This window comes from Schistocerca americana, chromosome 9 (assembly GCF_021461395.2).
Source record: "Schistocerca americana isolate TAMUIC-IGC-003095 chromosome 9, iqSchAmer2.1, whole genome shotgun sequence".
In the NCBI taxonomy this organism is placed as follows: Eukaryota; Metazoa; Arthropoda; class Insecta; order Orthoptera; family Acrididae; genus Schistocerca; species Schistocerca americana.
The window spans coordinates 1,866,379-1,988,274 of NC_060127.1; the positions used below are offsets into that span (position 1 = coordinate 1,866,379).

A 121,896-nucleotide genomic window follows, 5' to 3' on the forward strand; every position below is an offset into this window, starting at 1 on the left:
ATCTGCTACTGATGTTTTTTTCTTTATATAGCTTACAAACGAGAGCCGAACTGTACGCGTTGTTTACAGCAAAGCATTTCAAATTTGCCAACTCTCTTTCTATTGAGGCCTGGTGCACCATAGATTGGAAAAAAATTTTACTTGTATTGATGAGGGTGACAGGAGGAAGCGTGGATTGTAGAATCGCTACTCGTCGGTTTACGATGGATATCAGACAAAATACAACTAGTTCCCCTCACAAACCGAAGTTGCGAGTCTAAGCAGTTAAGCATCCCACTATGGTCCATTGCTTCGTGAGTGAACATAATCTTTTCGCGTAAGGAATTGAAGTCCTCAACTAGAAAAGTAATGTCAGAAATGAGCCGTTGAAGTCAGTAGAAATATCATCCACATACCGACGATAAAATAGTCCTGTTGAGAGAGACCAGTGTTCTGTCTAAAATATTTAGAGTCCAGATGGTTAACAAAAATATTCGCGAGACGCTCTGCTAAACAGTTGCCCACTGCCAGACCATCAGTTTGTTTGTAATACTGACTGTTAAAAGCGAAATAATTATAGAACGTAAGTAGTCTAAGTAAGGTGACTGGCTGCTACTTCGTCTAACCTGAGACGCCGGTGCCAGAGGAGATTTTCATTTATGGTAAGGATCGTTTCATCCAGAGGCACATCAGTATACAGATTTGCAATATCCAAAGAAAACAGACCCTTACCATCTAGAAGGCGAACCAGATCTCTTGTACTGCAGATTGCAAAATCTCCTTCCTAGACAAATTTTTTTGCTAACGACCGTAGCATGTATTTAGAGGCAGGTTCACCTGGGTTTTTCATACCGTTAATTACCGAATGTATCGGGAATCCAGGTTTATGACTCTTAATTTGGGCGCGAAGAGCCGGCTCCCTAGGATTCATCACTTTCGTTTTTGGTTCAAGGTTAGGACAAAAAATACTAGGACAACCGTCTATACACGTCTTGATATCCTTCACGTATTTTTCAATGGGGTCGTAATCTATCTGTTGGATGTTATTCTTCTTAGACAATTGCAATGTTTTAACGATATAATCTTTCCTATAAACAAGGAACGCTGTATGTCTCTTATCAGCCCGACAATTAATGTCTCGTCTGGGGTCAGCTTCTTATTAATAGAATTTAAAACCACCTAATCTTTAGTAACAGGTGTTTTGCGGATAGCCTCTTCAATAAGATGAGTGGCCTTACACATCGCTTGTAGTTTTTCTGGCTTCTTGGATGTGGTCACATCTAGCACAATTTTCAGACTGCCACCAGAGAAGCAAGCGTCCTATCATCTAGTCGTGGTTGGATGTCATATTGGAGGCCTTTATTTAATAAGTCCCGCTGCTGCGAACTGGAGTCTGTTTCCGTCCGATTTACCACACGCTCTGCCAAAGTGGAAGTGCGCGTGCTCGTCATTATTGCATCTACAAACATTCCTTAACTTCTGCAATTTTTCGTATCATATAAAACATCTTTACTCAAAATTTTCAGAGCATAAAAATAAGTATCAAACGCTGAAGCACCGAGTGTATCTTTTTCTTTATAAAGCGACCTAATTTCTCTACGAATAAGGGTTACGGCGCGATTCAGAACATCCGTGTTAGGATATTTACTTCAGTGTATTCTAAGATGTTTATGAAGATGCACCAGGATAAGCTTCTCGTTGATACAGTATCTGTTTCCCCTCATGTTCATAGAAGCCTTCATAATCTTGAATTTAGTTTTCTAAAAGGAGGCCGCCACCACCTTGACTGCCCGACAAGTCAAATTCATGTAAACATTTTCCCATTCTATTGTGGCATGCAAAATTTTTCCGCCACGTATTTGTACTTTCTTGGTGTTATTCTGGCTCTTTCTCTCCTTTCACTTGGTCCACTTCATGATATTTTATGACGGATGGCTTAAACATCCGGTTACCTTGGTGTCTATTTTACCTTATACATGGTTTTATGACGAATGGGTCACGTATCCAGCTACTTCTACATAAGTTTTTATTACTTTTAGTTCACGTCTGTGTAGCCGTGCAAGATAGGTCCATGCCATTTTCCTCCATTTGTCTCTAACTGATTCGTTTCTTGTTTTTGTGGACAATCTGGTGATGACCCGAAAGGGTGAAACGCGTCTTTAACTCTAAATAATTTCGCAATCGACACTGTTTTTGTTCTGAAACACTTTTGAACCAGTTGCTGTAGCAGCCTGTCACCACGGAATGGGAAAATTTTGTCGGAGGCTATGGTTCGCACGCTAACAGTGTCGGTGTTTCTTACGCTATGGCTCGTCTCCGCGTGTTTCAGTTCCCGCCCGACAGCGGCTGGAGGCGATCATAAAGTGGGCAGACAGACGCTAAAAAACAAGGCGATTTAAAAAGAAAGAACAGATTTCTGTTGTTTATTACAGGCAAACTATAAAAGATAGAAACACATTACACATGCCACTGTATAGAGGATGATTCAAAGATTTGACACAGCCGCGCTATTTATGTCTCGTAACAGGGCGACTACATAAGCAGCGAAATTATTTTGCGCGAAGTCAATCCACTGCTGAAGCGGAACGTGCATTTCGCCAGCCATTCAGCGAGAAGCCACCTCCGCACGAGCTGATTTATGACTAGCATAAAAAATTGTAGGAAGCTGGTTGCATGTGCAGAGGGAAGAGCAGTGGTCGGCCACGCACGCCTGACGAAAACGTCGAGCGTATCCGAGGTGCGTCCACACGGAGCCCTCGGAAGAGACGCGCAGGCCAGCAACTTCAACTCCCACAAACAACGCTGTGCCCTGTTCTGAAACGACGACTGCAAACGAAACCTTACAATTTGCTGTCACTGCAGCAACTGCATCCCGGTCACTATAACAGATGGTACGAATTTTGCATTTCAGTTCTCCAGGATACGGGAGAGGACACTTTTTCCGAACTACTCGTCTTTTCGGACGGATCGATGTTTCACCTGTCGGATAAAGTGAACCGTCATACTTTACGAATCTGGTCGTCACAGGCCGGCCGGAGTGGCCGAGCGGTTGTAGCGCTTCAGTCTGGAACCGTGTGACCGCTACGGTCACAGGTACGAATCCTGCCTCGGGCATGGATGTGTGTGATGTCCTTAGGTTAGTTAGGTTTAAGTAGTTCTAAGTTCTAGGGGACTGATGACCTCAGAAGATAAGTCTCATAGTGCTCAGAGCCATTTGAACCATTTTTCTGGTCGTCACGAAATCCTGGCGCCGTCATCGAACATGAGAGAGGTTCACGGAAATGGAGTGTGTTGTGCAAAGTTGGCTGATTTCTCGACTTCACTAAGATTCAAAACATTTCATATTTATGGATGACGACACCACGCCTCAGTTTCACCTTCAGGTGCTGCGTTATCTCGACAACACCATCCCAAATGGTTCAAATGGCTCTGAGCAGTATGGGACTTAACTTCTGAAGTCATGAGTCACTTAGAACTTAGAACTACTTAAACCTAACTAACCTAAGGACACCACACACATCAGTGCCCGAGGCAGGATTCGAAACTGCGACAGTAGCGGTCGCGTGGTTCCAGACTGTAGCGCCTAGAACCGCTCGGCCACTCCGGCCGGCAACACCATCCCACAACATTGGATTGTAGGACGAGGACAACAAGATCTTCTTCATTGCTTTTGGCCACTCAGGTGACCAGACCTCACACCTCTGCTACTTTTTCTGTGGGGGCACATAAAAGAGGCTTTTTTCCACCTGTCGCTGCTACTCTCCAAGAGCTGAGAAATCGAATTGTCGAAGCTGTCCATTCACTAAATAGTCAGCTATCGATTCGTGTAGGGGATGCACAACTGTTTCGACATCTCTCGAGCAAGTTGAGTGTACGGTACAGTGTTTGTGCGAACATAAAACTCTGAACCTTCTATCCAGCGACAAGCGCACTGCGTTTCTATCTTTCACAGTTTGTCTGTAATAAACAACTGAAATCTGTTCTTTCTTTTCAAATCACCATGTGCAAGCGCCAGAGGTGAAAACTTGGGTCCATCTGATTATTCTGCAAGGCTCGGTAGTTCGACGTCGATGAAGACGAGTTCGAAGAACCGAAATTATACTCGTAAGCAAAACATTGTGACCCGGGGTTCAGTAGCGTCTCGAGAGCAGTGCAGCGGCAGCGCTGAGTCGCTTGCGGCCGGCAAGTGGTTGGTAGTTTTGCACGGGTCACCAGACACCTCGTAGTTTTGCACAGGTCACCAGACACCCGCGGTTGGTCGGCGCGGAGCCGCAGCCTGACAGCGTCCGAGGTGCGTTCCGTCGGGTTCAGATCGGACGAATATGGAGGCCAAGAAATCACTGCGGGCTGACCACCGTGCTCCGAAAGCCGCTGCAGTACGATGTACAGTTGTCCTACCGGAAGGTGGCGTCGCTGTCACGGAAGCGTCGACCGCGGAGAGGTGCAGCCAGTTGAGTGCTGCGTCCACGGCGTGTTGGCCCGCTACCACAGCTGCTGCAGAGCGTGACACGGCCGGGGCGCGCAGCACGGTTCCAGCAGTCGTTCTGCTGGATGACGGCGCGTCCGGACTGGCGGGAGGAGCGGCGTGACTCGTCCAGTCAGACGACACGTTCCCACAGATCCGTGGGCCAACCCGGACAATTCCGTGCCCACTACAAACGTAAAGGACGATGTCGTTGAATCAACACCGGAACATGTGGATGTCCTCTGCTGCGTGGTCAACAAAGTGCGCTCAGCTGCGCGCTCCGAGACATCTGTGCCCGCAGCAGCAGCGGCAGAAGTTTGCCCTGTCGTGAGGTCAGCCGCAGAAAGCCGCCAGCGCTGCTTCACGCAGCAGGTGAGCCCCCGTGACGAGGCCAAGACTCTGCTGTAACCTACCACAAGCAGCTTCTTGACTGGCTCTCCCAAGTCTGTCAGTAGTTCTATTGGAATGTTGTCTACTCCCGGGGCCTTGTATCGACTCAGGTCTTTCAGTGCTCTGTCAAACTCTTCACGCAGTATCGTATCTCCCATTTCATCTTCATCAACAAAAGCAAAATGAGGATCGTGGAATGTAGTCGAATTAAGTTGGGTGATGCTGAGGGAATTAGATTAGGAAATGAGACGCTTACAGTAGTAAAGGAGTTTTGCTATTTGGGGAGCAAAATAAGTGATGATGGTCGAAGTAGAGAGGATATAAAATGTAGACTGGCAATGGCAAGGAAAGCGTTTCTGAAGAAGAGAAATTTGTTAACATCGGGTATAGATTTAAGTGTCAGGAAGTCGTTTCTGAAAGTATTTGTATAGAGTGTAGCCATGTATGGAAGTGAAACATGAACGATAAGTAGTTTGGACAGGAAGAGAATAGAAGCTTTCGAAATGTGGTGCTACAGAAGACTGCTGAAGATTAGATGGGTAGATCACGTAACTAATGAGGAGGTATTGAACAGAATAGGGGAGAAGAGGAGTTTGTGGCACAAATTGACAAGAAGTGGGGACCGGTTGGTAGGGCATGTTCAGAGGCATCAAGGGATCACAAATTTAGCATTCGAGGGCAACGTGGAGGGTAAAAATCGTATAGGGAGACCAAGAGATGAATACATAAAGCAGATTCAGAAGGACGTAGGCTTGCAGTAGGATAGAGTAGCATGGAGAACTGCATCAAACCAGTCTCAGGACTGAAGACCACAACAACAACAGCAACAACAACCACAAGCAGTGCAGCAGGAACGACTGCCAACATGCCCAGCGTTTCTGACGAAGAGAGTGTGTCATGACCAATTACATTTTAGTTTCCTGACAGTAGATTCAAATTACACGCAAATTTATCTATCTTTTGATATACCGCGTAGGTCGATCCAATTGATATTCAGAAAGGCGATCACGTCAATCGTGAGTGGGCCGTAGCTGTGTCTGGCTCTTCGAAAAGCGCGCCAGGCGGAGTGCTTTCGCTTCACGTCCAGTGTTTGCAGTGGCGCTTTCGGTTTGGCGCGGTGTTTGGATCGCTACCGCTCTCTGGCGGAAGGTGGGGCAAGTGTACGGTCGCGCTACGATGTACGCAGTACGTACTGGGCGGTGACCGAGAGAGGTGGGGGCGCGAGCGGGGCCCTGCTGTTGGGGGTCGTCAGCCGCTCGCCACGCGCTTTGGCCGACCTCTTGGCTGTCAGGGGCTGAGTCTGCCTCGCCACCATGCACTCGGCTCGTGAAGCTTAGAAGCCGTGGTGCAGGAGATCAGCTAGTGGAACCGTATGTCTTCTTATTGGCCGTTGAAACCACTGGCAGCGGTTGGCTCTGACGAGAATTTGGAAGTGCAACGTGGTCCCGGCGCTGTGGTAGAGTGTGATATATATATATATATATATATATATATATATATATATAAGGGTTTTTTCAAGTTGTACTGAAGTGTGTGAGTTTCTTCACCAGTGGTTTTGTTGGGGTCTTCCCACCACAGTTTTCGTTTGCCTGTCCGCGGCAGTGTGTAATTGCTTCTTGGTCGGGCCGTTTCATTCACACCTCGATTGGGTGATTTAGGGTCGGTGTCGCGAGTCTCTGTGCTTCGCAGTCTGTGCAGGCACCGCCATTGCTACATCTTCTGGTTTTGGGTAACTCGGGGAGGTGGCGGCTTGTAATGCAAGTTTTGGGGCTGATCCGCTGTGGCCCTGTAGACCGCCACTAACTATTCCGCCTATTGTGATTTGGGCCCCTTTACACGTATCACTCCCTCACCGAGCGAAGGAAAATGTTTTTGGGAAATGCCTTTAATGTGAAGGTTTGTGTGCTGGCTTATTCACATTTATCTTGTAACAACTGACAGGTGTAATATAAATTATTTAAATGGCGAGAGACAACTATTTTAGCTTTAGTACAAATTACCTACATAAAGATGTTTTTTTTTTAAGGAATTGTTCTCTTATATCAAAATCTTAACGTCATACCTTGCTATATCGCCGGCCGGGTGGCCGAGCGGTTCTAGGCGCTACAGTCTGGAACCGCGCGACCGCTATGGTCGCAGGATCGAAGCCTGCCTCGGGCATGGATGTGTGTGATGTCCTTAGGTTAGTTAGGTTTAAGTAGTTCTAAGTTCTAGGGGACTGATGACCTCAGAAGTCCCATAGTGCTCAGAGCCATTTGAACCTTGCAATATCCTTTACATAGAGAAAATTTGCCAGCTATATAAAAGACTTTTTTTTTCATTTTTGTCTGATATATATAATTTCGAATATCTGAAAAATGTTCTTTCTGAAAAGGAGATTGCCAGGTATGACGTTAAGTTCCCAATAGTAAGATTTTAACTTCACACACACACACACACACACACACACACACGCACACATACAGGGTGAGTCACCTAACGTCACCGCTGGATATATTTCGTAAACCACATCAAATACTGACGAACAGATTCCACAGACCGAACGTGAGGAGAGGGGCTAGTGTAATTGGTTAATACAAAAATGCACGGAAGTATGTTTTTTAACACAAACCTACGCTTTTTTAAATGGAACCACGTTAGTTTTGTTAGCACATCTGAACATATAAACAAATACGTAATCAGTGCCGTTTGTTGCAGTGTAAAATGTTAATTACATCCGGGGATATTGTAACCTAAAGTTGACGCTTGAGTACCACTCCGCTGTTCGATCGTGTGTATCGGAGAGCACCGAATTACGTAGGGATCCAAAGGGAACGGTGATGGTACTGAGGTACAGAAGAGACTGGAACAGCACATTACGTCCACATGCTAACACCTTTTTATTGGACTTTTCCACTGACGCACATGTACATTACCATGAGGGGTGAGGTACACGTACACACGTGGTTTCCGTTTTCAATTACGGAGTGGAATAGAGTGTGTCCAGACATGTCAGGCCAATAGATGTTCAATGTGGTGGCCATCATCTGCTGCACACAATTGAAATCTCTGGCGTAATGAATGTCGTACACGCCGCAGTACATCTGATGTAATGTCGCCGCAGGCTGACACAATACGTTGTTTCATATCCTCTGGGGTTGTAGGCACATCACGGTACACGTTCTCCTTTGACGTACCCCACAGAAAGAAGTCCAGAGGTGTAAGATCAGGAGAACGGGCTGGGCAATTTATGCGTCCTCCATGTCCTATGAAACGCCCGTCGAACATCCTGTCAAGGGTCAGCTTAGTGTTAATTGCGGAATGTGCAGGTGCTCCATCATGCTGATACCACATACGTCGACGCGTTTCCAGTGGGACATTTTCGAGCAACGCTGGCAGATCATTCTGTAGAAACGCGATGTATGTTGCAGCTGTTTGTTACAACACGCAACTGAACGTCGGAGGTTTCTAGCGCCAACTTTAGGTTACAATATCTCCGGATGTAATTAACATTTTACAATGCAACAAACGGCACTGATTACGTATTTGTTTATATGTTCAGATGTGCTAACAAAACTAACGCGGTTCCATTTAAAAAAACGTAGGTTTGTGTTAAAAAACATACTTCCGTGCATTTTTGTATGGTTTGTATTAACCAATTACACTAGCCCCTCTCCTCACGTTCGGTCTGTGGAATCTGTTCGTCAGTATTTGATATGGTTTACGAAATATATCCAGCGGTGACGTTAGGTGACTCACCCTGTATGTGTGTGTGTGTGTGTGTGTGTGTGTGTGAAGTTAAAATCTTACTATTGGGAACTTAACGTCATACCTGGCAATCTCCTTTTCAGAAAGAACATTTTTCAGATATTCGAAATTGTTTTTGAAATTTTTTTTTAAATGCCAGGCTTAAAAATTTATCATTGAGAAAGCCTTCTAAAATAAAAGGATAACCTTAGCAGTGTGTTATTTCACCAGTACCTCCTGGCCCCTACTTCCACAATAACGTTTTTGTGAACCGCCCTAATTGACAGTTCAGTGAGTTAAACCGTATCAAACTGATCATCCCCGGGAGTCAGCTACAACCGTGTGCCTGCCTAATGACAAGACTGTTGCCTCGTGGGGGCGCAGTAGTTTAGCGAGCATCTAATTTATAGAGTCCTGGTAATTTGCAATACGGCGAACAGTCACAAAGGCGGTTAGAGCCGTTACTTTGAATTCCAGACCACGGCTTGCGAGAACGCTGGCGACTTCCCGCCAAGTGGACCACCTGCGTCATCACCGTGGTATTGTCAGAACAACAACCTGCAGTGACTGGGCAAGCACACAACATACAATAATTTTGCCTCTATTTCGTCTAAGGGCCGTTTACGTGCTGCTGCGTTTTGGGCAAAATAATATGCACTGAGATAGCTGAACTATTACTCAGCGAAATTTTTCAGAATTATGCAAATATATTCAGCTATATTAAATGAAATTGTTACAAATTAAGTGAAGCATGTCCTGAAGGATAATAACGTACCAGTGCGCTGGTTTACTTCGAAGTAAAGAATCAATGGAAACAAGTGCGAAAACGTGCCCGCACATTTGTAAGTGAACATGCAGCAGACCTGGATAGTGCAGAGAATCGAATGATATTTCCAAACATTAACGTATGCCAGAGTTTGTGGCACATGTAAAAATTTCAGTACCTTGCAAAGTTTTCAAAGGTCCACCAAAACTCATTTAAAGGTACCTCGCAGTTCCAGCACCAAAGATCAAAAGCCCATTTCACTCGTCCAACGACAGCAACAAAAGACCACGAGGCATCTCTGCTCGCCCCCTGCAGAGCTTGCTCGCATGACCATCTACTGTACCCAAGTTCGTTACTTTCCGTGGCCCACCTTATTGGATACACTGTTTTGAGTACATTACAAATGTTTAATAGTGATATTCTTAAATCTACTTGTGTATTCTTCTCATTCAATAACTAATCTGTACATTTTGTCCTTTTAATTTATTATCTTTTACTTCTGTTTGGAAAGGAACTATCTGAACGTAGCCAAATACATGTCCATATTCTTGTTATTGCTCTGGCACTACGAGATTCAAACAAGATTTCTTAATATTTTTACAAACGTAACAAATAATATTTGCATTCATTATTACATCTTAAATCTCTATTGCAAAGTAAACATGGTCACGCTAAATAAGTGTTTAACCAAAATTATAAATTATTTAACAATTTGTTTTTGTGCATATCTTACTACAAGGTAGCTTATCGTGTGACTGAGTTTATGAAGTGTGTGGTGGTGTATTGTACCTGCTAACATATCTGCTAATTGTTATTATGTGTCACAAATAAGCATTTCAGCTTTAGTGATCGTTAAACACGCCGACGTATAAATATGTAAGTAATTTGTGCTTAGGGCTTCCGCTGATTCCAGAAAGGTTCTTATATTTGCTGTACCTCAACACTATGCTGTTTTGGCAATTTTATTAGATACACGATACTCTTGGCAGACTCAGTTACCAGGCCACGTTGTGCTTCGTCTCCTTATAGCGTCCAAAAGATCGATCACGTCGCTCCTCTCGTCACAGGTTTCTCAGTGGCAGTGGCGGAGGTACGCCAGTCTGTCCGACCCCTTTCGACGAGTTGCCACCCCTCCAAGGAACCCAACCTCGGAACCGTGAGATGAGGCCTTGTAGGATACAAAGCAAGCTAAACGTCACCGTGGTTAGGTTGGCAACAGGCTGCTCTTTCTACCGGCGGACGCTTACCGGCCTGCGACACTTTCGGTAACAAACCTGACGGGACAAACTCTCCCGTCCTCAGTCGCTTGCAGTTGTTAGTTGGAGTACGTCCGTGGAATTCAGTGGCACATAAGTTACCGCCATTTCTATATCTTTCTGCTTGCATAGAGTTCTCAGTAGCAGCCACGGGCCATAAAACTCCGGTTACTATTGTTTCGCGTTATAGGTAACGCAACCGCGATTGTTTTCTTCGTGAACCATCACAAGTGTAACGGTTTGCAGTTCAGTCGGTAGGTCCGACAAAGCTAACTGTGGAACTGCGTGACAGTTTAAAAGTGTGTGCGGGACCGAGACTCGAAGTCTGGACCGTTGCCTTTCGCGTGCGAGTGCGAATGCGAGTGCTCCACCGACTGGGCTACCCGACTACGACTCGCGACTCGTCCTCACAGCTCCACTCCCTCCACTGCCTCATCTCCGGTCTTCCCGCGACGACGGATGGTGAGTCGTGCTCGGGTAGCCCAGCAGCCGCTGAAACGCAAAGGTCGCTAGTCTTAGCCTCGATCCGGCACACACACACCGCTGCAGACTGGAAATGTCATTCTGGAAAGTTTACCATGCTTGCTCGATAGCCATCGTGAAGAATAATAATCATCACATTTTTTTCCCAGGGTACTCTCTCCCTCTTTGTATCTCTCTCTGTCTCTCTCTCTCTCTCTCTCTCTCTCTCTCTCTCTCTCTCTCTCTCTCTCTCTCCCTCTCTCTCTCTTTCTCTCTCTCTCTCTCTGATCAAGGTCTGGACGAGTTGACTGCGCAGTCGTTTACGTTATAAAATGTTCCTTTTGTCTTCTCCTGCAGAAACACGTTTTCTGTGTGAGGTTTGTGCTATTCCCTTGTGTGTAGTGGCCGACATTTTAATTGTTAAAAGGCTACCTCTCATTTCCGCATATGTGTTTATGGAAAGAAAAGCAAGATATTAACAGATCTGACCGACCTCTGGTCTGCAGAATTCCCCTGTTGCCTCCTACAACCCTTTAATTAATAATCAGAAAACGCTGCTAGAAAAGATGATGTCCGACGCTGGTCACGGCCAAGACAACAGAAGATTAGCCGGTAGGGTCAGATTCACCTGGTCATTGGTAATCAGAAGTGAGGCAGCCATTTTAATTTCTACCACCCCTGTCGCCACGTTCGTTCTTTTAAAAGGGAACGGACGGAAGGCGCAACATCTACGACGTGCGGGCGCCATTCCTCATTTGCCGTCCGTGTAATGGTTCCCAACACACGTTCGCTTCACCTGAATAGACTCAACTTATCCGTCCATAGGCTGCAGCGTTTTTCCCGAAGGTGTTGCCTGCTAATTCAGTGATGGCCACTGCCCAGTGCTTGTGTAGTCGCCTCAGGTGCCATTCCTTTCTGCTCCGCTTATATACAGTAGTCTCCGTAGCCCGAAGCACCACCAGCTGGCAGTGGACTTGGCCGTATTCAGTGTTGCGGTTCATCAGTCCATTACACGAGGCAGTAGCTCTCGCATCTAGGAGAAGCTTACAGGAATTTTACAATTACACGCATAGTGCCATCAAAATGTATTGCGTCTTTGCGCGTGTTTACTACAGACAGTTCAAATGGCTCTAAGCACTACGGGACTTAACATGGCTCTAAGCACTACGGGACTTAACATCTGAGGTCATCAGTCGCCTAGAACTTAGAACTACTTAAACCTAACTAACCTAAGGACATCACACACATCCATGCCCGAGGCAGGATTCGAACCGTAGCAGCAGCGCGGTTCCGGACTGAAGCGCCTAGAACCGCTCTCCCATAGCAGCCGGCTTACACAGACAGTGTCGATTTCAGTACCTGCCCTGAAACAGCGGAAGGTAACCACTCTCCTGGTGGGTAACGTGTTTTCTGTCTGCATCAAGTGACAGGTGTGTATCTGCATAGGGACTAGGTGACAACTGACAGACTGCCCTTCATCACAGAGCGCATCTACCTAGACTTTACAAACATATGCTACACTGTCCCACGTTGTCACCTGTTATCCAACGTACTATCGTACGGATTATCTCCGTATACATGCCACTGGTTCGGTGGATACCTGTCTAAGAGAGTCCTGGGTGACATATTCCAGACAACTCTAAGTGAAACCAATGAAGGATAACAGGAACTGTGATATACTCAGTGCACATCAACCATTTAACAGATGGGATTATTCGTTGGCAACAACATTCGAGAGACATTTTCACACTTCACCATGAGATGATACATGACGCAGACAGATATTGTACACAAATTCCATGCCGCGGAGGAAGTGGTGACGTCAGGAGGGGCTAATAACATTGCCACATCCGAAATAACACGCAGTAGGCGTGGAGGAGCTGGATGAGGCTAAGGAGAAGGAGGAAGGAAGAAGACGACGAAGAAGAAGACGCAGAAGAAGAAGATCGTTCAGTGACTATGGGCATACAGGACAGGATCGTCATAGCACGATCGTGAGGAACTACTGAAAGATCTGATGTAACGAGAGGCAGCTCTCTTTAAGTGCGGATAGATGTGAGATGTCTGCAACGAAAGTAACGACATAGAATCAGACTATAAGGTATATCTTGAGTGAGTCACATCAGAGAGGTATTCAGTGATAATACCGAGAAGTGGTATTAAAAGGGACGATCCAAGTACAGGGAAAGCGAATGGAACAGTTAGCCTTGTTGAAACAATTCTGAGAGAACGAAATACATCTGTAAGCCAAATTGCATGAAACAAGCTCGCGTGACTATTTCTAGAGTATCATTACGTTATTTAGGGTCCTTATCCGGTGCTCATTAAGACACACATCGAACGAAATCGTGGACCCGTACGACGATCGCAAGAAATCAGCATACGCTATATGGCAGTGTGACAGAAATACTGTGGCAAATTACTGTAGGCGGCAGTCCTCTGAAGGAAGGCGACTTAGATGCCGCGGTACCCTGTTTATTTAATGGAATTTTTTTGTAAATGCAAATTTAGGGAATCCAGTATTCCAGGAAGGTTCTGCTGTCACCACTGTATACGTCGCACACGGATATCACGAGAATAAGATGAGGGAGGTTGGGATGCGCACAGACAAACGTGGACACGTTTATCCTTAGCTCACCATGCGATTGGAATAGGTTCGAGGTACCCTTTCCATGTGCTCTACTTGTGGGTTGAAGAGTATGTACACTACGTGATGAACTGTGGTCATTAATAAAGGGGTGTGTTTACGCTTCACTTTTATCACCGTTCGAATTATCGTGAGGACACTTTCAGTAAGGTGTCCGAATGTCTGTGGCAGCCCACTATTCGCCAACACACGAAACAGAGAGGGTCAGGGAGCGATGGTGGACGCTGAGGCCGGGAACGAAGTCGACTCTCTGACTCGGGGCCTCGTGTCGGGACTCTGGTCGGGTCAGTCCGTTTTGGGAGGCTGCTTTATGAGAGGTTTCATTGTCTTGCTGATGAACTGTTCGTTAACTCTCCGCGGCACACGACGCTGCAAAATGTGTTCATTTCGTCCCACATTTAACGTTCTTTTCTCTTAAGTGCAATGAGGAGACAACAACCAGTCGACGGAAAACAGCCCCGCACCGCACCACGGCCTCCTCCAGCACTGCACCAGGTGGCAGCCGGCGTTCTCCAGAGCCTCCCACCGCACTGCCACGGCGTGCAGCGTGGTTCACCACTCCAAACCACTCCATCCACTTCCCAGCAGCGTCGCTCAGGATCCGCTACAGAACTGCGTAGCTTACGAGGAGTGGCCGTCAGCCGTGCCCCCATTCTTTTTAACTCCCTGCGCACAGCCGTCGTACCGGCTGAACCGTCCGCTCACTTTGCGGGATGTTTTACAACTGCCCAGCACAATTCCGGGCGGTCCCTGTTCGTCGAGTACATGAAGCCTGCGTGCTCTCGGTTTAACTGTGTTTCTTCCTTCGCGTTTCTATTTCACAATCGCTTCACAGACAGACGTCTTGCTCAGCTTCAGAATGGTTCAAATATTCTTGGTGTATGTGTTACTGAGTTGAATGACTAGCCCATATTCTACGAAGGCAACCGGAATAAAATAATGAGTGGATCCTTTTGCCGACCTTCCAGTTCGGATGATACAGTTGCTGAAATGTTCAAAGAAAACTTGAGTTTGATTTCAAACACGTACCTGACTCACACAGTTATAGTTGGCGGTGACTTTAATTTACCCTCGAGATGTTGGAGAAAATACATGTTTAATTCCCGAGGTACGCATATAACAAAACCGAAATTGTGCTAAACGCATTCTCTGAAAATCATTTCGAGCAGTTAGCCCACGCTAATGGTAACTGTTGTGAAAACACACTTGACCTCTTAGCAACAAACAATTCTGAGTTAATAACGAGCATCAAAACCGATACAGGGATTAGTGAACAAAGGGTTCTTGTAACGACATTGAGTATTGTAACCTCCAAATCTTCCAAAAACAAACGAAAAAAGTACCTATTCAAAAAGGCAGATAAAAGTTCACTTGGCGCCCACTCCTTCCAAATTAACAATGTAAGTGTAGACCAGATGTGGCTTGAATTCAAAGAAATAGTACCGACAGCAACTGAGAGATTTATATGAAATAAATTAGCAAACGACGGAGCTGATCCTCCTTGGTACACAAAACGAGTCAGAACACTGTTGCAGAAACAACGAAATAAAACATGCCAAATTCAAACAGGTGCAAAATCCCCAAGATTGGAGATCTTTTACACAAGCTCGAAATTTAGCCCGGACTTCAATGTGAAATGCTTATAATAGTTTCCACAACGAAACTTTGTCTCGAAACCTGACAGAAAATACAAAGAGATTCTGGTCCTATGTGAAGTATACTAGCAGCAAGACACAATCAATGCCTTCTCTCCGCGATAGCAATGGAGGTAGTGCCGCCAAAGCAGAGTTGCTAAACAGGGCCTTCCGAAATGCCTTCACAAAATAAAACGAACTATATATTCCACAATTTGGATAGAGAACAGCTGCCAACATGAGTAACGTAGAAGTAGACATTCTCGGAGAAGTGAAGCAACTTAAATCACTTAATAAAAGCAAGTGTTTTGGTCAAGACTGTATTCGAATTAGGTTCCTTTCATAGTATGCTTATCCAATAGATCCGTACTTAACAATCATATACAACAATTCACTCGATGAAAGATACGTACCAAAAGACTGAAAAGTTCCACAGGTCACACTAATTTTCAAGAAAGGTAGTAGGAATAATCCAATAAATTACAGGCCCTAACGTCGATATGCAGCAGGATTCTGGAACATATATTGTGTTCCAACATTATGAATTACCTCGAAGAAAACGGTCCATTGACACACAGGCAACACGGATTTAAAAAACATCGTTCTTCTGAAACAGAAATAGCTCTTTATTAGCATGAAGTGTTTAGTGCTATTGACAAGAGATCTCAAGTTGTTTCCGAATTTCCTGATTTCCGGAAAGCTTTTGACACTGTACCACATAAACGGCTTGCAGTTAAATTGCGTGCTTATGGAATATCTTCTCAGTTATGCGACTGGATTTGTGACTTCCTATCAGAGAGGTCACAGTTCGTAGTAACTGACGGAAAGCCATCGAGTAGAACACAAGTGATTTCTGTCGTTCCCCAAGGTAGTGTTTAGACCCTTTGCTGTTCCTTATCTATACAAAAGGACTTAGGAGACAATCTGAGCAGCCGTCTTAGGTTGTTTAGACGTGACGCTGTCGTTTACCGATTAACAAAGTCATCAGAAGATCAAATAAATTGCAAGACGATTTAGAAAAGATGTCTGTATAGAGTCAAAATTGGCAATTGACTCTAAACAACGAGACGTGTGAGTTCATCCACATGCGTGCTGAAAGGAATCCGTCAAACGTCGGTCACATGATAAATATCAACTCTAAAGGCCGTAAATTCAACTAAATACCTAGGAATTACAGTTACGGCCAACTAAAATTGCAAAGAACACATAGAAAATGTGGGGATGGCTAACCAAACACTGAATTTTATTGGTAGGACACTTGGAGATCGTAATAGATCTACTAAGGAGACTGCCTACACTACGCTTGTCCGTCCTCTTTCAAAATACTGCTGCGCTGTGTGGGATCCTTACCAGACAGGATTGACGGAGTTCATCGAAAAATTTCAAACAAGAGCTGCACGTTTTTTATTACAACGAAATAGGCAAGAAAGGGAAGTGAGTATCACTGAAATGATACACGATTTGGAATGGACATCATTAGAACAAAGGTGATTTTCGTGGAGGAGGAATCTTCTCACGAAATTCCAATCGTCAGGTTTCCCCTCCGGATGCCGGCCGGTGTGGCCGTGCGGTTCTAGGCGCTTCAGTCTGGAACCGCGTGACCGCTATGTGATGTCCTTAGGTTAATTAGGTTTAACTAGTTCTGAATTCTAGGGGACTGATGACCACAGCTTTTGTCCCATAGTGCTCAGAGCCATTTGAGCCATTTTTCCCCTCCGAATGCGAAAATATTTTTCTGACGCCGACCTACTTAGGGAGAGACGATCACCATGATAAAATAAGGGAAATCAGTGCTCGTATGGAAAGATATAGGTGTTCGTTCTTTCCGTGCCCTATACAAGACTGGAATAAAGACAGTGTGAAAGTGGTTCAGTGAACTCTCTGCCAGGGACCTAAATGTGATTTGCAGAGTATCCATGTAGATGTAGATGTAGATGTTCGGAAAGTAAGGTCCGATTGCTCGAGAAATGGGAACCGCGTTGAGAAAAAAAAGCGTTTTATTTGCGACAGTTAGCTACGCCTCCCAGATACTTCTCAACATAATCGCCGCTCCAACTTAGACATTTGTCGCAGCGTTGCACCTGCTTCCCAGTAATCTAGTCACAGAAGGGAGTCCCCTGTGCTTTCCGCCACTTCTCTGTGCAGGGCTGCAGTTCGTTGTCTCTGCCAAAACTTTGTCTTAGGACTATATGGTGGTTGATCAAACAATTCCCATCGAAAACGTTGCAGGAGCATCTTCACTACTCCTGCAGGGTGCGTCCGAAAATTGTCAAGAAATAGGGAATGCACAGCACTTACGTTACGCGGGCTGCATGACATAAGGCAAAATCTCTCACCAGGCACCCACGCTTTGTGGGAGACACTATTGTTCTAGGCATCTTTATGTTCTCACTGTGGGCCCAGAACTGAAATAAGCGACGCGGCGCTATCGACGGGCATGCTAGAGACACTGCCCAACGCATCTGTGCAAAGCTGCACCGGATGTTCAGTGTGGTTTCCATTTGACGCCTGGGATTTCCGAATAGTCACTCGCCTCTGCAGACCTATCCTTCTGCGTGGTTCCCGCCTCTCCACTGACAGCACTATACACCCCGCCCCCTTTTACAGTGGTGGGTCGGCCTCTGATGACTTGCAGTTGTCGATTCCGCATAAAGTGCGGATGCCCGGTTAGTTTTTTTTTTTTTTTTTAAATCTTTATTCAATTCAATTCATTACATTATTTATATAACCCACCACCTAACTACATTAGTGGGTCTTAATGATGATACTGTACAATGCAGCTTTTTTATTCTACACTACAGGTACTTCTTTATTATTATTATTATTATTACTCTAGTCTTACCGCTATGGGGTTCTAAGCTACTTAATGTAGGAACTACATGTTACCTGCAGCGTTACAGGTGTGCCAGTGCTACTATAAACCTACTAGGTGTTGGCCCGGCCCACTGAGCTAATCCCAGTGGGCGTGCCCCTGGCACTGGGCTGGCCTTTAACTTTGTGTCGCTGCAGTCTATTCTAGGTGTTATCCTATCTTCTACATCTAATCTAACTACATGTGTCATAATCGGTGTGCGTTCCATTTCGGTGTTTATGTACCCCCCTGCCTCCTAGTCCAGGGTAAGGCGGATTCTAGCCGTGTGGCGGCTGGCCAAGTCCCTACCCGGCGGTACAGGAAGGGTGCACGAGGTCTAAGTCGGTGAAGGTATTTGCCTTTTACTGATGATTGTCCCTTAAAAAGTTCTTAAGTACTTTCTTTGATATTTCATCAGTGAGTTTATTTAGGGTGTTGAAGGTGTTTTCGTGCCTTAATATGTGGTACGTGTCATTGTTCGGTTGCTGTTGTCGTAGATCATGGGCTACATCATCGAAGAGGCGGCACTCATACACCACATGTTCTGGGGTACCTTGCGCAGCACCACAGTCACACGCTGGTGTAGCCTGCTTCCCGAACCTAAATAGATGTGTCGGGTATGGTCCATGTCCAGTAAGAAAGTGCAGCATTCCTCTCGTGGGTGTGAAAAATGTGAATTTTAACCTTTCCTCTATATCCGGTAGCAGTTCATAGGTTCTGCGTCCCGTATCCTCATTGTTCCATTGATCCTGCCAGAGTTCAATCCCTCTCTTTTTGATGGCATACTTGTCCCCGGCGTAAACCCCAAGTATTTCCCTGATTTTGTCCCTGTTTTCCTTCCTCGCCCAGTACCAGGCGGCTTGCTCCCGAATTTTTATGTCCAGTGGACAGATCCCCATTAGCACTAACAGCGCTCCCCCAGGTGTTGTCCTGTAGGTCCCTGCTGAACGTAGAAGCATGTTCCCCTGCACTCTTCTTACGGCCATGGCAGGCATGACCCTCGTGAGTCTGTGTGCCCAGACTCCTGATCCGTACCCTACTATGGAGGTCAGAATACTATTGTGGTATAATTTGATTAGGTTGGGTGGAAGGTGAAACCGCTTATGACCAATTCCAATGAGATTATTTAATAAAACCAATGATTTTTGGGATACGGTATCAATGTGTGATGCAAAGTTCCACCTCTCATCGACGATTACACCCAGGTATCGGGCCTCACGGCGCCGAAGAACTGGCATGCCGTTGATTCTTACAGTGGGGTTTCTGACCAGTTGGCCTTTAAGAAGTAAGTATGTTGATTTGTTGGGCGCAATCGTCATTTTGCTTTTGTGGCACCACGATTTAAGTACGGTTACGGCTCTCTCCACTTTCGGCTCTAGATCCTCACGGCTTCGGCCGCCGACCAGCAAGAGGAGGTCGTCCGCGTATGCTATGACCTCTAGCACATCGTCACAGTTCTTTAGGTCTTCAAGTAGTGGCCCCATATTGATGTCCCAAAAGAGAGGTCCCAGGACAGAGCCCTGAGGACATCCTTTGGTCACAGTCTTCCTGACCATGCCGCTAGGGGCCGATAGCCAGACCTCCCTGTCTGCACAATAGCTCCTCAGACAGCTGTATAGTAGCCCTGGGCAGTTCTTCTCCCGCAAGCGGGAAAAGAGTGAGGGCCACCACAGGTTGTCGAAGGCGCCACTGATGTCCACCATGATGCCGACGACATACTTGTGCCAGGCGGAGCCACAGACCTCGGCAGCCAGGGCGATTGCGTCAGACGCAGAACGCCCAGACCGAAAACCGAATTGTCTGTCGCTCATCCCACACAGCATGCGGTGTGCTGTCAGTCTGTTTGCCAGTAGCCTCTCAAAAAGTTTGCCCAGTATGTCTAGCAAGCAGATGGGTCTATAGGACTTAATTTCTCTAGGATCTTTTTCTGGGCCCTTTTTGATAAAGATTACGTTTGCTTTCTTCCAAATTGCTGGGAATTTCCTGGGTTTTAGGCACTCGTTGTATAACTTAGTGAGAGGAGCTACGAGCTGGAGGGCAAGGAATTGCACCACTTCCGCAGTAATCCCATCCGGGCCAGGAGCTTTTCCCTTTTTAAGGGCCTTGATCTGGGCAGCAACTTCCTCCTCAGAGAAGGGGTAAGTTCTAATGTTGTTGTTGTTGTCCCTTCGGTCTTCTCTTCTTATTCTTTTCTGTTCTTCTGTCTCATTTTCCTCCACATCGTCAGGTAACAGGACCTGAAGGAGGGCCTCAGCAGTTTCCTGCCACGTGCCCGTCATCCGGTCCCCGTCCCTGACGGTGGATGGCACCATAGGTGATCTTATTTTTTCTCGTACCAGTTTGTATGGGACTCCCCAAGGGTCAGTAGCCAATTGGCTTTTCACATAGTTTTCCCAGCTTCTAAGTCTGACTGCCCTGAGCTCCTGTTGAAATTGATCCGTACTTTCTCTATAGATCTGCAACTATCTTTGTTTTTCTCCCCAGACGACACTCCGCTGGTAGTACCTCCTCGCCCTCCTTGCAGCCTGACGCATCTGTCCTAATTCAGCCGACCATGATGTGGGGGTGGCCGCAACGGCTCTCCTCCTGGTTGGTACAGCGGCTCGCACCGCCCTGGTGATCGCTTGTACCAGTTCTTCGGCGTACTCTTCCACGTTTTCTTCACCCTCCAGCAATGTCGGGATGTTGCACTCTTCCACGAGACGGTCCCAATTGGTCTTGTTGTAATTGAGCTGCAGCTCCCACCCCATGTCCCAGTGGCACTCCCTTTCCCCAATAGTGAATGTAATTGGGATATGGTCGCTGGTGGTTGCTCTGTCGCACACTTTCCAGTTGTTAATTTTTGTGGTAAGGTTTGGTGTTACTAACGCAACATCTATATTTGTGCCTTCTCCCCCGCCGCCAGTATAGGTGGGGGGGTTCCCTTGTTGGTTTGCAACCACCAGTTGTAATGCCATTATTGTCTCTTCAGCCTTTAGCCCCCGGTCATCGTGAGTGCCACTGAACCATAGGGGGGACTTTGCATTTATATCTGCCGTCACTATCATCCTGCACCCCCGCAGTGCCGTGGCAACCTGTGTGAGTGTCTCCAAGAACTCGTCTATTTCTCTTCCATATTGGAAATATATGTTGGAGATGTAGATCACTCCCGTAGGTGTCTGCAGTTCCACGACATTGCAGTGTTCACCAGAAAACTGCGCGAGGACCGTGGCCCTGAATGATCTATTGATAATTACTATTGCAGCTTTTGGTTCTGCTCCAGAGTGTATTATTTGCCAATTGGCAGCCATGAATGGGATCCGCCCCGCTTGGGAGTACGGTTCCTGTAAACAGAGTACATCTAGACTCTTCTCTTCCACCACACTCCGAAGTTCCTGCAAGACTAGTTTACTATTGTGTGTGTTTATCTGACCTACGTTTAGTTGGTTCACGTGGGAAGTAAGTATGAATATGTGATTCTGGCCAGTTTTTGGACCAGTCGTGAGCTATTCTACCATTAGTTATTACTGATTAATGATATAGTTCCTCTATGTCGAATTTCTCATTTCTTCTTTCGAAGACCTTTTTGACTAGATCTCGCAGGGCTCCGAAGTCGGTGGGGAGATTCATTGTCTTGAGCTGGATTCTATCCACAGCCTCCATTACTGGAAAGGTGACGTCTCTGCCATATTCATGGCCGACACGTACCACATGTCTTAATGCAGTAGTGAGGATTGCCGGCTCCTCCAATCTGGAAAGTTGCAGTGCATGCTCCAGGTTGGGGTATATTCGTTGGGGGTCTATTCCCATTCCTCCCAGAGTTGGTGAGGCAGGGGATGGCTTTGTGCTGCTTACCTCGTTATACTGGACGTATTCGGTGCTTACTGATTCTTTGCTGTGTGGACGTGAACTCCCAAGTACAGGATGCCTGCGTGGCCGAGAAGGTTCTTGGTTCGACCCAGGTCCCCAGCAGGGAGGAGAGGGAGCATCTTCTCCACATGGATCTGAGTTTAGGTATGGCCTCAGCCATAGTCGATTCGAGAAATTAGTCTTTGTTCCAGCATCCTATACGTTGGGCAGTTCCTTCCAGTGGTGTTGCAGGGTTTCCTTCCCCTTTTATGCATGGGATGCAGGTTACATTCTTATTACAATTTTTCCTTGTATGGTCCTCTGCCCCACACCTGGAGCAGGCCGGCTTCCTTTCACAATGTTTGTGGACATGGTGCAGATCGCCACAATTGTGGCATCGGGGAACTACTAGGTAGTCTCTGACATTGATTGCATGGAATCCTGTGTACACCTTCCCCATAGCGGTAAGTTTTCGCCACATCTTGCCGGAGGCCTCGGCGACGTGATGGACAACATCTCGTTCCCGAGGTCCTGTTTTAAAACGCAGCTTGAATTCGTTTTTGAAAGTTTCCCATTCGTTGTCATCAAAGTTCTGATTAGTTTCCGTGATATAGCGCATGTGGATTTAGATAACGCACATTGATATGGCATCTATCTACAGGACCTAAACGGCTGATACAAATAGCTCGCAGTTATGGAATCGTGTAGCATAGTAATACAGAAGCATTAAATAATTTGGTCTGTGCCCCGGGGCTCGTGTTTGCGAACTTTGTTATTTATCTGTAATAAAAACAATTTTCGGTGCTTTAAAGGCACGGCACGGCATCCAGTAAATTAATCTCGTGGAAGAGGGACTGTGCTTTTTCTGGTGTTGTTTCTTCTGCTGCGTGTTATCAGGTTAAGCTCTGCGGCGTGGTAAGGAGACGCTGCCGATGTTGTTGGTATCAGTGGTGATAGTGGAGGGTGAGGGGGGCGGTGCTGTGCGGTGCAGTTTCTGGCTCAGCGCCCTGGGCAGCGGCGATCCGCGATATTGTGCAGCAGTGCCTCGCCGTTATTAGATTCTGATGCGGGACGAGAGACGTCGAACAGCCAGCATCGCCCGCCCGTGGCCATGACGCTCTCTAGGCAGTCGGAGCGCAGAGCCCGGGGTCTGGGGTTATTATCCAGGCGCTGGCAGAATTATTACCCGCCAAATTACGCCCTTCCTCGCTCGAAGCGACGCCCTCTCGACGGCAGTGCTGAAGGAATATCGTTAGTTGCGAGAAAACCGATACTCGTCGTTCGGTGTCTCTAGTATGCACAATGGCGAAAGTGGGCGGCTGTTGGGCGTTTCCGCAGGCGGTGTTTCTAAACGGCGTAAAGTTACTGGCCGTCCAGCCGGTCGGGCCAGGTCACTCGACATGTCGTGACGTTGCACCGTTACCGTCTCTGGGGCAGCATGCACAGGGTGCGTGATGACAGTTACTGAACTGTATGAAACAAAATCGCCGTAACTTGTGAACGGTTTGCGTAGGACGTTCAAACTGCACGGCTGGCTGTGGGGCATTATGGGAATTGATGTAATATGTATGGTTTGGCTTAGCGACGAAGCCAACTTTCATTTGGATGGGTTCCTCAAAAAGCAAAATTTGCGCATTTGGGGGACTGAGAATCCGCATTTTACCATCGAGAAGTCTCTTCACCCTCAACGGGTGACTGTGTGGTGTGCGATCTCCAGTCACGGGATAATAGATGAGACATTCCTTGACGGCACAGTGAGTACCGAACGGTACGTCAAGGTTTTGGAAATTGGTTTCATCCCCATTATCCAAAGTGACCTTCATTTCAACAAGATGTGGTTCACGTAAGACGGAGCTCCACCCCGTCGAAGCAGTATAGAGTGATCTCCTGGAGTAGCATTTTGGGGGGCGCATTCTGGCGCTGGGGTACTCAGAGGCCACTGGGATGGGCCTCGATTGGCCGTCATATTCTCCGGACCTGAACACATGCAAGTCCTTTTTGTGGGGCTATATTAAGGACAAGGTGTCCACCAGTAACCCAAAAACCTGATCTGAAAACAGCCATTCAGGAGGTCATCGACATCATCGATGTTCCGAGACTTCAGCGAGTCATGCAGAATTTACCTGCTCGTCTGCACCACACCATCACCAATTATGGCAGGCTAATCCAACATGGCATAACCTAAATCCGAATATCTGTCGTGACGTTTAAATATTCAATAAAGTGTGTGCACGCCGTAATTTGTACCCAATTTACGTTTTCTTTGGTACAGTTCAATAATTGTCACCCTGTAACTATGGTGTATGAACTCCCCTATATTGTGATACTTTGCTCAGTACTCATGCTGCTGTAGCCTAGGCTCATGCCTTTACCTACCCTCTGGTAATTACTGTGCACTTCTTCACCTCGTACTATACGTTGGAGTTCTTGGAACAGCGCTTTTAATTAACAATAAAGGCCTGATTTCTAATTATATTTACTCGTTCTGCATAGAACCTGAAAGGTAATCAATTTAATTACGCAGTGGGTAAGAGTAACTGTGCCCTGAATTAACACATTCACTACAAAGAGTGGTAACATTTTGCTGTGTCTCGGCCATGATTAAACTGCTACTGACTTCAGTTCCATTACAGCTTTCATCACTCTTCCTGCAATCTTTTACCTTATATTGCAGATCATTGTTTGTAACGGGGTTCTAAAAACTCTGCGTTTAGTAAGGAAAGGGAGTTGATCTGGTTGTACTGATCTCAAAATATGGTTCTTTATAATTATCTGCATTTATTGATCTAAAACACTGGATTATGACGGCAGTTACGAATTCTACCTCATTTGGTCTCTTACATACGAAAGAAACTTCAGTCACAGTACAGTGTAAGGCCACGGATTAACGTTAGTGTGTCTCAACGCAGCAGGATGCGACACAACATTCACGCACGGTCGAGGATAAACCACAGGAAAGGGGATGGTGTGCGCTTGCTTGGTATTCCGACTGACAGCGCAAGTTTGTACTGTCGGAGAGAGAGGCAAAACGGAGACAACTGTGGGGCTTTGTGTAAATTCACATCGACGAATACACAAATTGTGCTATAAACTATGGGGGTAGCCACCGTATCTGATATCGTTTTAGCAAAAAAATGCTGTGGTGGACTGTCTAAACAAACGACATCTTACGCGAAGTTTGAAATTTGATTCATATTATGGAATTTAGCTTTGGTGGGGTGTTACTCCACGCCACGTGATTGAAAGAAGGGTTTAGACGGGCACGGGGTAACGAACACACAATGGCCGGAATACTTGGAGTCCGCTAGCATACACAAGTCCAACTCACCGAACGTTTCCAGATTATTACGTGAGACTGACTGAGGGCCACTGTACCGTACTGCAAGAAATTAGACAACACCTGAATCATCCTCGACTCAGGTACCGCTTGAGCTGCTTCCACTCACATAGTCAGATCTCAGTTACGAAGAAACAAATTAACCTCGAACGAAAATTCTCACAAGAAGGGTGTCAAATTCCCTATAATCAATTTTAGAAAACATTTGTACACTTAAACACACACTGATCGATACCTTACGTGAACTCGGAACAGGTTCCACGCTCCTACGTAACGAGTTTATCTTCCCCACAAGCTACACTTTTACAAAGCCCACTACACTCCGGAGAGTCCCTTACCTTTCAATATCTCGTTACATTCACACTTCGTGAGACAGGAAATATGAAATGTGACACACCCATGGGTTCACTCTCATCTCCTACGACAATGTTTCATCAGTATTAAAAGATAAAAATTCTTGTTTTGACACAGAGTACTCCGACAATTAGTCTAGTGACACACTAGTGATATTCTAGTATCACTGACGCGCAGGTTTGCACAGAGCGCACTGACACTAGCGCTTCAACATGTTCGGTGACAGGCGATGCTGCACGCGGCACGCAGCGAAATGCTGTGCTTGTGCAACGGCTCAGCCGGGCTCTGAACCAGAGAACCTTACAGTAATGGCGGTCACTGCCCAGAACGATGAGATTTTATGTCGCACGACACGTAATTATAGATAAAATTAAGCGTCTTTTACCCTCTCCAGTATGTGTTGTTACTGAGGTACGGCAGACTGTGGCCCATTTCCGGCACCTGCAGCTGTTCGCTCTCGCCCCTCACCATTGTCCTGGCACCGACTGCAGCTGTCCTCCGGCTGGACGATAGAGGACGGGCCTCCCCTGATCTGGACCAAACGTCGTGCGCTGGCGCGACCTGGCTGGTCTGAAACGCGAGGCGCGTCCACTGGCTGACTGGTTGGCCTATCCTTCGGCAACAGACGACCGAAAGTGGCGGCAGGCAGCAGTGCAGGTGTGACGGGGTGCGCAGGCAAGTTGGAGGAGGACGGACAAGATAAGCTCAAGTACTGTGGTATGAATGGGTCAGTGCTTAAATGGTTTAAATCATACCTAACTGGAAGAGTGCAGAAAGTTGAAATAAACAGTTCACATAATATGCAAGAAACTGGTGATTTCTCAAACTGGGGAACAATCAAGAATGAGGTGCCGCAAGGTTCGGTCTTGGGTCCTCTGCTGTTCTTAATATATATTGATGACTTGCCATTCTATATTCACGAAGATGCAAAGCTGGTACTTTTTGCCGATGATACAAGTATAGCTATCACACCCGACAGAGAAGAATTAACTGGTGAAATTGTAAACGATGTTTTTCAGAAAATCATTAAGTGGTTCTCTGCAAATGGGCTCTCATTAAACTTTGACAAAACACAGTATATTGAGTTCCACACAGTAAATGGAATGACACCATTAATAAATATAGACTTCGATCAGAAATCGGTAGCTAAGGTAAAATATTCAAAATTTCTAGGTGTATGCATTCATCAGGGGTTGAACTGGAAAAACACACTGAGGATCTGCTGAAACGTTTGAGTTCAGCTACTTATGCTATTAGGGTCACTGCAAATTTTGGCGATATACATCTGAGTAAATTAGCTTACCACGCCTATTTTCATTCCCTGCTTTCGTATGGCATCATATTCTGGGGTAACTCATCATTGAGTAAAAGAGTGTTCATTGCACAAAAGCGTGTAATCAGAATAATTGCTGGAGCTCATCCAAGATCATCCTGCAGACACTTATTTAAAGAGCTAGAAATCTTCACTGTAGCCTCACAATATATATATTCACTTATGAAATTTGTTATTAACAATCCGAACGAATTCAATAGTAATAGCAGTGTACATGGCTACAACACTAGGAGAAAGGATGATCTTCATTACTCAAGGTTAAATCTAACTTTGGCTCAGAAGGGGGTAAATTATGCTGCCACAAAAGTCTTTGGTCACTTACCTAATAGCGTCAAAAGTCTGACAGATAGCCAGAATTTCCTAATGGCAACTCCTTCTACTCATTAGATGAATTTTTGGATATAGTAAGTGGGTAATTCCCCAAACTCCAAAAAGAAAAATTATGTCATGTAATATTTTGTCAAATGTAATACCTTGTATAGACACCTTTTATTAACCTGACACGTTCCACATCATTACGAAGTGTCGTATTGGTGATCTGTGGAATAAGTACTAATGTAATCTAATCTAGTGTTTACCGTCCCGTCGACAACGAGCTCAGCAGAGACGGGGCAGAAGCTCGGATTAGGGAGGGAGAGAGGGGGAAGGAAGTCGGCCGTGCCCTTTCAAAGGAACCATTCCGACATTTGCGTTAGTGAATTAGGAAAATCACGGAAAACTTAAATCGCGATGGTTGGACGCGGGTTCGAAGCGCCGTCCTCCCGAATGCGAGTCCAGTGTGCTGACCACTCCCCCAGCCACCTCGCTCGGTACGGGGCAAGTTGTCAGCCCTCTGGGGCAGAGGTGGGGCGGCGCTGCGTGTTTCGCAAGTGCGTAAGCAGAGATCGGTGGAGCTGTTCTCTCGTTGCAGAAAGTTGAGGAAGTGCACAGAAGTGGAAATCGTCGCAATGTCGTGCCCGTTTGCGAGACGGGCGTTGCTGATCAGCGAGCGTGCGCCGACTGTTGAGGAAGAGAGTGCAGCAGGCTGGCTGGCTGCAAGCGGTGTATGGCGACGATGCGGACTTGGTTTGCGTTTCCAGAATGAGATTTACACTCTGCAGCGGAGTGTGCGCTGATATGAAACTTCCTGGTAGATTAAAACTGTGTGCCGGACCGAGACTCGAACTCGGGACCTTTGCCTTTCGCGGACAAGTGCTCTACCAACTGAGCTACCCAAGCACGACTCACGCCCCGTCCTCAAAGCTGTACTTCCGCCAGTACCTTGTCTCCTACCTTCGAAACTTTACAGAAGCTGTCCTGCGAACGTTGCAGAACATCCCCAAGCCTGTGGTTAAGCCATGCCTCTGCAATATACTTTCTTTCAGGAGTGCTAGTTCTGCAAGTTTCGCAGGAGAGCTTGTGCAGTTTCGAAGGTAGGAGGCGAGGTACTGGCGGAAGTAAAGCTGTGAGGACGGGGCGTGAGTCGTGCTTGGGTAGCTCAGTTGGTAGAGCACTTGCCCGCGAAAGGCAAAGGTCCCGAGATCGAGTCTCGGTCCGGCATACAGTTTTAATCTGCCAGGAAGTTTCATATCAGCGCACATTCCGCTGCAGATTGAAAATCTCATTCTGGAAACACCCCCCAGGCTGTGGCTAAGCCATGTCTCCGCAATATCCTTTCTTTCAGGAGTGCTAGTTCTGCAAGGTTCGCAGGAGAGCTTCTGTAAAGTTTGGAATGTAGGAGGCGAGGTAGTGGCGGAAATAAAGCTGTGAGGACGGGGCGTGAGTCGTGCTTGGGTTGCTCTGGTGGTAGAGCACTTGCCCGCGAAAGGCAAAGGTCTCGAGTTCGAGTCTCGGTCCGGCACACAGTTTTAATCTGCCAGGAAGTTTCTTGGTTTGCGTTATCTGAAAGTACCGAATTGCGTTTTGCTCCCGTAGAAAATTTAGGTGGAAGTTCTTGCGTATGTTTGATTTCTGCTCCCCTTTGACTTCAGACTGTGATCCTGTATTGTTTACTGCGGGGACGGCAGAAAACGGTTCGTAATGGCGTACTGACTAATTTCCAAGGTTTGTTGTCGAATTCAGAGGTCGATCGTGAGAGATTTTGAAAAGTAGTCGGATTCGTTCAGGACACTGACCAGTGGCATGCAAGGAGTGGCTATTTTAGCACTCTCTCGCAGAGCAAAGCGAGGCTGGCTACCCTTACTTAGCTTGGCATTATACAGTGCGATCCCGTAAAGGTGTTACTACCCATCAGGCGCGATGGTCATAGGTAATTGTATCAATACGAGGTAAGGGATTATCGAGTCGAAAACTTGACTCGAAAATCATTCTTATACCTGTGACAGTGTGTCAGGCGAGACGGTGAAGAGTAATCGTATCAATATGAGGTAAGGGACCTGGTGTGGAAACGGCCGAGTCCAAAGGGATAAGCGAAAGTCGTTCGTATACGTGTTACCGTGTAATACGTGTACCGGCCCTGTTGTAACTAACATTGTGGGTAGGCAACTATCGGAGGTGGTAGTGTGGACCAAAAGAGGAGGAAAAAGTCCAGTAAACATGTGGTCTGACTACATACACTACTGTCCATTAAAATTGCTACACCAAGAAGAAATGCAGATGATAAACGGGTATACATTGGACAAATATATTATACTAGAACTGACATTTGATTACATTTTCACGTAGTTTGGGTGCATAGATCCTGAGAAGTCAATACCCAGAACAACCACCTCTGGCCGTAATAACGGCCTTGATACGCCTGGGCATTGAGTCAAACAGAGCTTGGATGCTGTGTACAGGTACAGCTGCCCATGCAGCTTCAACACGATACCACAGTTCATCAAGAGTAGTGAGTGACTGGCGTATTGTAACGAGCCAGTTACTCGGCCACCATTGACCAGACGTTTTCAATTGGTGAGAGATCTGGAGAATGTGCTGGCCAGAGCAGCAGTCGAACATTTTCTGTATCCAGAAAGGCCCGTACAGGACCTGCAACATGAGGACGTGCATTGTCGTGCTGAAATGTAGGGCTTCGCTGGGATCGAATGAAGGGTAGAGCCACGGGTCGTAACAGATCTGAAATGTAACGTCCACTGCTCAAAGTGGCGTCAATGCGAACAAGAGGTGACCGAGACGGTACCCCATACCATCTCGCCTGGTGATACGCCAGTATGGCGATGACGAATACACGCTTCCAATGTGCGTTCACCGCGATGTCGCCAAACACGAATGCGACCATCATGATGCTGTAAACAGAAACTGGATTCATCCGAAAAAATGACGTTTTGCCATTCGTGCACCCAGGTTAGTCGTTGAGTACACCACCGCAGGCGCTCCTGTCCGTGATGCAGCGTTAAGGGTAACCGCAGCCATGGTCTCCGAGTTGATAGTCCATGCTGCTGCAAACGTGGTCGAACTGTTCGTGCAGATGGTTGTTCTCTTGCAAAGGTCCCCATCTGTTGACTCAGGGTTCGAGGCGTGGCTGCACGATCAGTTACAGCCATGCGGATAAGGGGCCTGTCATCTCGACTACTAGTGATACGAGGCCGTTGGGATCCAGCACGGCGTTCCGTATTACCCTCCTGAACCCACCGATTCCATATTCTGCTAACAGTCATTGGATCTCGACCAACGCGAGCACCAATGTCGCGATACGATAAACCGCAATCGCGATAGGCTACAATCCGCCCTTTATCAAAGACGGAAACGTGATGGTACGCATTTCTCCTCCTTACGCGAGGCATCACAACAACGTTTCACCAGGCGACGCCGGTCAACTGCTGTTTGTGTATGAGAAATCGGGTGGAAACGTTCCTCATGTCACCACGTTGCAGGTGTCGCCACCGGCGCTAACCTTGTGTGAATGCTCTGAAAAGCTAGTCATTTGCATATCACACCATCTTCTTGCTGTCGGTTAAATTTCGCGTCTGTAGCACGTCATCTTCGTGGTGTAGCAATTTTAATGGCCAGTAGTGTATTAGCGATGTCTAAAGTGTGTGTTTTGTTGTGTTTATTTCACATACGGGGAAACGCTACGGACTTAGGCACCAACCCCTTATGTTTCCTCGAGACAGGAGCTTTTTTCGTGCTTCCTTTCGTCACTCATAATTGTCTCGGTGGGGCTTCCTTCATTTTTGTATCTAACAACAAGTAACTCCTACAGGAATATACATATATCTCTGAAACTGTGGTCACTATATTCGAAAGGTTTTAACAAAAATGTGTGCAGCTTGACAGCACATGCTGTTGTTTCGGTATCTTTTCCTGTCGTCTGGAGCTCAGTAGGTGACTTTCCAGAACGGCTCACGACGGTTTCCCTCGAAGAACTGTGCTTTATGCGGAACAAACATCTTACGTCTATTGATGTTTCTGTCATTCTGCTCTTCGCTACCGCTATCGATCTTACTGCCGTTGTTTGTTTGTTAATTTCCGCTTCAGCGCTGCGATGAATAGTCACCTGCACACAGACAAACACGACGCAGATTTGAATGTTTTTAGTGATACACCAATAAACCCCCGCTCTATAAAGAATCTAACTCACACGTACAAAGTGTTTAAAATTTCTCAGTACTTTAGAAATGAGTTAATGTGTTAAATATTTGACATTAAAGATATAAGCGAGAAATGTCGAAATTAAGTTGGAAGTCTCTAACAAGGAACCTCTCGAGTGTGATGCCACAAAAGGCCAATGATGTTCACGACATTCGACGCCCCCACGTATTGTCTGCCGTGCGACGACAATATTGGCTGCCTATGGCCGCAGGACGCAGGACTGGAGGTATCCAGTGGCGAGCACAGCTGGAGGCTACGGAGTGCGGATCAGCTGCTCAGCCGTCGAGTGGCTCCAGTGGGGGCGGTGGTGGTACAGAGCAGGCCGCCGGCAAAGGTAAACCAGTGAAACATTGCATTATACGTGCAACAGCAGTTCTGCAACAGAAGCTGACTTTAGGTTACAAAGGAAACCGGCAAATTTCGCAGACTGCGAGGGAAAGTAGCAGGTGAGATATTACCGTTCCTGCAAGGTGAGTCAGAGGAATGTGTGGCGTCGTATGCCCTCGATCGTGCAGACACTGTACACGAGGACTGCGTGCTTAACAAGTAAGAGTGATGCTGAAACAGGTGTCGATCCATCCTTGTCGGGCAGGGAGCCACAAATCCCGTCTCCAGTGAACTTAGTAAAGGACCACGGTTGTCCGAGGAGCGGGTACTAAACTTAATTACGTACATGGAAGATCACGAGCACCGTAATAAAAAAAACAATTATGAACAGATTTCGAATAAGTCCGCAGCAATATGACCGTGTAGTCCATAAGACTATAATATGACCGTGTAGTCCATAAGAGTCGAATTAAGTCGGGTGATGCTGAGGGAATTAGATTGGGAAATGAGACACTTAAAGTAGTAGATGAGTTTTGCTATTTGGGGAGCAAAATAACTGATGATGGTCAAAGTAGAGAGGATATAAAATGTAAACTGTCAATGGCAAGGAAAGCGTTTCTGAAGAAGAGAAATTTGTTAACATCGAGTATAGATTTAAGTGTCAGTAAGTCGTTTCTGAAAGTATTTGTATGGAGTGTAGCTATTTACGGAAGTGAAACATGGACGATAAACAGTTTCGACACGAAGAGAATAGAGGCTTTCGAAATGTGGTGCTACAAAAGAATGCTTAAGATTAGATGGGTAGATCATATAACTAATGAGGAGGTATTGAATAGGATTGGGGAGAAGAGAAGTTTGTGGCACAACTTGACTAGAAGAAGGGCTCGATTGGCAGGACATGTTCTGAGGCATCAAGGGATTAGCAGTTTAGTATTGGAGGGCAGCGTGGAGGATAAAAATCGTAGAGGGAGACCAAGAGATGAATATACTAAGCAGATTCAGAAGGATGTAGGCTACAGGATAGAATAGCATGGAGATAGTTCAGATGGCTCTGAGCACCATAGTAGCATGGAGAGCTGCATCAAACCAGTCTCAGGAGTGAAGACCACAACAGCAACAACAACAACAACAACAGTCCATAAGAGAAACTACGAATATTCTAGGGAGGACAAACAGAGTTTGCGCGTTTTATGTTCTGTAAGAACATAAAACACAGTGAATGATGTGCGGTCTTAATTATGTGCACAACAAACGAACAAACATGTAAACAAAAAAGGAAACAAATGTAGTCGTCTCCCCGTTCCTCTGTTACACGTCCGTTGCTACCAGTAATCCTGCCAATTGCTAAGTCATTCATACACTGTACCAAAATCACCGAACCGTAGTTTTGGCAGTGTGTAACTCTAGATATAGCTGAAGACTGGATATTTATACTGACGTATCCCAAGGTTGGATACTTTTCTGGGAATGTCGTGGAATCACATGTATTCTGTGAAAGGACGAGGAATTAGATGCTTCAAGATGCATGATGGAATTCCTTAGCTTTCTCTTGTCACAGGTTCCTGCCATTCCATCGTACAGACTGCGGTGATCTTCGTTCCGTCATCCCTGCTGGCGCTCGTGTTGTTGTCTGAGCGAGACTGGAGGGCCTGCTACACGGTACTCCATCTTCTGTGGGTTGTGTTCTCTCGTGTCGAGGTATCAGGGCTAGAAGTGTTTCAGATTTGTGATGTTCGGTGTCCACACCGTCCGCGCAGCAGAGCGAGCTCCTGCTTGTGTCCTGGAGCACGTCTCGTCTGCCTGTTTCTGTCACGACGAGGAGCGCCAGCGGTGTCTGACGATGGGAAAACAGACAGAAATCCGACAAATTAGCCGGCCGGTGTGGCCGAGCAGTTCTAGACACTTCAATGTAGAACCGCGCGACCACTACGGTCGCAGGTTCGAATCCTGCCTCGGGCATGGATGTGTGTGCTGTCCTTAGGTTAGTTAGGTTTAAGTAGTTCTAAGTTCTAGAGGACTGATGACCTCAGATGTTAAGTCCCATAGTGGCCAGAGCTATTCGAACCATTTGAACCGACAAATTACTCTGTATGTAGTTTCCATATGGCATGGATTTTATTTGGTTTCCGTAGCTTTGTCAGTGTGGACCAATCGCTTTAAAGTGTTCCAGCCCTGCATACATTGAGAGGAACACACACGAACACACGCCATTGTTTGGGATTACTTAGCATTCCGACAGGCGCGAGTGGGAGCGTGGACTTTCGGGTACTCGCGATTCATTTGTGACGTACACAGATCGCGAGTATCGATTGCGTCGTCTACTTTGTGACAGCCCGCACGCACGCACACACACACGCATATACACACACACTGGACACAGGCGGGCAGGCGCACAGCTTGTTACGGCCGGCTTTCTGGCTTAGAGGGCGGCGGGTAACACACGCGGTCATTGGCGGCCCCACACGTGTCGGATAATCGGATAACGCTTTGAGCCGACGTCGCGTTTAACAAAGACAGCTTTATACAGGCTTGCTCGTGTCCAGTAGTTTGAAATCGGATGTAGAACATTCGCTTCACATTTGCTGCATGCGAACCGGCGCTTTCTACTCGGGCTACGTAATATAGTGTAATCGAGCACACCGGAAACAGTGGAGCAAGATCAGATAGAATAAAGTAAGTGGTTTAAGCGTCTTACAGAATGAACGGATGCCAGTCCGACAGACAAATGAAGTGAGATGAATTCAGCGTACCAATTCACAGCAAACATCTACATAAACAACACTAACATGCTTCAGGCAAACAGATATTTAAGTCTTTCGCAGTCGGTAATCCGCGCTGGAGTCTTTCAGTCGGCAACAGTCTGAACCTCGTAAGAACACGAGCACTTAGCAGGCTGGAACGTCTGCAAGGAAGCATTTTTAGGATGAAATTGGGTCCACAGAGAACAAGAGACCAGCACTACAGAAGACGAACAAACCGAGGAGTGTACTCGCTGAGGCGACCTCGGACATCATGAGGACTATGAGCAGGACTCTGCTTGTAATGGACTACAGGAGACTTGACAATCCCGTGAACGGGACGCCCAGGGCACGCCAGGTCCGCGGGATGGAGGAGGTGGCCAGAAATTAGGGCAATTGTGTGCCCTTTCTGACGACAGAAAGTTCTGATTTTACAATTAACAGTTTATAGTCGCCATGCGTCTCCTCATTAGATGGTAATATAGTTTTTAATGTTGTTTCATAGCATTATTGGGTCCTTGTGTGGATGTAGGAAGACAAAAAGAAAAAGAAAAAAACGAAATACGTCCGAATGAGGCCAAGTATCTGGAAATATTTACATCGCAATGTCGACTTGACGATATTACTTACAATTTTTAAGCTGCATGCGGTTAATCTTGCAGCAAAAATCACTTCGTTAAACAATTTATGTTTCCCAGCTCTGATAATTACACAAAGATTGCAACACTTAACGATACCCAGGTGCGTTAGAGATTGTAAATAAACGAAAGTGGGTGACAAAAGCAAATTTTCAGAAATCTTCCATTGGAACAAAGATTTAAGTTGGACATCACTAACCTATTCGAAAGTTGCAAGTGATCCTCAAATGGATTAAAAAATAACATATGCTATTTACAAAGTCTCTGGAGCTAGTGTTCGAATGACGTTCCTCCTATACTACTTCCTGTTGAAATTACCGTTGTGTGTGGTTTTGTGTGTGTGTGTGTGTGTGTGTGTGTGTGTGTGTGTGTGTGTGTATAAAACCGGGAACCTAGAAGAGACGGAGAGGTTTCGTCCCGCTGTAGCCCTCAGTGGTTCAAAACCCCACAACAGGCCACAGCAGTCCACCAACACCACCGCAGGCCCACACCGAGCCCAGGGTTATTGTGCGGTTCGACACCCAGTGGACCCTCCCCCCCCCACCCCCCACCCCTCCGCCGGGAACGTATCATACGAGACGAGTGTAGCCCCAAATGTTTGCGTGGTAGAGTAATTACGGTGTACGCGTATGTGGCGACAGTGTTTGCGCAGCAATCGCCGACATAGTGTAACTGGGGCGGAATGAGGGGAACCAGATAGCATTCGCCGAGGTAGATGGAAAATCCGCCATGAAAGCCACCCACAGGCTGCGCGGCACACCGGACCTCGACGCTAACCCGCTGGGCGGATTCGTGGCAGGGACCGCCACGCTTTCCCGCTCGGGAAGCAGCGTGTTAGAGCGCGCGGCTAGTCGGGTGGGCAAATTAGCCTTAGTAGCAAATAAGAGTAAACCAAACAGAGATTTAGAACAGTGTGGCGTTCGAGTACAACATTTAAGATAAAAACATCGTGGAGGGAAGAGCGTAGAACTTTGAAAACCAAGAGAGTGAACAGAAAGGAAAACAGAAGCAAGTTGTGGTCAGTAACGCCGTCCTCTGATGTCCGATGTTTGGTCGGAGTTGAAGTAAATATTTGGATTCAGATGACCATCAGCGATATGCATGAGTAACGACTCATGCGTAATCCATAAGTTTTAATGCTTTCTTCACTCGTACTTTGTACGCTCGCACATGTAACTGCTTCAGCACGTTCTGTCTTGACTTTCGTTTGATGTTTAGTTGGGAGGACGGACCTCTAGTTGATTTCCGTGGACTTCGTATCATAGTCACTTGAACACATTCCATATTTTCCGGCGAACAAACTTTCTTCTCGAGGTTGCGTTTGGCGTTAGTGACTGAACCCTTTTAATTAAAATTAGTAATCAGTTCCTGCAGAACAATTTTTGCTGTGTCTGGATATCTTATACTAAACGTTTCAAACGATATGCGTCCAAGAAAAGTTTCAATAATAAACACTCCACACTCCACAAGTACACGTCTCCGAATGGTTCATCCGACAATGTGTCAATCCTCATTTCAGTGCAAATGTTCTCTTTACGGATGAGGCTTCATTCAAACGTGACCAAATTGTAAATTTTCACAATCAACATGTGTGGGCTGGCGAGAATCCGCACGCAATTGTGCAATCACGTCATCAACACAGATTTTCTGTGAACGTTTGGGCAGACATTGTTTGTGATGTCTCGATTGGGCCCCAAGTTCTTCCACCTACGCTCAATGGAGCACGTTATCATAATTTCATACGGGATACTCTACCTGTGCTGCTAGAACATGTGCCTTTACAAGTACGACACAACATGCGGTTCGTGCACGATGGAGCTCCTGCGTATTTCAGTCGAAGTGTTCGTACGCTTCTCAACAACAGATTCGGTGACCGATGGATTGGTAGAGGCGGACCAATTCCGTGGCCTTCACGCTCTCCTGACCTCAACATTCTTGACTTTCATTTATGGGGGCATTTGAAAGCTCTTGTCTCCGCAACCCGGTACCAAATGTAGAGACTCTTCGTGCTCGTACTGTGGACGGCTGTGATACAATACGTCATTCTCAAGGGCTGCATCAGCGCATCAGGGATTCCATGCGACGGAGGGTGGATGCATGTATCCTCGCTAACGGAGGCCATTTTGAACATTTCCTGTAACAAAGTGTTTGAAGTCACGCTGGTACGTTCTGTTGCTGTGTGTTTACATTCCATGATTAATGTGATTTGAAAAGAAGTAATAAAATGAGCTCTAACATGGAAAGTAAGCGTTTCCGGACACATGTCCACATAACATCTTTTCTTTATTTGTGTGTGAGGAATGTTTCCTGAAAGTCTGACCGTACCTTTTTGTAACACCCTGTATAGGTGCCGGAGCGGACAGTCGAGGGAACATCTGTTGTCTACGGCTATCCGCATTGTGCACCAGCCTCCGAACGACCGCTTCCTCGGGCACATAAACTTTAAAAGTATAGTTACAAATTACTAAAACTCTCAATTTTTATTTGTATTCAGTGAAGTTATTTGAAATCAACGAAAAAGTTTCAGCTCGCTAGAATGAAAACTTTTCCTTCTATAATTTTTATAGTGGAACTAACGGTAGATCGTAACCTCTGAACCATATCTTTACTAGAACTTATGTCAGCAACTATTACTACTACAACTCTCAAATTTAGTTTAGCCGTATCACTTGGTATGTTTTATCATCCGCTTTAACCAAAATTCTCTCTCATTGAAACCACAGGCACTTAATATACAACAATTGGGCACATTTTAGTTACAAAATTGCTTTTTACTTAATTACTCAAAAACTATAAGAGGAAGCTTAACGTGGTCTTTCAGTTATTGCTTTTGAGTGAACTGAAGCATAAAACAAATTTTCATGTTTCTAAGTCCATTATTTAGCGCCTCTCATTTTTCCTAAAAATTTGGATTTCGGTGTTAATTTTTGTTATATGGTTTTGGGAACCTGCACCACTTATTTATGAGCTCTAACTGCACCTTCTGACCAAATTCTCTCTTTCTAGCTCCATTATTTAGCGCCGTTTATTTTTCTCTTATAACGGCATTTTTACGTAAACTATTAAGTCCAGAACTTAAAGATTTGGTATTTGGAACATTATAACACTGAACTATATTTTAACAAAGCATTAAACATAAATTTTGATTTTTAGTTTCTATATCTACATCTACATGGATACTCTGCAAATCACATTCAAGTGCTTGGCAGAAGGTTGATCGAACCACCTTCACAATTCTCTATTTTCCAATCTCGAATAGCGCACGGAAAGAATCAACACCTATATCTTTCCGTGTTGTTGTTCTGGTCTTCAGTCCTGAGACTGGTATGATGCACCTCTCCATGTTACTCTATCCTGTGCAAGCTTTTTCATCTCCCAGTACCTACTGCAACCTACATCCTTCTGAATCTGCTTAGTGTATTCATCTCTTGGTCTCCCTCTACGATTTTTACCCTCCACGCTGCCCTCCAATACTAAATTGGTGATACCTTGATGCCTCAGAACATGTCCTACCAACCGATTCCCCAATCCTATTCAATACTTCCTCATTAGTTATGTGATCTACCCATCTAATCTTTAGCATTCTTCTGTAGCACCACATTTCGAAAGCTTCTATTCTCTTCTTGTCCAAACTATTTATCGTCCATGTTTCACTTCCATACATGGCTACACTCCATACGAATACTTTCAGAAATGATTTCCTGACACTTAAATCTATACTGGATGTTAACAAATTTCTCTTCTTCAGAAACGCTTTCCTTGCCATTGCCAGCCTACATTTTATATCCTCTCTACTTCGACCATCATCAGTTATTTTGCTCCCCAAATAGCAAAACTCGTTTACTACTTTAAGTGCCTCATTTCCTAATCTAATTCCCTCAGCATCACCCGACTTAATTCGACTACATTCCATTATCCTTTTCTTGCTTTTTTTGATGTTCATATTATATCCTCCTTTCAAGACACTGTCCATTCCATTCAACTGCTCTTCCAAGTCCTTTGCTGTCTCTGACAGAATTACAATGTCATCGGCGAACCTCAAAGTTTTTATTTCTTCTCCATGAATTTTAATACCTACTCCGAATTTTTCTTTTGTTTCCTTTACTGCTTGCTCAATATACAGATTGAACAACATCGGGGAGAGGCTACAACCCTGTCTTACTCCCTTCTCAACCACTTCTTCCCTTTCATGTCCCTCGACTCTTATAACTGCCATTTGGTTTCTGTACAAATTGTAAATAGCCTTTCGCTCCCTGTATTTTACCCCTGCCACCTTTAGAATTTGAAAGGGAGTATTCCAGTCAACATTGTCAAAAGCTTTCTCTAAGTCTACAAATGCTAGAAACGTAGGTTTGCCTTTCCTTAATCTTTCTTCTAAGGAAAGTCGTAAGGCCAGTATTGCCTCACGTGTTCCAGTGTTTCTACGGAATCCAAACTGATCTTCCCCGAGGTTGGCTTCTACTAGTTTTTCCATTCGTCTGTAAAGAATTCGCGTTAGTATTTTGCAGCTGTGATTTATTAAACTGGTAGTTCGGTAATTTTCACATCTGTCAACAACTGCTTTCTTTGGGATTGGAATTATTATATTCTTCTTGAAGTCTGAGGGTATTTCGCCTGTTTCATACATCTTGCTCACCAGATGGTAGAGTTTTGTCAGGACTGGCTCTCCCAAGGCCGTCAGTAGTTCCAATGGAATGTTGTCCACTCCGGGGGCCTTGTTTCGACTCAGGTCTTTCAGTGCTCTGTCAAACTCTTCACGCAGTATCATATCTCCCATTTCATCTTCATCTACATCCTCTTCCATTTCCATAATGTTGTCCTCAAGTACATCGCCCTTGTATAGACCCTCTATATACTCCTTCCACCTTTCTGCTTTCCCTTCTTTGCTTAGAACTGGGTTTCCATCTGAGCTCTTGATATTCATACAAGTCGTTCTCTTATCTCCAAAGGTCTCTTTAATTTTCCTGTAGGCAGTATCTATTTTACCCCTAGTGAGATAGGCCTCTACATCCTTACATTTGTCCTCTAGCCATCCCTGCTTAGCCATTTTGCACTTCCTGTCGATCTCATTTTTGAGACATTTGTATTCCTTTTTGCCTGCTTCATTTACTGCATCTTTATATTTTCCCCTTTCATCAATTAAATTCAATATTTCTTCTGTTACCCAAGGATTTCTACTAGCCCTCGTCTTTTTACCTACTTGATCCTCTGCTGCCTTCGCTACTTCATCCCTCAAAGCTACCCATTCTTCTTCTACTGTATTTCTTTCCCCCATTCCTGTAAATTGTTCCCTTATGCTCTCCCTGAAACTCTGTACAACCTCTGGTTCTTTCAGTTTATCCAGGTCCCATCTCCTTAAATTCCCACCTTTTTGCAGTCTATTCAGTTTTAATCTACAGGTCATAACCAATAGATTGTGGTCAGAGTCCACATCTGCCCCTGGAAATGTCTAACAATTTAAAACCTGGTTCCTAAATCTCTGTCTTACCATTATATAATCTATCTGATACCTTTTAGTATCTCCAGGATTCTTCCATGTGTACAACCTTCTTTCATGATTCTTAAACCAAGTGTTAGTAATGATTATGTTGTGCTCTGTGCAAAATTCTGCCAGGTGGCTTCCTCTTTCATTTCTTAGCCCCAATACGTATTCACCTACTATGTTTCCTTCTCTCCCTTTTCCTACACTCGAATTCCAGTCACCCATGACTATTAAATTTTCGTCTCCCTTCACAATCTGAATAATTTCTTTTATTTCATCATACATTTCTTCAATTTCTTCGTTATCTGCAGAGCTAGTTGGCATATAAACTTGTACTACTGTAGTAGGTGTGGGCTTCGTATCTATCTTGGCCACAATAATGCGTTCACTATGCTGTTTGTAGTAGCTTACCCGCATTCCTATTTTCCTATTCATTATTAAACCTACTCCTGCATTACCCCTATTTGATTTTGTGTTTATAACCCTGTAGTCACCTGACCAGAAGTCTTGTTCCTCCTACCACCCAACTTCACTAATTCCCACTATATCTAACTTCAACCTATCCATTTCCTTTCTTAAATTTTCTAACCTACCTGCCCGATTAAGGGATCTGACATTCCACGCTCCAATCCGTAGAACGCCAGTATTCTTTCTCCTGATAACGACATCCTCTTGAGTAGTCCACGCCCGGAGATCCGAATGGGGGACTATTTTACCTCCGGAATATTTTACCCAAGAGGACGCCGTCATCATTTACTCATACAGTAAAGCTGCATGCCCTCCGGAAAAATTACGGCTGTAGTTTCCCCTTGCTTTCAGCCGTTCGCAGTACCAGCACAGCAAGGCCGTTTTGGTTATTGTTACAAGGCCAGATCAGTCAATCATCCAGACGGTTGCCCTTGCAACTACCGAAAAGGCTGCTGCCCCTCTTCAGGAACCACACGTTTGTCTGGCCTCTCAACAGATACCCCTCCGTTGTGGTTGCACCTACGGTACGGCTATCTGTATCGCTGAGGCACGCAAGCCTCCCCACCAACGGCAAGGTCCACGGTTCATGGGGGGGGGGGGGATCTTTCCGTACGATCTCTGATATCCCTTATTTTATCGTGGTGATCGTTCCTCCCTATGTAGGTCGGTGTCAACAAAAAGATATTTTACGCATTCAAAGGAGAAAGCTGGTGATCGGAAATTCGTGAGATGATTCCGTCGCAACGAAAAACGCCTTGCTTTTAATGATTTCCAACCCAAATCCTGTATCATTTCAGTGATACTCTCTCCCATATTTCGCGACAATACAAAATGTGCTGCCTTTCTTTGAACTTTTTCGATGCACTCCGTCAGTTCTGTCTGGTAAGGATCCCACACCGCGCAGCAGTATTCTAAAAGAAGACGGACAAGCTTAGTGTAGGCAGTCACCTTAGTAGGTCTGTTACATTTTCTAAGTGTCCTGCCAATAAAACGCCGTCTTTTTCTATATATTGCTTCCAATTTAAGTTGCTCGTAATTGTAATTCCTAGGTATTTAATTGAGTTTACGGCCTTTACATTTGATTGATTTATTGTGTAACCTAAGTTAACTGATTCCGTTTAGCACTCATGCGGATGACCTCGTCCGATGACCTCGCTGTTTGATCTCTTCCCTCAAACAACTGAACCCGGACGAACTCACACTTTTCGTTATTTACGGTCAACTGTCAATTTTCGCACCATTCAGATATCTTTTCTAAATCGTTTTGCAATTTGTTTTGATCTTCTGATGACTTTATTAGTCGATAAACGGCAGCTTCGTCTGCAAACAACCTAAGACGGCTGCTCAGATTGTCTCCTAAGTCGTTTTGTATAGACAAGGAACAGCAAAGGGCCTAAACACTACCTTGGGGAACGCCAGAGATCACTTATGTTTTACTCGATGACTTTCCGTCAATTACTACGAACTGTGACCTCTCTGACAGGAAATCGCAAATCCAGTCACATAACTGAGACGATATTCCATAAGCACGCAATTTTACTACGAGCCGCTTGTACGGAATCGATCTGAAATACCTTGTCAATAGCACTCAACACTTCATGTGATTAAGTAGCTAGTTGCGTTTCACAGGAACGATGTTTCCTAAACCCATGTTGACTGTGTGTCAAAAGAACGTTTTCTTCGAGGTAGTTCATAATGTTCGAACACAATATATGTACTAAAATCCTGCTGCATATCGACGTTAATGATATGGGCCTGTAATTTAGTGGATTACTCCTACTACCTTTCTTGAATATTGGTGTGATCTGTGCAACTTTGCAGTCTTTGGGTACGGATCTTTCTTCGAGCGAACGGTTGTGTATGATTGTTAAGTATAGAGCTAATGCATCAGCTTACTGCGAAAGGAACCTGATTGGTATACAGGCTGGACCAGAAGGCTTGTTTTAATTAAGTGATTGAAGCTGCTTGACTGCACCGAGGATATTTACTTCTACGTTACTCATGTGGCCAGTTGTTCTCGATTCGAATTCTGGAATATTTACTTCGTCTTCTTTTTGAAGGCATTTCGGAAGGCTGTGTTTAGTAACTCTGCTTTGGGAGCACTGTCTTCGGCAGTATCTCCATTGCTACCGCGCAGAGAAGTCATTGATTGTTTCTTACCGCTAACATACTTCACATACGACCAGAATCTCTCTGGATTTTCTGCCAGGTTTCGAGACAAAGTTTCGTTGTGGAAACTACTATAGGCATCTCGTATTGAAGTCCGCGCTAAATTTCGATCTTCTGTAAAAGAGCGCCAATCTTGGGGATCTAGCGTCTGTTTGAATTTGGCATGTTTGTTTCGTTGTTTCTGCAACAATGTTCTGACCCGTTTTGTGTACCAAGGAGGATCAGCTCCGTCGTTTGCTAATTTATTTGATATAAATCTCTTAATTGCCGCCGATACTATTTCTTTGAATTCAAGGCACATCTGTTCTACACTTATATTATTAAGTTGGAATGAGTGGAGATTATCTCTCAGTAAGATGTCAAGTGAATTTTTATCTGCTTCTTTGAATAGATATATTTTTCGATTATTTTTCGGGGATTTGGGGATTACAATATTCAATCTCGCTACGACAACCCTGTGTTCACTAATCCCTGAATCGGTTTTGATGCTCGTTATGTGTTGTTAAGAGGTCAAGTGTGTTTTCACAACCGTTTACTATTCGCGTGGCCTCATGAACTAACTGCTCGAAATAATTTCCAGAGAATGCGTTTAGCACAATTTCGATGATATTTTATGCGTACCTCCAGATTTAAACGTGTCTTTCCGCCAACATATCGAGGATAAATTAAAGTCACCACCAACTATTATCGTACGAGTCGGGTACGTGTTTGATATCAAACTCAGTTTTCTTTGTACCTTTCAGCAACTGTATCATCTGAATTGGTAGGTCGGTAAAAGGATCCAATTATTATTTTATTCCGGTTGCCAACAATGACCTCTGCGCATACTAACCCACAGGAAGTATGTAGTTCAATTTTGAGACAAGTTAAGCTACTTCTGACAGCAGCAAACACGCCACCGCCAACAGTGTTTAGCCTATCCTTTCGGAACACCGTTAGGTTCATCGCAAAAATTTCGGATGAGCTTATATCCGGCTTTAGCCAGCTAGTGGCTATAAAGATTTGAGCATCAGTGCTTTCTATTAGCGCTTGGAGCTCTGGTACTTTCCCAACACAGCTACGACAATTTACAACTGTTATACCAATGGTTCCTGTATCTACGTTCTTTCTGTGTTCAGCCTGCACCCTTTGTGACTGAAGCACTTCTTGTGTTTTCCCGAGACCCTCTAACATAAAAAACCACCCAGTCCACGCTACACAGCCCCTGCTACCCGTGTAGCCGCCTCCTGCGTATAGTGGACCCCTGACCTATTCAGCGGAACCCGAAACCCAACCACCCTTTGGCGCAAGTTTAATACTTAATTGTGGTGTAATACTTGCACCACAAGAACCAGTCCTGACAAAACTCTACCATCTGGTGAGCAAGATGTATGAGACAGGCGACATTCCCTCAGACTTCAAGAAGAATATAATATTTCCAATCCCTAAGAAAGCAGGTGTTGACAGATGTGAAAATTAGAAGCCGACCTCGTGGAAGATCAGTTTGGATTCCGTAGAAATGTTGAACGCGTGAGGCAATACTGACCCTACAACTTATCTTAGAAGAAAGATTAAGGAAAGGCAAATCTACGTTTCTAGCATTTGTAGACCTAGAGAAAGCTTTTGACAATGTTGACTGGAATACTCTCTTTCAAATTCTGAAGGCGGCAGGGGTAAAATACAGGGAGCGAAAGGCTGTTTACAATTTGTACAGAAACCAGATGGCAGTTATAAGAGTCGAGGAGCATGAGAGGGAGGAAGTGGTTGGGAAGGGAGTGAGACAGGGATGTAGCCTCTCCCCGATGCTATTCAATCTGTATATTGAGCAAGCAGTAAAGGAAACGAAAGAAAAGTTCGAAGTAGGTATTAAAATCCATGGAGAAGAAATAAAAACTTTGAGGTTCGCCGATGACATTGTAATTCTGTCAGAGACAGCAAAGGACTTGGAAGAGCAGTTGAACGGAATGGACAGTGTCTTGAAAGGAGGATATAAGATGAATATCAACAAAAGCAAAACGAGGATAATGAAATGTAGTCGAATTAAGTCGGGTGATGCTGCGGGAAATGAGACACTTAAAGTAGTAAAGGAGTTTTGCTATTTGGGGAGCAAAATAACTGATGATGGTCGAAGTAGAGAGGATATAAAATGTAGACTGGCAATTGCAAGGAAAGCATTTCTGAAAAAGAGGAATTTGTTAACATCGAGTATTGATTTAAGTGTCAGGAAGTCATTTCTGAAAGTATTTGTATGGAGTGTAGCCATGTACGGAAGTGGAACATGGACGATAAATAGTTCGGACAAGAGGAGAGCAGAAGCTTTCGAAATGTGGTGCTACAGAAGAATGCTGAAGATTGGATGGGTAGATGACGTAACTAATGAGGATGTGTTGAACAGAATTGGGGAGAAGAGGAGTTTGTGGCACAACTTGACTAGAAGAAGGGATCGATTGGTAGGACATGTTCTGAGACATGGAGGGATCACGTATTTAGTATTGGAGGGCAGCGTGGAGGGTAAAAATCGTAGAGGGAGACCAAGAGATGAATACACTAAGCAGATTCAGAAGGATGTAGGTTGCAGTAAGTGCTGAGAGATGAAGAAGCTTGCACAGGATAGAGTAGCATGGAGAGCTGCATCAAACCAGTCTCAGGACTGAAGGCCACAACAACAACAACAGTTGAGCGCTATGCGCAGATGCGTCAAGGTGACGTGGCGCTACTAGCAGTGAACTGCGGCAGGTCCCGGCACGCTGGCTCGCCCCTGTACGTCTCACGCGACACACGGCTCGCTTTTCCTCAGCTTGTCGCCGCGCGACTCGGCGGCCACCACTTTGCAGGTGGTCGCGCGGCGGCGGCGGCGGCGGCGGCGGCGGCGGTTCCGCCCTCTCTGGCTCTGGGCGCACCCCCTGGCCGGCACGGTGCGCGTTTACCCGGGCTCTGCTCGGGGCGGAGCCGTCGGCGCGGGCGGCCGGCCGGCCTGCTGCTTGTTTGAATAAAGGCGCATACTGAGTTACGGGAAGCAGCGATCGTGCACCTCTGAGTGAATGTGTAGCTGCTTGTACCAGGACTGAGCCACTATCTCGAGTCTGGGCCAGTGTGCCCAAATTTAACAGCGTAATAAAAATAGCCCGACACGTTTGAGCTGCACTGTGACACCATAAAGCCAGGCCCTAGTACCTCTAGTCTGGAGCAGTATGGCGGAATTGTGCACTTTATTAACAGTTCGACATGTCTGAACTCTGTTGTGACATCATAGAGGTGCTCCAGAACGGGTCCGGCCGTCTTGTTCGATCGCCGTCTCGTATCACAGGTCATATTCGCATTCTGACGTCATAGTTAGGCTGGTGCTCGTCTTCGAAGTCTCGGTTTATTAGGCTATAGCACCTGTCCCAGTACTCAAAATCGGTCAGCACGATAATGCACTATTTTGAATTTCCCGCCGATTCATACTCAGGGCAACAGCCCTACTTCCATAGGAAACGCACTAGCACAGCTGCGCTTTTTTTTATTTCACGTAAAAACTTGAATTTCCCGCAAACACTCGAGTTTCCCGCCATTTTATATATGGGGCAATTATAAATTGTCATCGATGACGTGAGCACGTCAGGAAATCACGCCAGAATGCCGCACAGAGCAACTACTGAGGCACTGCATCGGTTTAGGAGGAAAAGAAATTTACGGCACCGCTTGACACCCGCAGGTGACCGTTCTATAGGACGCGTCATCACGCGAGGAGGTATCGGTAATGGACGACCTTTCCGGCCGAACACCGGCGGAGAGAATTTCCCCCACCACCGGGATTCGATCGGGACATCTCTGACTCGAGCGTTAGTGATCCAGTACAACAGTCCCTCGGAATGCCGCCGACGTTAGTTTCACTCGTGCAAGAGATCGCTGCGTTTTCGGACACGTCCTCTTCGTGTACACTGAGACGAAAGATTCTTCTCGTAGTCTGCGTTGGCAGATTGAGCCGGACAGCTGAGCCGCGTGCTGTGCGGGTGGGTGTGTGAACTGGGCAGCTGTGAGCCGGTCGCTGCCAGCTGCGGCCTGCGGGGGCGGGGGGCCCCGGGCGCCGCCGCCGCCGTCGGCCGCCTGCTCCATATGGATGCAGCGGGGCTGCCTGCCCGCAGGCGCGGCACCGCAGGACCAGCCGTGGCAGCTGCAGGCCGCTGTGTCCGGGGGCGAGGCGGCGGCAAGGCGAGGGCCACCTACGCAGGAGACTTGCCGTCATATGAGGGCTACTTGGGTGTCATCATCGATGACAGGTGGAACTTCGGAAGGCACATTGAGTCCGTAACCCAGAAAGCACTACAAGTACTCAATAACCTTATCTCCATAGGGCACAAAAGATTTCACCTTCCACCACACCTAATAAAGCTGTATCACAACAGTATACTAACTTCAATAGTGGGTTACGGATCGGGAGTCTGGGCACACAGGCTGACAAGGGTGGTGACTGCCATGGCAGTGAGAAGAGTACAAAGAAACATGCTGTTAAAATCTGTAGGGGCTTACAGAACATCCCCAGGAAGTGTCCTATTAGTAATAATGGGGCTCTGTCCTCTAGATATCAAAATACGGGAACAAGCAGCATGGTATTGGGTCAAGAAAGGGAACGACATGAAAATAAAGAATATCCTGGGAGATCTGGCTAGGGACAAGGGAGAAATACGAAGAAGGAGTGATGGCAGAAATCTTGGGAAATGGATGAACCTGGCAGAAGAACCATCGGATTCCTGCCACATGTTAAAGAAAGGTTAGGCATGAGGTATTTTGAACCAACACGGGGTCTAATACATTTTCTCACTGGTCATGGGCCCTACCCAACATACCTATGTCGGTTTGGGAAAAGGGCTACACCTGAGTGTGACTGTGGCGCTTTGGAGGGCACTCCCGACCATGTGGTTTACGAGTGCCAGTGCCCCCTTTTCGATGTTGTAGCAGCGACATTAAGACAACAACTTTCAAACAACAACACATATGACCTATTAAGACACGAAGAGACTTTTGAAACTCTGAACAACTTGGCAAATGAGGTATCACGATTAGTTCTGACTGCATACCTGAGGGACTTTCGCGACTAGAGACAATCACTGAACGCGTTCTAGTACCCTAATCCTGTACCGCCTGTGAGTGGGCAGGTCGACTTTTAGTTGGAATCCGCCAGGTGCAGGACTAGGGGGACCGGGGTACACCTATTCTTGACTAAGACAGCACCGGATTTGACGTAGGTTAATACAGCAGTTAGTAGCATTAGAAGTAGATACTAAATTCGGAACGTGCAACGACAAGCAATTCTGGCCTGCTCGGTGTCAGGGGCACGCTCATCGGGATTAGCTCGAAGAGCAGGGCCTAAAGTAGTAGGTTTATATCTAGGCTGCCACACCTGTAACGCTGCAGGCAGTTAGGAATTAACAAGTAAGTAGGAAAATTAACAACTAGGTAATAGCGTATAGATTAATAATTGTAATCTGCCTATTAACATGTACTGAGTCATATTGTCTGTAGCTCATAAATAAACATTGTAACACTGTAATAATAATAATAGCTGCTGATAACACATAATACTGTATTAACATTAGGACCCACTAATCACTAAGGTGGTGGGTTAATTTATATAACTATTATAGATGCTATTCAATAAGGATTTTTTTAAAAGAAAAATATCAATATGAGGGCAGAATTTCACCGTTTTACAAAAACAAAACACGTAGTGAGGGAGGGTTTAATCCAGTATTTGGAACAGCAAAAAAAAAAAAACTGTCTTTGTCGCCAAAGCGTTTAGTTTTGTTGAAGTGAAACGTCATCAATCGGCTGTAATGAAAGATATTTACAATTGGACCTGGTTTTGGACTGAAAAACAGTTCGTTGCAAAAGATGTTGAGTTTCACCTAACGGTATTTCGTGCCTGGTTTTCCGCTCTCATCAGGAAATGCCGTATGCTTGCACGGTTTTGGATTTTTCCTTCGCTTGTTGCTTTTGATTCTGGCATAATTTCACGATCTGTTGCAGAAATAAGCATATCCTGATGTTAAGCGCAACACAATGTTCTACCATCATCATCTATTTGTATCCTTCAGGCGAAATATGTATCATGTCTTTTGTGTAGTGTTGCCAACTACGCCACTTGTTTTTATTTCATCTAAAACTGTTATTTCTTCTAGTGACAAAACCACGCATTTTCTTGCAGTTGCAAAGACGCAATTAAAGTGCACTCAATAACTGTAAAGCAACTACGGACAATATGGTCAAATAAATGAAGAATTTAGACACTTTACTTTCGGTTCAAATGGTTCAAATGGCTCTGAGCACTATGGGACTTAACATCTGTGGTCATCAGTCCCCTAGAACTTAGAACTACTTAAACCTAACTAACCTAAGGACATCACACACATCCATGCCCGAGGCAGGATTCGAACCTGCGACCGTAGCAGTCGTGCGGTTCCGGACTGAGCGCCTAGAACCGCTAGACCACCGCGGCCGGCTTTACGTTCGGCACGGATTTGAATCGTGTCTCTCGGATTGGAATTTCTTCTTGCTTTTTTTTCCGTATTTGCGAATTATATTTGAGTCTTTGAAGCTCCGCTTTACGCAAAATAAAATGTACGAGGCGTATTCGGAAAGTAAGGTCCGATTAGGCACGAAATGGAAACCGCTGTGAAAATCCGACGGAACTTGGCACGTTTCAATCATTGACGTCGGTTTGCAGTAGGGTTTTGGAGCATATACTGTATTCAAACCTTATGAATCACCTCGAAGGGAACGATCTATTGATACGTAATCAGCACGGTTTCGAAAAACATCGTTCTTGTGCAACGCAGCTAGGTCTTTATTCGCACGAAGTAGTGGCCGCTATCGACAGGGGATCTCAAGTTGATTCCGTATTTCTAGATTTCCGGAAAGCTTTTGTCACTGTTCCTCACAAGCGATTTCTAATCAAGCTGCGGGCCTATGGGATATCGTCTCAGTTGTGCGACTGGATTCGTGATTTCCTGTCAGGAAGGTCGCAGTTCCCAGTAATAGACGTCAAATCATCGAGTAAAACTGAAGTGATGTCAGGTGTTCCCCAGGGAAGCGTCCTGGGACCTCTGCTGTTCCTGATCTATGTAAATGTCCTGGGTGACAATCTGAGCAGTTGTCTTAGGTTGTTCGCAGATGATGCTGTAATTTACCGTCTAGTAAGGTCATCCGAAGACCAGTATCAGTTGCAAAGCGATTTAGAAAAGATTGCTGTATGGTGTGGCAGGTGGCAGTTGACGCTAAATAACGAAAAGTGTGAGGTGATCCACACGAGTTCCAAAAGAAATCTGTTGGAATTCGATTACTCGATAAATAGTACAATTCTCAAGGCTGTCAATTCAACTAAGTACCTGAGTGTTAAAATTACGAACAACTTCAGTTGGAAAGACCACATAGATAATATTGCGGGGAAGGCGAGCCAAAGGTTGCGTTTCATTGGCAGGACACTTAGAAGATGCAACAAGTCTACTAAAGAGACAGCTTACACTACACTCGTTCGTCCTCTGTTAGAATATTGCTACGCGGTGTGGGATCCTTACCAGGTGGGATTGACGGAGGACATCGAAAGGGTGCAAAAAAGGGCAGCTCGTTTTGTATTATCAAGAAATAGGGGAGAGAGTGTTGCAGATATGATAGGCGAGTTGGGATGGAAGTCATTAAAGCAAAGACGTTTTTCGTCACGGCGAGATCTATTTACGAAATTTCAGACACCAACTTTCTCTTCCGAATGCGAAAATATTTTGTTGAGCCCAACCTACATAGGTAGGAATGATCATCAAAATAAAATAAGAGAAATCAGAGCTCGAACAGAAAGGTTTAGGTGTTCGTTTTTCCCGCGCGCTGTTCGCGAGTGGAATGGTAGAGAGATAGTATGATTGTAGTTCGATGAACCCTCTGCCGATCACTTAAATGTGAATTGCAGATTAATCATGTTGATGTAGATTTAGATATGTTGGGAAGTGCCTTCAGTGTGCCTGTCGATCGCTTCACGGCGATCTTTTCGGTTCAGAGCGCAAAGAGATTGACGTGGAAATGCCTAAGACTACAGTGTCTCCCGCCACCCGCCAAGTATGTGGCTGGCGAAAAATCTCGCCTGAAGCCATGCACACCACTTAAAATAAATGTTACGCTTTTCTTTCTTCGAGACAATTTTCAGCCGCATTCTGCAGGGGCGATGAAGTAGCTCCAGCAGCGTTTTCAATGGGAAGTGTTTGATCAGCCACAATACAGCCATTAATCGGCTCCCCCTGAGTTTCATCTCTGGTTACGTGAACCGCTGGCTATGAAGACATTTTGGCACAGACAACGAAAGGCAGACCAGTGTAGAGAATTGTCGAAGTCACTGTCGGCTGCTTTCTCTGGGGAGGGAAATTGAAAGTCTGTACAACGCCACGACAAATGTCTAAGTGGGAGCGGCGACTATTCAGAGAGGTAGCTGGAAGGTGTGGCTAACTGTTGCGAATAAAATGTTTCTGATTTTCACTGTGGTTCTCATTTCGCGACCGATCGGACTTTACTTTCCGAACAGCCCTCGTATTTATGTTTAATTTACAAAGAAAAATTACAACAGCTGTGTGTCATCTTCTGTGGGTCTCCACTTATTTCTGTATGTTTTGTTTGCTGAGACTATTTGACTATTTTCTCTCTCCCTCTCTCTCTCTCTTTCACACACACACACACACACACACACACATAAATTCTTTCCCAGTACACACACTCGAATAGTTCTAACCAAAACATTAAAAATTAGCACCACACCGATCTATGAACAAAAGAGCGGTGAAAAAAAAAAAAAATACGGCACCTCTCTAGCTTAAACTGTAATGCGCTCACACACCGCTGCTGCCACTCGAGGAGAGAGAGGATAACAGCGTAATCGCGATAACCGCGGGAGACTAAACACAGAATAACAGTCAAGGTTTAATCCAACGCATAACATGAGCCAGCCACGGCTCAGTGTGGTCTGCGATCTGAGGTTTCCCCGGCATACGGGAGGCGTCGTCCAGAAGGCGCAATATAGCGGCAAGCCGACTTCTGACGAGGCCTGAAGACGGCAAGTAGTCGGCCTGTCGAAATGTCACGGCCTTTGGACGTCCTCACTCGTCTGGACATCGGAGAGATTTTCAAGATATATGCGGTCTGTCACGTGTGGAAACAGCCAGCTGGTGATTTTGTCCATCCGGGACAGGAAGTCATCCCTGGCGGAGCTTCTTCCAGCTGTGCAGCGACCTCTGTCGGCCTTCTCCCCCCCTGCTACAGGTGCAACGAGCAGACGCAGAGCCCTCCAAGCCACTTAGCATTCTCCGTCCTGTTCACCTCTTAGGAGCAGATTTGTCAATGAGGAGTGGAACAACAGAAGGGACAATATGTGGAATATTCGGATTGTCTACTGATTCTTGGTAAATGAGTTGTCACCTAACTTGACAAATAAATACGACAACACAGGTCATTCAAGTTTGCACAACGCAGGATACATCGTCAGCAACAAGTGACCATGAGGCAAATGTGTATATTAAACAATGTTCCAAAGTGTGCATACCGATTGTGGCTTGAAATGGAAATGACACATTACAGATGCATGAGTTTATCTACACTTCCTGCAGGTGTATCTGTCAATTTTCAGGATGACAGCACCACAAAATTGGCTTACGTATCGTACTTCCGTTCATTTATGTAATATGGGCAGTCCACACGTAGACACTAAGTATTCATTCGCCAGAAATGTGTTGTAGCGACAATGCATGGCGTCCATTCTTAACGACAGCCGGTCAACTGTATAAAAAAAGCCAGGCCGGTCAGCAGTAGCCCCACTGTGCGTGTACTCGCTTACGACGTTTTGTTGCGAAGGACCAGTCACCATTTTCCTTCGTAAATACAACTTCAATAACTAAAACAGGCTCCACTATCGAGCACGTTACTTCAGCCCGCCGTAGAAGGAAGCAAATAACGCAGCCTCCAAATGTGTACCCACCTCCCTTGTGAATTAAATGTGCTAACAGATGACGCAAATTGTTTGCAAAACAAACTAAAATCAATTCATTAACATAATAATACTGTTACCGAGTAATTCATTCAGACATTTTCTTGATGGGCTTTAATTCATATTATCGATTTCGAAAGTATACAATTTTGTTTTGAGACGTGTTTGTGACAGTCAAATGCAACTGAAACTCTGAAACTAAAAGTTATTCAAAACGTAGCCACGTCGAAAATCGGTAGTGCTACTGTAGCACTAAAATATACTAGTTCTGGTGTTCACTTAATATTAAGGCGAAACATAGAGTAACGTTTCATGCCTACTAAACAACTGCCGCATTTTATGCTGTCAGTAGCGACATTAGTTTTCGCTTCCATAGCATTTTGCATCACTTTATGTACTTCAGTGTTTCTGTCGACCTGGACTGCCACAAACATGTCTGAAGATGAAAGTGCATAATTCCGAAATCGATCATGTGAATCAAATACCTGCAAAGCTCCCAGTGTTTCATCCATGAAGATCAACTACACAAAAAAATAGATAAATAATTTATTTCTGACATATCCTTCTACTTCACAGGTTATTTTGTTTATTAATGTTAGCTTATGTAGCTATTTGACCTTTGTTAACTATTAGTGCAGGTGGAGGTTGAACTAAAACTGGAGCTATTTCAATGGCCATATGCCGTCGTGTTTTCTCACAGGAAAATATATCTAGCTCTGTGCTGTGGAAGTAACAGCTGGCCTGCAACTTTAAAGCTCCGGATTTCAATAACCAGTCGGCTCCAAAACATTACTGTATTATTTGTCGCTTCTTTGACGTCAGGTGATATCAAAACGTGAAACCGCGGCATTGCTAGGACTGCACACTAAACTGTAGGTCCGTGCTGTGTCCTGGCGCTTAGGCAGCACTGCATTACAGCTAGGTCCGTCGGGTCGCATAGCAGAGCAGATGCCAGGGGCTTGTGACGTCCCTGACTTAACTCCTCTCAGCTGACTGTACACTCGAGACAGACGCCCAGCGCCACTGGTGTTTTATTCGAGAACTGAGTCTCGTCTGTTTCGAGCGGTCATCTTTGTTTACACGTGAGCGCAAAATTGTCTATGTTCAAAGAGCTGTCTGCCGTGCAGTTGGCATCTGAACGGTGAAAGTGAGGTTATGAGGAACAATCTTTTTCTCAAAACTATCGAAATATAGTAACAAAATGTAGGAACAAGCAGAGATAATAAACAGCCTAGTAAATTTCGGGCACGCACCCGCGCAGATATTGCCTGCTGATTTATCAGTCACGTACCGTTCGTCCATCCTGTGAGTGAGTCTTGTGACTCACTCCGTAGATGGCCAGACGGTACGTGACCGATAAATCAAAAAAAGAAGTAGTATTTGCGTGGCAGCATGACCGAAATTTGTGGATTATTCATTACGCCGTGAGAAGTTAAAAATCCACAGAGGTAATATTATTAATCTAAAGTTCACAGTGGATATTCTTGTCAAAGGGCCTGCGGTAAATTCGTTAGACACCTGGGAACTGAGAACTGAAATAATAGGAAAGTGTCATCCAAACGTTTCAGCATATACATATTTATTTGTCAGAGAAAATATATAGTCCTAAACACATAAAATAATATGTAGAAACCAGCATATATCGCCTTTTTGCTTTATCCTTTGTATCTTGCTTGTTTGCTAATTGCCAAATAATGTGGAAAATTATATTCCTCGTCAATCAATTCTGATTTTTTAACTGTTGAATTAATTTTCATTAAACGATTTCATCTATTTACGTTATTATTTATGAATAGTGTAAGATTTTTCTCAATAAAATAAATGCTTTTCTGCTTTCAAACATTTTGTCTCTCTTGTAGCAGGACACTAGTAAGAAAAAATACTGATATATTGCGTAACTTTTTGATAATTCAAGAAAACAAAGCAAACAACACAATAAAGGTTAAGTAGACACGAAAGCACCAAATTAATTTCTACAGTCGTAGTGAGCTTGGCCAGAATAGATTAGCTTCCGATTTTAGCAGACGCCGCCGTATTTTCTTGCTTTTGCGCATGCGCAGTATCCAACATATTCGGAAATTTAAAACTCCACACTCGGTACAATCGAAAGATCATTAACATCACACACTATGCTCGTAGTTGATCGTTGATTTACACGCACTGCACAAAAGGCGCATGCACTTGGAATTGTCAGTTGACCAGAAAGTAGCTAGTGTAAAATGAAACGGACCTAAATTACAGTCTGTTTAAGGGATGATTGGAGGAAGACTCCACTCAGACTGTCGGCGCCATCATCGTCGCACTATTTTTCCTTGCGCCGCTGGGATCACGTATCCACAAGTGGGCAGGAGACACATTCTTCCGCTCTGCCAGTATTTAAGAGACCACACGCCTCCAGGCCAAGAGTTCCAGGGCAGTGCCACGAGCAGACCAGCTGCAGCTTCGGGACCAAGTGAACAGTCAACTCCCTTATTTTGGACCTCGCGTTTACGGGACTGTTTTGGAATTGTGTAATTCATTAGTTAATCTATAGGGATTGTCTATCTATCCATCTATCTATCTATATCCGAATCCCGCTCCAGCTACTGCCGGGTCTGGGTGCTGCCGAGTCCTCACCATTTGGCTCGGTCCTCCCACCACTTTTCTTCCTCCACTTGCTGTCAGGTCACACCTCTTCTTTCTACAGATATTCTCGCTCCCATTTTCCACCATGTTCTTGGGCGCACTCTAGGTCTTTTCCCATCCATCTTCAGTTCTTCCATAATTTTGGGGAGTCTCTACCTATGCATCCTCTTAACATGCCCATACCATCTTAATCTCTTTCTTTCAATTTCTTCTCTCGTACTTTCTTGTTTAAGGTCCTTTCTAATCTCTACATTCCTTACTCTGTCCATTATTGTTTTTCCCTTAACTGCTCTGAGAAATTTCATTTCCCCTGGTTGCAGTCTGCTCCAGTCCCTTTCTGTCATTGTCCATGTTTCTCCATCATAGGTGACAATAGGGATGTAATAATTCATATACATAAGGAGTTTTGCTCTTTCTGAAACTTCATTATTCCAAATCAGGTGTTTTATTGTTTGGTAGAAATTGCCTCCCTTCTGTAACCTCCTATTAATTTCGATAGTTCCATCCCTAGATATTTCACCCCCCAAATAAGTGAAACTTTCTACCACTTTGAGGGGTTCTCCATTCAAGGTAATATTTCCGTTGATCCCTTTCTCTCTTCCAAATACCATTACGTCACTCTTGTCTTTATTTATTTTTAATCCATACCTTTTCATTATTTCCTTCCACGCATCAAGCTGTAACTGTACATATATACTGTGTATATGCATTGTGACTTTAATGAATGTTTTCATTGTAGTGAAACTGACTCTGGTAGTTACGTAGCCAGGTTTCGAGAAACTGACAAATTACAGCGAGCAGTACAGTGCTCGGTGACTGTCGTCACAATAAAATAGCGAAGGAAAACGGTTTTCAGTGACTGTCGTGACAACAGTGGTCAGCGAGTGGCTGCGTGAGTCAGTCCGGACTCTGGAAGACGGCAGGCGCGCGCCACGCTCCAGCAGGACCACGCCTGCTGAAGCAGCGCCGTGTCGAGAGCAACCCGCTTTTCTGTACGCCTCACTTCATGTCGAGTGACATGACCAGTGGTGTATGATTAGATTAGATTAGGTTAGTACTTGTTCCATAGATCATGAATACGACACTTCGTAATGATGTGGAACGTGTCACGTTAATAAAAGGTGTCTATACAAGATGTTACATTAGACAAAATATAACATGACACTCAATACTTTTAATTTTTGTTGTGCGGGTTGGGAAATTACCTACTTACTATATCCAAAAATTCATCTAATGAGTAGAAGGAGTTGCCATTAAGAAATTCTTTTAATTTCCTTTTAAATGCTATATGGCTATCTGCCAGACTTTTGATGCTATTAGGTAAGTGACCAAAGACTTTTGTAGCAGCATAATTTACCCCCTTCCGAGCCAAAGTTAGATTTAATCTTGAGTAGTGAAGATGACCCTTTCTCCTAGTGTTGTAGCCGTGTTCACTACTATTACTTTTGAATTCGTTCGGATTGTTAATAACAAATTTCATAAGTGAACATGGCTACAACACTATATATATATATATATATATATATATATATATATATATATATATATATATATATATATATATATATATTGTGAGGCTACAGTGAAGATCTCTAGCTCTTTAAGTAAGTGTCTGCAGGATGATCTTGCATGAGCTCCAGCAATTATTCTGATTGCACGCTTTTGTGCAATGAACACTCTTTTGCTCAATGATGAGTTACCCCAGAATAAGATGCCATACGAAAGCAGAGAATGAAAATAGGCGTGGTAAGCTAATTTACTCAGATGAATATCGCCAAAATTTGCAATGACCCTAATAGCATAAGCAGCTGAACTCAAACGTTTCAGCAGATCCTCAGTGTGTTTTTCCAGTTCAACCCCTCATCAATGCATATACCTAGAAATTCTGAATATTCTGCCTTAGCTACCGATTTCTGATCGAAGTCTATATTTATTAACGGGGTCATTCCATTTACTATGTGGAACTGTATATACTGTGTTTTGTCAAAGTTTAATGAGAGCCCATTTGCAGAGAACCACTTAATGATTTTCTGAAAAACATCATTTACAATTGCACCAGTTAATTCTTGTCTGTCGGGTGTGATAGCTATACTTGTATCATCGGCAAAAAGTACCAGCTTTGCATCTTCGTGAATATAGAATGGCAAGTCATTAATATATATTAAGAACAGCAGAGGACCTTGCGGCACCCCATTCTTGATTGTTCCCCAGTTTGAAAAATCACCAGTTTTTTGCATATTATGTGAACTGTTTACGTCAACTTAAACTATTTGAGCACTGTCCCATTCATACCACAGTACTTGAGCTTATCTAGATGTATTCCATGATTTACACACTCAAAAGCCTTTGATAGATCACAAAAAATGCCAAAGGGTGACTTCCGGTTACTCAGAGCATTTAATATTTCATTAGTGAAAGTATATATAGCATTTTCCGTTGAAAAATCCTTCTGGAAACCAAACTGACATTTTGCTGTCCTTTTCTACCCGAGTAGGAAAATTAATGACTGATGTCAAATTGAAAGAACCGAGCAAGACTTACAGGTCATTCTTCCTATTACAGTCTTTCAGTGAACCAACACTGAAGTCCCCACAAATAATAGTTTGCTTTCCCCTATCTGACAGATAGCATAACAAGGCATCCAAGTTTTCCAGGAATAAATGAAAGTTTCCTGAAGGGGACCTATATACTGTTACAGTTATAAAAGAGCCCTCCTTCAGTTTAAGTTGACAGGCACATGCTTCTGTATGTTGCTCTAGACAAAACTTTTTTGTATCTAAGCTTTCTACACCTAACTAAGCATTTAACAATTAATGACGGCAACCAACCATTTTATGAAGACAATTTTTAATTGAGTCATTCATTTCTGTAAGAACTGAATCCCACAAGCGCTACGTTCTGTCAACCAATTACATGACAAATTTTCTGTTCACTTTTAGATTGTGATGTGGACTTTGCGTACTGAATGATCATATTTACCCGCTGTGCCACGTTGTTATGTGATCTACCTCCATTTCTCCTGTTTTCGATGTTAACTTAATGCTAGAATTAGTCTAGTTTAGGGAATTTAGGAATTGAAGACGCTGATTATTGCCCATTGGCCCATATACAGCAGGTGTCATACGGATGTCGCTTGGAAACGGAGTTGCCATTTACGTAGATGTACGGTGGGACCCCTTTCTTTTTTTTTCACTGTTTCGTCGGTGACTGCGTATTGCCCACCACCTCGTTTTAACATGTATAACGGTGCTTGCAGAGCGATGTGGCTAAAGCACGGTTAAGGCAGGGACTGGACCCAGTACAGGAGGAACCACGATTCCCAATCCCGCCTTCCCACTCATATTTAGGTTCTCCGCGGTCTCCTTAATTGCTTCAGGTAAATATTGGGATGGTTCTTTTGAAAAGGGCGCGGTGTGTTTCCTTCGCCATCTCCCTCAACCCGTGCTTTCTCTCATTTCCATAACAGCGCAAAGAACAAGAGGATGGAAACATTCGGAATTTGATGTTAGAGAAGAATTGAAAAAGTTAGATAGATGGATGGGATACCTAATGAGGAGTTACTGAATCGAGTAGGAGAAAAAGAATTCTGTGGCACAGCCTGACTAAAAGAAAGGTCCGACTGACAGGACACACCACGAGGCGCCGAACAGTCGTCAGTTTTGTTGATGGAGCAAAGTGTCTTTACTGCAAACAGCAGGTTTAAGAAATGCATCTAGGCTGCAGTAGTTACGCAAAGAACGAGAGGCTAGCGCAGAATGGACTAACACTGAGACCTGGGACATGCCACATAACAACATGGACAATAATAAAAACCAGAGTTCACTTGTTGAAATTCGCGATGCTATCTTATTTTATTTTTATTTTATACTTTTTATCTGACGAAGTTTCGTGCAGTAGCTGTATTTCCTTTCTCGTACTGGAAGCTTTTTACAGCACCTACTTTTCTCTCTTCATTCAGTCGTTGTGCTACAGAAGAATGTTGAAAACTTGGTGCAATGGTAAAACGAAGGATGATGAGGTCCTTCGCAGAATCGGAGAAGAAAGGAACACACGGGAAATATTGACAACAAGAAGGGGTTGACGATAGGACATCTGTTAAGGGGTCAGGGAATAACTTCTGTGGTACTAGAGGGAGCTGCGGAGGATAAAAACTGTCACTGGAGTAAATCGAACATGTAATTATTTAATATGTTGTGTCTAAGTGCTACTCTGATATGAAGTTGGTACAGGAGAAGAATTCGTTGTGGGGCATACCAAAGCAATCAGAAGATTCGTAGCCCGAAAACACTCTGTGCGTGATTTGAAATTGACGCGCTATTCTTTCTGTCGCTCGTGAGTCCAGCATCGGTGCTAAGGGCCGTCAGTGAGGCGGTGGGGGCTTCGTTCAGCGCCGGGGCGAGAGGCAGTGCTGCCAACTTCCGTGTAATCATTGCCCCTCACAGTCTTTGTCACAGGGTCGACAGACTCGGTGTGCGGTGGTGAAGACGCGGCTGTGGACTGTGTAACCTCCCCCTCACTTATCGACCTTAATGACAGTGAAAAATCAAACCGCGTGCACGTAATGGAAATTTGGGAAAATGTATCGTCACCGAAGTTAATTTGTCGGTAAAGAGGGAGGAAAGGGTTACATCTAAATGAAAGGAAAAATGCAAATGAAATTGGCGGAAATTAATTTTGAGAAAAGGGTAAAATTAATAAAGAAAGTAAATGTGCGGTCGTTACGTTAACAATTAATTGGCGTTAATTAGATATTTGAGATTTGGAGAAAATTACGGTCGCCAGTCCTATGGACAATTACTACAATAACTGAATAAGAAAGGTTATTGCACATATAATTAGCACTAAAAGCGTGGTAACTGAAGGTTGACACGTGTTGTGTGAAAACTGAATGTTTGTCAGAAGTAATAAATTTCGCTACACTCAGACTTAATTTAGCAAAAGAATTAATAAAACCGGAAAATTGAAAGTTAATTTAATGACAAATTAATAGTGAACTTTGTTTCTGAAGCACTACGAAATTCAGTAAAATAAGGTTAGTCTTGGGCTACCTCAACAATCATTTCAAAAGCTACTTGAATCTACACAATTAATTAATAAGAGATTTAACTTTGAACTTGAATTAAATGTTTCTGAACAATTAACGATAGTAAAATTTAGTACGTACCAAGCTAAGCTGCAGTCGCAGGTAAGCTAAAATATGGTAACAAAACTCGCACTCTTAATTAGTGCTTGTGTAATCTAAATATTGTAGCCGGATATGAATACCTTAACTGAACTTTGAAATTAAAGCAGTGAAATCGAATGATATTACTTTAATGGTGGCGTTTGAATTTCAACGACACTTGGGTTCATTCCGGAAAAGGATAGGGACCCTACTTGGTAATGCAATTGGGACAATGAACAACAAAGGTTCATGCTAAGTTGCTGTAATTTTGTGAGGCAAATTGAACAGTTTGAAAAAAGCTGAGGCCTGCCATACAGTTCTAAAACTGAACGTGCTTTGAGTCTTCCTTGCTGGTTGATTGAAGGTTTGAAGCCGTCGATCGAGGAGGTGGCGACAGTCCCTCATGGTCGGCCGTCGCTATTGCAGAAGCTGGCTTTTGACGCGCCTGCTTCTCGACACGGTCACCAGGCGAAACGGGCTCTTGATGTGCGCCAGCTAATGTTTCCCGTCCGCGACACCGTGTCAGAAACTGTCATAGCAAGTCGAGCGCAATTACATGCTGCCAAACCCCAGAAGCGCGGCAACTCGCGGGAGCGTCACACAACACACCTGCTCCACCGCCCTACTCCAGCCAGACTCCCTCTGCCCGCGCTCCATGCGGCAGAGTTAACACTACCAAAGATCCTAAACACTTCGGTTCTTCTCACGACCTATCGATGTAATCGTTCGATTGCATAGTTTTCCCTAGGCCAGACCCAGCGTAAAAATACAGATAATATTTACAAAACAAACCAATTATACATCGACATATATATATATATATATATATATATATATATATATATATATATATATATATAGTAGTCTGTGGTGGGTGCGTGTGGCGTCTGCTGAGCAAACTCGGGAGTCAGTTTCCACTTCGCCACAGTCCAGTTGTAACGCCGGAAATGCATATCCTCTTATTTCCATCTATTGTACTATAAATTTTTTTCCTTATTTTGTTACCTGAAGATATGACATTTCTGCGTCTTTGTATATTGAAATTGTTTTACTATATATATATATTTTTTTCCTTATTTTGTTACCTGAAGATATGACATTTCTGCGTCTTTGTATATTGAAATTGTTTTACTATATATATATATAGTAAAACAATTTCAATATACAAAGATACTATATATATATATATATAGTAAAACAATTTCAATATACAAAGACGCAGAAATGTCATATCTTCAGGTAACAAAATAAGGAAAAAAATTTATAGTACAATAGATGGAAATAGGAGGATATGCATTTCCGGCGTTACAACTGGACTGTGGCGAAGTGGAAACTGAGTCCCGAGTTTGCTCAGCAGACGCCACACGCACCCACCACAGACTACTTCGAGACTCACCTCGACGAGACGTCGTTTTACGGCGCAGAATTGTTCACAACCGGGACGATAGCGAATGGGTAATTCAAGGTAAATACGCTAGCTGCCGAGACAGGTAAGCCTGTGTTTGAGCGTCTGCACAAGTTTTAACGAGGTTATACATTTCGCATGCCGACGAGACGATTCCGGCTCGTTAAACTTTGAAATGACTGCCGATATCCAATCTGGCCGCAATTACCGAGGGTCCTCGTCCGACTGCCGCACCCGCCGTTACGCGCGTGTCGATTACTTGTTTTCCGCAGTAAAAGTGTTTAGGGTGTAAATTTCATTCATTGATTAACGCTTGAAACGATCTAACGGGCTTCGAGGCAGCACGGTTCATATGTCCATAACTAGTTTTCCAATTTTCCCCGCAGCGCAGTGTGTGCCGATCTGAACCCTTCTGACAGTTTAAAACTGTGCTCCGGACCGGGATTCGAAGTGGGGCCTCCCCCTTTCCCGGGGGATGACGCGAGCCACGACTCACGACCGCCCGCCATAGCTCAGACTCTCTTCCGCTGTGCGCTTACTCGTCCCTCGGGCAGCCGCACGTCTTTGGTTGGTGAAGTTATTTGGCTCCGTCACGAATCAACGCCTCATGCTCGAATAGTACAAACATTTCACATATCGCACAAAAGTATCGCCACTAAGCCCTCACACCTAAAATATAATGACAGAGTTCGAATGACTTTGATGCTTAAGTGTTAACTGTTAACATACTCGTTAATTGACACGATATTATAATACTCGTGGCGTTTACCACATTAAAAATGGCTTACGAATGGATAAATGCATGATATTATTCCAATAGGATCACTGCGCACATTTTCAATGCTGAACAGGTAGAGCCATACATATATTGTATTCAAACATTATGAATCACCTCGAAGGGAACGATCTATTGATACGTAATCAGCATGGTTTCAGAAAACATCATTCTTGTGCAACGCAGCTAGCTCTTTATTCGCACGAAGTAATGGCCGCTATCGACAGAGGATCTCAAGTTGTTTCCGTATTTCTAGATTTCCGGAAACCTTTGGCACCGTTCCTCACAAGCGACTTCTAATCAAGCTGCGAGTCTGTGGGGTATCGTCTCAGTTGTGCGACTGGATTCGTGATTTCCTGTCAGGAAGGTCGCAGTTCGTAGTAATAGACGGCAAATCATCGAGTAAAACTGAAGTGATGTCAGGTGTTCCCCAGGGAAGCGTCCTGGGACCTCTGCTGTTCCTGATCTGTATAAATGTCCTGGGTGACAATCTGAGCAGTTCTCTAAGGTTGTTCGCAGATGATGCTGTAATTTACCGTCTAGTAAGGTCATCCGAAGACCAGTATCAGTTGCAAAGCGATTTAGAAAAGATTGCTGTATAGTGTGGTAGGTGGCAGTTGACGCTAAATAACGAAAAGTGTGAGGTGATCCACACGAGTTCCAAAAGAAATCCGTTGGAATTCGATTACTCGATAAATAGTACAATTCTCAAGGCTGTAAATTCAACTAAGTACCTGAGTGTTAAAATTACGAACAACTTCAGTTGGAAAGACCACATAGATAATATTGTGGGGAAGGCGAGCCAAAGGTTGCTTTTCATTGGCAGGACACTTAGAAGATGCAACAAGTCCACTAAAGAGACAGCTTACACTACACTCGTTCGTCCTCTGTTACAATATTGCTGCGCGGTGTGGGATCCTTACCAGGTGGGATTGGCGGAGGACAGCGAAAGGGTGCAAAAAAGGGCAGCTCGTTTTGTATTATTACGTAATATGAGAGAGAGTGTGGCAGATATGATACGCGAGGTGGGATGGAAGTCATTATGGCAGAGACGTTTTTCGTCGCGGCGAGATCTATTTCAGTCACCAACTTTCTCTTCCGAATGCGAAAATATTTTGTTGAGCCCACCTACATAGCTAGGAATGATCATCAAAATAAAATAAGAGAAATCAGAGCTCGAACAGAAAGGTTTAGGTGTTCGTTTTTCCCGCGCGCTGTTCGGGAGTGGAATGGTAGAGAGATAGTATGATTGTGGTTCGATGAACCTTCTGCCAAGCACTTAAATGTGAATTGCAGAGTAATCATGTAGATGTAGGTGAAATACTGTAAATCCTAGTAAGTCTCTACACAGTGAAGCCTAAGTACGTGGCCACAGGTGCCAGCTGACAGTGAAGGTGGGGCCTCTGCTCAGCACGTCCCAAGTTTCCCGAGGCTCCTCAGGACTCACCCGATGTCTGAGTGACCTGATGTTTCTATTGTCTCCTGCTGTTCCATCTGCCAGACCCCTTTGCCTTAGATTTCAATTAATATTAATTTAAATTTTATCCACAAAACGTACGTCTCCCTCCTTTATTCATCTATATTTCGATTTTTGTATCGATAATTATTAATTTTATGTCGCTCAGTGTGCGTACGACTTTAATATTTACGGACTCGCGATTCTGCCGCCAGGCTACCTTTGGATTATATCAGAGCCAAGTGCGGAGCCAAAGGCGGTAACGATAACTGAAAACTATATGATGAATGTAGAGAAACCGCTCTTACCGAATGAAGGTTGTTATTGTGAGGTTATAGCAGGTTGGAGAGCAACATCAACTGTTGTGAATTTCGAGTTAATATATCCAGGAATTCAGTTCGTCTCACTGTGTTATTAGGGGAAGAAAACCACTCTTAATGTAAGCTATGTACCGGCTAAGCGAGGCGGCACAGAACTTTTGTTATGGTGTACACCTTACCGCCACCATAGGTACAGGACTGCCGAAACCATCTGTACGTTACCGAAGGTGACAACAAACAGCGTCGAGAACTAATGTACCGAACACGTTCAGAGACAATGGTTCAACGCGAGGAACAGCTTTTAGATTCCTTGTGGCTCTTGGGCTACTGCAGTTTTGTGACTGTCGCTTTCTCGCCTTCTGGCAGATAAACAATTTATTTTGCCTCTAGAGAAATTCTCCTGTCTCAGTCGCCATGACAGTGTCCGACTTGTCGTCTTAGTGCATCTTTTTCTGCCGAAACGTGCTGTGTACACACACTGGGACAGGTGGGATAGTCACAGACGACAAACAGTAGAAGCTCAGCTCAGTCTCAATATTAACTAATTTTTGACTCCATACGGCACAGTTCTGCACAGCTAGTGTTTATTCTTGTAAGAAAGGACAGGAACACAGCAATCATTCGGAACCCCTATTAGTTTTTGTTACTTTTTCATATCCAAGTTTCAGCTACAAATATCCATCTTCAGTGCATGCAGTGATAACCCAACAAATTCATAGGAGTAAGTGTCACAATAAGACTTTATTACAATGAAGATGGGCAATTTTTAGCTCAAAACTTGATGTGTAAGAGTAGTGAAAACCTATGGAGTTGCGACTGATTGCAGTATTTCTTCCCTTGCTTTAACATTTTAAGTATATTCTTCAATAAGAATGAAAAACTGCCATTTTGGATACCATTACTCCATAGTACCAGATGATTCGCTTCCTGAAGTGGCCTCATTGGGCATTTTGACGATTTTTGAGGCACACAAAAGTGAACCGTGCACTTCGCACGTGTCAGACTAGTTTAAAGTTTCTGAAACTACTGTAATTAATGCCGTATTATATGTTCTGATGAATTTTTGCCTCGTCTCCCAGTGGGACAAACACGCCTTACGTGGTGATTACTTTTGAATGGAACCATTCCACGGTCTCGTTGTTTCGGGTGTCCGGTTTTCATTTGACTGTCCCTTGCAACTGCAATAGTATACGCCAAGAGCGTAATGTAGCGAAAATTCATCAGAACATGTGCAACGACATTAATTACAATAGTTTCAGGAAGTTTGAACTACTCTGTCGTGTGCGAAATGCACGTTTCAGTTTTTTACGGCACAAAAATGGCCGATATGCGTATTGAGACGACTTCAGGCGGTATTTGTCGTGCAAATTTGAGGAAGCTTTGCCTTTTTTTTTCCAGTAGTGGCCAGCGTAACCTCCCTCCTGCTACGGTTTCACTAGTTCTTAATTCAAACAGTTTTGTTTGTGGCAGACGGACAAGGTTAAGGCGTGGTTAACACAGAGAAAACACATCGTACAAGATACGACCGTTTCGCCTTAAGCCATTTACTTCTTTTATTTAATATTTAATTCGAGAGTAACGCACTTCCTACCAATCTTTATAAGAATGATGTTCGTGTTAGCAGCCACGTTTAGTTGCACTTGCACGCTGAAATTCCCCATCGATCTATTGCTTTTGCGTGTTAAACTGTCATGTTGTGAAGGCTCACTGTAGTGTTAATGATTGTTTAAGTAATAATATAGACCGCCAACGGACGTTAATGCGTGTGTGTGTTGTTCTTGGCATAAGTTAGTTTCAGTAGTGTGTAAGTTTAGGGACCGATGACCTCAGCAGTTTGGTCCCCTAGGAATTCCCACACTTTTGAACACTTTTTTATGTTAATGACTCAGAATGACGATAGTGGATAGTCCACTGATTTTGGTTGTAATTACACGCACCTTCAACGAATGGACGGGGTAATGGCTAATTGTTACCCTACCACTCGACAGAAAGTTTTCCAACCCGTATTTTATGAACGTCTGAAAACTATCCATACACACTACCTGGCAAGAAGTTTCCGGAGACCCCTACGTAAGGAGGTACTGACAACCGCGCGTGACAAGAGGCGGACACGCCAGTATGAAACGATTCGGGGAGTGTCGTGTCTTCAGTAGAGGCGCAGAAGGAGAGGTCAGTCACTTCGAACGTGGAGTAGTCTCTGGGTGTCACCTCACGCCAGCGGCGTCACAGCTCTGCTGTGGCTGCCCAGGCTCACTGTCGGTGAACCGACTGTGAAGTGGGAGCACGAGGGAACGGCGCCGGCTGAAACGACACCAGGCGCACGTCACGAACTCGTGGGCAGGGACCGCCACGCACCGCAGAGGCTGGTCGCACAAAACAGCAGTAAGTCAGCGGGAGGAATCGCTCGCGAGTTCCAAAGTGCCACCAGCAGTCCACCCAGCACAATGACTGTGGAAAAGTGTGTGGCAGAGCAGATCTTCATAACTTTTCTGTAGTCGATGCTAAGAGACGACCGAGATGTCGTAAACAGCCACGCCACTGGACACTGGATGACTGGAAACCGGTGGTTTCTGGTGGTGAATCACGCTGTACCCTGTAGCAATCCGAGGTAGGTGTCTAGGTCTCGCGAATGCCTGGAGAACGTTACCTGCCATCTAGTGTGGTGTGGACTGGGTAGTCTTAGGTATGGGCTGTTTTTGTGACTTTCTTGGCTACTGCGTTGCTCTTAAGGAAACGCTAGCTGAGGAAGGATATGGACACAGTCTTACAGCGCTGTGTGCTGGGTACAGTAGAGGAACTGCTGGATAAGCACGGAAACGCTCCCCGTCACAAAGCAGTACCTGTGAGGCAACGGTCTGCGGGCACTGGCCTGCCCAGAGTCCTGACCTCAACCCAGTGGGACGCCTGTGGGACGAACCGGAAGCTCAGCATCCCTGCAGACCCCAGCGCCCGATATCACTGCCTCCGCTGCTTTCAGCTTTTGAGGGTGTATGGGCTGTCAGTTGTCCACAGACATTCGGCCAGTCTACTAAAAGTGTCCCCAACGGAGTTCAGACACCCCACAACAGTGTCAAGAAATAGCTGACTGTATACTTCTGCTAGTGTAATCCTTATTCTTTTCTACTAATTTCCCGTATGCGCTCTGGCTATTTTCACTAATAATCTGGTATTATGGCTTAGAGGCAGCCAAATGGCGGTTTTAACTTTCGTTCTTATTGAAGGGTGTATTCAGACTGTTAAGGGAACAGTAGAAATGCAGCAACCAGTCGCAACCCCATGGTTTTCATTACTCTTTCATATCCATATTTCAGCTAAAAATAGCCATCTCCATTGTACAGGTGGGTTTCCTCCAGCCTGTACACCAATCAAGTCGTACGGTGACATATACTGCTGTGAATGCGTTGTACCTTAATAAGTTAATCGTGTGAAGCTGTGCCATGTTTTGAAAATATTGAGCATGTGAATTCTCGTAAAACATAGAAAGTGCGCTTTAAAGCTGTTGCCAGACAATTTAACAGCATTCACCTAGTCCACGTGAAAAAATGTGTTAACTTTAAAATCACCACCATAAAAAAAAGGACTCATTCTCGTGCAGACATATGCACCACTTAAGTTTTAGCCACATTTCGTCTTTTAAAAACTTTAAAATCATTTCATTAATGTTCCTGTGAAGGTGAAACAGAAATAAAAAAGCTCTCGCAAGTTTAGCGAACTGGGAAGGAAAAACTTATTATTCACCTTAGTACAGACAACCAGTGACAAGTACAAAATGAGACCCCATAAGGAAAGTAAGGAAAGTTTTCAGAGCCACCTAAAGATGGATTTGTAAGACATCTGAAACCAGTAATGGTTTCATTTAAATAAAAAGTTTCAAAGGAAACTTGTGGCTGCTTCCCGTCTAAATTGTAAACATTATAGCTGTGCTAAAATTACACTCCTCATCTGAGCTTTCCACAGGATCATTGCAAAAGTAGCTTGTGCGTACGTATTTCGACCACTTCATCAAGTGCCCAGGGAGCGAGGCGAGTGCAGCGGAACGCTTCACGCTCTGACTCGTACGGTAGGGTCAGTGATGTGTGACGTGAGCCAGGAGCTCTGCGCACACCTGCTCCTTCCTGTGTATGGAAAGCGTCGCCTGCTTCAGCCACGGGCCAGTTCTGAAGATCGTCCGTGTCAGCAAAGAGTTTGGAGTGAGGTGAGGTGAGGTGAGGTCTTGACTCGACCAGTGGGTAAACAGAAAAACGGAAGAATTGCTGTCTGTACGTTATCTGTACTCTATGCACGCTGTTCGCAGTTTTGTATGCACTGACGTACATGAATAATGTAGTAACTCACTGCGATTCGTCAAATCACATGGGACAGCCGACGTACATTTCGTTTTAGTGCTGCTAACTCTCTCTCTCTCTCTTTGTGAGTGTGAGTTTCTGTGTGTGTGTGTGTGTGTGTGTGTGTGTGTGTGTGTTTGTGTGTGTGTGTGTGTGTGTGTGTGTGTGTGTGTGGGTGGGTGGGTGTGGTTGATCTGTCAAAGATCAGGCACGCTTTGTATAAGCGCACTTTGTTTGTTATTCTTCGGGGACTTGACCTGAATTATGGAAATGCTACAAACCGAAAATGCAGCCTCTGCGGATGCCACGAAAGCACTGTACGGAAGGCAATATTTTGCTAGCGTAACCGGACTGTGTTTTCGTATAATGACAGCGCGCAAGAACGCGTGTCCTGACTGATGCACCCTTTATCGTGGACTCGCGTGATGCTACGTAATGACGTCATTCGAGGTTTGGTTGAGGATGCCGCTCCATTTACACGTCAGTCATCAGCCAATTGTCGCTCCTAAGATATCCGTGCCAAAGATCGCGTGACTTTCTTCAGTGAACACATTAACCTTTTATCTATTTTTTTTTTTTTTTTTTTTTTTTTTTTTTTGCTTACCAAGCACACACACACACACACTTACTGCATATCGTCCCAGAATTAAATTGCAAACAGCTGCCAACCTTGGGTGGTTCTGACCAAGCCCTTCGGACGGTGTGCCTTTGTTGTAAGGGAGTTGCGTCACCTGCCACCCCTTCTGCCCCTCCCCTGCCCACCCCTCCTGCAAGCTCACCAGACCTTACTCTACCATGTGGGTGTGTCCTGCTCCACCTCCATACGTACCGTTCACGCAGTAACAAGTAACAGGTGACAACGAGCCGTCAGAAGTCCGAAGTATGTGCCACTGCGGCTCATCCAGGGGCAGTGCATTAGCAACACAAAAGGAAACAGTTGCCGACTATGCGCGCTCATGAAGCTGCCTCTAAAATGTGGTCCGGAGAACGAAACCAACTGTTTCAAGACTACTGGTGATATTGGTTTTATGGGTATTAGGTCGTAGTGCGACGCATAATTCTCTGCGTAACTTTTCGTCTTACAACTGAGCCGTGGCGCCACTGAGTCAGTAGACTTCTGTCTGGCGCCACTGGCTCAGGTCTAGTATCGACTATCCCTCTTGCGCCCTCGTTGCCAATGTCTATGAGGAAGAGATGGTATCTGTGAGTTGTGCCCTTAGAGGGTCTTTGCTTGCCGATATATATACGGATTTCGCTTGCCAGAGAGGGAGGCACGAAGTTTGCGGATTGGCCTTTCCATTCTGGTTTGTACCCGATCATTAATGTTCTAATGAATCAGCTCTAGGTCGTAAATACAGCCAGAACAATTGTACTAAGGCACAGATTGCCGTTAAACATAGAGGGACCTTGTGGTTAGATTTAGCTGTTAACCGGCTCTATTCTTTGATTGTAATTGCATTTCTCAGTCATTAGTTATAATCTGAACAACCTGTTGTACTAAACTGTTCGTTCTGCGTTTGAAAGACCGTGTCATTATTGCTGTATTTTAGCTGGATCTTGCAACCAGTATTCACAAGTGATGTTTTAAGAAGTTCCTTCAGAGCAGTCTCAGTAACTGACAATCAGTTTAACTTTGAAAATATTAACAGCCAACTGTCACCAGGGCTTTAGTCACAATGACATTGTCAGAAGGGACGGGCTGAGATCCAGTCGCACCTTGGTTACCGATTCAAATTAAAAGGTTGGTTGCTTTGAAGTAAACTTGATCATTGTCATATTGTTTGCCAATCTGTTTAACCTTTAAGAGCAGGTGCGCATCTTAACCCCGAACCTCTAAAAGACAGCATTCAAATTAAAAGTTAAGTAATCTGTTTTGAGTAATCGAATCACTCCTGTCATTGATGGTGCTTATATAGTTTTCATGTGTTGTAGAAGGGAATTTAATAAGATAGACTGCGTCCAGCGCGTTTGACCAGATAATGGGCGTGCCGTCATCAGAGGGCTGACTGGCAAATTTAAAGAATGTATCAATAACCATTAAAATTCCGGGTATATTTGAATCCATTACTTTTATGTGAATATTCTCTCGTATCTACAATATCAGCCTGCCATAATTCCTCCAAACCTTTAATCGTAACATGCCTACGTGGGTATGTTTTGCATGCTGGTTTGTGCAGTTCTCGAACTACTGTCTCCATATTTACTCGATTATACCCCTCTCTCTAAGCTCTGAAACTACGGCAGTCTCATTCGAATGAGCGGTATTTCCCGCAGCAGCTGATGCCATGAGCAGTCGTAGCGGATGTGTTCTCTCACTGGGTCTTCGTAGTATCGGGTGATCAAAAAGTCAGTATTAACTTGAAAACTGAATGAATCACGGAATAATGTAGATAGAGAGGTACAAATTGACACACATGCTTGGAATGGCATGGGGTTTTATTAGAACCAAAAAAATACAAACGTTCAAAAAATGTCCGACAGATGGCGCTTCATCTGATCAGAATAGCAATAATCAGCATAACAAAGTAAGACAAAGCAAAGATGATGTTCTTTACAGGAAATGCTCAACATGTCCACCATCATTCCTCAACAATAGCTGTAGTCGAGGAATAATGTTGTGAGCACCGCTGTAAAGCATGTCCGGAGTTATGGTGATGCATTGGCGTCGGATGTTGTCTTTCAGCATCCCTAGACATGTCGGTCAATCACGATATACTTCCGACTTCAGGCAACACCAAAGCCAATAATCGCACGGACTGAGGTCTGGGGGCCTGGGAGGCCAAGCATGACGAAAATGGCGGCTGAGCACACGATCATCACCAAACGACGCGTGCAAGAGATTTTTCACGCGTCTTTTAATATGGGGTGTGTTTTTTTTCTAATAAAACCCCATGTCATTCCAAACATGTGTGTCAATTTTTACCTCTCTATCTGCATTATTCCATGGTTTATTAAATTTATACTCGCTTTTTGATCACCCGGTATGTATCCTGAGGAGACTCACTGCTGACTCTTTTATGCTGAATGTCAGTACTACGCCGCTGCACCCACTGTCTAGTAACAATGGTTTTATAATGTTTCTGTATTTCGCACTCCATTAGTTTTCTGCTTTCCAGCGTACTCCGGTAAATTATAGAATTTCACCATACATCTCCAGATCTTTGGGTGAAAATTTTACTGTTTTTTGAGGGTTTTAGGAAATAGAGGTTGAGTAGGCCTGGTGTTCTTCGAAGTTGGCTATCCGCTATCTGCATCGTTTCCTCATTTAAAGTTACACGCCGCGTACCCATCGTATATGGCTTTTCGCCACTGATATCGAATGTTTTGTCTATCCTAGCTTTGTAGTCGCCGTCGTGCATTTCGCTGAGAGTTCAGCGAGAGATTGAGTAACTGGTTTAAACGTTTCTCGCAGTGTCTGCTCTCGATCGAAATGCCCTAACCTCACGGTCTTCCGTGCAGCGGTGACCTTACGCTTGGTCGACATCTTGCTACATACTGAGCAGGTTGCCTCACAGGCTGCACGTTTTATACATTTCCCTCAAACTTTACACTTAAGTCATGTACGCTCTGTTCAATTCCATCAATCTCTATAGCTAAGTCGTGTACTTACTTTCTCAGAATGATGTAGTTGTGCGTCTCTAGGTCCTTGACCTTAACATCTAACTCGTTGATCAGTCTCAGAAGGGTCTGGGCATTCGACTCTAGCTCGTTAACTTTACCTTCGAGAGACTGAAATTTTCCATCCATGTACACACGTATTCTCTCGGGCTGAGTACCTGACAACCTGCGAACTTGCCTATGGTGAGATGTATACTGACATACTCATTACTTTCCTCATAGATATACAGATAGGAACTCCTAGAAGTTCAGTCTATACCTACCGTCAATCAGTTTTCCTGATTTGTCACTAACAATAAACCCGTACTGTGCGTGTTTCCAGCAATCTTCACACATCTTTACAAAATCATTGAATGACTTGTCGGTTCCTACACATGCTGATAAATGTGTTTTGGTTTCAAGTTGTCTTGTCTCAAAGCTATAATAAGATATGCGCTATCCATCACCAACTGTTTCGGGATTCTGAAATATGTCTAACTCAAATAAAATACGTCACTACTCATATGACGTCCAAAACAGACATATCGTAGAATTTCATCTTGGTTTCCCACAGCTACATAGTCAAATACGAACACTGTCTTTGGTTTTACTCTTTCTGGTGGCGGAATTTGACGTGTTTGGCTGAATGTCGGGTATGTTACACCAGCAAAACTCTGCAGTATCTTTTCCAATAGCTGGTATTTGGGTTGAAACAGCGTTTTTGAACATCCACACACATGCTCAAAGCAGACTCCATCCGGGTGTGTTAGTAGTGACATGACAACATTTGTCTTTAGACATTTGGATGGACCTACACTTATCGCTCTAATGCTATCGCATAGGAGTACCCCATTCTTCTTCTTCTTCTGCTTCTTCTTCTTCTCCTCCTCCCTATCTTGTTTCGCCCCATCACAGGACCAAAGTCCTGATGCTTCACCCACCCGGCCATTATGCCGTATAATGCGCCTTGTCGCCAAACCACAGTTTTTCGCCATCCAACTCGCCCAACATGGATCCCATCGAACGTTTATGGTACATAATAGAGAGATCTATGGACCTTGCGTGCCTCAGTGATACAGATAGTCATACCGTAGGTGCTACCACAACGGAGGGGTATTTGTTGAGAGGCCAGACAAACGTGTGGTTCCTGAAGAGGGGCAGCAGCCTTTTCAGTAGTTGCAGGGGCACAGTCTGGATGACTGACTGATCTGGCCCTGTAACACTAACCAAAACGCCAATGCTGAGCTGGAACTGCGAAAATCTGAAAGAAAGGAGAAACTACAGCCATAATTTTTTTCCCGGGGGCATTCAGCTTTACTGTATGGTTAAATGATGATTGCGTCCTCTTGGGTAAAATAGTCCGGAGGTAAAATAGTGCCCCATTCGGAGCTCTGGGCGGGGAATATTCGGGAGGACGTCGTTATCAGGAGAAGGAAAACTGGCGCTCTACGGATCGGAGCTTGGAATGTCAGATCCCTTAATCGGGTAGGTAGGTTAGACATTTTAGAAAGGAAAATGAATAGGTTGAAGCTAGACATCGAGGCAATTAGCGAAGTTTGATGGCAGGAGGAACAAGACTTCTTGTCAGGGTTATAAGTACAAATTCAATTAGGATTAGTGCAGGAGTAGGTTTAATAATGAATAAAAAATAGGAGAGCGGGTAAGCTACCACGAACAGTATAGGGAACGCATCAATGTAGCCAAGATAGACACGAAGCCCATCTCTACCACAGTCGTACAAGTTTATAAGCCAACTAGCTCCGCAGATGACGAAGAGATTGAAGAAATGTATGATGAAATAAAAGAAATTATTCAGATTGTGAAGGGAGACGAAAATTTAATCGTCATGGGGGACTGGAATCCGAAAGTAGGAAAAGGAAGAGAAGGAAAAGTAGTAAGTGAATATGGAATGGGATTAAGGAATAAAAGAGGAGGCCTCTTGGTAGAATTTTGCACAGAGAATAACTTAATCGTAGCTAACACTTGGTTTAAGAATCATGAAAGAAGGTTGTATGCGTGGAAAAGGGTTGGAGACGCCGGAAGCTTTCAGATAGATTATATTAATCGTAAGACAGAGATTTAGGAACCAGGTTTTAAACTGTAAGACTTTCCAGGGGCAGATGTGGACTCTGATCACATTCTGTTGGTTATGAACTGTAAATTAAAACTGAAGAAACTGCAAAAACGTGGGAATTTAAGGAGATGGGACCTGAATAATCTGAAAGAAGCAGAAGTTGTAGAGCGTTTCAGACAGAGCATTAGGGAACCATTGACAAGAACGGGGGAATGCAATGCAGTAGAAGAAGAATGCATAGCTTTGAGAGATGAAATACTGAAGGCAGCAGAGGATCAAGTAGGTAAAAATAGGAGGGCTAGTAGAAATCCTTGGGTGACAGAAGAGATATTGAATTTAATTGATGAAAGGAGAAGATACAAAAATGCAATAAATGAAGCAGGCAAAAAGGATTAGAAACATCTCAAAAATGAGATCGACAGGAAGTGCAAAATGGTTAAGCAGGCATGGCTAGAGGACAGATGTAAGGATGTGGAGGCATATATCACTAGGGGTAAGATAGATACTACCTACAGAAAAATTAGAGACATTTGGAGAAAAGAGAACCACTTGTATGACTATCAAGAGCTCAGATGGAAAACCAGTTCTGAACAAAGAAGAGAAAGTAGAAAGGTGGAAGGAGTATATAGTGGTCTACGTATAAAGGGCGATGTACTTGAGGGCAATATTGTGGAGATGAAAGAGGACATAGATGAAGATGAAATAGGAGATATGATACTGTATGAAGAATTTGACAGAGCACTGAAAGACCTAAATGCAAACAAGGCCCAAGGAGTAGACAACATTCCATTGTAATTACTGATAACCTTGGGAGAGCCAACCCTGACGAAACTGTCCCATCTGGTGAGCAAGATGTATGAGACAGGCGAAATACCCTCAGACTTCAAGAAGAATATAATAATTCCAATCCCAAAGGAAGCAGGTCTTGACAGGTGTGAAAATTACCGAACTATCAGTTTAATAAGTCACGACTGGAAGATACTAATCCGAGTTCTTTACTGGAGAATGGAAAAACTGGTAGAAGATCAGTTTGGATTCCGTAGAAATGTTGGAACACGTGAAGCAATACTGACCCTACGAATATTCTTATAAGATAGATTAACGAAAGGCAACCCTACGTTTCTAACATTTGTAGACTTAGAGAAAGCTTTTGACAATGTTGACTGGGATACTCTCTTTCAAATTTTGAAGATGGCAGGGGTCAACTACAGGGAGCGAAAAGCAGATGGCACTTATAAGAGTCGGGGGGCATGAAAGGGGAATCAGTGGTTGAGAAGGGAATGAGACAGGGTTGCAACCTATCTCTGATGTTATTCACTCAGTATATTTAGCAAGCAGTGAAGGAAACAAAAGAAAAATTTGGAGTAGAAATAGAAACTATGAGGTTTGCAGGTGACATCGTAATTCTGTCAAAGACAGCAAAGGACCTGGAAGAGCAGTTGAATGGAATGGAAAGTGTCTTGAAAGGAGGGTATAAGATGAATATCAACAAAAGCAAAACGAGGATAATGGAATGTAGTCGAATTAAATCAGTTGATGCTGAGGGAATTAGACTAGGAAATGAGACGCTTAAAGTAGTAAATGAATTTTGCTATTTGGGAAGCAAAATAACTGATGATGGTCGAAGTAGAGGGGATATAAAATGTAAACCGACAATGGCAAGGAAAGCATATCTGAAGAAGAGAAATTTGTTAGCATCGAATATAGATTTAAGTGTCAGGAAGTCGTTTCTGAAAGTATTTGTATGGAAGTGAAACATGAACGATAACTAGTTTAGGCAAGAACATAATAGAACTTTTCGAAATGTGGTGCTACGGAAGAATGCTGAAGATTAGATGAATAGACCACCCAACTAATGAGGAGGTACTGAACAGAATTGGGAAGAAGAGGAATTTGTGGCACGACTAGAAGAAGGGATCGTTTGGTAAGACACGTTCTGAGGCATCACAAAGCAATGCTCTCTCTCTTTCAAGACTCAGAAAGCGTTTCAAATAGTTTCGAATTTAATTTTTTTTTCTCTGACAAACTTCTCTCAATGTTTCTTTTTCTTGACTAAATATAGCGTTAGTGTGGGTAGGTCAAAATTCTTATATACTGACATAGCTTGCCTTATTATTTTTCTGTCATTCTTTCTCTTATATTTTATTTTGGTTCTCATTGCACTTGTTTCTCCATATCTTTCCGAAGGGTACGTTTCTGCATGCGCGTGTAGTGGCTCTGTTGATGCTTTTGCATACTGTCAAGTGGAATAGTGTAGATTACGTGCTCGCTCCACATCTTGCAATGGAGAATGATAAGATTGAGATAGACATCCCATAATTAGATTGGAATCCACCTTTCTGTGGCGTCTGCCACTAATGTCCAAGCTCCGACCAATAGAAATAAAGCTATACACTTCTCATGGTAGCAAGCCGCAAAATCAGTGAGAACTTGAAATTTGACAGTTGATGAACTGTGAGAATTATGTATAGATTCTGTAGATCGTCATATTACAACATACTCAAGGTCAAATGTCAGTTTATTTCCTGTAGTTATAATTGTGTAACATTACACCCTGTTCCACTATTGATGGCAGGATTTTACAATAGATATACTTTTGGCTTTTGTTCATCAAATTATGACACAGATCATTTCAGTAACTTTGGCAGTGATGTTGGTTCTTTTGAATCTACAATAATCCAGATTTATTTGATTCCACTTTTCCACGTAGAATATTCAGATAAATTTGCTGTTGGAAGTTGCTTATTAGATGTCTTGAAACCAATTTCTTTACACAGTCTTCGCATTAGAGGTGTACTGTGCTTGTCTTAGTATTGGTTGTCTTCAAGTTTCTTTTGCATGTTGTTGCGGTCTTCAGTTCGAAGATTGATTTGATGCAGCTCTCCACGCTACTCTGGACTCTTCACCTCCGAATAGCTACTGTAAGCTACAAACTTCTGAGTCTGGTTACTGTATTCATCTCTTGGTCTCAGTTTCTAAATATTACCCTCTCTACTTCTCTCAAATCCAAATTGGTGACCCCATGATGTCTCAGAGTGTCCTGCCAACTGATCCCTTCTTCTAATCAGGTTGCACCACAAATTTCTTTCTTCCCCAGTTGTGTCCAGTACTTCTTCGTTTGTTACGTGATCTATCCATCTAATCTTAAGCATTCTTCTGTAGCACCACGTTTAAAAACCTTTTCTGTCTGAACTGTTGATTGACCACGTTTCACTTCCATACATGGCTACATTCCACACAAATACTTTCTGAAAAGGCTTCCAAACACTTAAATGTATATTCAGTGTTTCAAATTTCTCTTCTTCAGAAACACTTTTCTCGCTATTGCTGGTCTACACTTTACATCCTCTCTCCTTCATCTATCATCAGTTAATTTGCTGCCCAAATAGTTGCTACTTTAAATGTCTCGTTTCCTAATTTAATTCCTCCAGCAACACCTGTTTTCCTTCGATTACATTCAATCGTCCTTGATTTGCTTTTGTTGACATTCATCTTACACAGTCCTTTCAAGACACTGTCCATTCCATTCAACTACTCTTGCAAATCCTTTCCTCTCTCTTTGTTTAAGAAACTGACATTTATTTAATGTTATCGTTGTTTCTTATTCCTTTCTATTGCGTGTTTACGTTCTGTGTGTTTGTGCTTACATGTTAGTGCTCATCTGATTGTTATGTGTTTGGCGTATGTTTCATTTTTAATTTCGTGGTTAATTTTGTCTGTCATGTTTGTTTTATATCAATTTCTAACAGCTGTTCGTTTGATAGTCGGCAGTTTATGCTTATAGTCGTCATCACTGACCGGAGGTTTATTCAAAATGGTTCAAATGGCTCTGAGCACTGTGGGACTTAACTTCTAAGGTCATCAGTCCCCTAGAACTTAGAACTACTTAAACGTAACTAACCTAAGGACATTACACACATCCATGCCCGGGGCAGGATACGAACCTGCGATCGTAGCGGTCGACAATTTTCTGTTTCCAGAATTTTATCTTTGTAGGGACTACGTTTATATCATTGTGGAGGCTTTATGCAACTAGATGTTTCATCTAGAACACAAATAATGTCATCTACGTAATGATACCATTATATTACTTTGCATTGTTTACGTTTCACTGTGTTCTCAAATATTTGATCCTCAAAGTAATTTAAGATGGTGATGGCGTGATGGCTCTAAGTCCACAGATTGGCGATACCATGGGGAGCCTGTTCCATTGTGAGCAGAATTATTTTTTAAATGAGAAATGCTTCGTTGTGTGATTAATGTTAGAATATGTGTTAACTCCGCTATGTGTGTGATCTGAGAATGTCATTTTGTTGTTGTAAGTGTGTTTGATGATGTCGATGGCATCTGTAGTGAGGGATGTCGGTGCATGAGGAAGTTATCTTAAGATATTCAACACTAATCTTTTAATCGGATACTACACGGTTTATCCTATTTGTTATAGGCTTTATTTTGCATTTATCCACATTTAAATAGAGCTGCTACACATCACACCAAGTGGAAACGGACAAAATTTCTTTACAATTCATTATTCTTTCCTGTGGACAACACTGTCGATGAACAATGTAATAGCGCTGCTGATAAACTTTTTATGTATATCTAGAACTTTAGAGGTCCTATGTCCTGGGTACCTGATTCTACTCTAGCTTTTGTAGAACATTGGGCACCGCGTACACACACACGCGCGCGCGCGCACACACACACACACACACACACACACACACACACACACACATACACACACACATTACATGTTGGACATAACAACAAGGTAGATGGAGAAACAGAAAAATGAATCAGAGAAAAGGCAAGACACTGGAAGTACAAAGGCGTTCAAAGAGTTTTTCACGTCGTCTCTAATTATTTTTATTTTTCGCAGGAGCAGAATAAAACTTTTTGTGAACATACTTGGAACCTTTAGTTATACGTTGAGTCTACTCAAGGTAGCCTCCAACAGTTGTGACGCATCTGGCCCGACGTTCTTTCCATAATGTAAATGCACATTGGTAGAATTCTGGGGATTTACTTTCACACCATCTCTTGACACAGGAAATAATATCTTTCTCGCTATAAAATGTTTTACCACGCAGATGGTCCTTTAGAAGACCAGAGAGGTAAAAATCGGCGGGAGCCAAGTCCGGATTGTTGGGAGGATCAGGGACAATATTGCAACCCATTTTCCAGATTTTCTCCTGCGTCATAAGGGTTGTATGGGGTTTGGCATTGACATGGTGCAGTCTGATCAGCTGACCCTGAAGTTGTGGTCTGTGCGTCTTGATGGCACGTCGCAGCTTGTCCAGTGACAAGCAGTAACGGTCCCGGTTAACTGTGGAGCCCGGTTCCAAAAAGTCAATGATACTGACACCACACTGATCTCAGAAGAAAGAGGTCATCACCTATCGGTCTGCTGTTCGCGAAAGTCTTGGTTTCTTCTTCCGAAGGGAATCTGGATGACGCCACTCCATGGATTGAGTTTTGCTCTCAGGATCGGACAAAAAAACCATGTTTCATCCTGGGCAATGACGCCATCAAAACACTGTTTCCACTCTTCAGTAAAGGTGAGACCTTCGCAGACATTCTTCCTCATCGTTTTCATTCCTCTTGTTAATAATCTAGGCAACCAACGTGCAGAGATTTTTCTGTGCCCCAGAGACTGTACCAGTGACACCACACTGCCCAATGACAAACGAGTCATTTCAGTAAGCTGTCGTGTCGTATCACATCTGTCATTCTGGGTAATTTGATGAACGGTCCCCTTATTCACATTACTCGCTGCCGTCGATTGTCCACCGCATCGTGGATTGTCCAGTAGAGATAAATCACCTTCTTTAAACCTCTGCAAGAACCGCTGGATACTGCTGCGATCCACTGTGTCCTCCCCATAAACAGGGAGCAACTTCCTGCGAATCGGTGTGGCAGAGTCATCGCCGGTGTTGAAGAGAAACTCCATCACCGACCGTTATCGTAACCTGACATCTACTTCACGGTCCATTATGGTTCACCTGTAAATAAAAGAAAATACTTTTATACACCAACTTATAGCTAAATGTCCCAAGTACGTTCACAAAAAATTTCATTCTCCTCCTGCAAAAAATAAAAAAATTAGAGAAGACTGTGCAAAACTTTTTGAACCTCCTTTGTATTAATTAAAAAAAGGCTTCAGTCAAATATTTTCATGATTTATTAAATACATGATGCATTTCGGACCCTGTGGGTCAATCATCAGGTGTAACTTGTCATAATACATGATTTATTTTGTCTCTTGTATGAGGTGAAATGCATATTTCTGTCATGAAAAGCTTCGATGTTAGCTTGTGAATTTCGTAAGTCGAACGCGGAAAATATATTTGAGAAGTAGTGGAAAAAATCTTACTGCATAATCGAAGAAAAGTGTTTTTAACTTTTTAGCACCGTCATACATGCTTTTCTCCATCCTGTTAGTACAAATCACTTATCTCAAGAGGCACATTTGCATACATATGTTTGTGTATACTTCACAGATGTTTTTGTACATGATGTTATAAAAGATTAATTTATTCGTGCTCCCAGAGATCTAATTATAAACAATTGATATATGCAGGAAACAGCTTTAGAATTCGTCTTTAAAATTACTGAAATAAGAGTGCCTTCCGAAATCTGTTTGATCATTTAACATAGATTCTAGGTTTTTGATTTTGTGGAGATATATCTCCCGTTGTTCTAACAGAATTAAGGTCTTGCCAGTGGCTCCATTATGTAGTACTACTAAATTGTTTTCTAAACTGTTGTATATTTCGTTTCCAACGTACGTCGTCCAACAACTGATTTTTCGATGTGTTCAAACCTGATAGCATTTAGGTGTTCTTGAAAACGGGTTGTGGAGTTTCCGCCTCTTTTCCCTGCATAGTAGGCGGGACAACTGGGGCATGATACTTCGTACACTCCACTGTTGTTGTATGTTTGTGTATTTGATTTTATGTTATGGATGAATATGTTTCCTAACTTATTATTAGTTGAGAATTCATGTAATACTTTTTTTTTCTTTTTTAAAAAAAGGATAGCGATTTTTTCTGATATGGGGCCCAGATATGTGATGCTAGAAAATATTTTCTCTTCTTTCACAGTACAGATTTTTGTTGTCTTGCTTTTGTGTATTTGTCTGTCTAACGTGTCAATTCTTTTGGCTGTGTAGCCATTGCTTATGGCAATGCTCTATACCGTACCTACCTTGTTCCGGAGGCAGATATCCTACCGATGTGGTCACAAGCCCAAAAAGAGGCCCTGCAGGCGTCGTCGCGTCGTCGTGGTGCTAGCAAAGGCACTCTCGAAGCCCGCCTGCTGCCCTAGCCCACTAAACGCCAGATCTCGCCACACTATCCTAACGCATGCGTTCGTCGTGGGTCTCCCATTGATTTCTGCGATTATTTGGCGTAGTGTTCCTTGTCAATCAGCACTGGCAACTCTATGCAAGTGCTGCTGCTCTCAGCCGCTAAGGGAAGGCCATCGGCCACTGCGTTGACGGTGGTGAGAGGTAACGCCTGAAGTGTAGCATTTTGGGCACTCTCTTCACACTGTGGATCTCAGAATATTCCATTCCCTAATGATTTCCGATATGGAATATCCCGTGCATCAATCCCTAACCGAAGTTCCCGTCGTGCGGCCATAATCACCTCGGACTTCTTTTCACATGAATCACCTGAGTATAAATGCCGGCCGCTGTGGCCGAGCGGTTCTAGGCGCTACAGTCTGGAACCGTACGACCGCTACGGTCGCAGGTTCGAATCCTGCCTCGGGCATGGTTGTGTGTGATAACCTTAGGTTAGTCAGGTTTAAGTAGTTCTCCGTTCTATGGGACTGATGACCTCAGATACTCAGAGCCATTTTTTTAAGAATAAATCACAGCCCGGTCATTGCACTACCATTTTATACCTTGTCTACGCGCTGCTACCGCCATCTTTCTGTGTGCATCTCGCTATTCCATGATTTTTGTCACCTATGTGTAGAGTGACATTCTGTTCTTTTCAGTAACTTTCAGGTTCGTGGACAAGTCGTAAATAATTTAGAGCGTTAGTAAATCCGTTGCACATATTAAGCTCACACTGAGGCTCAAGGTTGTGCCTGATTTAGGATAAATTCTGATTCGATTAAACTCTCTTACATGCGTGGGGTTTTACGACGTTGGATTAATTTTTTAGTATAAAATAAACCGCTTTCAGTCGCACATCGTGATTTTTATTTAAATATACGATGCAATTCGACGCCCGGAGGCTCATTTTCAGGTGCTTGATCAGTCTAAATCAGTTTTTCAATGCACGATGCTACTGACACTGCCTTTTGAACATAGGTATTGCTAGATGCTTCATTGTGACTGCAATTTTTACGAAACAGAGTCAATAACGAAAAATTACTTTCTGTTTCCAGTGGTGGTTATATAGATTTTAGGCGAAGTGTGAGTAGACGAAAGTACATAGATATATAGAAATTTACTCTCTCAGCACGCAAAAATCAAAATACAGCCAAGTCAAAACATGTCAAAATGTAAAGGTGCTACATTTCCACATATACACAAATGTTGCGATTTCTAGGATGTTCAGATATGTTATTGTTTATACAAAATGTCATTTGCAAAACAAATTATCTCTGCAGATATCAGATGTCGACTTATGTTGTAAAATGCTTGCAATGTCTGTAGTTTTGCTTCTTTCGGAAAAAATAAACTTTTGAAATTTCTGAAAATCTGTGGCAGTTGTACTCTATTTGTTAGCATAATACTGCATTATACTTTAACCTGCGGGTATATAAGATGCCATGATCCCGGTTTCACTGGCATCAAACACTCCCCTTCTTAAACTAAGCCTGACTCATAAGTGAACAATAACGCAATCTGACTAACTTTTACCTCACAAGTTGTAGTGACCGGGAACTGTCTCATAGCGCAACAGAATAATGATAATGGGATTTAACTTAAGGTGCAACAAAATAACTTGAAACCATAACTTTCATAACAAGCATCATGCGGCTAGTTCCTATCTCTGTGAGTGAATCACTCCTTACAGGAATATTTTCGAAATTAATTCTCTGACTGCTGATTCCTTGACATCAGCTGCATCAGGCATAAATCTGCTACCGAGTGCTGCAAGGACAGCCAGAGTGGTTGAGGCGGCCGCTCGCGATAAGCGGGAACTCTGGGTTCGAGTCCCGCTCCGGCACAAACTTCCTATGTCATCATTCCATTATGAAGCTGATGGTTGTCAGAATTCGCAACTACGAATAGGTTTCACGTTCAGTGTAATTTATGTATTCCGCAGTGTTCTGTCATGGGGGTATTTATTTTCACAGTGATGCACAAGTCTGTTGTTCGTACAGAAGTGCTAGTAACTTGTATTGTATGATTTTAGCTGATTTTATACCAACACATTTCTTTTGAACTACAGGTATCTTCATTAGTAAAAGAAACAGTCGAATTATTACAGATGGCTCTTGAGATGCTATTACAAATTAGACCCATGAGTGATGTTTGTCATTGAAAAGAAGAAAGTATTTAATTCAAGAATGAAATTTTCGCTCTGTAGCCGAGTGTCCGCTGATATGAAACTTCCTGGCAGATTAAAACTGTGCGCCGGACCGAGACTCGAAATCGGGACCTTTTCCTTTCGTGGGCATGTGCTCAACTTCACAGAAGTTCTCCTTTAATTCAAGATTGTTTATTTATTTTCACAGCTGTGGATAAATTTCATGGCGAAAACCTAATAATCGAAGTATTTTACCGTTTGACTTTTAAAAAGATAGGGGTGTGTAACTAATCTGAAGGTTTTCTCGGAACCTGTTCAAAAATGGTACAAATGGCTCTGAGAACTATGGGACTAAACTGCTGTGGTCATAAGTCCCCTAGAACTTAGAACTACTTAAACCTAACTAACCTAAGGACAGCACACAACACCCAGCCATCACGAGGCAGAGAAAATCCCTGACCCCGCCGGGAATCGAACCCGGGAATCGGAACCTGTGATTTGGGTTTCAGTTCCTGGTTATCAGAAAAATGTACATAGATGTGTTTATTTCTTGAGTAACCTTAACTCAGACGGCACAGAAAAAATGCATCACATGGCTCTGTGGCCATAGTTCGTGCGTTTTCCTGTCATACGTTGCTTTAGTTCGTCGTTAAGTCAAATTGCAGAATGACAGACCATTTTTCAGCATAGTTTTTAGGGTTTCGTATCTGAATCCGTAAAAACGGAACCATCGTAGGATCACTTTGTCTGTTTGTCTGTCTGTCCGTCTCTTAAGACTCCTTTTTTTTTTTCAGGAACAACTAGAGGTATTAAGTTGAAAGTTATATCAAACACAAAGGTTTACATCCCGTGGACGACACAAAAAATTTGATGTTGTATGTCAATGCGATCAGAATACGACCACGTGTACCACATATTTTGATTGAGACTCAAGTTATATTACCTACCTACCACCACCACCACCACCACACCCCCTTTCACGAAAAACAACAGCCATCGCAGGTGCAGCAGAAGTTGCCAAGTCCAGTTTCGAACGTGCACAGCTACACAACGACAAATCGGTTTGGAATCGGTAATAGCACTATTCGTTCTTAATAAATAGCATTACCAACAGCTTCTGGCTACTGGTTTCAGTTTTTTTTAAACAAATAATCCAAATTTTTGCGTAGCAAAGATTTCACTATATCAAACTTCAGGGCAACAGCGTTAACTACACAGCCGGAAAAAAGTATTACACCCCGTTATAGGTTTCCAGTTCACTCAAGACCTATTTACATCTACATCTACATCCATACTCCGCAAGCCACCTGACGGTGTGTGGTGGAGGGTACCTTGAGTACCTCTGTCGGTTCTTCCTTCTATTCCAGTCTCGCATTGTTCGTGGGAAGAAGGATTGTCGGTATGCCTCTGTGTGGGCTCTAATCTCTCTGATTTTATTCTCATGGTCTCTTGGCGAGATATACGTAGGAGGGAGCAATATACTACTTGACGCCTCGGCGAAGGTATGTTCTCGAAGCTTCAAGAAAATCCCGTAGCGAGCTACTGAGCGTCTCTCCTGCAGAGTCTTCCACTGGAGTTTATCTATCATCTCCGTAACGTTTTCACGATTACTAAATGACCCTGTAACGAAGCGCGCTGCTCTCCGTTGGACCTTCTCTATCTCTTCTATCAACCCTATCTGGTACGGATCCCACACCGCTGAACAGTATTCAAGCAGTGGGCGAACAAGCGTACTGTAACCTACTTCCTTTGTTTTCGGATTGCATTTCCTTAGGATTCTTCCAATGAATCTTAGTGTGGCATCTGCTTTACCGACGATCAACTTTATATGATCATTCCTTTTTAAATCACTCCTAATGCGTACTCCCAGATAATTTATGGAATTAACTGCTTCCAGTTGCTGCCCTGCTATATTGTAGCTAAATGATAAGGGGTCTTTCTTTCTATGTATTCGCAGCACATTTCACTTGTCTACATTGAGATTCAATTGGCATTCTCTGCACCATGCGTCAATTCGCTGCAGATCCTCCTGCATTTCAGTACAATTTTCCATTGTTACAACCTCTCGATATACCACACCATCATCCGCAAAAAACCTCAGTGAACTTCCGATGTTATCCACAAGGTCATTCATGTATATTGTGAATAGCAACGGTCCTAAGACACTCCTCTGCGGCACACCTGAAGTTATTCTTACTTCGGAAGACTTCTCTCCATTGAGAATGATAAGATGCGTTCTGTTATCTAGGAACTCTTCAGTTCAAGCACACAATTGGTCTGATAGTCCATATGCTCTTACTTTGTTCATTAAACGACTTTGGGGAACTGTATCGAACGCCTTGCGGAAGTCAAGAAACACGGCATCTACCTGGGAACCAGTGTCTATGGCCCTCTGAGTCTAGTGGACGAATAGTGCGAGCTGGGTTTCACACGATCGTCTTTTTCGAAACCCATGCTGATTCCTACAGAGTAGATTTCTAGCCTCCAGAAAAGTCATTATACTCGAACATAAAACGTGTTCCAAAATTCTGCAACTGATAGACGTTAGAGATATAGGTCTATAGTTCTGCACATCTGTTCGACGTCCCTTCTTGAAAACGGGGATGACCAATGCCCTTTTCCAATCCTTTGCTTCCTGTTGCATCAGTGGATGTGGAGTACATTTACAGATCAATAGTAGCAGGTATCGACGCGTGCTGAGACGCCCACGTATATTGGTACCTGATGTAGCCTCCACAGGTAGCATTGCTGGCGCTGACTCTGCCACCCTGTCGATCGTACAGATGGAAGAATACTGTCCCGAGATACGTTATGCCACGCCTGGTCGAACTGTTCACGTACTCCTGTAAGAGCTGTTGACTGACGAGTCGCACGAATAACTTCTCGTCCCGTCATACCCCACAAGTGCTCGACTGGAGACCGTGACGGCCAGGGATGTCTTGCAGAGCACGTCGAGTTTCACACGCGGTGTGTGGGTGAGTATAGGCCTGTTGGAACAACACATCACCTCCCTGTTGCAAGAACGGCAAAAGAACGCGTCCAACGACGTTTTGCTCATACCGAACGCTGGTCAGCATCCATTGCTGAAACACGAAAGGTTAACGAGGGCCGGCCAGAGTGGCCGAGCGATTCTAGGCGCTTCAGTCTGGAACCGCGCGACCGCTACGATCGCAGCTTCGAATCCTGCCTCGGTTATGGATGTGTGTGATGTCCTTAGGTTAGTTAGGTTTAAGTAGTTCTAAGTTATAGGGGACTGATGACCTCAGATGTTAAGTCCCATAGTGCTCAGAGCTATTTGAAGCATTTTGAACGGGGGTGAAGTTTGTCGCACCGCAGACCATAGGGGCTGGGATGATGGCAGGGTATCTCGGACGAATCCACTCTACGAGACACCGCTCACCAGGTCTACGTAGTACGCGCAAACGACCGACACCTGCGTGCACGCAGAATATGCTTTCATCGCTGAAGACCGCGGCGCGCCATTCCAAGTGATCCTCTGACGCCAACAGTCGAGCTGTGCGCACCGGTTCTGTGGCGTCGGTGGAAGGCGGGCTGGAGGTGTGCGTTCCTGTAGCCCCACTGCTGATAACCGGATCGCAAGACTTCCTGTTGACACGTCTGGGCTGACAAGCCTTCTTATCTGTGCTGTCGTAGCTGTACGATCTGCCACTTGAGAGGTGGCAGGCTTTGGGGGGCGGGTGTTGTAGCGTTGCCCTTGGGGTGGAGGGGGGGGGGGGGGGGGAAGAAAAATAACTCTTATTTTATTTTATTTCATTTTTTTTTTTTAATGTTGAAAAAGTGAATATTTCGGTGGGCCACTTCGCAACAGAATCAGGGATTGATTACACTATTATAATAACATACGTTGAGCATTAAATACCTAAAGAAGAGCAGCAGACTGATTTATTTGAGATCGTTCGGAAGAAACATTATCATTTCTGTGCATTTTTATAGTCGCGATGTAGTCATACCCGGAACAACACTAAGGGACCAGAAGATTTATAGACTTTAAAAGAAAGTCGACACTACACAATTTTTAAAAAAAAAGTTGGTTCAGAAATAATAGGAAAACGATAATGTTCCTTCTGCCTCATGCTGCGTTCGGTTCACCAGCGTGATCGTAATTGCTGGCGATGAACTAACACAAAATAATTATCATTCAAGTAAATGACGAGATGGAAATCATCAAGGTTAATTTACTAAAATAAGCAAACTCATCTTTAACACACGTTTTTAATGCTACGTACCTTTTCATATTAAATTACAATAGATGAACATTGTGGTTAAATACTTTATACATAACAGTTACAATGTCCTCTTGACGCTATCTGTTTGAAATCAATTACAAGAAACACATGTTTCCTGATCGGAAAAAATAACAATTAGCATATTTACTGAATATTTTCACATAAAATATAAAATACCGATGCGGAACGCAGCAAGTCTGCGTCCGCCTTTCATAGAATAGAAACGGTAAAACGGAGGGGCGTCCAATGTCTCATTTGTCTTAAAACAACAGAATTATTTTTTATATCATTAATCGATACATGTACATAGAGATTTACAGGCACCGCGCAACAACGGCAAAGATAAAGAATAATAGATTCTGTCGCTGCTATGCGATGGTTCGTTTCTTTTACTTTACAGTTGTTCGATAACTTTAGGCCATCAAGCGTGTACTGTTGAGCGTATATCAATGTTTGTGAGGCGAAAATTACTAATATTACAATGTGAAGACCGCAGTTTCTGCAGTAAAAATCGCGGCAAAGTGGCGGTCGAGAACCTGGCGTGTTTACGTCTAAGATGGGTGTGTGTCAGCCGTTTGGACAGCAGCAGAATCGTCCTGGTTTCGACACTGACCGGCAGATGGCGGTACATGAAAATGAGTACGGTCAATATGGCGTGCGGCCACGTGACGGGGAAACTCAACGGCCGGCACGCTGGCTCATAGCGGGCTTTCTCCGGGCCGCTTCTACCATAGAGCTGAACTGAATGTGTGATGTAGAAATAAATAAAAACTGATCCCAATGGAGCACAAAGGAGCTTGCAGGCTCATTTTAAAGCAGAAAATTAGCCGGTTGCGCTCTTATAAACGCGCCTCCTGTCGCCGTGGTAGTTTTTCAATTATAATAAATTAAATATTTTAACAACTAAGAAAGACTGTAAATTGGACAGCTTGGAGACGCTTCGACAAAATTTTGCGAACGAGGTGTCAAAAGAAAGGTCTGAATTAGTAGTATTAAGATATCTATGTAACTTTCTTTACATGTTTTAAAAATTCAAATGAGGAGCCAGAATGCTGTTTTCGTGATTAAATATTCAGAATTTTGATAAATAAAAAATAGGAACTATAAAGATAGCGGCAGTACGGACATACAGATATAAGGAAATAGGTAACTCAATAATAATATCAGTTATTTATGCATTGAAAGTATTTTAAATAATGAAAAGCTCTATATGAAGAATACATAAATTTTAATAATATGCGAATGAGATCCCATACAGAAATTCTGATGATGAATCTGAATTCAGCGGAAAATTTCCGTCTGAATAGAAGTGTTACATGCATTTTATTGTATCTATATTAAGTGTAAAAGTAAATTTTATGTTCAAACCAACTTTATTTGACTTCAGAGTGTTCAAACCGGGGGCTTTTACAGGCGGCCATTTTCTGTGGTAGGGGACAGTCATTCAGTTGAGTTGAAAGGGGTAGCACGTGTGACTGGCAAAAATCCGTGGAAGAATTGGACTTGGAATATTTTCGGACCGCGAAGTCGTGTCTAACTTTAACTCAGAACAACCGCTGTGGGACCTAGTGATTTCAGCTTTCGGTTGGACTTGGGATTGTGTTTGGTTTATTAGTATTTTTCGAGAAGTATTCTCCGCTCGTGACTTTGATCATCTTGGAGTTTCAGCTATTTTAAAAGAAACATTAAGTGAATAATTGCTGAACGATTGCGATGAATATTTGAGTGGCGCTGTTCAACTAACTCGGTAAATATCTGAGGTCAAATCAAGTATTTCAGTCAAATCTGTCCTGAACAAGTTAAAATAAACTCCAATTAGTTAAAACTGTGTTGCGTTCACTAAAAATTATTCCTGCCTGCTAACATGTGTTTTTATAAACGAGCTCGTTTTGTATTATCGCGAAATAGGGAAGATTGTGTCACAGACACGATAAGTGAATTGAAGTTTTTCTTTGCGACGGGAACTTCTCATGAAATTTCAATCACCAGTTTTCTCCTCCTATTGCAAAAAAATTCTGTTGACACCCACCTACATAGGGAGAAATGATCATCACGATAAAATAAGAGAAATCAGGGCTCGCACAGAAAAATTTAAGTGCTCGTTTTTCCCGCGTGCCGTTCGAGAGTTGAACGGTAGGGAGACAGCATGAAGGTGGTTCATTGAACCCTCTGCCAGGCACTTTATTGTGAATAGCAGAGTGATCACGTAGATGTAGATGTAGACATTAATTAAAAATTACTGGGGATAGTGAAGCGGATGTAGTTGGCACCGCTAAGACCTAACGTAGCCAATTTAGTTAATAAGTCCAACCACATTTTACGCAATCCCAAGGGGATGCATGCTATATAGGTGCTTTGGTGATTTTTTTTGGGGGGGGGGGGGGATGGCTCGAGCCATCTAGTTTTACTAGATAACTGACTTTCAACTAAAATTATTGTGATCACCCAGTGCAACCAGAGTGTTTCGCCCGATCTCGCAGATATAGAGAAACCGTAGCATGTCGCAAATGGTTTTCTCGACCCAGCGAAGCTCGCAAACGGGTATTTCTCGTCCGTAGCAGCTCGCACACTGCTGTCCTTACAATACGACGATTGTGGCGTGGACGTCCACAGCCTCGTCTGAGGGTGTGAGAACGCCCTCGTGCCCACTGATACCAGCATCGTTGCACAACTGATACAGTGTGTCCAGCTTGTGTGGCAGTTCTCCGAAAGAACAATCCCTCCACTCGGAATGTCATAATTTGACCCCTTTCAAACTCGCTCAGCTGGCTGTAAGAAGCACGAGTGCACCTTGATGGCAGGGTTGTCTGCTTGCTTCACACGTCTGCACCACACTGCGCCTCATGGCTAAAGAGTAGACAAGTAGACACGGATGGCGCTCTGGTAGCCATCACACTACGATACCTGATACCTGTCGGCAGACGACGCTGAAACGATTGCAAGTAAATCTACTATCCCTCAGGTAGCATGTGCCGTCATCGGATCAATATCGATATCGTCTTTCCAGGTGTACTATTATTTTCCGGCAGTGTATTTCATGTTGATGCGGCTGAAATGGGGAATCAATGAGAGTTTCCCGGAGGACTTGATTCTGTTCGCAGATAATCTTCAGATTCCGTTTTCACGTCAGGGGTCTGTGTGGTAGGATTAACGTGCGAGCGACGTTAATATTTACCAGCCAGGGACACGTGGCAGCTGCCGGACGAGGCGCAAAAATTGCCTCTGAAAGTTTCAGGGGCGCTCCCGCGAGACCTGCGTCGTAACCGCAGGCCGTTAATTCTGGAGATTCCTGGAGAACGCGAGAAGCCGCACGCTGACGCCGTAGCCGTGGCGAGGAGACGGCCTGAAGTAAAACTGTGTGTGTGTCTGTCCGGGTCTCGTTGGTGCCTCTTTCTCCGAGTCCCCGACGTCTCGCAGATCAGCATTTCTCGCAGATTACGTCCCATTAAATTTCGTTTCCTTCCGTTCTCGTTGTAAGCATTAGTCGGTTCATGAGCGACGTGTTGCATTTACAGCCGAAGGAAGTGAAGAACCTACGTGGGGTAATAGCTTCTGCTCCACCGATCGCAACAGGTCACCTACGTGTTTGTACGTATTTATTTGTGAGTACAGCGGCTGCTTAGTTCAAAAATTATTCAAATGGCTCTGAGCACTATGGGACTTAACTTCTTAAGTCATCAGTCCCCTAGACTCAGAACTACACTCCTGGAAATGGAAAAAAGAACACATTGACACCGGTGTGTCAGACCCACCATACTTGCTCCGGACACTGCGAGAGAGCTGTACAAGCAATGATCACACGCACGGCACAGCGGACACACCAGGAACCGCGGTGTTGGCCGTCGAATGGCGCTAGCTGCGCAGCATTTGTGCACCGCCGCCGTCTGTGTCAGCCAGTTTGCCGTGGCATACGGAGCTCCATCGCAGTCTTTAACACTGGTAGCATGCCGCGACAGCGTGGACGTGAACCGTATGTGCAGTTGACGGACTTCGAGCGAGGGCGTATAGTGGGCATGCGGGAGGCCGGGTGGACGTACCGCCGAATTGCTCAACACGTGGGGCGTGAGGTCTCCACAGTACATCGATGTTGTCGCCAGTGGTCGGCGGAAGGTGCACGTGCCCGTCGACCTGGGACCGGACCGCAGCGACGCACGGATGCACGCCAAGACCGTAGGATCATACGCAGTGCCGTAGGGGACCGCACCGCCACTTCCCAGCAAATTAGGGACACTGTTGCGAGGACCATTCGCAACCGTCTCCATGAAGCTGGGCTACGGTCCCGCACACCGTTAGGCCGTCTTCCGCTCACGCCCCAACATCGTGCAGCCCGCCTCCAGTGGTGTCGCGACAGGCGTGAATGGACGGACGAATGGAGACGTGTCGTCTTCAGCGATGAGAGTCGCTTCTGCCTTGGTGCCAATGATGGTCGTACGCGTGTTTGGCGCCGTGCAGGTGAGCGCCACAATCAGGACTGCATACGACCGAGGCACACAGGGCCAACACCCGGCATCATGGTGTGGGGAGCGATCTCCTACACTGGCCGTACACCACTGGTGATCGTCGAGGGGACACTGAATAGTGCACGGTACATCCAAACCGTCATCGAACCCATCGTTCTACCGTTCCTAGACCGGCAAGGGAACTTGCTGTTCCAACAGGACAATGCACGTCCGCATGTATCCCGTGCCACCCAACGTGCTCTAGAAGGTGTAAGTCAACTACCCTGGCCAGCAAGATCTCCGGATCTGTCCCCCACTGAGCATGTTTGGGACTGGATGAAGCGTCGTCTCACGCGGTCTCCACGTCCAGCACGAACGCTAGTCCAACTGAGGCGCCAGGCGGAAATGGCATGGCAAGCCGTTCCACAAGACTACATCCAGCATCTCTACGATCGTCTCCATGTGAGAATAGCAGCCTGCATTGCTGCGAAAGGTGGATATACACTGTACTAGTGCCGACATTGTGCATGCTCTGTTGCCTGTGTCTATGTGCCTGTGGTTCTGTCAGTGTGATCATGTGATGTATCTGACCCCAGGAATGTGTCAATAAAGTTTCCCCTTCCTGGGACAATGAATTCACGGTGTTCTTATTTCAATTTCCAGGAGTGTACTTAAACGTAATTAACCTAAGGACATCACACACATCCATGCCCGACGCAGAATTGGAACCTGCGACCGTAGCAGCAGCGTGGTTCCGGACTGAAGCACCTAGAACCGCTCGGCCACAGCGGCCGGCTCTACGCAGTCCCACTCTCGGTTCCTAGCCTTCCTTCGACATCTGTCACCCGTCTTATAGGCGGTAAATCTGGAGTCCTCTGTAATCCTCGTTGATACTTTCTTTGGCCGTCTGTTACCGTCCATTCGTTCTAAGTGACCGTAGGAAGTAACGTCTTCCATCGACAGTATCGGTAACGTTCCCTTCCCCTACACTGGTTTTCCTGATCTCTTCGCCTACAGCACTCGGCCTCCATCTACTGCTCGTGGTGTAGCGGTTAGCAGCACTACTGGCTCTGGACCGTGGGGTCTCGGGTGCGACTCCTCGGCCTGGTCGCAGCCTCTCTCCGCCCGGGGCCGGCTGCCAGTGCTGCCTCAATCGCTGCAGACCGTCACAGACACGCACAGATTTCTGAAGTGGCGGCGGACAGAAAAATCTAGCTTTTCGCCTCTCCTGGGTCTGTCAACACCGACATTGGACTGTTGACGACCGGAAACTCGTTTCAAATTGTATCGAGCGGATAGACGTGTATGGGTTTGGAGACAAGCCCATGAATCAATAGACCCTGCATGTCAGCAGAGAACTGTTCAAGCTGGTGGAGGCTCTGTAACGGTGTGGGGCGTGTGCAGTTGGAGTGGTATGGGACCCCTGATACGTCTAGATACGACTCTGACAGGTGACACGTACGTAAGCATCCTGTCTGATCTGCTGTGTCCATTCATGTTGACTGTTTATTCCGACGGACTGTTTATTGCAGGACAATGCGACACCACACACTTCCAGAATCGCTACGGAGTGACTCCAGGAACACTCTCCTGAGTTTAAACACTTCCGGTGGCCATTCAAACTCTCCAGACGTGGAAATTATTCATCGTATCTGGGACGCCTTGGGACGTGCTGTTCAGAGGGGATCTCCCCCCCATCGTATTTTTACGGATTTGGGGACAGCACTGCAGGATTCTTGGTGTCGATTCCCTTCTGCACTACTTCAGACATTTAGTCGAGGCCATGGCACGTCGTGTTGCGCCACTTCTGCGTTCTCGCGTGGGCTCTACACAACCAGTTTCTTTGGCTCTTCAGTGTACATCTGTTGATGACTCTCCATCCAAGGTAACCTGCTGCGTCCTTCCTACCAAAAAATCCTCAGTCCAGTCACAAATTTCGCTTCATATCCGATACGATCGTACTTTAGATGACAAAGATAGATGTGATAGTGAGCACAATAGTTTTCGCAAAACGAGAAATACTCCATCTACTTGACTGTCTTAATCCATGGCTTTCAGTATGTCGTGTAAAAAAAGTGCGAGTTGGGTTTCATATGATAGCTGTTGTCGAAATGTGTTATGATTGACATCTAGCAGTTGATTCTGTTCGATATACCTCATTATGTTTGGGCTCAGACTGTGTTGTAAGGTTCTGCAAGGAATCGATGTCAAGGATACTGGATGTTCGTTTTGTGGCCCACTTCTGCTACCCTTCCTGTGGACGCATGTGAACTGTGCGTTCTACCAGCTACTGGACACGCCTTTTTATTCGAGTTGTATACGACACATTAAGTCAAAAGAGGGATGAACTCAGGTAGAAACTCAGCATAGAATCGGACAGGGATTCCGTTGGGCCATTCAACTTTCTTCAATTTCAAAATAGCTGTTTCCGAAAGCCACTCGCGCTAATGTCAATTTCACTATTCTTTTCAGTGGTACGAAAGTTAAATTCGGACAATTCGCCTGAGTTTTCCTTTGTAAAGGAACATTCGAAAACATAGTTAGCCGGCCGGAGTGGCGGTGCGGTTCTAGGTGCTACAGTCTGGAACCGCGAGACCGCTACGTATCGTTAGCGTCACAGTTATTAGCGATTCAAATGTGACGGTATTTTGCCACAGAAGAAAGTTCGTTCGCCGAGCGAACAGACGTTTTCACGTGGAAAGTTTCAAGAACTACGACAATGCGGCCTGGAGGAATCAGGAGCAACAGAGAGGAGCGTTTGCGAGGTGCTGCGCTTTCTCGTTCCGCCAGATGAGAGAAGCGCAGACCGCCAGCCAGTGAGGCGAACAGCACCTGCATTCACACAAGGGAGGGGTTGGAAGGGTGGGAGAAGTGGGGGGGGGCGGAAATTGAAGCAGCGAGAGCGATAAGGGGGCTCGGAGACGCCTCAGGAGTGCTGGCTGGCGCGCAGCGGCGGCAGGAACCAGGGGCCAGGGGCCAGACATCAGGGACCAGATGCAATCGCCGCCCGCTGTCCTGAAGAAGTCAGCGGAGCGGAGGTGCGAAACGCTCCTGTTTCCTGTCTCTTGTCTGCCAGGCAGCAGCCCGGCACAGCTGGGCTAGGGTACGAGAGACACTCCGCAACCTGCCGGAGCGTTCTTCCAGTCAAGAACGAGTCGTGGGACTCTCGAGAACGTGGACACGCTTCTGATGTCCCGGTTCTGCGAAGTCTGAACGTAATCAGATGGCATTAATACCAGCCGCCATAGGTAATACAGAAACCCGAAACCACAACTCCTATGGATAATACGACATTTTATAATGAATTATACCTGGCAAACTGCAAATAGTTTAATTAGTAGTGCCTCTTCTTCCTACAGCCTCGTTTAGGCTGTAGCGCCATGCTCAGGTAAACGTCTAGTTGAAGTGGACGCCCATATTACATCAGTGAGCTGTCGACTGTCTGTTTATTACTAGACTGTTGTAAGTCGCGTAATTTCTGTTTGAGTAGAATTACTCAGCGAAATACTTTTGACGGCTAGGTTGAAAGATAAACATAAAGCGTCAACTAGAATAAACTGCCAATCTAGCTGTTAAAAGTATTTCACGAGAAAAATGATATACAAAGAGAAATTATGTGACTTACAACAGTCTCGCAATAAACAGACAGTCGACAGTTGACTCGCTGATGCAAAACGGGCTTTCACTCCAAGTAGACGCTTAACTGAGAATCGCGCTAGACCCGAAACAAGCTTGTAGTGAGGAAGAGGCACTACTAATTAAACTATTTGCACATTGCCTGGAGTAATTCATTATAAAACGTCATATTATAGCATATTCTATGCTGCGAGTCCGGCCTAAAAGAAAAAAAAGTTACCTCGGATGGCTATACAGGCATTTACCGCCCAGGCATTCAGGCGGAAATCTTCATCTTACGGCTGAGGTGTTTCGGTGGAGCGAAAATAAGACCCCCCAGAAATTACACAGTGAATTTTCTCCAGATTTTCATACCCAAATGAAGAGTCGGAAGTCAAACAATATTACTTTGGTGTATATCGAACGACTCCATTCAATCAGAGTTCTACGTAACTAAAACTGGATTTTTCTCTAGGTAATGAACTAACAGAGTTCTCGCTGTATCTTCATCATCGTAGTAATAGTAACTAAAACACTGTCTCTGAAGTAGAACTAGTCGAAGTGTTTTATCTTCGTGCTTTCACTGGAATACTTTGGTTGCCGCGAAAGGCTTTCCTACAAAAGAAACGTTTCAGCAGTTAAAATGAAGAGGGTTCCCATGTCACGCTTGATGAAAGCCATCCACACAAAACATGGTATGATTCTGACTTACACGAGGAACTCTGATGAGGTAATTATAAGAAAAAGATCGATATGGAATGGGGACGGATAATTTCAAGCACTTTAGTGTAGTAGCCGAAAGTGTGTGTTATGTTAGATTAGAACAAACGTACACTATTTGCAATTGTAGGTAATGTTTTACAAAGAAGTCTTCATCCAAAACAACTGACGAAAAGCTTAGACAGCTAAATGCAGCTATATCCACACTGACTAAAACATGCTCGAACGACATACACAGCTGTCCACTTTTTAAAAATAATTTATTAACAGTAAATGTGCAGTCTTTCTGCATGAAACTGACACATCCACACCAAGTAGCACGCATAAATGTCTTCGTTACAGCCCGTTATAAAAGTTCCAGGTTTTCTTCACAGCAATCAGCGCTCCTCGTTCTCTCACAGTCTGGAGCCACTGCCAGCGGTTCGATCGTCGTCATCTTCTTCTTCTTCCTTCTATCATCATTTTGTTATTATTATTATTATTATTATTACACTGAGATGACAAAAGTCATGGGATACCTCGATATATCGTGTCAGACATTAAGCGTGGCGTACTGCAACAACTCTGTGTGGTGTGAACTCTACAAGTCGTTGGAAGTTCCCTACGGAAATAATGAGCCATGCTATCTCTATAGCTGTCCATTGTTCCAAAAATGTAGCCGGTGCAGAATATTGTTCACGAACAGGCCCGATGACTATGGTTCAAATGGCTCTGAGCACTATGGGACTTAACATCTATGGTCATCAGTCCCCTAGAACTTAGAACTACTTAAACCTAACTAACCTAAGGACGTCACACAACACCCAGCCATCACGAGGCAGAGAAAATCCCTGACCCCGCCGGGAATCGAACCCGGGCGTGGGAAGCGAGAACGCTACCGCACGACCACCCGATGACTATGTCCAGAAATATTGAATGCGATTCAGGTCAGGCAACCTGGGTTGCCAAATCATTCTTTTGCCTGCCCAGAATGTTCTTCAAACCAGCCGTGAACAACTGACATCCATAAAAATTTCATTGTTGCTTGGGAACATAAGTCCATGAAAGTAGTAGGGTAAACCGCGTTCTTGCACATATTGTCAGTGCAGATTGCATAAACTCAGGGGCAAAGAGATTTATGACCGCCTTGCGGTAATCCATCTCTCTGAGAAACCCCCAACTCTGCCCCTCACCCTTGTACTGCCCCAGCCCTCTAGGGAATCCCCTCCAACATGCTGATACAAGCACGCTTTTGATATCAAATTAATTGGTTAAATACCTAAATCGATCAATTAATTATCCCCTTCCCTTATGGGAAATCTCCCCAGCCCCCCCCCTCCCCTCCCCCACAGCTTCCCCATCTGAAAATTGGTGGGAATAGGGCTCTGTCTGCACCGGAGAAGAAGGATCCCATGATATGAAATTGAAGTTAATGTCAATTACATAGCATACCATATACTGTTCATTTACAAAATACAATTTTCACGAATTGGACCTCTTCATTTGGCGGGAAAAGCTCACATCCAGCAACTACAGATTTGGGATGTTGTCTTTTTGGAAAATTTTCGTGTGTGCACTCACCTTGATATGCAGGAATCAACTGAGCTATTGCACCAGAGGATGTTCTCCCCCCCCCCCCCCCCCCCAGCTCTCACCTCCTCCCAACCCTCTCAGAAAAAAAAATGTTCAAATTTGTGTGAAATCTTACGGGACTTAACTGCTAACGTCATCAGTGCCAATGCTTACACACTACTTAACCTAAATTATCCTATGGACAAACACACACAGCCATGCCCGAGGGAGTACTCGAGCCTCCGACGGAACTAGCCGCACTGTCCATGACTGCAGCGCCTAAGACCGCTCGGCTAATCCCGCGCGGCCTCCCAGAAAAAAATTGAGTCTGTGCTGAAGAGAAGGGTCTCACGAAACGAAATTCATATGATTATCAATAATATATTGATGCTTATTCTTTATTTAATCAGTTTGTGGGAGACAGGACTCCCCACTCCCCCCCCCCCCTCCCCCACTTGGGTAGAGCTCAGCCTGATTCACATGATGTAATAACTGTAAGTACAGAGGAATGGAATGAAGTGTGGTATAGTATCCACTGTCTGGCGTATCTTGCGCTTCTGTCTGTCGCCTAGGCGTCGCCATGGAGCCCATAAACGCCCCAATGTTCTAATTGTAGATTGCGATACTAAAGACCCCCACTGTGGACCGGCTGTCGGCTTCCTTTGATGTCACAACCCCGAGCAGAGCACCAGTTGGTAGCATTCGGCTGATCGCGAAATTCCAGACTTGCTTCCTGTCGCTGCTTCTCTCAAGTGGCCGCATCCTGTTCCTGTGTGTGAACGCAGGCCGGTGTAGCCGAGCGGTTCTAGGCGCTTCAGTCTGGAGCCGAGCGACCGGTACGGTCGCAGCTTCGAATGCTGCCTCGGGAATGGGTGTGTGTGATGTCCTTAGGTTAGTTAGGTTTAAGTAGTTCTGCGTTCTAGGGGACTGATGACCTCAGAGTTAAGTCCCATAGTGCTCAGAGCCATTTGAACCATTTTGTGTGTGAACCAACAGCTACAAAGACCCAGACACAGGTTTTCACCTCTTCTCAGAATACTGGGTCTCTGTTGGTTAATGCTGGGGACAAAGGGAGACATGACACAATTTCGATATCATAAATAGAGGGAAAGAGTCCATTTGCACCACCCTATGATATTAATTGCTTAACAATTCAAAGGAGTCAAACAGATCGTTTAAATCACTCATCGCAGCCTCATGTTTCACTTTCTGCCTAATAAAAACGTATTTTCAACGTTTGCTTGTCACATTCAAAAATTATGCTAATCAAATAACTAAATTGCTGCCACAAATAGATCGCAGTGCTAAATGTAAGTGTGGTCTTGTAAGCACTGATGCCTGAAAACAGAGGCACCCTCCCCCAATCCAGCATTTCCGCTTAACATCTCTGGAGAAAAAGTCCTGCCGATCACACACATACGTGACCACGTAGGGCGCTCTGCCTGCCGACTGCTGAGAGCCGGACTGCACCACCTGCAGAGACTTCACATCGTCTGACGCGCGTCAGTCAGCAGAAACCGTGGGGGCGGCTGCAGGCCCGTCTACAAACATCCGCTCGTCGGCCCTACTGAATGCTCAGCGGTCGGAGAGACTGCCACCAGGCACCCGACAGATCAGTTGATGTGGGGAAATAATCACAAGTGGAAACACCCACTTACTGAACCTTCTCACGGAAACACACACGTCGTCAAATTCTTTGTAAATAATCAGTTGTTTCCGGTCCATTGACGCCTCGTGCCCACTTCTGCTACCCACTGTGGCACACTGTAAGACAAGCAGCAGTGGCATCGACGTATATCTCTAATTGCAATAGTACCCCGACATAGACCCTTCCCAAATTAAAAAATCCACTTTAGTTAATCCAAGACGGGGATATTGTTGAAGCTACATGTGGTGTGCGTACTGTAAGACCTTCGGTACACACACCATCAGATTATTTGACTTGTCACTCTAGCGAAGTAGGCGAGTGTCAGCAATATGTCTCGTGGTCTTATTGTGGCGTGTTTATCTTCTGCCGTTAGGTCAGACGATAGAAATGCCACTTTCACGCTTAGAGTAGCAGATTGACGGTGACCAACTTTAAATAGAACTTGATTAATTTTCACACACATTTATTAAAATAATAAAAATCATAGAAATTACTTAACTTGATTCTGGATACTGTTTACAGTTGACAATCTGAAGTTCCTTTGGTGGAGGAGGAGGATAGTGTTTACCGTCCCGTCGACAGCGAGGTCATTAGAGACGGAGCACAAGCTCGGATTAGGGAAGGATGGGGAAGGAAATCGGCCGTGCCCTTTCGAAGAAACCATCCCGGCATTTGCCTGAAGTGATCTAGGGAAATCACGGAAAACCTAAATCAGCATCGCCGGACGCGGGATTGAACCGTCGTCCTCCCGAATACGAGTCCAGTGTGCTAACCACTGCGCCACCTCGCTCGGTGAAGTTCGTTCCGTTTTGGTACGTTAATCTTATTCTCACATATCTCTGATACTTGACAAAGTCTCTATACATTTATCTTCATGGCTATGTACGGGAATATGGTAATCTTATTAGGCGCAGCCTGAAACTTGACTATAGACTGGTACAGACTGGTGCAGACAAATGCAGACTGACTAATCGGAGGTCTGTACACTCGTTATAATACCTCGCGCGTTCATGTATCACTACGCGAGTATGATCCGCGAGGAGAAAAGGTTCTACGTTTGCAGCAATCTCATTGGCTGCGTTACATATTAATACACGGATCGGCGGAAGCAGAATTTGGTCCGTCTCTAAGACAGCGCCATCTCGTAGTGCGGAGACGGACGAGCGCTGCGCCTGCGCTGTTGTACTTAGCGGGGCGCGCTCTAGTGGGAAAGTTGTGTACGCGCTGACTACGCGGAACTATGTACACAGCACTAAACCTCGAATGTCTCACACGAAAAGTATATTTCCTCCTTTTACACGAGTTATTTCCGAGGACAGAAGAAATACGGGAATACACGCATTTTCACATAGCTAAAGTATCTTTACTTGTCAAAATCTTGTAACAGTATGACATAGACAATCCTTTCTCTAAGTATTCTCTCTACGGGTAGATGAATCTGTTCCAATCAGCGAAATATCTATTACCTCTTGCATCATAGGACTAGAATATCAAACTCATTTTTGCCTCGTGACGGAGTGCTAAGATCTGCCTCTGTCACAGGATGCTTCCTCACTTTCAAACTCTCTTAAAGTAACCAAATGCTTCCAAGTCTCTTAAGGTCACAGCATAGGGATAAAATAAGTTTCAGGATGTATCACATTATAAATTCGGTAATACGATATATTTTATTACGGCGATCATCTCTACCTGTGTAGGTGAGAGACTGAAATTACGTTAAAAGATCCTGTCGCAATGAAAAGACGCCTTGTCACCGCTCCAGCTCCCGGATCATGTCCGTGGTACTCTAGCCCCCGCCTCTATCCACGGAGCCACACATCATTCATATCAAATTGGTGGGCTGATTAATTAGACTGGTCGTGAGAGTCACTTTGCATGGTGAGTTTTTTTTTTTTCCAACTGTCGGATTACACCTGCCATGTAACTCAAATTGGAATCCCTGGAGCAAAGATTAAGATCTTTTAAGGGAACACAATTAGAACTGACATTTGTAGATGTACACACGAGGAATCTATCGCCACCAACATACATTTCGTGGAAGGACCACGAACATAAGATATGAGGAAGTAGCGCTTATAAGGAGCCGTATAGACAATCTTTTTCCCTTGGTCTTTTTGCCAGTGAAGTAATTTGCGAAGTAAATGCAAATTTACTTTACCTATTGATATTTCGTTCCAACCATTTATAGGCACACAAACCTCAAAGAAGAATGTTGTCTCTTATTTATTGAGAAAACAAAACATGAAACTTCTGCTGCTGATTGTGGCCACACCACTTAGAAGAAGCGGTATGGAGCTCACCTCTCAACTCCCCTTTAGTCAGAGCGTTGCTTACCTGCCGTATTCTCACGAATCTTCAAGTCTTCGATGTACAGCATTTGAGTCCAGACAATTTTCACTGCCCCTGCCAAGTCACAGACCCCTGCTAATTCTCTCGAAATACCACTGCGGCCTGTCAATGCTGTTCCATTAGTTAGAAGTCTGTCTGTCACTGTCGAGATAGAGAAGAGCACCTCACTAACGTACAGGAGGAAATTCACAACCGTGCAGAGTACCTGCAGACTGCACAAAGTCGTTCAGAAGCGTAACAATTTATCTATGTCGAATGACAGTATGTAAATATCACCTTGCACATATCCTGATCTGCTTTATCATATTCCTGTGATTACTACGTTATATGTATGACAGTGTAATTGTGTCAGAGACTTCATTGAGAGCACAGCCCCTCTTCCCCTCTTCCCCTCTCCCCCTCTTCCCCTCTCTACCTCCTTGTTATCCTTTTAACATCTAATGGAGTAAAGCTATGAACTATAAAAACTTCACTAATGCCACATGATAGAGAACTCAATAAGACTTTACACCATCTCTCTCTTCCGAAATATCGGAAACAAATACCGTACGGCCAGCTGCTGTGGCCAAGTGGTTCTGGCCGCTTCAGTCTGGAGCCGCGCGACCGCTACTGTCGCAGGTTCGAATCCTACCTCGGGCATAGATGTGTGTGATGTTCTTAGGTTAGTTAGGTTTAAATAGTTCTAAGTTCTACAGGACTGATGACCTCAGATGTTAAGTCCCATAGTACTGAGAGCCATTTGAATCATTTTTTGAAATACTGTATGCTTGTTGACGTCGAGCATATGTGGCGATCCTATTAAACGTACAAGTATCGGTTTGCTGCAGAAGGTGGCCATTGATTGAATTCGCTTGCACAGACCTGTGTAACGTTTGCTCACCTGTACTGCAGGATGACCATATCCCACAAACTAACCATCACAAGAAAGGGTTCCTGTGTTCTTTCATATGCACATTGCCACATTGTTTTCCTGATATGACACACCCAAGCAGTGTAACACTACAACTTTGTACACCGCCATCCGTTTTGTTTTTCCAACATGACTCTGAGCTCTGTGTCAAGTGCTGAACTGGCATTAAGACATTTCGGCCCATCAGCTCTCACAGAAAACTGTACATCGCATGATGGAAGTTAAGTAGCTCTCACAATACACAGGATGATTGAAATAAGAGACAAATGTTGTCTTTCTTATTGACAAAAATGTGGAAGACATCTCAGTATATGGAAACTGAAAGAGTTTGCGGCATTGTGGAGCACTTTGAAACAGCTCTCCAAATGTGATGCCCTCTGCATGTAAACTCATGTTCCTTAGTGATAGTGTAGCTAATGTCTCAGTGTTCCATTTTTGATGAGACCAAGAGCATTGGTTTGTCATATTGGTGGGGCATATTGCACCCATATGTATGAAAGTTGTTTCGATATCCTTCGTGGTTGTCATCCTGACCCCCAAATCTGCGGACACTGAGTCTTTCATTTTTATGGCGTATAATTCAGGACCACATATGGAACCAGGGAGTAGTTTGGAGGACTTAAGACTATAGAGGTAGGCTAGTGTGCAGCATGAGCTGTCAGTTCCACCAATGGAGGAATGGAATGATTTTCATACACCCAGGCGAGCATGAATGTACACTCCTTCCTCTACATTTTTGTTGCATTTTTATCAGTTTTACTTACTTTCCATCAATTTGTGTAATTTTAGGAGGTTTTCCGCTATTCCAGCGCATTTTACTCAATTAATCGAGGTCCATACCACTAGTGTGGACGAGTTTCCACTACAACAAAACGTCTCATCAAGTCGATCTTATGATGCTATCAGCCAATGGCTGCGCAGCAAGATTCTCAAATAATTCTTTATCATTGCTAAACCAACCCCTTGATTGCTTTGTGAAGGTCAAATGAATTTGGACATATTGTGAACCCTGTTACACCGCCTACATTACATGCTTACAAATGCTGATTCTTATTGTAGGAAATAGCCATCAGCAGAGAGGATCTGCAAAGACTATGTTCCTCCCCCGAAACACTTTATAAATTTAGTAAGATTTTATTACGACTGGCCATCTGGACGGGAGTCGCATTCTCGCATTCATGGATCCTGAGAAAAACTCTAAATGTTCTTTCTTTGCATCTTGTAACTGTGCCTCTGTCTTTAACCAACCCTGCCTGCAACATTGGCTCAAATTTTACTTGTAACTGACCAGAAGTAGGAGCGCACTATACTCGCTACAGTCGACATCTCACTAAGAAATGGAATAAACTGAGTTCCATGTAATAAATACGCTTCGATATTTTGCTTTCATGAATAGCATAATACGTCTTCCAAAATTGTACCACAGCCCAACGCCTGTGATATAGACTGATATTCTCATTCCAAAGCCATAAGAGACCCAGGATAGGTTCAGGACAGGATCAGGATAGAGCTCACAGGGGTTACGTCAGAAGTAGAAACGATGGTGGATCCTGACTGCATTATGGTTGGGACAGGATTCGAAGTGGATCCACCATGCATTATGGCCAGGACATGGCTCCAGTGTGGATCCATCCTGCGTTATGTCTGGGATAGGGTTCGAAGGTGAATCCACTCGCTATATGTCTGGGTCAGGCACTCACACACGTACACACACACACACACACACACACACACACACACACACACACACACATACAGAAAAATAGTGCATTTCTGTTAGGTGCTGAGAACTAAACTACACTTACAAGCAGTTTCAGAGCACGTCGCGAGAAGAGTTGTCATGACCACATGAGATGAAGTGACATAAAATCGTGAAAAACAAGAAAATTGATGGAAAATACGTATAAATTGAGGGTAAAGTATGGCAAAATTCTGAGAAATTGAGGGAGAATGTGCGAGTACTTACATGTCTACTTGATGCAGGAAAATTCTTGTACATGAGAACGAGTATGTGACAGCAAGAGGAATACGTGAAAAGGTTTATATGGAAGCACCAGGAAACAGGGAAACATTCATTTTTTGGACAGCGATAAGATGGCTGGAACATATTCTTTAACGTGGATGACCACCAAATGTCGAATAATAAAAATATATATATGGCGGATAACAAGTCCAGGTCAGACAAAAAAACTGTCGGCAACCAGTTTGTAAATTTTTATAAAGTGTCCTTACCTAAAGTACACTCTACTACTAGCTCGGTGGTTGGATTGAGAAGTACTGTAATCCCTTTGTATATGACGGATGTTGTGTGTGGAAGAGACTGTGTTCTGTTCACGAGGTTAGTGAAGCATGGCGTGTAATATCACATCGCTATTCATTTCTCTATCTCCTCATAACATACTGTAGTTTCATGCGTTTGGAGTTGCAGACTATCGTTTTATAGAACTGATGCCAGCGTAGCATAATTTCAGAACAGTTATTGGGGTGAACAGTGAGCTTTGTACACCTTCGAAAAACTATCTAGTGCGGTTTGTCACAAGGAATCTATGTTTTCTTTTTTCCTTTGGTTTAGAAGGTATTAGTTTTATCATTTTAAAGTTTCTCGTCTTAGTGATAGGGATAGAAAACGTGCAGCCTGAATGTATGTTAGGTATTAGAAACCTATTTCCTGCATTGTGGTACTTTCCACATGACTAATATATATGGAACCACAACTACTGTAGCATTTAGCATGTTTATGTGAAGAACCGTGTAGCCTCAGAAGTGTGTGTTTATGTTCTACAATCATTTCTCTCTTTCCAACATCTTCCTAGTATGGAATCCAAACACTACAACAGTATTACAGAACTGACAGCACAAATGATTTAAATAAACTCTACAGCTACATCACACTCCGCAAGCCACCTAATGGTGTGTGACGGAGGGTACTTTCGTTACCACTGTCTGATCCCTCCAACCCTGTTCCACTGGCGAATAGTGCGTGGGAAGAATGATTGTCGTCGGTAAGTCTCTGAATTGGCGCTAATTTCTCGAATTTTCTCCTCGTAGCCAATACGCGAGATCTATGTGGGGGAAGTAATAGGTTGTCCGACTCCTGCTGAAAAATGATGTCCCGAGACTTCAATAGTAAATCTCTGCGTGATGCACAACGCCTCTCTTGTAACGTCTGCCAGTGGAGTTTGTTTAGCATCTCTGCAACGCTCTCTCACCGGCTAAACGACCCCGTGACGAAACGCGCCGCTCTGCGTTGGATCTTGTCTATCTCCTCTATCAGCCTATCCTACCTGATGGGGATCCTAGACAGATGAACAGTACTCAAGAAGGGGGCGAACAAGCGCCTTATAAGCCACTTCTTTCGTGGATGAGTTACATTTTCTTAAGATTCTTCCGACGAATCTTAGTGTGGTGTCTGCTTTTCCAACTATTTGTTTTATATGGTCATTCCACTTAAGATAGCTCTGGATAGTTACGCCTTGATATTTTGCGGCAGACGCTGTCTCCAGCTGTTTGTCATTAGTAGCGTAGTTTTATAGTAGTGGATTTCCTTTCCTATGTATGCGCAATGTGTTACATTTATTTACGTTCAGGGTCACGTTCAGCCTTCACCATACATCAATTGTGTGCTGGTCGTTCTGCAAATTCTTACTACCTTCTGGTGTTGCTACTGTGTTATAGACAACTGCATTATTTGCCAATAGCCTTAAGGGGCTCCGGAAAGGCTCAAAATCATGAAAAGTTCAATTTTTACTTTTTTGCGTTTTCTGAATCTGCAGACTATTATCTTTTAATAGATGTATAATTTATTCAATTCCGAAGACTACAACTATTATTAAATTTTTTTTGAAATGTGTTCTACATGGGCGTGACTCACTGTGGCGCTGTTAAACTGCTGTCAAATGGTGTTATTATTAACGTCCGTGTTCATCAGGTACATTTTAGTGATGTGAGATAAAGTATGTGTTGTGGCTAACCTGTGATGGTTCAATATATATCGCTGGTGTGATTGTCGATTGTTTCATGTTTATTTACGCTGTCGTTATCTCGAAAATATTCGTAATTAATTCTGTTTCTTGAGTCTCTGTTTTGTTGAAGTATAATAATGAGTAAAAGTAAAGTTATAAGAAATCCTCTGAAGGCTTTTAAGAAAAGGAGAAATGTTGGAAAACCAAAGGTATGTGTTATTACTGTAAACAATAAAGACGATAACCAAGTGAGTGAACCTAACCTCTCAAGTACACCTGCCCATAGCAGTCAAAGTGGGAAAGAAAATACTTCACAGAAGAAGCTTGGTTCAATGAGTGAAAACTATGAATGTTTTATGGGTGAATCGGATGTGAATGAAATATTTGATATGTCGGTTCTCAAAGGAATTTTTTCAAACTGTGTAAGATGTATTCATTGTAGTGAAGTTGGTCTGGAACTCTCCATAATAAAGCACGTAGGACTTGCTAGTGAAATACAACTGAAATGTGATAAGTGTTCATACATGACCACCTTTTGGAACAGTGTTGCAGTAACTGCAACTGAAGAAAATGGTAGCAAAATCTACGAACACAACAACGAGCGATGCTTGCTTTAGACAAGGAACGCCTTCGGGCTGCAGACAGGGCTGTAAAGAGTCTAGAAATACAAGCAAGAGTAAACAGGAGGAGGAACAAGAGGAAGCTGGAGGAGTAGTTTGCAGAGGATGAAGATAATCCATCCTATGGACCTGGAATGCACTAAAAAGTTAATCCAATCTTTGTCGCTCGATTCCCAAAACTATTATTTTCTCATACTAATTACATGTTTTCTAAGGATCTTCCAAACATATTTGTTTCAAACTTTCAGTAAATGTTACACAGTACCTTCTGCATAATTTAACACAGCCTTTTTCCAAAAAACTGTATATTATTGAATATATAAATAAAAAATTGCAAAAAAATGTTGTGAATTTTCATTACAATTGAAAAAATATCATCTTTAATAACTGAACTAAAATTTTGTAAAATCCCTGTGTTAAGTTGTAGCCCATATTCCAATAAATAATCTGTAAAAAGTTCAACTTCATACCTCAAATACTTTGTGAGGAAAGATGTAATTTATAAGCGTTATTTTAACATTGCAAGTACAGGGCGTTCCGGAGCCCCTTAAAGAGCATCCGACGCATTTACCAGATCATTTAAATATACTGTAAACAGCAACGGTTCTATCACACTTCCCTGTGATACTCCGGATATTGCCTTTACGTCTGTCGATTTAGTTCCGTTAAGAGCGACGTGCTGAGTTCTATCTGCAAGAAAGTCTTGAATCAAGTCGCAGGTCTGCTCCGATACTCTGTAAGCTCGTATTTTTTTCATTAAACAGCAATGCGGGACGGTGTCAAATGCGTTACTAAAATCAGGGAACACGGCATCAACCTGAGCGCCGTACTTCGCTGCGCTGTGGATCTCATGGAGGAACAGAGCGAGTTGAGTTTCGCAAGATCACTGTTTGCGGAATCCATGTTGATTTTTATAGAGGAGGTGTTCATTTTCCAAATACGTCATAGTTCTTGAGCATAAAACATGTTCCATAATTCAACAACAGACTGACGTCAACGGTATGGCTCCATCTTGCGGCCTTTCTCAGAAACGGGAATGACCTGCGCCTTTTTCCAGCCGTCAGGTACCTTTCGTTGCTCAAGCGATGTACTATAAATTAATGCTAGAAGGGGAGCAAGTTCTTTCTCATAATATTTATAGAATCTTATAGGTATCTCATCTGGTCCTGAAGCCCTTCGGTTTCTAAGCGATTGTAGCTGCTTTTCAGTTCCGCTATCGGTTATCTCAATATCTGCCATTTCGATGTTCGTACAACGATTGAAAGGATGGACTGTGTTTCAATCTGCCACAGTGAAACAACTTCGAAAGACCGAATTCAGTATTGTTTCCAACTACTTCCATCTGGAGCTCCATCGTGCAGAAACCATTAGTTGCTACTTATTATTTATCATCTGTTTTGTTTCCGATATTTTGCAAGATAGAGATGTGGTACAGTCTTATCGAGTTCTCAAACAGGTGGCATTAGCGAAGTTTTATAGTTTGTAGTTTTACTCCGTTAGGTGTTAAAAAGATAACAAGCACAGAGAGAGAGAGAGAGAGAGAGAGAGAGAGAGAGATGAATTGTAGGTGTTACGCTTCTGCATGTCTTTGTGCAGTCTACATGGATGTGAATTTCCTCATGTACGTCAGTGTGGTACTTTTCTCGTTGTGATAGCTCTCTATCTTGACAGGACTAGGCAGTCTTATAATTAATGGAACAACACTGACGGAATGCGGTGTTACTTCGAGAGAACTAGCTGGGCTCTGTGACTTGGCGGGGGACATCTCCTTTCCGTGGAAGACTCGAAGATTCGTGAGAATACGGCAGGTAAGCAGTATTCTGACTAAGTGGGAGTTGAGAGGTGAGCTCCATACCGCTGCTTCTAAGTGTTGTGGCCACACATATTACAACCTCTCACTTATGTCTCGGGAAGTGACCGCAGTGAGAAAACTGGGAGGTGATATGAAGATTTGTGGCCGGCATTGGTGGCCGAGCGGTTCTAGGCGCTTCAGTCTGGAACCGCGCGACCGTTACGGTCGCAGTTTCGAATCCCGCCTCTGGCATGGATGTGTTAGTTAGTTAGTTCTAAGTTCTAGGGGACTGATGACCTCAGCTGTTAAGTCCCATAGTGCTCAGAGCCGTTTGAACCAACACGGACCACGATCGCCATGCCACGTGCTACGATTGGAGTCGGCGCTAGGTAACTGTTGTGACCACGCACGTCTGGAAGCACAGCACTGCAAGTCTGCTGCTCCAGCAGGACATCCGTGGCCGCGGCGTGCATCGTGTCCCGGAAAAGTTGAAACTTTGCAGGCGATCGTGCGGTATTAATGTTCGCTGTTCCCACCTTACGTGGTCGGATCGTTGTCGCCTTCATGCTCGTGTCGTCTCATCGTAAACGCCACTATTCGTTTCCCACCAGCGTGCTTCCCTCCACTGCCCTCGTTCTATGGTTTGTGTCTCGAAAGTAAGCCGTCATCAAGTGGGGGTGCCAACTCTACTACCTCTTCGACTTGTTCTGTCCAGTCACACAGTTTATCAATCTCAGAAACGCCCTCTGCTAGATTTCGATGCGATTATCGGGACACTATCACTGACTCTTCCATCGGCATTACTTGGTCAATTGGTGTCAATGAAGAGGGACCATCTGTAAGGCAGGGCATCCAGTCACCATCTGAAGGAATCGTTCAGACTATCACTAAGGAACATGAGTTTACATGCAGAGGGAATCACATTAGGAGAGCTGTTTCAAAGTGCTCCACAATGCCGCAAACTCTTTCAGTTTCCATATACTGGGATGTCTTCCACATTTTTGTCAATAAAAAAGACAACATTTGTCTCTTGTTTCAATCATCCTGTGTATTGTGAGAGCTACTTAACTTCCATCATGCAATGTCCAGTTTCCTGTGAGAGCTGATGGGTCGAAATGTCTAAATGCCAGTTCAGCACTTGACACAGAGCTCAGAGTCATGTTGGTAAAACAAATTGGATGGCTGTGTACAAAGTTGTAGTAATACACTGCTTGGGTGTGTTACATCAGGAAAACAATGTGGCAAAGTGTTTATAAAAGAACACAGGAACCCTTTCTTGTGATTGGTAGTTTGTGGGATATTGTCATACTGCAGTACAGGTGAGCAAACGTTACACAGGTCTGTGCAAGCGAATTCAATCAATGGCCACCTTCTGCAGCAAACCAATACTTGTACATTTAATAGGATCGCCACATATGGTCGACATCAACGAGCATACAGTATTTCAAAAAATGGTTCAAATGGCCCTGAGCACTATGGGACTTAATATCTGAGGTCATCAGTCCTGTAGAACTTCTAACCTAAGGATATCACACACATCCATGCCCGCGACAGGATTCGAACCAGTAGCGGTCGCGCCACTCCAGAATGAAGCGCCTAGAACCAGCTGGCCGTACGGTATTCGTTTCGGATATTTCGGAAGAGAGAGATGTTGTTAAGTCTTTATTGAGTTCTCTAACATGTGACATTAGCGAAGTTTTTATAGTTCATAGTTTTACTCCATTAGATGTTAAAAGATAACAAGGAGGTAGAGGGGGGGAAGAGGGGAACGGGGGGAGAGGGGTAGAGGGGAAAAGGGGCTGTGCTCTCAATGAAGTCTCTGACACAATTACACTGTCATACATATAACGTAGTAATCACAGGAATATGATAAAGCAGATCAGGATACGTGCAAGGTGATATTTACATACTGTCATTCGACATAGATAAATTGTTACGCTTCTGAACGACTTTGTGCAGTCTGCAGGTACTCTGCACGGTTGTGAATTTCCTCCTGTACGTTAGTGTGGTGCTCTTCTCTATCTCGACAGTGACAGACAGACTTCTAACTAATGGAACAGCACCGTCAGACCGTAGCGGTATTTCGAGACAATTAGCAAGGCTCTGTGACTTGGCAGGGGCAGTGAAAATTGTCTGGACTCAAATGCTGTACATCGAAGACTTGAAGATTCGTGAGAATACGGCAGGTAAGCAACGCTCTGACTAAAGGGGAGTTGAGAGGTGAGCTCCATACCGCTTCTTCTAAGTGGTGTGGCACAATCAGCAGCAGAAGTTTCATGTTTTGTTTTCTCAATAAATAAGACACAACATTCTTCTGTGAGGTTTGTGTGCCTATAAATGGATGAAATGAAATATTAATAGGTAAAAACCAAAGGAACTTCAGATTGTCAATTGTAAATAGCATCCAGAACCAAGTTAAGTAATTTTTATGTTTGTTATTATTTTAATAAATGTGTGTGAAAATTAATCAAGTTCTGCTTAAAGTTGGTCACAGTCACTCTGCAACTCTAAGCGTGCAAGTGGCATTTCTGTAGTGTGAGCTAATGGCAGAAGATAAACACGCCACGATAAGACCACGAGACATATTGCTGACACTCGCCTACTTCGTTAGAGCGACAAGTCAAATAATCTGATGGTGTGTGTACTGCAGGTCTTACAGTACGCACAGCACAATATACTTCCTATTATAACGATCCTTCTACCTGGTAATATGATTTTTCAGAGTCTGAAGATGGTTCTTAAATAGAATAGAAACCGGTCACTCTAATAAAAATAAAAAGTTGCCATGAAGACTGTTTTTAATGTTTAAGTTTTAATTTTAAAGATCGCTGATAACGTTTTCAAAAATTTTATGTTCGTTAGTCCGTTGCAGCCGCCACATTCTCCACTTTCACTTCCACGCCGCGCGGTACTTCTGAAAGTACCCTCGTCTGCCGCGAGGAGGGCGTGGGCGCATCCTCCCTGTCACCTCCCTGCTCCCCTGACTCAGCTCGCGCTCGCACCAACACGTGCCTGTCACGCTCCGAACTCGGCAACACCTCCCGGCGGGCCGCCGACGCGTACGTCGTCTGCAGGTGCGTGCTAAGTTCTGCCGTGGCGCTTCTCCACGTGGAAGTTGCGTGATAGGGCTTTGTACGCACTCCGCGCGTATGCATCCTCCTCCACCACGGCCAGAACGTGCTCGCGGCTGGCCATCGTAACTCAAAAGAGCTCGACGTGCTCCGACATATATTTGTTCAAGGCCACCCGCACCTGTCGGACGCCGTTCAGCACGGGATAGAAGCCATACCTCTCCCAACGTTCAGGCGTATGAGTCCTTACCGCCGAGTATAGTCGCAGCGATTCAGTAACCATCGATTGTGGTGCCTCAAACGGCAGCTCAGAGGTCCGAACGATCCTCATTGTCGAGCTTGAAGGAGCCACTGTTACATCGTTGATATGGCCAGCAGTGTCGAAATTTAAATCCCCTGAGCAGCAGCGATAGTTCTTTCGCTTGCAGCTTCGTCGGTTATCTTGACGTATATTCTGCTGCTTACGCTGGACAATACTGACCCTACGACTTATCTTAGAAGAAAGATTAAGGAAAGGCAAACCTACGTTTCTAGCATTTGTAGACTTAGAGAAAGCTTTTGACAATGTTGACTGGAATACTCTCTTTCAAATTCTGAAAGTGACAGGGGTAAAATACAGGGAGCGAAAGGCTATTTACAATTTGTACAGAAACCAGATGGCAGTTATAACAGTCGAGGTTCAAAAAATGGCTCTGAGCACTGTGGGACTAAACATCTATGGTCATCAGTCCCCTAGAACTTAAAACTACTTAAACGTAACTCACCTGTGGACATCACACAACACCCAATCATCACGAGGCAGAGAAAATCCCTGACCCCACCGGGAATCGAACCCGGGATCCCGGGCGGGGGAAGCGATAACGCTACCGCACGACCACGAGCTGTGGACAACAGTCGTGGGACATGAAAGGGAAGCAGTGGTTGGGAAGGGAGTGAGACAGGGTTGTAGCCTCTCCCCGATGTTATTCAATCTGTATATTGAGCAAGCAGTAAAGGAAACAAAAGAAAAATTCGGAGTAGGTATTAAAGTCCATGGAGAAGAATTCTAGCAGAGACAGCAAAGGACCTGGAAGAGCAGTTGAACGGAATGGACAGTTTCTTGAAAGGAGGGTATAAGACGAACATCAACAAAAGCAAAACAAGGATAACGGAATGTAGTCTAATTAAGTCAGGTGATGCTGAGGGAATTAGATTAGGAAAGTAGATTAGTTAAAGTAGTAAAGGAGTTTTGCTATTTGGGGAGTAAAATAACTGATGATGGTCGAAAGAGAGGATATAAGATGTAGACTGGCAATGGCAAGGAAAGCGTTTCTGAAGAAGAAAAATTTGTTAACATCGAGTATTGATTTAAATGTCAGGAAGTTGTTTTTGAAAGTATTTGTATGAAGTGTAGCCATGTATGGCAGTGAAATGTGGACGATAAATAGTTTGGACAAGAAGACAATAGAAGCTTTCGAAATGTGAGTGCTGCAGAAGAATGCTGAAGATTAGATGCGTAGATCAGATAACTAATGACGAGGTACTGAATAGAATTGGGGAGGAGTTTGTGGCACAAGTTGACTAGAAGAAGGCATCGATTGGTAGGACATGTTCTGAGACATCGAGGGATAATCAATTTAGTATTGGAGGGCAGCGTGGGGGCAGACAAAGAGATGAATACACTAATAAGATTCAGAAGAATGTAGGTTGCAGTAGGTACTGGGAGATGAAGAAGCTTGTACAGGATAGAGTAGGATGGAGAGCTGCATCAAGCCAGTCTCAGGACTGAAGACCACAACAACAATGGTGGACAGGTGTACCCCAGCTAAATCTGTAGTAAGTAAATGAGCTTCATCCCACATAAAACGCTGTTCTTCAAAAGCCTTGGATCTGGCATATCCATTGTCAAACGTAAATGGGATCCTAATCTTTCTGAAATTGTGTGCCGTGTCGATCTATTCAGACAACAACAGGCGGCTGTCAGCGGTGTAAACACTTCCCGTTCCGCGCCGCCCCCCTCCCGGTGCAGACACCAGTCTGGATGCTGCGTTGTTGTGTTGTGGTGTGGTGTGGGTTGGACGCACGTTCCTCTGTACGTTCCTCTGCACGTTCCTCTGTACGTTCCTCTGTACGTTCCTCTGCACGTTCCTCTGCATGTTCCTCTGCAGGTTCCTCTGCAGGTTCCTCTGCACGTTCCTCTGTACATTCCTCTGCACGTTCCTCTGCACGTTCCTCTGCATGTTCCTCTGCACGTTCCTCTGCTGGTTCCTCTGCACGTTCCTCTGCACGTTCCTCTGCACATGCCTCTGCACGTTCATCTGCACGTTCCTCTGTGCAATTCTCTGTACGTTCCTCTGCACTTTCCTCTGCACGTTCCTCTGCACTTTCCTCTGCAGGTTCCTCTGCAGGTTCCTCTGCAGGTTCCTCTGCACTTTCCTCTGCACATTCCTCTGCACGTTCCTTTGCAGGTTCCTCTGCAGGTTCATCTGCACGTTCCTCTGTACGTTGCTCTGCACATTCCTATGCACGTTCCTCTGCAGGTTCCTCTGCACGCTATTCTGCACTTTCCTCTGCACGTTACTCTGCAGGTTCCTCTGCACATTCCTCTGCACGTTCCTCTGTACGTTCCTCGGCACGTTCCTCTGCACATTCCTCTGCACGTTCTTCTGCACGTTCCTCTGCACGTTCCTCTGCACGTTCCTCTGCACGTTCCTCTGCACGTTCCTCTGCACGTTCCTCTGCACGTTCCTCTGCACGTTCCTCTGCAGGTTCCTCTGCAGGTTCCTCTGCAGGTTCCTCTGCACTTTCCTCTGTACGTTCCTCTGTACGTTCCTCCGCACGTTCCTCTGCAGGTTCCTCTGCACGTTCCTCTACACGTTCCTCTGCGCGTTCCTCTGCACGTTCCTCTGCACGTTCCTCTGCAGGTTCCTCTGCAGGTTCCTCTGCACGTTCCTCTGTACGTTCCTCTGCACATTCCTCTGCACGTTCCTCTGCAGGTTCCTCTGCAGGTTCTTCTGCACGTTCCACAGTACTTTCCTCTGCATGTTCCTCTGCACATTCCTCTGCACGTTCCTCTGCACATTCCTCTGCACGTTCCTCTGCACTTTCCTCTGCACGTTCCTCTACACATTCCTCTGCACATTCCTCTGTTCGTTGCTCTGTACGTTCCTCTGCACGTTCCTCTGCAAGTTCCTCTGCACGTTCCTCTGTGCGTTTCTCTGTACGTTCCTCTGCACGTTCCTCTGCACTTTCCTCTGTACGTTCCTCTGCGTGGTCCTCTGCAGGTTCCTCTGCAGGTTCCTCTGCACGTTCCTCTGTACGTTCTTCTGTACGTTCCTCTGCACATTCCTCTGCACGTTCCTCTGCACGTTCCTCAGCATGTTCCTCTGCAGGTTCCTCTGCACGTTCCTCTACACGTTCCTCTGCGCGTTCCTCTGCACGTTCCTCTGCACGTTCCTCTGCACGTTCCTCTGCAGGTTCCTCTGCAGGTTCCTCTGCACGTTCCTCTGTACGTTCCTCTGCACATTCCTCTGCACGTTCCTCTGCAGGTTCCTCTGCAGGTTCTTCTGCACGTTCCTCTGTACTTTCCTCTGCACGTTCCTCTGCACATTCCTCTGCACGTTCCTCTGCACATTCCTCTGCACGTTCCCCTGCACTTTCCTCTGCACGTTCCTCTACACATTCCTCTGCACATTCCTCTGTTCGTTCCTCTGTACGTTCCCCGCACGTTCCTCTGCACGTTCCTCTGCACGTTCCTCTGTGCGTTTCTCTGTACGTTCCTCTGCACGTTCCTCTGCACTTTCCTCTGTACGTTCCTCTGCGCGGTCCTCTGCAGGTTCCGCTGCAGGTTCCTCTGCACGTTCCTCTGTACGTTCTTCTGTACGTTCCTCTGCACATTCCTCTGCACGTTCCTCTGCATGTTCCTCAGCATGTTCCTCTGCAGGTTCCTCTGCACGCTCCTCTGCACCTTCCTCTGCACGTTCCTCTGCACGTTCCTCTGCACGTTCCTCTGCAGGTTCCTCTGCACGTTCCTCTGCACATTCTTCTGCACGTTCCTCTGCACGTTCCTCTGCACGTTCCTCTGCACGTTCCTCTGCACGTTCCTCTGCACGTTCCTCTGCACGTTCCTCTGCACATTCCTCTGTGCGTTCCTCTGTACGTTCCTCTGCACATTCCTCTGCACTTTCCTCTGCACGTTCCTCTGCACGTTCCTCTGCAGGTTCCTCTGCAGGTTCCTCTCCAGGTTCCTCTGCACTTTTCTCTGTACGTTCCTCTGAACGTTCCTCTGCACGTTCCTCTGCAGGTTCCTCTGCAGGTTCCTCTGCACGTTCCTCTACACGTTCCTCTGCGCGTCCCTCTGCACGTTCCTCTGCACACTCCTCTGCAGGTTCCTCTGCAGGTTCTTCTGCACGTTCCTCTGTACTTTCCTCTGCACGTTCCTCTGCACATCCCTCTGCACGTTCCTCTGCAGGTTCCTCTGCAGGTTCCTCTGCACGTTCCTCTGTACATTCCTCTGCACATTCCTCTGCACGTTCCTCTGCAGGCTCCTCTGCAGGTTCCTCTGCACGTTCCTCTGCACGTTCCTCTGTACTTTCCTCTGCACGTTCCTCTGCACATTCCTCTGCACGTTCCTCTGCACGTTCCTCTGCACGTTCCTCTGCACGCTCCTCTGCACGTTCCTCTGCACGTTCCTCTGCACATTCATCTGCACGTTCCTCTGCATGTTCCTCTGCACGTTCCTGTGCACATTCCTCTGCACGTTCCTCTGCAGGTTCCTCTGCACGTTCCTCTGCTTGTTTCTCTGCAGGTACCTCTACACGTTCCTCTGCACGTTCCTCTTTACGTTCCTCTGCACGTGCCTCTGCACATTCCTCTGCACGTTCCTCTGCAGGTTCCTCTGCACATTCCTCTGCACGTTCCTCTGCACGTTCCTCTGCACGTTCCTCTGCACGTTCCTATGCACGTTCCTCTGCACGTTCCTCTGCACGTTCCTCAGCACGTTCCTCTGCACGTTCCTCTGCAGCATCCTCTGCACGTTCCTCTGCTCGTTCCTCTGCAGGTTCCTCTGCACGTTCCTCTGCAGGTTCCTCTGCAGGTTCCTCTGCATGTTCCTCTGTACGTTCCTCTGCACGTTCCTCTGCACATTCCTCTGCAGGTTCCTCTGCAGGTTCCTCTGCAGGTTCCTCTGCACGTTCCTCTGCACGTTCCTCTGCACGTTCCTCTGCACATTCCTCTGCAGTTTTATCTGCAGGTTACTCTGCACGTTCCTCTGTACGTTCCTCTGCATGTTCGTCCGCACGTTCCTCTGCACGTTCCTCTGCACGTTCTTCTGCAGGTTCCTCTGCACGTTCCTCTGCACGTTCCTCTGTACGTTCCTCTGCACATTCCTCTGTATGTTCCTCTGCACGTTCCTCTGCACGTTCCTCTGCAGGTTCCTCTGTAGGTTCCTCTGCATGTTCCTCTGTATGTTCCTCTGCACATTCCTGTGCACGTTCTTCTGCACGTTCCTTTGCAGGTTAATCTGCAGGTTCCTCTGCACGTTCCTCTGTATGTTCCTCTGCACGTTCCTCTGCATGTTCCTCTGCAGGTTCCTCTGCACGTTCCTATGTACGTTCTGATGCACTGCACGAAGTGACAGTGTCGCCTGCTCCTCGTTTCCGCATGTGTGTGTTCAAAATGTACCCAATCTGATTTTGCTCGATGAACTTCTTTTGTGTCTGGATCAGGAATAGCATGCCGACCTCGAGGTGCGGCACCTTTTCTTCACCCTTTATATGTTGTAGTAAGTACCAGCATCCACATTGTTGCATCGTTCGTCGTTCTTCGGTATCCGAGTCTTTCCGCTCGTATCCGTTCACTTATATTTACTTTTGTGGTCGCTGTCCTATCGATTACATCCGGTTTCTGACGGAGGAAGTTCCAGATATCTCTTACGCGATCAGAAGTATGTCTGTTCATCGATGTATCGAAAGTCCTACACACAGTGCAGCCGTCGGTGTGACTAAGGTGTACTCTGTATGGTTTCGCATTGACTGCAATTTGCAACGACGATGATGTAGCATTTAGCTTTCAAGACCGACGTGAGGTGAATGTTTTGTGCACTTGTCCAGATGAAGACAGTTTGGATTGAGGATATTTTTCTTCGATTCGGCTACAGTAGGTTGTTGCTGTCAGCTTATTGTAAATGTTTCTGCTTGTAAGTGATTTCGGTTTGCTTGCCTCACTGTTTATATAACTGAACTCACAGTAGAAATAGCTCATGTAAGAATATAAAACGCTAGTTTAGTTGGTGTCGTGGCAATTCGCAGTTTATGTCTGAGTGCCAGTTTTTGGATTAGACTTTGACTTACGTTTCACGCTCTCAGGCTAACGCCTCCCTTTGAAATTGGTACAGTTGGCGTGTCGAACTGTACTTCAAACGCGTTATCGTAATGAAATTTCGGAAATGCGTATGTCTAGGTAATGTATTTAAGTGATCAACGCTGCAAGATCGCAGGTTAATATAAGCGCGAGATAAGCCATAGCAAATGTTAAATGCTCGTATATTATCGAAAGGTGTAACCGGCAGAATGCTGAATGCAAGCATGAAAAGGGTCATGCATTGTGTTGTACAACTGCTCGATGTCAATTTGTAGCACGGAGTTCCACGCCTGTTGCACTTGATTGGGGAATGCAGGAACAGTTAACGCCGTTTGTGGTTGACGCTGGAGTTGTCTTCCGATGATGTACCACGTGTGCTCGACTAGAGACGCATCTGGTGACTGTGATGTAACAAAATAAAAGTAAGGTTGTTATTCAATGGATAACTTGGAATTTGAGATTTCGCTTAATGTTTTATCAATCACAACTGGCGTAAGAATCATGGATTGACCATTGCCATAAAATATTGCATTATGAAATGTGAATAGTCTTTACTTGCAGTTTCGCGTGGCCTGAAGCAGTCACCGCTAGCGTGCTATTGATTCAGGAAATGCATTATCGTCTTTCTAATTACTTCATGACCGTAGATACTATCATACCCGGTCGTGAAGTTATTGTTATGACAAGACAATTTCCTAAGGAACCAGAAAGTTCTTAAAGGCGCACAAAAACAACAGTAACATCACACAAAAGGGAAATTCAATATTAAAGCTGATGCAAGAAGATGATAAAACAGTTTCCTTTTTGTCAATGTAACACGCACATTGGCCTGCTGATCTTGTCATCTGTAATCTTAGCAAAATGCATAGTTAAAATGAAAATAATACTGAGGAGATGACAGGAATGAGCACTGCTAAATGATTCAGTATTTTCAGAACAAATATTTATTATAACTAAAACATATATCGTACCTTATGCTTAGTACTACAGTGACGGTAGATTTTTATGTCCGTTTCCTGTCCATTGAGTGCTCTTTTGTATAGATAGCCATTGTCCTCTTGAGTCGCTCGTGCGCCCTCACGATAAGTTATAACAGTTCTTCTTTTCACACTCCACTCAAACGTAGACGGAACACGTTTTTATACATTTAGTAAAAATTAGATCAGATTGCCACAAATCTGCGTCCGTCTTACTTAAGAAAAACAGTACAAATGTTTAGCGCTCAAGGCTTCGTTTGTTGTCCAGCGAACAAGATGGTGAAGGACCGCATATCTATCCGTATTCTTCTGTTTATGTTGCAACCCAAAGACGACGAATTACATTATTTAGGAAATTCCACCATCGCTATGCGACACCTTATTATACAGTAACATAATTTATAAACAAGTATTTGCCTTCTGGCTGAAAGTATTAACTATTTGCTGTTTCAATGAACCCAAACATAGAGAATATCGCATGACCGAGCATGCCAAGTCAACATGTCAGCTGTCTGTATAGCACGTTGGGTTACAAGTGCGGTTTGTGACCGAGCGTTATCATATTGGAAAACACCTCCTCAAATGCTGTTCATAAATGGCAGCAGAACAGGTCAAATCACAAGGGTGACGTACAGATCTGCAGTCAGGGTGTGTGGGACAACGAAGAGAGAGCTCCTGCTGTCGTACGCAGTCGCATCCGAGACAATAATTCCATCAGGTCCAGTACGACTAGCACACAACACACTGGTACCGGGGCAGAACCAGCTTTCATCAGAAAACACGACAGACGTTCTCCCTGCCCTCGCTTGATACCACTGCAGTCGCAAATGGCGGTGGTTTGGGGTCAGTGGAGTGCACGCTACAGGGCGTGTGGCTCGGAGCTCTCCTCGAAGTAACAGATTTGTAACAGTTCGTCATGTCACTGTGGTGCCAACTTCTGCTCGGATTGTTGCTACAGTGGCAGTACGATGTGTGAGAGCCCCACACCGAATACGGTGGTCTTCCCTCTCAGTAGTGCCACCTGGCGGCCAGTAGACCGCTAATCTTGGGACCGTACATTGTGGTGAC

General features: G+C 44.6%; 2 protein-coding genes across 2 annotated transcripts; one reads left to right on the top strand and one right to left on the bottom strand.

The window, feature by feature from the left end:
* Positions 1–27,975: 27,975 nt before the first annotated feature.
* Positions 27,976–118,069, top strand: LOC124551181 (sialidase-like; the record flags this gene model as incomplete). The annotated part of the gene is made up of 4 exons (XM_047126170.1): positions 27,976–28,071; positions 46,157–46,274; positions 116,344–116,499; positions 117,435–118,069. Coding segments are annotated over exons 1-4 (1,005 nt in total), but the record flags the coding sequence as incomplete, so codon positions are not given.
* Positions 118,070–118,304: 235 nt separating this feature from the next.
* On the bottom strand, positions 118,305–119,066 carry LOC124551182 (ring-infected erythrocyte surface antigen-like). The gene has a single exon (XM_047126171.1). It carries the CDS (start codon positions 119,064–119,066, stop codon positions 118,305–118,307), a length of 762 nt encoding a protein of 253 aa, XP_046982127.1.
* Positions 119,067–121,896: the final 2,830 nt, after the last annotated feature.

What these genes read in the sequence shown, in the direction of transcription:
- LOC124551182 (XM_047126171.1), bottom strand. Translation starts at nt 119,066, where the DNA reads ATGCAGAGGAACGTGCAGAGGAACATACAGAGGAACGTGCAGAGGAAC.